Source organism: Nomascus leucogenys, chromosome 14 (genome assembly GCF_006542625.1).
Source record: "Nomascus leucogenys isolate Asia chromosome 14, Asia_NLE_v1, whole genome shotgun sequence".
Lineage (NCBI taxonomy): Eukaryota > Metazoa > Chordata > Mammalia > Primates > Hylobatidae > Nomascus > Nomascus leucogenys.
The window spans coordinates 92280881-92411330 of NC_044394.1; the positions used below are offsets into that span (position 1 = coordinate 92280881).

The 130450-nt window shown below is 50.5% G+C and overlaps 1 protein-coding gene, 1 non-coding gene and 3 pseudogenes across 3 annotated transcripts; 2 read left to right on the forward strand and 3 right to left on the reverse strand.

Annotated features, from left to right (window-relative positions):
* LOC100599807 overlaps positions 1-1861 on the reverse strand; it is a 5423-nt pseudogene extending 3562 nt beyond the window's left edge.
* Positions 1862-8306: 6445 nt separating this feature from the next.
* TRNAM-CAU lies at positions 8307-8378 on the reverse strand. Its single transcript has one exon. It is a non-coding gene; the product is annotated as a tRNA-Met (tRNA).
* Positions 8379-33314: 24936 nt separating this feature from the next.
* Positions 33315-118754, forward strand: FOXK2 (forkhead box K2). The gene is made up of 9 exons (XM_030827182.1): positions 33315-33906; positions 79134-79328; positions 84380-84527; positions 88056-88202; positions 97383-97576; positions 98918-99093; positions 100848-101144; positions 101868-102077; positions 115454-118754. Exons 1-9 carry the CDS (start codon positions 33485-33487, stop codon positions 115648-115650), a joined length of 1986 nt encoding a protein of 661 aa, XP_030683042.1. The 5' UTR covers positions 33315-33484; the 3' UTR covers positions 115651-118754.
* LOC115838271 lies at positions 91386-93819 on the reverse strand (annotated as a pseudogene). Its single transcript, XR_004033268.1, has 2 exons — positions 93288-93819; positions 91386-92968 (listed from the first exon to the last, which is right to left on the reverse strand). The product of XR_004033268.1 is annotated as an ADP-ribosylation factor-like protein 2-binding protein (transcript).
* LOC115838493 lies at positions 97147-97241 on the forward strand (annotated as a pseudogene).
* Positions 118755-130450: the final 11696 nt, after the last annotated feature.

Sequence of the window (130450 nt, forward strand, 5' to 3'; positions counted from 1 at the left end):
TCACAATGCTCTCCCTGGGGAGTGCAATCTCTCTCTCTCTCTTTACACTCAAGGGACCTGGCTGCTGAACGTCATATGGTGTAAGTCTTGGGAGGAAGAAACCCCTGCTCCAGCAATTACCAGCTGTGTAGGCTTTAAAGAGCTCATTCACCTCTTTAGTTCTTTTTTTTTTTTTTTTTTTTTTTGAGACAGGGTCTCGATCTGTCGCCCAGGCTGGAGTGCAGTGGCGCTGTCTCAGCTCACGGCAACCTCCACCTCCCAGGTCCAAGCAATTCTCGTGCCTCAGCCTCCCGAGTAGCTGGGACTATAGGCGTCTGCCAGTATGCCTGGCCAATTTTTGTATTTTTAGTAGAGACGGGGTTTCACCATGGTGGCCAGGCTGGTCTTGAACTCCTGACCTTAGGTGATCCACCTGCCTCGGCCTCCCAAAGTGCTGGGATTCCTGGCGTGAGCCACCACACCTGGCCTTCCTTGCTTTTTAAGGGGGCAGTCCTTTTGCAATTGTTCCCACCTCCCCGGCTTCCAGGTGCAGTCATGACGGCAGCTGCTGGCAATGTTAAGTAAGTGGTGACTGATATTAGACCAGGGGGGCCTCTGACGGGATCCTACTTCCAGCACTTACTAGTGTGAGCCCTTAGGAACATTACCTAAATGTGTTGTGCCTCAGTTTCCTCATCTGCAAATGTAATCCCTCAAACTCATAGAGTTGTTGACAAGATCTAAGGAGCTAATAGAGTGAAGTACTGAATTCAAGAGTCCAGCCAGGAGTGGGTGCTCAGTGATGCTGCTATAATTTAAGGCCAAGGACACCCCTGCACAAAAGAGGCCACCCTCAAACAGCAGACCTGTGGGGCCATGAGGCTGACTGCCCACCTGCACCCCAAATCTAGGCAGCTCTGACCCACAGCCCTGGGTGGGGGTATCACGTGCTCCTTTTTCTTCCTGTTGCCCGGCCTTTGGTTCGGGTTGCCAGATAAAATATAGGATGCCCAGTTAAATTTGAATTTCAGATACAGAACTACTTTGTTTTAGTATAAGAATATCCCAAATATTTCATGGGACATATTTACACTAAAATAAATTTTGCTGTGTATCCTGAGGTTGGTATTTAGCTGGGTGCCCTGTATTTTCATTTGTTCAATCTGGCAGCCTCGCCCTTGGTTCCCAGTGCCCAGGCCCAGCTGTGGCTGGTACCTTCAGGAGCTGGGTGAGCTTGTTGTCGTGATATTTGAGGTACTTTTTACCCTGTAAGCTCAGGGTGTTGATGTAGTTGCCCAGTGCCAGCAGTGAGCAGTTGATGTGGGCCCCCTCCTTCCTGCGCTGCCCACGATTCTGTGTCTGGGGGCGAGCAAAGGGCACAAGTGTGGCCTGATGAGGCAGGGGACTGTGTTTCTCCCCAGCCACCCCACCAATGACCTGGTGATCCTGGGTAATAAACCCCCAAGGACCTTGTGGCCATCCTCCCGCCAAGGCCATCGAGGGCATTGGAGAAGGTTAAGAGACCTGGAGGCCTCTGAACAAGAGTGATGGGCTAACAGCTTCTGAGGAGGGCTGAGATGGCTGGTTCTCCCCAGGGCAGGTGCCGTGGCACGGCCTGACACACAGTGCCATTGATGAGATGGGAGGGAGGCTGCTTTCCAGGCAGCTCAGCTGGGAGCCGGCAGGACCACAGGTGCTCCAGGGAGCAAGGAGGAAAGCATGTGCGCACATGCATGGTGGCGGAGGGCAGGTGCCTCTCCTTTTCTTGGGCCTGCAGGAGCATGTCAAAGCCGAGGAGGCCCTGCCTGTGCCACTATGCCTGGCTAATTTTCTATTTTTAGTAGAGACAAGGTTTCTCCATGTTGGTCAGGCTGGTCTCGAACTCCCGACCTCAGGTGATCTGCCAGCCTCGGCCTCCCAAAGTGCTAGGAGGCCTTTCCAAAGAAAGGAGAGGCCAGGCATGGTGGCTCGTACCCTATAATCCCAGCACACTGGGAGACCAAGCTGAGAGGATTGCTGGAGTCCAGGAGTTTGTACATGGGAGACTCTGTCTCTACAAAATTTTTTTTTTTTTTTTTTTTTTTTTTTTTTTTTTTGAGACAGAGTCTCACTTTGTCACCCAGGCTGGAGTGCAGTGGTGTGATCTCAGCTCACAGCAACCCCTGCCTCCTGGGTTCAAGCGATTCTCCTATCAGCCTCTGGAGTAGCTGGGATTACAGGCACGCGCTACCACGCCTGGCTAATTGTTGTATTTTTAGTTGAGACGGGGTTTCGTCATGTTGATCAGGCTGGTCAGGCTGGAACTTCTGACCTCAGGTGATCCGACCACCTCAGCCTCCCCAAAATGTTGGGATTACAGGCGTGAGCCACTGCACCTGGCAAAAAAAGTTTTTTTAAAAAAGGAGAAAGCAGTTTTAACCACAAACAGTGAAACAGAGCTGGCAGGCACCCGAAACTCCACGGAACCGTGCAGCTGCACCCTAGGGCTCCTCCCAGGAAAAAGATGTCAGCGTGGCCGGAGGTGTCCTGAAGCACTGGGATTGGGTTAACTCGAGCGATGGCCTTCCCAGCCCTCCATGCTGCAGAGCCTCTGCACGCTAGGCTGCCTTCATCTCACTGTGTGCTGTGCCTGTGCACCTGTCTTGCTGGATAACTGCATATATTGTGTTCAGTTGTGTATTTGTTTTGCTTTCAGTCTATATACAGTTGGGTTTCCAACCTCTGATTCTGGAATAAACAGTTGCAGCATGTCTGAGTAAATGGTTGAGTGAGCCGAGCCACCTGCTGCCCCAGCAGGGCCACATCTTATGGTGCGTTGCTGTCCTCACCATGGCCACACCAGGTGGCCTCGCCCTGTGCTTCCTGAGCTGCCACCTGGTGTGGAGTCAGGAGAGTCCTCTATCTCCCTCCAGGAAGATGCTCACCAGGCCTAGAACACCAGGAGTCGGCAGAGGGCCACCCTCCTCCAGCTACAGTGAAGAAATCACCTCCTGCAGTAACCGCTGCACAGGGCACCACGGCTGGCCTGCCATGAAGCCGCCCCTGCAGGTCGTGTGGGGAGCCCAGGCTGAGGCACTGGGCACCAACGTGAGATGCCAGGGGTCCCTGTGCCTGCTGGTGGGTTATAGCCATGGGGACTGTGTACATTTTCTAATTCACAGGAGAAAAGTGGGGAGATTTCCTTCATTATGACCGGAACGATACTAGCGGTCAGACCAAGGCGCCTAGATGTGCGAGGCAGCATACTGGTCGGGAGGGATGGTGTGCCCGGCCCATGCCCGCTGGTGAGCCAGGCTGGTCTGGGGGGATGGTGTGCCCGGCCTGTGCTTGCTGGTGAGCCAGGCTGGTCCTGGCATGAGGCAGCACACTGGTTGGGGGGATGGTGTGCCCGGCCCATGCCCGCTGGTGAGCCAGGCTGGTCTGGGGGGATGGTGTGCCTGGCCCATGCCCACTAGTGAGCCAGGCTGGTCCTGGTGTGAGGAGGAGGAGGAAATGAGATGAGCCCTGGGTGGCATCCCATGCTGGCACCACCATGTAGGAACACGGCCGTGTGTGCTCTGGTGCTGCCATGTACTGCAGGGGACCGGAACACGTCTGATCTGATAAACGTGTTGCCGTCCCAGTGAATAGATCTGCTCTTCGGTGTCTGTGGTCTGATGGGCAGCGCCCAGATTTCTCAATTCCATTGCCACCTGGCCTGAGAGCTTGTACTCGTCGCAGCCAGTGTAGACTGTCCGCACTGGTCCTTCCTTAGTGTTGCTGGAGTTGCAAACGGGCTCATCCACTGTGCCTGCCTGTTGGTTTGCCGCTTTCCTGGGATGTGGATCTAAGGTGAACCCTTGGGTGTGCGCCGGCTTTGAGGGTGTCCCATGGCCTCATCTTGGGCCCAGAGCTGAGCAACTGAGGCATCTGGACACATGGCCTGCCACAGTCATGTGACCTCCACGCCGAGTCTAGGCCAGAGATGTCAGAGGAGGGAACTGCGGCCCAGGCAGGGGCTGACTTGGCCAAGGCCACTTGGCCTCCAGATGGGGCCCGGTGTTTATGTTTCCACTTCAAACAGAGCATCTGTCTAAAGCAGATCAACCCTCGACTCGTGGTTAGGAGCCCTCAGTCCACCGCTGCAGGGGGCAAGCTGTCGGTTTTGGGTAGAGGCCGGCTCTGCGTTCTGAGGATGAGCCCTGTGTTCTGAAATCAAGGAGGGCAGGTGCCAGAGCTGAACACTTCAAAGTTGAAATGGGAATTGTCCAATAGGCAAAGATTTTTATTAAGTATTTAGCTGAGTAAGAAGAGGGAGTGCTCATGGCTGCTGGCTGGAGTGCAGTTTAGCAGTAACGCCCCAACCTGATAAAAGTCGTATAGCTTAGCTGTTAGCAACTTTCCCTGGAGCAGTCTACCTCACAGGTGCCCAGTGCGCAGGACCTGGCGGATGTCTGTTCTGTGTCTGCATTGGCGTAAACAAGCTACAACACCGAACTAAAAGCCCATCGGGGCAAGTGTCAGGGCATCCTGGGGGTTCTAGGAGTGGTTAAAGTATAAAATCGATGTTTATGTCCTGACATGGACTTTTTTTTTTTTTTTCCCAAGACAGGGTCTGGCCCTGTCACCCAGGTTGGAGTCCAGTGGCACCATCATGGCTTACTGCAGACTCAACCTCAGACTCAATCAGTCCTCCCACTTCAGCCTCCTGAGTAGCTAGGACTGCAGGCATGCGCCACTACTCTCAGCTAATTTTTTGTACTTTCTGTGGAAACAGGGTTTTGCCATGTTGCCCAGGCTGGTCTCGAGCTCCTGGGCTCAAGTGATCCTCTCCCCTCAGCCTCCCAAAGTGCTGGGATTACAGGGGTGAGCCACCGCACCAGCCTGGTTTGAAATTTGATTAGAATAAGAAGGAAAACCTGGCAAGGCAGAGTGACAGACACGGCGTCTGCATGGTGAGTGTGGACGAGTGGCAGTGGAATTGGGAGGCGGGACTGGAGCGGGAGCAGTGGCTGCCAACCATGGGCCTGACCCGGTGAGCCCGTCACCAGATTCCAGACACTCCCACCCGACTGTTTGGATGTATTGCAAATATAGTGACTCATAGTATTACTGTCCTTTGATTTATGTTTTTTTGTTTGTTTGTTTTCTTTTTTTATTAATTTTTTTTGCACACAAAACAAACATTTTCTAAAAATACATACAAACAAAAAGATGCGTATCAAACATATTAGGAAGGTTGCACATGGGAAGACGGGGAATAGAAATGGTGGGTGGGAATTAAAGAAAATAAATGAGAGAGGGACTTTGTATGGATCAATGATAATAACTCAATCCTCTGACGAAGAAGGAGAAGGAAGAGGAAGAAAAAGAAAGTGGGATAAAGGATCAGAAAGGGAGGAAAATAGAAAAAATTAGAGTATGACTCCAGGATAGACCTGTTTTGTTGTTGCTGGGTTGGTTGGTTGGTTTGTCTGTTGTATTTTTCATATGTTTTGCCATGTTGGCCAGGCTGGTCTCGAACTCCTAGCCCCAAGTGATCAACCCGCCTCGGCCTCCCAGAGTGCTGGGACTACAGGCGTGAGCCACCACGTCCAGCCCCCACATTGCTTCTGGCCTCCGTGGTAGACCTCCCAGACGGCGAGCCGGGCAGAGGCGCTCCCCACATCCCAGATGGGGCGGCCGGGCAGAGACACTCCTCATTTCCCAGACGGGGCGGCCGGGCAGAGGCGCTCCTCACTTCCCAGACGAGGCGGCCAGGCAGAGACGCCCCTCACTTCCCAGACGGGGCGGCCGGGCAGAGGCGCTCCTCACTTCCCAGACGATGGGCGGCCGGGCAGAGACGCTCCGCACCTCCCAGACGGGGCGGCGGCCGGGCAGAGGCTGCAATCCCAGCACCCTGGGAGGCCAAGGCAGGCGGCTGGGAGGCAGAGGCTGCAGCGAGCCAAGACCACGCCACCGCACTCCAGCCCGGGCAACACCGAGCACTGAGTGAGTGAGCCTCCGTCTGCAGTCCCAGCACCTGGGGAGGCCGAGGCGGGCAGACCATTCGAGGTCAGGAGCTGGAGACCAGCCTGGCTGACATGGCGAAACCGTGCCTCCAGCCAAAGGAGAAAAACCAGGGAGGGGTGGTAGCGCGCGCCGGCAATCACGGGCAGCCCGCAGGCCGGGGCAAGAGAATCATGGGAGCCGGAGGTGGGGAGTGTGCAGCGAGTCGACTAGATTCCAGCCTGGGCCACGGAGGGAAGAAGAAAGAAAGAAAGAGAGAGAGAGAGAGAGAAGAAAGGAAGAAAGGAAGGGGGGAGGAGGGGGAAGGGGGGAAGGAGGGAGGGAGCTGATTTATGTTAATCATAGCCTTGAACGCTTTCTTAAAGTGTAAAAGTTACAGTTAAAAAAACCTCCAACCTTACTTTTCATAACTCTGCCAGCTCTTTGTGGCGGGTTAGCCTTCTGCTCTGGGTGGCACAGCGGCGTCAGCGTCTGTTTTGCTAACTCTGGGCATCTCATCCTAACTGTGCCCAGCCACACAGAGGGCCTCAGAGAGGGGCAGAGAAGTGCAGGCTTGGCTGCATTTGCCACCCAATATCCTAGTTGGAATTGGGCAGACCTTGCATCAAGCCAGGACACAGGACCGCTGTCAGATGCCATGGTCTGAGCAGCAATGTGGCCCTCATCTGAGGTGTGTGCTGGGTGTGCCTCTGCACCAGCTAGCTGTCCTGGTAAGTTAAGTAGCACTTCACCTCCTCTCTTCACCTGCCGGTAAGCCTTTGTCTCGCGTGGATCTTGGCGGAATCCTTCTGTTCCTATGTCTTCGGCTTTAGCCACCATCAGGGTGTGTGTCCTGTGATTTCCCCACTCGTTTTTGCCCTGTTACGGAAAGACCATGTAGCAGCTGGCACTCCTTCCCCACTCCAGGCCCAGTGTCCTGGGCTATGGTACCTGAGGATTCTGTCCGTGAGCCAGTCTGGACACAGCCAGGCGGCAGCACTGGCACTCTGGGATGTCAGTGCCATCCTCATGGGCACTGTGTGTCCACGTGGGATGCCGGGGCCTGGTGCTGGGATGTACAGGGAGTGAGTACTGCGGCTGCATTTCTCTCCTGTTGGAGGGAGGTTCTCACCTCCAGCTTCTTTTTTTTTTTTTTTTTTTGAGACGGAGTCTCGCTCTGTCGCCCAGGCTGGAGTGCAGTGGCGCGATCTCGGCTCACTGCAAGCTCCGCCTCCCGGGTTCACGCCATTCTCCTGCCTCAGCCTCTCCGAGTAGCTGGGACTACAGGCGCCCGCCACCACGCCCGGCTAATTTTTTTTTTGTATTTTTAGTAGAGACGGGGTTTCACTGTGGTCTCGATCTCCTGACCTCGTGATCCGCCCGCCTCGGCCTCCCAAAGTGCTGGGATTACAAGCGTGAGCCACCGCGCCCGGCTTCTCCAGCTCCTGATGTCAGTGGAGCGAGAATGCCAGCTCACTACAGCTTCGACCCACCAGGCTCAAGAGATCCTCCCGCACTCCGAGTAGCTGGGACTACAGGCGCCCGCCACCACGGCTGGCTAATATTTCTGTGTATTTTCATAGAGACGGTTTCACCATGTTGCCCAGGCTGGTCTCCAACTCCTGACCTCAAGCAGTCCACCTGCCTTGGCCTCCCAAAGTGCTGGGGTTACAGGTGTGAGTCACTGCACCTGGCCTTGATCTTTTAGCCAAAAAGAGAGAGAAAGAGAGAAAACATTGAAAGGGAAAGAAAAGGCAGGAACCCCTGAGCCCACTCCCTCAGGAGAGGAAGGGAAGAGAGGATGGGGATCCAGCCAGACCCTTTTGGCAGGAAAACACTTGCTGGGTTCCTTACCTGGAGGGGTCTCTGGTGAGTCAGTTGATGGCAGGAGGCTCCCTGGCAGCCAGACAGAGAGAAGAATGCCAGCCTCTGCAGGCACCTTTGGCCGCAGGGAGGAGCAGACCTAAGTGTGGCCAGGGAGGTTTCAAAGCCTCAAAAATGCTGCAGACAAAGGATGCATGTCCTGTGCCAGACCCTGTTCTCTAAGCCACGAGCAGGTACTGATGAGGGGTCCCGGGCCAGGTGGACACACAGAGAAGAGGACTGAGGAGCACAAAACCCCTTCCCTGCTCCCAGGGAGGCATTTTGCCCAAGCCAGGGAATGCAGAGGGCAATGAGCCCACAACTGCCACCCTTTCTGGGACCAAGCTATGAGGCAAGGTAGGCTCACATCAAGATTTGAACTCAGATTGCTGCTGTTACCCATCATCCGTGCCTTGACACAAACAGGGACGTTACTGGGGCCTGGAGAGGAATTAGGAGCCACAGGCTGCCCAGTCAGGGAAGAAAAAGGTAGCCCCTAGCAGAGGATGGTTTCGATCCATCGACCTCTGGGTTATGGGCCCAGCACGCTTCCGCTGCGCCACTCTGCTGGCTATGAGGTGGGAGCCTGAGTCATACCATGACCACACGAGTCATCTCCCTGCAGGCGGCGACCTCTACTGGCCAAGAGGGGCCAACAGAGGACTGGCTGGGCAAGGCACATGCTCAATTATAAGCCTACTCCTCCTCTCTCAACTTCTTATAGATAAAACTCTCTGAATTCATATCCTTTTCTGCTGTTAAAATGTTGGCTGGAGGCCGGGCACGGTGGTTCACGCCTGTAATCCCAGCACTTCGGGAGGCCAAGGCAGGCAGATCACCTGAGGTCGGGAGTTCGAGACCAGCCTAACCAACATGGAGAAACCCTGTCTCTACTAAAAATACAAAATTAGCCGGGCATGGTGGTGCATGCCTGTAATCCCAGCTACTCGGGAGGCTGAGGCAGAATTGCTTGAACCCAGGAAGTGGAGGTTGCAGTGAGCCGAGATCACGCCACTGCACTCCAGCCTGGGCGACAAGTGAAACTCTGTCTCGAAAAAAGAAAAAAAAAAAAAAAAGGTTGGCTGGGCATGGTGGCTCACGCTGTAATCCCAGCACTCTGGGAGGCTGAGGCAGGAGGTTCACTTGAGCTCAGGAGTTTGAGACCAGCCTGGGCAACACAGGGAGACCCCCCCCTCCCCCGGGCCTCTACAAAAAATAAAAAAATAAAAAAAAAATAGCCAGGGTTTGGCAGCCAAGGCCTGTAGTCCCAGCTACTCAGTAGGCTGAGGTGGGAGGATCGCTTGAGCCCAGGAAGCAGAGAGCAAAGATCATGCCACTGCGCTCCAGCCTGGGCAACAGAGCCAGACTCCGGTCTCAAAAAAACAAAAAAAGACTGAAACTCCTGGGATCCAGCTGAAAGTACGAGCCAGAACACTCAAGGGAGACAGCTGCAGCTAGTCTAATGAACTGTCTGTGAGGAGCATCTCGACACAAGCCACGGTCAGCACCGAGGCCTGAGCCCTAAGTGCAGGGTGCATCCTTGCTAGGAGCCCGGACCCTATGAGAGCTGGAGCTAATGGGATGGGCCACCAAACAGGAGGCATGGCTCTCCTGAGAGGAGCCATCGACCCTTGGCCAGGCAGAGAAAGAGCTGGGGAATACCCAAGCCTCTCTCTCCTCCACTCTCCAATCTCCTTGCCAGTGCCTCACATTGGCTGCAGCCCCTTAGCTGTCTTGCCCTCTGCCTTCCAGGTAGCCTCAGGTAAGAAAGGCAGAAGCACTACAGGAAGCAGTTGTGGCCCTACATGTATGGCCACGTTGCCAAGAGCACTGGAGGGAGGGGAGGCTGAGGCAGAGCCTGCAGCCAGGGAGCTCCGTGATGTTGCTGGCACCTGGCAGGGCACAGGGTGCAGCCCTGGGCCCAGAACCTCCAGACTGGGGGCTGCTGATGGGGTGAGGCTCCCTGTGCTGCACCCACAGGCCTGTACTGCAAACCTTCACCTCCGTAGTCTAATGGGTGTTGTGCGAGTCTTACAAACCCAAGCACATGGGTACAGGCACAGAGGTGAAAAGGTGTCGACTGGGAGAAGACAGCGGGAATCTTCTGAGCAGCTCAGAACTGTCCCAGGGCTTGGCCAAGCCGCTAGGCTCAAAACCAAATTGGAGGGTTGGTGTCAAAGGCTTGCTGATGAGGTTATGTGGATGGATTTCTTGGAACAGGCCCAGAATTTGAAGAGATGGTCCCCACTCTTCTGGATGTACGAGGCAATCTAAACATGCCGGCCAGACTCTCCAGCCACCTTAGTGATGCTTGTTTTATGGCCCTGGACCAAAATGGTCATGAGAACACGGAAGGAGGGCACGCCCAGGCTTCTTTCTTCGTCAAGCCTGCCCGGGCAAGGGCTCCTGCTAAAATGTTTTAGCGACCAACCACACATCGCAATACTAGTGGGGTGGGGGAGCACGCACCTGCTGACAGGTGGCCTCACTCATCCTTCTCCTGTGGAAGGCACAGGAGCCAGGCTGGGAAAGACCCTGAGGCTGGACCTGGTCGGATCTGCGTCCCTGCAGGAACCCACTGTCGCTGCCCCTGCCCAACGCCCGCCCGCCCACGGTGGCAGCAACAGGTGATGGGCCCGTGCAGGTGGGAAACCGATTTTCCTCTCAGCTGCTCGCCCTCCGGAGGCAGCTGGCCCAAAAGAGGGGCATCGGGCGTCCTCCTCCACACAGCCTTAGAGGGGGAGGTCGGCACCAGCATCTTTCCCACGCTCCTGGCAGATGCGCCCACGACTTCTACCCGGGATGCCCGAGCGTCCGTCGGGCGGGCGCCAGCCGCGCGCGCCAGAAGCGTTTACTCGTGCCGATCCCCGGCGCGGAAGCCCGACTACGAAGCTGCGGCATCGCAGGCGCCGCCTCAGGCCCCCACCCGCTTCCCCCCGGGTTTGCGTACGGAGCTGGCGCCTCTGAAGGCGGAGGCGAGGGCCCCGCTCCTTGACCGCTCTTGCCCCTCCGCGGGAGCCGCCGGCCGTCACGTGGGAGGTCACGTGGGTGGCCTGTCAAGTGCCCGGAGACGCCTTCGCGCGCAGCCCCGGCCCTCACGGGGGCGCGCAGTCCGAGCATGCGCAGCAGGAGGCGCGAGCTGTCCATAGCGCGGCGGGGCGGGAGACCTCCCTCACACCCCGATCCCGCCGGCCTCCCTCACACCCCGATCCCGCCCCTCACACCCCGATCCCGCCGGCCTCCCTCACACCCCGATCCCGCCGGCCTCCCTCACACCCCGATCCCGCCGGCCTCCCTCACACCCGATCCCGCCGGCCTCCCTCACACCTCGATCCCGCCCCTCACACCCCGATCCCGCCGGCCTCCCTCACACCCCGATCCCGCCGGCCTCCCTCACACCCCGGCCCCGCCGGCCTCCCTCACACCTCGATCCCGCCCCTCACACCCCGATCCCGCCGGCCTCCCTCACACCCCGATCCCGCCGGCCTCCCTCACACCCCGATCCCGCCGGCCTCCCTCACACCCCGATCCCCGCCGGCCTCCCTCACACCCCGATCCCGCCCCTCACACCCCGGCCCCGCCGGCCTCCCTCACACCCCGATCCCCGCCGGCCTCCCTCACACCTCGATCCCGCCCCTCACACCCCGATCCCGCCGGCCTCCCTCACACCCCGATCCCCGCCGGCCTCCCTCACACCCCGATCCCCGCCGGCCTCCCTCACACCCCGATCCCGCCGGCCTCCCTCACACCCCGATCCCGCCCCTCAACCCCGATCCCGCCGGCCTCCCTCACACCCCGATCCCGCCCCTCACACCTCGATCCCGCCGGCCTCCCTCACACCCCCGGCCCCGCCGGCCTCCCTCACACCCCCGGCCCCGCCGGCCTCCCTCACACCCCGGCCCCCGCCGACCTCCCTCACACCCCGGCCCCCGCCGACCTCCCTCCCACCCCAGCCCCAGCCGCCCTCCCTTGGCGCTCGGGACGTGGGGCTGGGTCCGAGCACGCGAGAGCTGAGCAGCCCGCGCCTCTCCTTAGGAAACCCAGTGAGACACTGGGTATTCGAATGTGGTTGGCGGGGAACGGGCGGCGCCCACACTCCCCGCGCTCGGAGAACTCCCCAGTCCCGCCTGAAACGAACGCGGTGCCCTAAAGTGCGGGCTGCAGGCTCTGCCGCTTGACGCGGCAATGATTGAAGGTACTGCTCTTAGGAGAGAATAGAAAGGGCCTTCTTTCCTTTCCCCGGGTGGATGAAAATGTGCTTGTTATTATGGGGCATTTAGAAAAGCTTCTGTTCACTGTGTATTCTCTTTAGCAACGCTCTAGACACTTTGAGGGTTGCTGTCAGATCTGGCCCGACCTCTCCTGTATGAGGGGAAGGATTTCAGGCATTTCAAGTGCCCCGCGCAGGGACTGGCCCGGAATTCCACGCGTCTTCCCCGTGGCGTTTTTCCTTTGTTTTTGGTAGAGGATTGGGGGTGGGGGGGGGGTGTGTCTCACACTGTTGCTCACGCTGGTCTCGAACTCCTGAGCTCAGTGGATCCTCCGGCCTCGGCCTCCTACGCGCTGGGAGTGCAGGTGCGAGCAACCCCGCCCGGCCCAGAGCGGCTTAATACTAGCTTTCCATCGTTGTGATTTCAGGAGAAACGCAGGCTGACTTCCATGTTTACTATTCACTCTTCTTCACTAATGACACCACGTACATTCTGTTCGTGATTTCTGTGTGACTCAGGTCAACAAATGCTTCCTGTGATTTTTGAGGGTTCTCAAGATACTCACTGATGGGGCTGGGCGCGGTAGCCCACGCCTGTAATCCCAGCACTTTGGGAGGCCGAGGCGGGTGGATCACAAGGTCAAGAGATCGAGATCAGCCTGGCCAACGTGGTGAAACCCCGTCTCTACTAAAAATACAAAAATTAGCCGGGCGTGGTGGTGTGTGCCTGTAATCCCAGCTATCGGGAGGCTGAGGCAGGAGAATCGCTTGAACCCGGGAGGCAGAGCTTCAGTGAGCGGAGATGGCGCCATTGTACTCCAGCCTGGATGACACAGCGAGACTCTGTCTCCAAAAAAAAGTTGTTTCAAAATGTTTTGAGAAGCATCTGTTTTGTCTGATGTGTTTTAGTTGATTAGTAGAAGTTGTGGGATTGGAATCTTGAACAATAAATCTTTCACTAAAAAGTGTTGGGTGGAATTACTGCTTGTCATAACAGGTGTAATGAGACATCGTGGTACTGAAATCAACAAATTCGTGGGTGTGTCTGCGGCCAGCCCAGTGTGTGTCCTGCTGACTGGACCAGCTGTGGTTTTCCTGTCTGTGACCTTCAGCTTCCTTCTGCGTCTTTGCTTTCTGTTTGGTGTGTTCTCTCATAATGTCTGTATCGTCATTTTCATTCTCCATATTTTTTTAGTTATGATGATTCTTTTCCTTCATGGTTTTGACCATTAGTGTTTTTAATTTCTGTTATGATACAGTACTTTGTCTTGAGCTCCACAATTGTGAAATAAAATAATACACTGGCCGGATGTGGTGGCTCACACCTATAATCCCAGTACTTTGGGAGGCTGAGGTGGGCAGATCATGAGGTCAGAAGATCGAGACCATGCTGGCTAACACGATGAAACCCCATCTCTACTAAAAATACAAAAAATTCACCGGGCGCGGTGGCTCAAGCCTGTAATCCCAGCACTTTGAGAGGCCGAGGTGAGTGGATCACAAGGTCAGGAGATCGAGACCATCCTGGCTAACACGGTGAAACCCCGTCTCTACTGAAAATACAAAAAATTAGCTGGGTGTGGTGGAGGGCACCTGTAGTCCCAGCTACTCGGGAGGCTGAGGCAGGAGAATGGCATGAACCCGGGAGGCGGAGCTTGCAGTGAGCCGAGATCGCACCACTGCACTCCAGCCTGGGAGACAGAGCGAGACTCCGTCTCAAAAAAAAAAAAAATACAAAAATTTAGCCAGGCATGGTGGCACGCGCCTGTAGTCCCAGCTACTGGGGAGGCTGAAGCAGGAGAATCGCTTGAACCTAGGAAGTGGAGGTTGCAGTAAGCAGAGATCATGTCACTGCACTCCAGCCTGGGCGACAGACAGAGGCTCCATCAATAAATAAACAAAATAACAGTACACCACACATACTGACTTGCGAATGTGTGAAGGGGTTCTGTCCTGAGAACACACATCTCTTCAGCTACTTTTGCTGTGTTATTAGCAATTTGAGTGTTATTTCTTCTTGAACTTCCAGAATTTGTCAGGAAAATTGCATATGTTTCAGATGTGCAAAGCCTTGATGTGACTTCACACTCCAGGGATCACAGTTGATGCTGCCACAGGCGTGTGCCCTGCAAGCACAGGCATTCCAAGAAATGGTTCACTGTAGCAAAATTTCTGCTGCGGGGCAGGGATCAGCTCATAGAATCTGCCCTCCAGGAGGGATTTCCCATCCTGACCAGCATACAAGGGTAGGTTCTCTGCTCACACTATGGGAGTCAGATGTTCAGAGAACATTCCAGACTGTGTGCTGGAAAGTATTTCAAAGCTTGATCTCCCCGAGCCTTGTGTGCTCCTCTTGCCTGGGGCTAGGGGTCAGGAGCCCCGTGGGTCAACTTCTGGCCAGGTGAGCACCTGGCAGCTGGCCATAGCATAGCTGGGTCCAAGGGACTGCAGAGCCCAGCACACGCCCCATGCCTCCTCCACTGCTTCCTCGGGAGGCAGGGTGGACACTGCCCTACCTGGGGCCCTATGGCTGGGCCTCAGATCTTCCCAGCCAGCCTCTTTGGCCAGGTGAACTCAAACTCCTGGACTGCAGGGATCATCACCTCAGACTCGTGAGTAGCTGGGACTACAGGCATGAGCCACTGTGCCCAGCCAAAAAAAAAAAATTTTTTTTTTTTTGAGAGGGAGTCTCACTCTGTCGCCCAAGCTGGAGTGCAGTGGTGTGATCTCGGCTCACTGCAACTTCCACCTCCCAGCTTCAAGCGATTCTCCTGCCTCAGCCTTCCGAGTAGCTGGGATTACAGGTGCTCACCACCACGCCCGGCTAATTTTTGTATTTTTAGTAGAGACGAGGTTTCACCATGTTGGCCAGGCTGGTCTCGAACTCTTGACCTCAAATGATCCACCCTCCTTGGCCTCCCAAAGTGCTAGGATTACAGGCATCAGCCACTGCGCCCAGCCAAAAGATTTTTCTAAAATTATGGCTGTGGAGGTGTGGAGTCACTGGTAGCAGGAGCAAGAGGTGTAGACTTGATCACGCAGTGTCAGCAATAGCCGCTGGAGACCTGGGTCCCAGGTCCTGCCTCCCCACTCTCTACCTCCACCCCCAGTGGAGGCAAAGACCTTGACTCTCAGTCTCCAGCTTTCTTCCCTCTACCAAGTCCCCTAGCCCGGACACTCACACTCTCTGATTCTGTAGACAGCGGGGACTACAAAACCTGTGCTGTGATCATGGTCAGTCAACCCATGAAAAGATGCACAGGCCGGGCACGGTGGCTCTCGCCTGCAACGCCAGGACTTTGGGAGGCCAAGGCTGGCGGATCACTTCAGGCCAGGAGTTTGAGACCACACTGGGCAGCATGGCAAAACCGCATCTGTACAAAAAATACAAAAATTAGCGGAGCGTAGTGGTGCACACCTGTAGTCCCAGCTACTTGGGAGGCTGAGGTGGGAGCCTCAGGCTGGGTGACAGAGTAAGACCCTGTCTCAAAAAAAAAAAAAAAAAAAAAAAAGATGCCCAGCATAACACTGCAATGAGATGCCACCATGTACCCACTGGAGTGACTGTGATGAAAGAAAAGTGTGGTCATGGCCGGGCGTGGTGGCTCACCCCTGTAATCCCAGCACTTTGGGAGGCTGAGGCAGGCGGATCACCTGAGGTCAGGAGTTCGAGACCAGTCTGGCCAATATGGTGAAACCCTGTCTCTATTAAAAATACAACAATTAGCTGGGCTTGGTAGTGGGCGCCTATAATCCCAGCTACTCGGGAGGTTGAGGCAGGAGAATCGCTTGAACTCAGGAGGCAGAGGTTGCAGTGAGCCGAGATCGCACCACTGCACTCCAGCCTGGGCAACAAGAGTGAAACTCCATCTCAAAAAACAAAAAAAGAAGTGTGGTCATGCCAAGAGTTGGGAAGAGCAAGTGGGACCCTGCTACATGGCCGGTGGGGTACAGAATGGGGCAGTCATTTGGAAAGGTTTGGCAGTTTCTTAACGTTTGTCCAAGGAGCACTGGCAATTTTGGTGAGGAATGGTGTTAGGAATCAACATCTGGGCACTGGCTGTGCACGTTGCTACTGGAATGTCGTCATTTCTCGGCATCTCAGGGGACTGAGCCAGGAAACGTGTGTGCACTTGGCCCGTGTATGCAGGCGTGTCTAGAACTGTTTGGTTTCTTTCTTTTTCTTTTTTTTTTAGAGACAGGATCTGATTTTGTCACCCAGGCCAGGCTGCAGTGGTGTGATCTCAGCTCACTGCAGCCTCCAACTCCTGGGCTCAAGTGAGCTCCTCCCTCAGCCTCCCAAGAAGCTGAGACTACAGGCACGTGCCACCATGCTTGGCTAATTTAAAACACATTTTTTGGCCGGGCGCAGTGGCTCACGCTTGTAATCCCAGCACTTTGGGAGGCCAAGGCGGGGGTATCACGAGGTCAGGAGATTGAGACCACGGTGAAACCCCGTCTCTACTAAAAATACAAAACATTAGCCGGGCGTGGTGGTGGGCGCCTGTAGTCCCAGCTACTCGGAGAGGCTGAGGCAGGAGAATGGAGTGAACCCGGGAGGCGGAGCTTGCAGCGAGCCGAGATGGCGCCACTGCACTCCAGCCTGGGCGACAGAGCGAGACCCTGTCTCAAAAAAAAAAAAAAACACATTTTTTTTTTTTTTGGTAAAGACAGTGTCTGGCTGGGTGCGGTGGCTCACGCCTGTAATCCAAGCACTTTGGGAGGCCGAGGTGGGTGGATCACGAGGCCAGGAGATCGAGACCATCCTGGATAACACGGTGAAACTCCATCTCTACTAAAAATACAAAAAAAAAAAAAAATTAGCCGGGCGTGGTGGCGGGCGCCTGTAGTCCCAGCTACTTGGGAGGCTGAGGCAGGAGAATGGCGTGAACCCGGGAGGCGGAGCTTGCAGTGAGCCGAGATCGCGCCACTGCACTCCAGCCTGGGCGACACAGCAAGACTCCCTCTCAAAAAAAAAAAAGAAAAAAGAAAAAGACAGCGTGTTACTTTGTCAGCCAGGCTGGTCTCAAACTCCTGAGCTGAAGTGATCCTCCACCTCGGCCTCTCAAAGTGCTGGGATTACAAGCGTGAGCCACCGCGCCCAGCAGACAGATTTTCATCTTGATTCTCTGTGCTTCACAGAAGCTCCAAATAGATTTTTGCACGAGTCAGTGAATGGTAACTGCTTGGAATGTTAATTTTTTTGTGAAATTTCTCCAGCCTGATTCTGCATGTGACAAGTGCTGACCCTGCTACCAACCCCCGCTCAGGGCTCAGAGTCTGTTGGGGAGAACGTGTGTGTAAATAAATGACTCCCAGACTCTGAGCTGTAGAGGTGATGCTAGGCAGGGCAGCCACTCAGGAGAAGCAGTAACCCTCACTGTGCAGTACTAGGTGGTCGGGCGGCTGACGGAGGGGCTGTGGGAGCAGGTCTTGCACGCTGGTGGGCGGGGCCACGAGCTGGGGCGCACAGGTGGGCAGGGGGCCTGGGGAATGGGGCTGGCAGTGTGTGAGGAATTTGGGTGTAGGTCCCGGGTGGTGATGACCCAAGTCACGGCTGCTTCCCCTCTGGCCTCATGAAGGTGGGGTCTGTGCCCCTCTGCTCAAGTGGACCCTGGAATCTGGCCCAGTGCCCAGCATGAGAATGGAGGAGGGAAGTGTCCTGGACAAGCAAATGAGTACATGGCAGCCCTGAGCTTTGGAGCCTAGGAGGTGGGAGGAACAGGGATGCCACCACAAGCGCGAAGCATCCATGGGAGCACCCGGGGGTGCAGGTTCTGGGGAGCGGAGGCCCCGAGCTGAGGTGACACGGGCCTCTCCGTTTAAAAACAGCCTTTCGCTGTCAAGCTAGAGTCTGTCCGACTGTCTGTCCGCTGCATGTGGATCTGTTTTTCCGTGTGAGCTTTGGGGAACACCAGTTTCAGCACAGAGATTCAGAAGGGCAGCCCGGACCACCAGGCTGAAGCAGCTAGAGAACTCTGTACGTGGTCACCAGGGGACTCCTGGCTCTGTGAGGGAGGCCCTGAGCCTCGTGCCCCCGTGAAACTTCTGCTCCCCTCCCCGGCTGTCCTTGAGGCTCTTTGCACACTCAGATGCACGTGGCTCAGAACACAGAGGTTGCACGGTGGCTCCTGCTGGGCCTGCCTGCACTCCAGGACACATCCTGAGGAGGCTCTTCCAGACACAGTGCATTCACTTAGAAGGTCAATTTGTGTAACCTGAATATAACTGGAATTCATCTGTGTGCCTCCTAGGACACAGCTAAAGTTGGGACGCTGGGGTCAGCCTCCTTCTGGTCCCTTGGAGGGTATACATTACAAACAGGCCCTCCAGCTCCAGGAGCTCTTGAAGGTCTGCAGAGAAGTTCAGGTGCAGGAGGTCTCAGAACCATAGTTCCTTTCAGGTCCAGTTAATATCAATAAATTTAAACATTTTATTTTCCAGGCGAGATGGCTAATGCCTGTAATCCCAGCACTTTGGGAGGCTGAGGCAAGCGGATCACTTGAGCCCAGGAATTCAAGTCTAGCCTATGCAACCCAGTGAGAACCCATCTCTACAAATAATAAAAATAAACAACATTGTCTTAGTATATTCTTTTAAAAATACGTATTATGAGATTTATCGCTGAAGCTCTCATTTGTTTAAAGTGAAATTCAGGTCGGGCGCGGTGGCTCACGCTTGTAATCCCAGTACTTTGGGAGGCTGAGGCGGGCAGATCACGAGGTCAGGAGATCGAGACCACGGTGAAACCCCATCTCTACTAAAAAATAAAAAAAATTAGCCGGGTGTGGTGGCGGGTGCCTGTAGTCCCAGCTACTCGGAGCGGCTGAGGCAGGAGAATGGCGTGAACCCGGGAGGCGGAGCTTGCAGTGAGCCGAGATTGCGCCACTGCACTCCAGCCTGGGCGACAGAGTGAGACTCCCTCTCAAAAAAAAAATAAATAAATAAAAATAAAGTGAAATTCAACTAGAAATATATGTATTATTCCGCTGGGCATGGTTGGCTCACGCCTGTAATCTGAGCACTGGAGACTGGGTAGTTTATAAAGAAAATAGGTTGATGTAGCTCATGGTTCGGCAGGCTGCAAAGTTCAAGGGCATGGCCTTGGTTTCTGGTGAGGGCTTTTTGTTCTTTTTTTTTTTTTTTGAGATGAAGTCTCGCTCTGTCACCACCCAGGCTGGAGTGCAGTGGCGCAATCTCGACTCACTGCAACCTCTGCCTCCCGGGTTCAAGCAATTCTCTTGCCTCGGCCTCCCAAGTAGCTGGGATTACAGGTGCCTGCCACCATGCCCAGCTCATTTTTGTATTTTTAGTAGAGATGAGGTTTTGCCATGTTGGGTAGGCTGGTCTCAAACTCCTGACCTCAGGTGATCTGCCCGCCTCGGCCTCCCAAAGTGCTGGGATTACAGGCGTGAGCCACCGTGCCCAGCCTAGGGATCAAATTTTAACATGAATTTTGGTGGGGACAAACAAACCTTACCCAAAGCACAGCACTGACCTTTCTTGGGACACAGACCATCGATCAGCTGTGTCCTTTGTGCGCACACTACACCTAGTGGCCATGGCCACAGCCAGGAATATTTGGAATATTTGCCCCTTTCATTTATTTCTTTTTTTTTTTTTCTTTGGGAGAGAGAGACTCTCACTCTCAGGTTCAAGCGATTATCCCAAGTAGCTGGGATTACAGGTGCCCATCACCACATCGGCTAATTTTTTTTTTTTTTTTTTGAGACGGAGTCTCGCCCTGTCGTGCAGCCTGGAGTGCAGTGGCGCAATCTTGGCTCACTGCAAGCTCTGCCTCCCAGGTTCACGCCATTCTCCTGCCTCAGCCTCTCTGAGTAGCTGGGACTACAGGCGCCTGCCACCATGCCCGGCTAATTTTTTTTGTTTGTATTTTTAGTAGAGATGGGGTTTCACCGTGGTCTTGATCTCCTGACCTCGTGATCCGCCCGCCTTGGCCTCCCAAAGTGCTGGGATTACAAGCGTGAGCCACTGCGCCCGGCCAATTTTTGTATTTTTAGTACAGACTGGGTTTTATCATGTTGGCCAGGCTGGTCTCGAACTCCTGACCTCAAGTGATCTGCCTGCCTTGACCTCCCAAAGTGCTGAGATTACAGGCATGAACCACCACGCCCAGCCGATTTTTTACTTTATTTATTTATTATTATTTATTATTATTATTATTATTATTACTATTATTTTGAGACAGAGTCTCACTCTGTCGCCCAGGCTGGAGTGCAGCAGCTCACTGCAACCTCTGCCTCCTAGGTTCAAGCGATTCTCCTGCCTCAGCCTCTGGGGTAGCTGGGACTACAGGCGTGTGCCAACACAGCTGGCTAATTTTTTGTATTTTTAGTAGAGATGGGGTTTCACCGTATTAGCCAAGAGGGTCTCCATCTCCTGACCTCGTGATCTGCCTGCCTCAGCCTCCCAAAGTGTTGGGATTACAGGCGTGAGCTACTGTGCTTGGCCCTATTATTATTATTATAATTTATTATTATTTTTTTTTGAGATGGAGTCTCGCTCTGTCGCCCAGGCTGGAGTGCAGTGGCACGATCTCAGCTCACCACAACCTCCACCTCCCGGGTTCAAGCAATTCTCCTGCCTCAGCCTCCTGAGTAGCTGGGACTACAGGCACGTGCCACCCTGACCAGCTAATTTTTGTATTTTTAGTAGAGACAGGGTTTCACTATGTTGGTCAGGCTGGTTTCAAACTCCTGACCTTGTGATCCGCCCACCTTGGCCTCCCAAAGTGCTGGGATTACATATGTGAGCCACCGCGCCCGGCCTGTTTTATTTTATGGTTTGTTTTGTTTTCTAAGAGACCAGGTCTCACTCTGCTGCGCAGGCTGGAGTGCGGTGGCACTATCATAGCTCACTGCAGGCTTGAACTGGCCTCAGTGATCCTCCCACCTCATCCTCCCAAGTAGCTGGAACTACTGACTGGCTCCACTGCACCTGGCCTTCCTGTGGTTTTAATTTGCATTTCCCTGATGACTAATGACATTGAACATCTTCTCATGTGTTTATTGGCTGTTTATATATATTCTCTTGTGAGGTAGCTTTTCAAGTCTCTTGCCTATTTTGAAAATTAGATTGTCTTTTTATTATGGAGTTACAGGAGTTTTTAAAAATTCTGCTTAGATACTTTTATCAGATACATGTACTGTGAATATTTTCTCAATGTGTGGCTCATGTTTTCATATTTTTCATTGTTTTGATGAGCAAAATGTATTTTTTCTTTTCTTTTTTTTTTTTTTTTTGAGACAGAGTCTAGCTCTGTTGCCCAGGCTGGAGTGCAGTGGCACGATCTCGGCTCACTGCAAGCTCCACCTCCCGGGTTCATGCCATTCTCCTGCCTCAGCCTCCTGAGTAGCTGGGACTACAGGCACCCGCCACGACGCCCGGCTAATTTTTTGTATTTTTTTAGTAGAGACGGGGTTTCACCGTGTTAGCCAGGATGGTCCCAATCTCCTGACCTCGTAATCCACCCGCCTCGGCCTCCCAAAGTGCTGGGATTACAGGCATGAGCCACCGCGCCTGACCTTTTTTTTAATTTTTAAAAAACTTTTTACTTTTTTAGAGATGGAGTCTCGCCCTGTCACCCAGGCTGGTTTGCAATGGCACGATTTCAGCTCACTGCTGACTTCACCTCCCAGGTTCAAGTGATTCTCCTGCCTCAGCCTCCCAAGTAGCTGGAATTACAGGCACCCGCCATCATGCCCAGCTAATTTTTATATTTTTGTAGGGACGAGGTTTCACCATGTTTGCCAGGCTGGTCTTGAACTCTTGACCTCAGGTGATCCACCCACCTTGGCTTCCCCAAAGTGCTGGAATTACAGGCGTGAGCCACCATGCCCAACCAACAGTCTCCGATGTCTTATTTTTGGGAGCTTGATAATTTTAGCCTTTGCATATAGGTCCATCTGGATTTTATTTTTATGTACGGCATAAGGCAGGGATTAGCACTTTTGTTGTTATTATTATTGTTAAAACAAGCCCAATTTTCCCATAGAACTGTTTACAGTGTTTTGTTTTGTTTTGTTTGGCTAAGCATAGACACTGACCCTCCTGGGCTTGAAGCTTGAGAAAATTAACATTTGTTTTATCTGAGTTCCTTTCTTAGGAATCCAACCCTCAGGCCTTCCAGATGGTATCGGGGAGCTGAAACTTTCCAGAACACTAAATCTGACTGCCCCCAGCTGCCTGTTGACCACTTCCTCTTCCTTACCCCTCCCTACTTCCTAATTTCCCACCCATAGTTACCTTCCTTCCCTGCTATCTAAAACCCTAACTTCAGTGGGTTGGGGAAGTGGATTTGAGACTGGTCTCCTGTCACCTGCTGACATGACGACATCACTGGCAATAAAGCCTTCTTCCCTGGCAATACTCGTTGTCTCAGTGATTGGCTTTCCGTTTGGTGAGCAACTGGACTTGGCCGAACCCCTGGCATTGGGCCACACTGTTAATCAGATACCCTGTACTGTTTATTCAACAGACTTTGCTTTCCCTATTGAACAACCTTGGCACTATTGTCAAAAATCAATTGACTCTGTATGTGGGGGTCTGTTTCTGGATTTTTCATGCTGTTCCACTGATCTAGTTCTTTTTTTTTTTTTTTTTTTTTTTTTTTTGAGATGGAGTCTTGCTCTGTCACCCAGGCTGGAGTTCAGTGGTGCAATCTTGGCTCACCGCAACCTCCCCCTCCCAGGTTCAAGTGATTCTCCTGCTTCAGCCACCTGAGTAGCTGGGATTACAGGCATGCGCCAGCACGCCTGGCTAATTTTTGTATTTTTAGTAGAGACAGGGTTTCACCATGTTGGTCAGGCTGGTCTTGAACTCCTGACCTCGTGATCCACCTGCCTCAGCCTACCAAACCGCTGGGATTACAGGCATGAGCCCCTGTGCCTGGCCTCACTGAGCTAGTTCTTATACCAGTATTATTATACCATTCTTATACCAGTATTCCACAATTTTAATTACTATAGCTTTACATTAACTCTTAAAATTGTGTGCTATACTTTGGAGACTGAGGCAGGGGATCACAAGGTCAGAAGATCAAGACCATCCTGGCTAATACGGTGAAACTCCATCTTTACTAAAAATACAAAAAATTAGCCGGGTGTGGTGGCAGGCACCTGTAGTCCCAGCTTGGGAGGCTGAGGCAGGAGAACGGCGTGAACCTGGGAGGCGAAGCTGGCAGTGAGCTGAGATCACGCCACTGCACTCCAGCCTGGGCGACAGAGCGAGATTCTATCTCAAAAAACAAAGAAGCGAACAAAACAAAAAAATGAGTTGGTGACCGGGCATAGTGGCTCACACCTGTAATCCCAGCACTTTGGGAGGCCGAGGCGGGCGGATCACGAAGTCAGGAGATAGACCATCCTGGCTAACATGGTGAAACCTCGTGTCTACTAAAAATACAAAACAATTAGCCGGGCACTGTGGTGGGCACCTGTAGTCCCAGCTACTCGGGAGGCTGAGGCAGGAGAATCGCTTGAACCCGGGAGGCAGAGGTTGCAGTGAACTGATATCGTGCCACTGCACTCCAGCCTGGGTGACAGAGTGAGACTCTGTCTAAAATAATAAGAATAATGGACAGGGCGTGGTGGCTCACGCCTGTAATCCCAGCACTTTGGGAGGCCGAGGCGGCGGATCACGAGGTCCGGTGATTGAGGTCATTATGGCTAACTGGGTGAAACCCTGTCTTTACTAAAAATACAAAAAATTAGCTGGATGTGGTGGCGTGCACCTGTAATCCCAGCTACTCAAGACGCTGAGACAGGAGAATCGCTTGAACCCAGGTGGCAGAGGTTGCAGTGAGCCCAGGTCGTGCCACTGTGCTCCAGCCTGGGCAACAGAGTGAGACTCTGTCTCAAAAAGAAATTTTTTTTTTGCTTGAAGCATTCATTCAGTAATCTTTAAAATAATTATTTTTATTTTATTTTTTATTTTTTGAGACAGAATCTTGCTCTGTGACCAGGCTGGAGTGTAGTGGTGCGATCTTGGCTCATTGCAAACTTCACTTCCCACATTCCAGCGATCCTCCCACCTCGGCCTCCCGAGTAGCTGGGACCACAGGCGCTGCCACCATGCCCAGCAATTTTTTTTTTTTTTTTTTTAGTAGAGATGGCATTTCGCCATGTTGCCCAGGCTGGTCTCAAACTCCTAATCTCAAGCATTCCACCCACCTTGGCCTCCCAAAGTATTGAGATTACAGGCATGGGGCACCGTATGGCCAATTATTATTATTATTATTATTTTTGAGACGGAGTCTCACTCTGTCACCCAGGCTGGAGTGCAGTGGCACGAACTGGGTTCACTGCAGCCTCTGCCTCTGAGGTTCAAGTGATTCTCCTGCCTAAGCCTCCGGAGTAGCTGGGATTACAGGTACCCACCATGACACTCAGCTAATGTTTGTATTTTTAGTAGAGATGGAGTTTCACCACGTTGGACAGGCTGGTCTTGAACTCCTGACCTCAAATAATCCACCTGCCTTGGCCTCCCAAAGTGCTGGGATTACAGGTGTGAGCCACTGTGCCCAGCCTATTATTATTATTATTATTTGAGACTGTGTTGCTTTGTCACCCAGGCTAGAGTGCAGTGGTGTGATCACTGTTCACTGCAGTCTCCACCTCTGAGGCTCAAGTGATCCTCCTGCCTCAGCCTCCTGAGTAGCTGGGATTACAGGCATTACCTGTAGTTGTCCAGGTTCTTGGCGTTTGGAACAAAGAATTGGACAAAACGCACAGCAAAGCAAGGAAAGAATGAAGCAGACGTTGACTGAAAATGAAAGTACACTCCACAGGGTGGGGGCGCCCAAGCAGCAACTCAAGGGCCGTGGTTACAGAATTTTCTGGGGTCCAGTCCCCCTAGAAGTTCTGCATTGGCCACTTGGTGTACACTCCATGCAAATGAAGTAGCAGCCTGTTATCAGTGTGATCTGTTTCAGAAAGCAACCAATCAGAAGGACTTTCAATTTTCCATCTGCCACGCAGAAAGCGGGGAAGGGTTGCAAAGGGAGTAGCCGCTGGTTCTTTTGTCACTCAGGTGTGGGAAGTTGGGGTTTTCCTTTTGATTTAGTTCTAGGAGGTCAGTGTGAATCAGCCTTAGGTTCCCTGCCTCCATACCCTATTCTCCTGCCTCACAGGCACACGCCACCACACCTGGCTTTTTATTTGTTTAGAAATGGGACCTCACTATGTTGCCCATGCTGGTCTCAAAGTCCTGGGCTCAAGCAATCCTCCCGCCTCGGCCTACCAAAGTGCCAAGATTATAGACATGAGCCACTGTGCCTGGTCTAAGTAAATTATTTAAAATGTCTTTTGGCCGGGCACAGTGGCTCACACCTGTAATCCCAGCACTTTGGGAGGCCAAGGTGGGCAGATCACAAGGTCAAGAGATCCAGACCATCCTGGCCAACATGGTGAAACCCCGTCTCTACTAAAAATACAAAAATTACCTAGGCACGGTGGCGTGCGCCTGTAGTCCCAGCTACTCGGGAGGCTGAGGCAGGAGCATTGCTTGAACTCGGGAGGCAGAGGTTGCAGTGAGCTGAGATTGCACCACTGCACTCCAGCCTGGCAACAGAGCAAGACTCCATCTCAAAAACAACAACAACAACAACAAAACTCTTTTATACCCACATAGCCACTTTCCCAGGCATTCTTTATTTCTTGGTACAGAACTGGGATTCCACTGGAGATAATTTTCCTCTGGTCTGAAGCATTTCTGTTAGTTGGCTGGCCATGGTGGCTCATGCCTGTAATCTCAGCACTTTGGGAGGCTAAGGTGGGAGGGTCACTCTAGGCCAGCTTGGGCAACATAGTGAGACCTCATCCCTATAAGAAATAAAAAAATAGGCTGGGCGCGGTGGCTCACGCCTGTAATCCCAGCACTTTGGGAGGCCGAGGCGGGCGGATCACGAGGTCAGGGGATCGAGACCATCCTGGCTAACACGGTGAAAGCTCGTCTCAATTAAAAACACATACACACACAAAAATTAGCTGGGCGTGGTGGCAGGCGCCTATAGTCCCAGCTACTCGGGAGGCTGAGGCAGGAGAATGGCGTGAACCCAGGAGGCAGAGCTTGCTGTGAGCCAAATGAGCCACTACTTTCCAACCTGGGCAACACAGCGAGACTCTTGTCTCAAAAAAAATATAAAGGCCAGGTGCTGTGGCTCACATATGTAATCCCAGCACTTTGGGAGGCCGAGGCGGGCAGATCACGAGGTCAGGAGTTTGAGACCAGCCTGACCAACATGGTGAAACCCTGTCTCTACTAAAAACACAAAAATTAGCCAGGCGTGGTGGCAGGTGCCTGTAATCCCAGCTACTCAGGAGGCTGAGGCAAGAGAATCGCTTGAACCTGGGAGGCGGAGATTGCAGTGAGTCGAGATTGTGCCATTGCACTCCAGCCTGGGTGACAAGAGCAAGACTCCATCACAAAAAATAAATTAAAAAACAAAAAAAGGAATAAAATATTTAATAATTTCTGTTAGTATTTTTTTGAAGGCTGAGTCTTCTGGTGATAATTTTCAGCTTTTGTTGATCTGAAAATTTCTTTCATTACCATTCCTTAATTTTTTCTTTTTTCTTTTTAATAGAGACGAGATCTCACTATGTTGCCCAGGCTGGTCTCCAACTCCTGAGCTTAGGTGAGCCTCTCACCTCAGCCTCCCAAAGTGCTAGGATTACAGGAGTGAGCCACTGCACCTGGCCACCTTTCCTTAATTTTTATTTTTTTTGAGGCAGAGTTTTGCTCTTGTCACCCAGACTGGAATGCAGTGGCACAATCTCTGCTCACTGCAACCTCCACCTCCCAGGTTCAAGTGATTCTCCTGCCTCAGCCTCCCAAATAGCTGGGGTTACAGGTGTGTACCACCACGCCTGGCTAATTTTTGTAATTTTAGTAGAGATGGTGTTTCACCATGTTGGGCAAAGCTGGTCTTGAACTCCTGACCTCAGGTGATCCACCCACCTCGGCCTCCCAAAATGCTGGGATTAAAGGCCACTGCACCTAGTCAATTTTTTTTTTTTTTGAGATGGAGTCTTGCACTGTTGCCCAGGCTGGAGTTCAGTGGCGCAATCTCTGCTCACTGCAAGCTCCACCTCCTGGGTTCACACCATTCTCCTGCCTCAGCCTCCCGAGTAGCTGGGACTACAGGCGCCCGCCACCACGCCCAGCTAATTTTTTTTTGTATTTTTAGTAGAGATGGGGTTTCACCGTGTTAGCCAGGATGGCCTCAATCTCCTGATCTCATGATCCACTCGCCTCGGCCTCTCAAAATTCTGGGATTACAGGCGTGAGCCACCGTGCCCGGCCAATTTTTGAAGGACATTTTTGTTAGATATTCAATTCTGATCTCAATGACTTTGTTTTACTCTTAGCATTTTACGGATGTCATTTCTTTGTTTTCTGGCTTCCATGGATTTCAATGAGAAGTCAGCTGTCATTCTTATTGATGCCTCCATGAATGTATTGTACCTTTTATTTTTTCAGATGGAGTTTCGCTCTTTTTGACCAGACTGGAGAGCAATGGCGTGATCTCGGCTCACCGCAACCTCTACCTCCCAGGTTCAAGCGATTCTCCTGCCTCAGCCTCCTGAGTAGCTGGGATTAGAGGTACCCGCCACCAGGCCCGGCTAATTTTGTATTTTTAGTAGAGATGGGGTTTTTCCATGTTGGTCAGGCTGGTCTTGAACTCCTGACATCAGGTGATGCACCCGCCTTGGCCTCCCAAAGTGCTGGGATTACAGGCATGAGCCACCGCGCCTGGCTGAATGTAATGTACCTTTTAAAGTCTGCCTCTTTTTAGGACTTTTCTCATTATCATTGGTTTTCAGCAGTTGGACTATGATATGCTTTCATGTATTTTTCTTTGACTGTATCTTTTTGGGAGTTTGCTGAGCTGTTTGGATCTGTGGGTTGGTATATTTTCACCAATTTATAAACTTCTTACATATTATCTCTTTAAATATTTCCTCTGCTCGAGGCCGGGCGCGGTGGCTCACGCCTGTAATCCCAGCACTTTGGGAGGCCGAGGCGGGCGGATCACGAGGTCAGGAGATCGAGACCACCCTAGCTAACATGGTGAAACCCCGTCTCCACTAAAAATGCAAAAAATTAGCCAGGCGTGGTGGCGGGCGCCTGTAGTCCCAGCTACTTGGGAGGCTGAGGCAGGAGAATGGCGTGAACCCCGGGAGGCAGAGCCTGCAGTGAGCTGAGATCATGCCACTGCACTCCAACCTGGGCAACAGCGAGACTCTGTCTCAGAAAAAAAAAAAAAAAAAAAAATTTCCTCTGCTCTATTTTCTTTCTCCCTACCTCTTGGCAGTCAAATTTTACATTTATTCAACCATTTGATCTTGTTCCACAGGTCTCTAATATTCATTTCTGTTTTCTTTTTTTTCTCATTTTCCTTTTGTTTTTATCTTGGAATTTTGATTCAGATTATTTCAACTGATGTAAAATTTGAGTTGAAAAATCTTATCTTCACTTGTTTCCAGTTTGGTGTTTAGATTCTAAATTCAATAAATTCTCCATTTCATACATTTTAGCTTTTTCTTTATACTGGTGAACTTAACACTAGTAAAGTTTACACACCCCTAATCCTAAAGCCCTTACTCCTAAGGTGTTCCCTTTCTGGGGTCTCAACTGAGTGCCCGGGTTGGACCAAGATGCTTTACCTTTGCCACCATGTCTCCCAGTCCTGTGTCCTCTGCGATCGCTTTTCAGCTCCCTTGTAACACCAGAAATCAAAAGAGGTTCAAAAATCAGAGTTAGGTTGTTGTAATAAAACTTCCTCTCTTTCTATTTACTTCTATATATACGTTAATGAAATAACAGGGATAATATTTATATACACCCTGCCTCATTATAGCAATAGCACTTTTCATCAGTGGATACATGAGTGAATTGTCAGCGGGGAAAAGCCCCAGACATGTTATTAAAAGATATATCTCCAATGCAATTCAATTTTTTGGTCTTAATAAAAATTTACAGGCTGGGCACAGTGGCTCACCCCCGTAATCCCAGCGCTTGAGGAGGCTGAGGCGGACGGATCGCCTGAGCTCAGGACTTCGAGATCAGCATGGGCAATACTGCAAAACCCCGTCTCTGAAAAAATTCAAAAATTAGCCGGGTGTAGTGGTGCACACCTGTAATCCCACCACCGCGCCCGGTGTGTTTTTAGTAGAGACAGGGTTTCTCTGTGTTGGCCAGGCTGGTCTCGAACTCCCAACCTCAGGTGATCCGCCGGCCTCGGCCTCCCAAAGTGCTGGAATTATAGGCGTGAGCCACCGCACCTGGCCCTAATTTTTGTTTTTGTTTTTGTTTGAGACAGAGTCTTGCTCTGTCGCCCAGGCTGAAGTGCAGTGGTGAGATCTCAGCTCACTGCAAGCTTTGCCTCCCAGGTTCACGCCGTTCTCCTGCCTCAGCCTCCCAAGTAGCTGAGACTACAGGCGCCCGGCTAATTTTTTGTATTTTTAAAAGAGACGGGGTTTCACTGTGTTAGCCAGGATGGCCTCGATCTCCTGACCTCATGATCTGCCTGCCTTGGCCTCCCAAAGTGCTGGGATTACAGGTGTGAACCACTGCACCCGGCCAATTTTTTTATTTTTAGTGGAGATGGGGTTTCACCATATTGGCCGGGATGGTCTCCATCTATTGACCTTGTGATCTGCCCACTTGGGCCTCCCACAGTGCTGGGATTACAGGTGTGAGCCACCGTGCCTGGCCTGCTCATCTTTTTTTGTTGTTCTTTTTTTCTTTTCGTTTTTTTTTGACACAAAGTCTCACTCTGTCACCCAGGCTGGAGTGCGGTGGCACGATCTTGGCTCACCGCAACCGCCGCCTCCTAGGTTAAAGCAATTCTCCTGCCTCGGCCTCCTGAGTAGCTGGGATTAGAAGCATGCGCCACCACGCCCAGCTCATTTTTTGTATTTTTAGTAGAGACAGGGTTTCACCATGTTAGCCAGGCTGGTCTTGAATTCCTGACCTTTAGTGATCGGCCTGCCTCGGCCTCCCAAAGTGCTGAGATTACATGTGTGAGCCGCCACACCCGGCCTGTGTTTTTTTTGTTGTTGTTGTTAAATGATACACTTCCTATTTATCATTTCCATAGTTATCTCAATGTCCCCTAAAATCCCTCTAATATGGCCGGGCGCAGTGGCTCACACCTGTAATCCCGGCACTTTGGGAGGCCAAGGCAGGCGGATTACTGGAGGTCAGGAGTTCGAGACCAGCCTGGCCAATATGTTGAAAACCTGTCTCTACTAAAAATATAAAAATTAGCTGGGTGTGGTGGCACACACCTGTAATCCCAGCTACTTGGGAGGCTGAGGCAGGAGAATTGCTTGAACCCAGGAGGCGGAGGTTACAGTGAGCAGAGATTGGGCCACTGGACTCCAGCCTGGGCAACAGGGTGAGACTGTCTCAAAAAAAAGAAAAGAAAAGAAAAAAAATCCTTCTAATACATAAGCGAATATTTAATGAAATAATTTTTTTTTCTGTCTAGGAAATCCTGCCAGAACACTTTGCACCCGTAGGAATTTGTACTATAATTACAAACACATATATGGCAATTAAGACATGTAAATGTAGGCCAGGCATGCTGGCTCATGCCTATAATCCCAGCACTTTGGGAGGCCCAGGCGGGCGGATCATGAGGTCAATAGATCGAGACAATCCTGGCCAACATGGTGAAACCTCGTCTACTAAAAATACAAAATTAGCCAGGCGTGGTGGTGAGCGCCTGTAATCCCAGCTACTTGGGAGGCTGAGGCAGGAGAATCACTTGAATCTGGGAGGTGGGAATTGCAGTGTGCTGAGATTGTGCCATTGCACTCCAGCCTGGGCAACAAGGGCAAAACTCCACTCAAAAAAAAAAAAAAAAAAAAAAAGACATGTAAATGTTACATTCAGAGGGACACATTAATTTCCATTTCTTTTAGAAAAAGTTTTTACACATTGAACGAATAAAAATGCATGAACTGACCCTAACGTCTCCTGTCTGGGGCCCCCATTTGGTGGTTCCTGTTCAGGATTTCTACTTTATCCTGCTCCATTTAAGTCCAGTCTCAAGTCTTTCTACTCACACTAAACTCCTTTTGTACCTACATTATGATGATGATGATTATTTTTGAGACAGAGTATGGCTTTGTCACCCAGGCTGGAAGGCAGTGGTGCAATCTCGGCTTGCTTACTGCAACTTCCGCCTCTCACGGTTAAGCGATTCTCCTGCCTCAGCCTCTCAAGTAGCTGGGATTATAGGCACGCGCCCCCACACCCAGCTAATATTTGTATTTTTAGTAGATATGTGGATTCACCATGTTGGCCAGGCTGGTCTTGAACTTCTAACCTCAAGTGAGCCACCCACCTCGACCTCCCAAGGTGTTGGGATTACAGGCATGAGCCACCGTGCCAGGCCTCTGTACCTAAATTATATCATTTCTCTCTTCTAATTGTTCTTCGCTATTTAACAAGCAGCAAATAGAGGAACCCTGGGGTGTTTGCTATAACCTGTATATATAGGCTGTAATAGGATCTTCTCCTCACACACCCTGCAGGAACCACCATGTTCAAAGAAGTAAGACAATTCGGGGGCAGTCCCTCCCCAGCAGAGACTAAATTGGTACCATTTGTTGCTATTTCAGTTTTGCGAAGATGCGCGCTTGGAGCCTAAGCCATGGTTTCTAGGGCTGACGCTGACTTCCCATGGAATTCTTCCTGTTTAAGAGGTTGTAGACTTTTCACGATCCTGAACCTTGAACGTCTCCACAACGGTTAAGTACCCGTGAGATACATTTACAGGATTTTTTCTTTCTTTTCCCTTTTTTTTTTTTTTTTGAGACGGAGTCTTGCTCTGTCACCCAGGCTGGAGTTGCAGTGGCGTGATGTCTGCTCACCACAACCTCCGCCTCCCGGGTTCAAGCGATTCTTCTGCCTCAGCCTCCCAAGTAGCTGGGACTGCAGGCGCACCCCACCATGCCTGGCTAATTTTTGTATTTTTAGTAGAGACGGGCTTTTACTATATTGGTCAGGCTGGTCTTGAACTCCTGACCTTGTGATCCACCCGCCTCGGCTTCCCAAAGCGCTGGGATTACAGGTGTGAGCCACCGCGCCGGGCCACAGGATTTTTTCTTCTTAATGTTAGGAGTTTCATTGATTAGTAAACATCTGGACTATTGATCATCTTGACTTAGATGGGATCTCGTAATTTTTTAAACCGTGGCGAAATTCTGTTTTTTAAAAACTTAGTATCAGATTGGTTATTAACTATTCGTTCATGAGAGAGAGTTCATATATATATATAGAGCGAGAGAGCTCATATATTTATAGTTCATATATATACATATGAGACGTAGTTTCACTCTTGTTGCCCAGACTGAAGTGCAGTGGCGCGATCTCGGCTCACTGCAACCTCTACCTCCCAGGTTTAAGCAATTCTCCTGCCTCAGCCTCCTGAGGAGCTAGGACTACAGGTGTGCACCACCACGCCCGGCTAATTTTTTTGTTTTTGTATTTTTAGTAGAGCTGGGATTTCACCATGTTGGCTAGGCTGGCCTAGAACTCCTGACCTCAGGTGATCCGCTCGCCTCGGCCTCCCAAAGTGCTGGGATTACAGGCGTGAGCCACCGCGCCCGGCCTCGTGTATATTTTTAAACTGTGTGCTGACGACAGTTAAGTAAATGTGATTCAGAACTTCTGCGTATTTTGCAGGACAGTTTTGACACAATGACATGACCCGCTAGCCAGGAAAGATAACGACATCCAGTCCTGGAGCTGCTGGTTAAAAACGGACGTGTCACCGGGTCCCCTGGGTCTGAGGCCACGCGCCCCGCGGCCCCTCTGAGATGTTCCCGCACCTCGCGGGGAAAAGGCCGCTCGGCGGCCGGGCCTGGGCGCACGGGCCGCCGCCTATCCGCACCCCGGCGTCCACGCCGGGTTGGGGGCCGCCGCTTGCCTGGCGCCCGCTGTGACCTTGGGCCTGGTCCCGCCCGCCGCGTGTAAGGCACTGCCAGGCCGGGCTCAGACCCCCGAGCTCCCGCGCCCGCGCCGCCTCCCGCGCCAGCCCCGATCCCGCGCGGGCTCCCGGTCGTCCGCCCCGGGTTTTCCGCGGCGCCCGGAGTCGGGACTGCGTCGGGCGTCGCCGCCGGACGTGCCGGCAGCTTGGTACGACGTGTCTTGCCATTGGCCTGCCTCGGTAGCCCCACTGCCGTGCGCCGCCGCCATTGGCCGGCGTAGCCGTCCGTCAGCGGGGGGCGGGCCCGGCGTGCCGGCTCGGTGGCGCGGCCGCGCGTGCTCCCGCCCCTCGCCGCCGCTCGCTCGCTCGCCGGCCGGCGGCCTCGGCTCGGCCCCCTCCCTCAGCTCCGGTGCGCGGCGGCCGACGACCCGCGCGGCCTGGGCCTCGGCCCGCGCCACCGGCGCCCGCGCGGAGCGGCCCGGGGGCCCTCACGCAGGCCCATGGCGGCGGCCGCGGCGGCGCTCTCGGGCGCGGGCACGCCACCCGCGGGCGGCGGGGCCGGGGGCGGCGGGGCCGGGGGCGGCGGGTCCCCGCCGGGCGGCTGGGCCGTGGCGCGCCTGGAGGGCCGCGAGTTCGAGTATCTGATGAAGAAGCGCTCGGTGACCATCGGCCGCAACTCGTCGCAGGGCTCGGTGGACGTGAGCATGGGCCACTCGAGCTTCATCTCCCGGCGCCACCTCGAGATCTTCACGCCCCCGGGCGGCGGCGGCGGCCATGGCGGGGCCGCTCCGGAGCTGCCGCCCGCGCAGCCCAGGCCCGACGCCGGCGGCGACTTCTACCTGCGCTGCCTGGGCAAGAACGGCGTATTCGTGGACGGCGTGTTCCAGAGGCGCGGGGCGCCGCCGCTGCAGCTGCCGCGCGTGTGAGTGGCCTCGGGGCGGGGCGGGCGGGGTCTGCGGCCTGCAGCGCCTGGCAGGACGGGACGGGACGCGCGCCCAGGCCCGGGACCACCCACGAGCGGGGGCCCGACTCCGTCCCACGGCCGGGACCACCAGCGGGACCCAGGCCCCGGCTGGATCCCAACCCTCGACAGCCCCTGGCCCCGACCCCCGTCCTCCCGGTCCCCCTCCTGGCAGGTGCAGCTCCCCCGTCTTTCCCCCTTCCTGGAGCCGGGGCTGCGGGCGGTTGCGCGCGCGGGTCAAGGTTTCTGGGTTCTGTGCGTGCAGGGAGTTCACATGTGCTGTTCCTAACCTGCAGCGAGGTCGCGCTGAACAGAAATGTTAAAACGGTGTGCGGTGGGAGGAACTGCCCCGAACTAAAATCTGTGTCTCTTAACCGATGAAGGGTTGTCTGTTGTTTTTTTTTGTTGTTGTGTTGTTTACTGGTTTTCAGTAGTGAGCTATTTCAAGAGTGCAGTGTTTTAAGCAGGAAGGACTCCTTTTTCCCTGCCGTGTTTTCAGTAGCCCAAATTGGAAAACTCTTCAAGCATGATGGATTTTCAATCTGTGCTCTGAACCTTAAAATTTAGGGAAAACTAGATACTTTTCACATAACTTCTACAAAAAGACAGTTGATTAGGAATTATTATAAGGTCATGTAGAGTCTTAAGTCAGCCTCATAGGAAACTGTCTATCCTGCTACAAAACGATTTAGCTTGGTCCTGTGGTTTTATGAAGTTATCATTTACTCTGCTTGAAACACAAACTTGCTGTCTAGGAAATGCTAATTATTCCTCAGGGGCTCGCTTCTAGATCATTGCAAGTACAGCCTTTGTCCACACAAACTGGAATTTTTTGTTTTTTGTTTTTTGAGACGGAGTCTCACTCTGTCGCCCAGGCTGGAGTGCAGTGGCGCGATCTTGGCTCACTGCAATCTCTGCCCTCTGAGTTCAAGCGGTTCTCCTGCCTCAGCCTCCCGAGTAGCTGGGATTACAGGCGCCTGCCACCGCGCCCGGCTGATTTTTTGTATTTTTAGTAGAGACGGGGTTTCACCATCTTGGCCAGGCTGGTATTGAACTCCTGACCTCGTGATCCACCCGCCTCGGCCTCCCAAAGTGCTGGGATTACAAGCGTGAGCCACCGTACCCGGCCTACAAATTGGAATTTTTAACGCTTTCAGTTGTTGGAGATGTTGGTAAGAGCTGTTGCTTTTTTTCTTAACTTGCGTGTGCGCATGCGCTGTTCTGTTTCTTAGCATGGAAAGGTGCACCAGATATATTCCTTAAACTTTGGTAGTAGCATATTTTTTTTTCTTTTTTTTTTCTTTTTTTTTTTTTTTTTTTTTTTTGAGACGGAGTCTCGCTCTTTCACCCAGGCTGGAGTGCAGTGGCGCGATCTCGGCTCACTGCAAGCTCCACGCCCCGGGGTTCACGCCATTCTCCTGCCTCAGCCTCCCGCGTAGCTGGGACTACAGGCGCCCGCCACCTCGCCTGGCTAATTTTTTGTATTTTTAGTAGAGTCGGGGTTTCACCGTGTTAGCCAGGATGGTCTCGATCTCCTGACCTTGTGATCCGCCCGCCTCGGCCTCCCAAAGTGCTGGGATTACAGGCGTGAGCCACCGCGCCCGGCCGGTAGTAGCATTTTAAAGAATGTTATCTTCAGGCCGTGCGCGGTGGCTCAACGCCTGCAATCCCAGCACTTTGGGAAAAGGCCGAGACGGGCGGATCACGAGGTCAAGGGTCGAGATCGTTCTGGCTAACACGGTGAAACCCCGTCTCTACTTAAAATACAAAAAAAAATTAGCCGGGCGTGGTGGCGGGCGCCTGTAGTCCCAGCTACTCGGGAGGCTGTGAACCCTGGAGGTGGAGCTTGCAGCCAGCCGAGATCGCGCCACTGCTCTCCAGCCTGGGGGACAGAGGAAGACTCCGTCTCAAAAAAAAAAAAAAAAAGAAATTTTCAAATGAAAATGCTGTTTATGGGTGTTTATACTGTAGACGGTATGAAATCCATGGGAGGGTCCTGATGGCTACCCTTTAATCTGACTTTTTTTTACAAAATACTGTGTCACAACAAAGGAAGTTATGCGTCTCCTGTGGGGATCTTGAGTTTTTGTTTGTTTGTTTTTGCTTTTGAGAATCTTGTACACACTGAGCCCCCACCCAACCACTCTGGGCTCGAGGCTCCCCAGCCACTGTGGAAACAGTACTTGGATCCACATTTTAGTCCAATTATTAAAATACAGCAGACAAGGGCAGGATCATAGTCCTCCTCTTTCTCTCTTCCCCCACATTAATACATTATTTAGTATTTCAATGAAATGAGCCAAATTTTAAAGCTACACTACTTATGTACTCTTGCAAATTTTCTGATAATTTTTAATATAAATTCAAAACAAATTCATTTCAGAGTCTCTGTTGCCTGGAGTGTAGTGGTATGATGACAGCTCGCTGCAGCCTCAGACTCCTGGGCACAAGCGATCCTCCTGCTCCAGCGCTCAGGAGTTTGAAGTTGCTGTGAGCTATGATTGCACCACTGCATTCCAGGCTAGGATTACAGGGGTGAGCTATGATCTCACCACTCCTCCCACACACCTGGCCAAGATTTTGAGTTTTTTGGAATTTTTTTTTTTTTTTTCTGAGATGGAGTCTTGCTCTGTCCCGCAGGCTGGAGTGCCGTGGCACAATCTCGGCTCACTGCAAGCTATGCCTCCCGGGTTCACACCATTCTCCTGCCTCAGCCTCTGGAGTAGCTGGGACTACAGGCGCCCGCCACTACGCCCAGCTAATTTTTTTTGTATTTTTAGTAGAGACGGGGTTTCGCCATGCTAGCCAGGATGGTCTGGATCTCCTGACCTCATGATCCACCTGCCTCGGCCTCCCAAAGTACTGGGATTACAGGCATGAGCCACCGCGTCTGGCCCGATTTTGAGTTTTTAAAGAAAATTCTCCTCACCATTCAGGCAGAACCATTTGTATTGAACTGAATTTTGCACATGCTAACATGATAAACATGGAGATAAGTTGACCTTTCAGTGAGGGCCGGAATTCAGACCTTATTTTTTTGAGACCGAGTCTCGCTCTGTTGCCAGGCTGGAGTACAATGGCGCGCGCGATCTTGGCTTGCTGCGGCCTCCGCCTCCCTGGTTCAAGCAATTCTTGTGCCTCAGCCTCCTGAGTAGCTGGGATTACAGGCACACGCCACTACACCCAGTTAATTTTTGTGTTTTTAGTAGGACGGGGTTTTACCATGTTGGCCAGGATGGTCTTGATCTCCTGACCTCATGATCCACCCACCTTGGCCTCCCAAAGTGCTGGGATTACAGCTGTGAGCCACTGCGCCCGGCTGAATGCAGATCTTTTGAACAGTAGGAATGAGTCTTGCAGTAGAGATGAGTAAGAAGGGCAGTGAGATGGAGGCTGGGCCTCCCACTTGTGCTCAGGGAAGAGTCTTGTGGCCACGGAGGCGAACATGTATCCTGGACTTCTCATGGGCTTGGGAATCTCTACTGGTACTGAGTACACAAGGGGATGAGTGGCTTTTTTCACAGAAGGGAGTTTAGCATTTGTACAGTGTAAATTAAATTATTAACCTAGAGGATATTTCAGCACTTCTTTTTTTGTAAGGTATCATTTCCAAATTTTTGGTGTAGGGCAGTAACACAGATTAATGGAATAAATCATAAAGAATTGGTACCAGTGAAATGCAGATAAATTGTTTAAAATCTTTTTTTTTTTTTTAGACAGAGTTTTTTGCTCTTGTTGCCCAGGCTGGAGTGCAATGGTATGATCTCGGCTCACTGCAACCTCTGCCTCCGGGCTCAAGCGATTCTCCTGCTTCAGCCTCCTGAGTACCTGGGATTACAGGTGTGCACCACACCACCACACCCAGTTAATTTTGTATTTTTAGTAGACAGGGTTAATCCATGTTGGTCAGGCTGGTCTTGAACTCCTGACCTCAGGTGATCTGCTTGCCTCCACCTCCCAAAGTGCTGGGATTACAGGTGTGAGCCACCACACCTGGCCCTAAAATCTTTTTTTCTGAATTTAAGCTCAGTGTTCAGGTTGATGATACAAGTTATTTTTAAGTTTAAAAATCAAAGTAAATGTATAAGCTTAAAAGCACACATAACTTAGAGTAATTATGTAAAGGCCAAAGTATTATTACGAGTCTCACTCTGTTGCCCAGGCTGGAGTACAGTGGCGTGATCTTGGCTCACTGCAACCTTGGCCTCTTGGATTCAAGCCATTCTCCTGCCTCAGCCTCCCGAGTAGGTGGAATTACAGGAGCCCACCACCACGCCTGGCTTTGTGTTTTTTGTAGCAACAGGGTTTCACCATGTTGGCCAGGCTGGTCTCAAACTCCTGAGCTCAGGTGATCCGTCCCACCTCCGCCTCCCAAAGTGTTGGGATTACAGGCGTGAGCCACTGCGCCCGTCCTAAGGCTGAAATATTATTAATGCTTATTTCAGATTTGTCTACTAAATTCAACATCACTGTGGAGTTAGAAAATAATGTAACAACCGGTCGTTGGTCTCTTATTTGAACCACAATGATTTTATTCCAATTCCAACTTCCAAATGAATTTTTGAATTTATATTAAAAATTATCAGAAAATTTGCAAGAGTACATAGGTAGTGTAGGTTTAAAATTTGGCTCATTTCATTGAAATACTAAATAATGTATTAATGTGGGGGAAGAGAGAAAGATGAGGACTATGATCCTGTCCTTGTCTGCTGTATTTTAATAATTGGACTAAGATGTGGATCCAAGTACTGTTTCCACAGTGGCTGGGGAGCCTCGAGCCCAGTGTAGTTGGGTGGGGGCTCAGTGTGTACAAGATTCTCAGGGTGTGTGGTTTTCTGGAAAACAAATGGCTTCTTCAAGTCCTTGATTTTTGGATACGCAGGATGCAGGGCTGTGTGTAAAGAAAGGCAGCGTTCTCCTCTCTCAGAGCCTCTGACTGACTGGAGGCACAGGTGTTCCTGGGAGCCTGGAGGGTAGGCTCCACGGGGGTGTCTGGGCCCCACCTGGCAGGGCTCTTGGAGGTGAGCCAGTGGAGGTTGCCTCCCACGTGTGGCTGGCCCTGTAGCCTGGCTCTGGCGAACCTGCAATTCAGGCTGGAAGAGACTTTGGGGTAGATTTTGGAGCAGCTGGAGCGTGAGGTCTGCCTGGGTCTGGTGGGGAGTGTTTTTACTTTGCTAGTGATAGACTGAAATGCCCTATTTGAGGACAAGGTTTTTTTTTTTTAAATCGGTCTTGCTCTGTCGCCCAGGCTGGGGTGCAGTGGCGCAATCTTGGCTCACTGCAACTTCCGCCTCCCGGGTTCAAGTGATTATCCTGGCTCAGCCTCCCGAGTAGCTGGGATTACAGATGCTCGCCACCATGCCCAGCTGATTTTTGTATTTGTATTTTATTTATTTATCTATTTTTTGAGACGGAATCTCGCTTTGTTGCCCAGGCAGGAGTGCAGTGGCGCAATCTCGGCTCACTGCAGCGTCCGCCTCCTGGGTTCAAGCAATTCTTCTGTCTCAGCCTCCCAAGTAGCTGGGACTACAGGTACGTGCCACCATGCCCAGCTAATTTTTTTGTGTTTTTAGTAGAAACGGGGTTTCCCCATGTTGGCCAGGCTGGTCAGAACTCCTGACCTCGGGTCATCTGCCCGCCTCGGCCTCCCAAAGTTCTGGGATTACAGGCGTGAGCTACTGCGCCTGGTCGAGGACAAGGTTCTTATTTGTCCAAGGGCCTGGTCTGGAGCCTGTGATTAGTAAAGTGCTTTTTAGGAAGATCAATTGGACAGGACAGTTTGGGTTTGTTGTTGCTATTTTTGTTGCCATGGTAACAAACTAAGTATAATTTATGAATAAAAATAGGCAACTCTTTAACAGTTGTTTATGCTTTGAAAATGTCAAATGAATTTGACACATTCTGATCAGTAAGATCCCAGAATATCTAATAGTCAAATATAGATAGAACAGGTTGAATTTACTATTGCCTACAACTATTTAATGTGCTAAACTAAAACTCTGTTTTTTTAGAAAAGTGACCCCTGTGCTATGCCAAATGAACTCTATCAGTTCTACCTAGTGGTAATTCCACACTTTCTTTCTTATGTGTCATGAATCCCACACTTTCTTTCATATCTGGCATGAATTCCACACTTACTTTCTTATGTGGCATGAATTCCACACTTACTTTCTTATGTGGCATGAATTCCATACTTTCTTATGTGGCATGGATTTCCATACTTTCTTTCTTATGTAGCATGAATCCCACACTTTCTTTCTTTCTTTTTTTTTTTTTTTTTGAGATGGAGTCTTGCTCCTTCACCCAGGCTGGAGTGCAGTGGCACAATCTAAGCTCACTGCAAGCTCCGCCTCCCGGATTCACGCACATTCTCCTGCCTCAGCCTCCCGAGTAGCTGGGACCATAGGCGCCCTCCACTGCGCCCGGCTAATTTTTTTTTTTTTTGTATTTTTAGTAGAGACAGGGTTTCACCGTGGTCTCGATCTCTTGACCTCGTGATCCGCCCACCTCGGCCTCCCCAAAGTGCTGAGATGACAGGCGTGAGCCACCGCGCCCGGCCCACACTTTCTTATGTGGCAGATTGTGTTTGGTAATGTCACATTTGAAGACTTGCTCGTTAAATCAGAGACACTATCTTCCAAGGTGAAGACTGGAGAGAGGTGAGCCGACAGTCAGTGGCTTCTGGAGCTTTCCAGGTGGAGACTCCAATAAATGAATTGAGGGAACTCACAGTGATTCTGTCCTACTCAGAATGCGGATGGGCAGTACTGAGCTTCCTGGAGAATCCCAGTACCAGAAAGAATAAGTAAGAAGGAGGGGGTCCTGGGAAGGAGATGGCCAAGGGACATGGCTTGGCAATCAGGAAGTCTTGGGCAGCTTTTGAGAGAGCTGTTGTCTCCAGGATAAGGAAGGAGGCTGGACATAGGGCTGGAGAGTAAGGAGGGAGTGGAGGTAGAAGGAGTGCATGTAAAGTGGGGGCCTTGTAAGGAGAGCAGAGTTGAGATTAGGGTTAGGAAGAGCGGAAACCTCATCACTAAGGTGAAGTGGCTGAAGGAACCACCAAGAAGTGAGAGTTGAGGCCAGGCGCGGTGGCTCACACCTGTGATCCCAGCACTTTGGGAGGCCGAGGCGGCGGATCATGAGGTCAGGAGATTGAGACCATCCTGGTTAACATGGTGAAACCTCATCTCTACTAAAAATACAAAAAATTAGCTGGGCGTGGTGGCAGGCACCTGTAGTCCCAGCTACTCGGGAGGCTGAGGCAGGAGAATGGCGTGAACCCAGGAGGTGGAGCTTGCAGTGAGCTGAGATCGCGCCACTGCACTCCAGCCTGGGTGACAGAGCAAGACTCCGTCTCAAAAAAAAAAAAAGAAACGGAGTTGAGGCATGGTCAGCTCTTTGGCCGAGTAGACAGCAGATGATGTGTGAAGGAGGACAGCTCCCAGTGGAAAAGAAAACAAGATTGTCTTGTTTGAAGAGCTGAGCAGAGCGGGTCAGAACGGAGCTACTAGGAAAGTCTTGCGTGTTTCCGTATTGAAGGGCTGCAAGGATGGCTGAAATGCCTTGGTTTTGCGACCTGAAACTCCTGACAAGCTTGTAAGTGGAGCTGAGCCTGGGACACAGGAGTTGGCATGTGTTGGCATAAATAAAGGGAGGTTCATAGCAGAGGGCAAATGCCGCTTTGCACTTTGAAAAGTGTTCAGTGTACAAATCAGTTTCCTTTAATAACTACTGTGTATTTAAGCTCTGCCTCCTGGGTTCAAGCGATTCTCCTGCCTCAGCCTCCCGAGGAGCTGGGATTACAGGCGTGCACCACCATGCCGGCTAATTTTTGTATTTTTAGTAGAGATAGCTTTTTTTTTTTTTTTTTTTTTTTTGAGACGGAGTCTCGCTCTGTCGCCCAGGCTGGAGTGCAGTGGCGCGATCTCGGCTCACTGCAAGCTCCGCCTCCCGGGTTCACGCCATTCTCCTGCCTCAGCCTCTCCAAGTAGCTGGGACTACAGGCGCCCGCCACCACGCCCGGCTAATTTTTTGTATTTTTAGTAGAGACAGGGTTTCACCGTGGTCTCGATCTCCTGACCTCGTGATCCGCCCGCCTCGGCCTCCCAAAGTGCTGGGATTACAAGCGTGAGCCACCGCGCCCGGCCTGAGATAGCTTTTAAAGAAATTTTGGCTGGACCCGGTGGCTCTTGCCTGTAATCCCAGCACTTTGGGAAGCCGAGACAGGTGGATCACCTGAGGTCAGGAGTTCGAGATCAGCCTGGCCAATATGGTGAAACTCCGACTCTACTAAAAATACAAAAATTAACTGGGCGTGGTGGTGGGTGCCTGTAATCCCAGCAACTCAGGAGGCTGAGGCAGGATAATCACTTGAACCCACAGGGTGAAGGTTGTGGTGAGCCGAGATGGTGCCACTGTACTCCAGCCTGGGCGACATAGCAAGACTCTGTCTCGAAACCCAAAATATTCATTTGGCAAATTGAGATACATTGTTATCACTGATTTGTAGACACAGAACACAGTGCAGCTATTTTAGCATAATTGTTACTTTAAGTTAAAAACCCAGTAACCAACTTACTTCTGCCTCACCTAGTGTTTAGTACTTCTTCCAGTGGTAAAACTCTGTGTTCCTTTTATTTTATTATTTAGAGTCTCACTCTGTCACCCAGGCTGGAGTACAGTGGCGCCATCATAGCTCACTGCAGCCTTGAACTCCTGGACTCAAGCGATCCTCCCACCTCAGTCTCCTGTGTAGCTGAGAGTACAGGCCTGCATGGCCATTCAGGGCTAATTTATTTTTTTTGGACCTGGGGTCTTGCTGTGTTGCCCAGGCCGGTCGCAAATTCCTGTCCTCAAGCGGTCCCCCCACCTCAGTCTGCCAAAGTGCTGGGATTACAGGCGCGAGCCGTCCTACCTGGCCTATACCTGTTTTCAAGTGCTGATGATTTATTAATAGTGAAGTGATTGTAGTCAGGCGTGGATCCCATTTACTGGCAGGTCCCATTTAGACCTGCGGTTGCTGAAGTACAGCACAGCTCCAGGCATGATTGGTGGAAATATGCCAGGAGATGAGGCTGGTATAGTAACAGCAGATTTTTCCATTGTGAAAATGTAACTATTCTTGCTTTGTTGAAGAGAAAGGTTTTTTTGGAAAATGAAGAAAAGAGGGTTTCTAAATTAAGGAAGCTTTTAATGAAAGCAGTTGGCATTTGGGTAGTATTCTTATCTGTTTAACATTTTTGTGGTGCTCTTGTTTTCTTTTATGTTTGGTTTTTGGAGCAATTTATAATATCTGAAATAATGACAGTCATAGTAAATCAACCTCCACACTTTTTCATGAGGAATTTTTGAATTCGCTGCTAAAATGCAGTACAGGAGGGCATGTTTAAGGCACACATTACCATCTCTACAATGTGAAGCGGGCTTTGAGCGTGGAACAAGGTGTTACAGCTGCACCTAGGAAGTGGTGGCAGGGAGACCAGGAAGTACCTCGTGGCAGAGCCACAGCCCCTGCGGCGCTGCTTTCCTCGTGCCGGTCAGCTTAGATTACATGTTGGCCTTCAAACGTCTCTGCTGATTTGTCAGGAACAGAGAAGGTGCTCTGCTGAGAATTCCATAGATTTCTAGACAGTATTTGGTTTTTGCTGCAGTTTGTCATTTGAGATGGAATGCTTGTGTTCTTTGTCCTGTGAAGGGCATTGGAGTACGACACCAGGGTGAGTCTGCCTCCTTCCCCTCCCTGGGACGTATGACAGTGTCTGGAGACTCATTTGGTTGGCATAGACTGGGAGGACTGGTGCTACTGGTATCTAGTGGACAGAGGCCAGGGATGCTGCTAGAAAATCTTACAATGCACAGGACAGAGGAGGGGAGAGCCGCCTGTTGCATAGCAACCTAGCAGTTGATAATATAATAAAAGTTGATTATGCCGGGCGCGGTGGCTCACGCTTGTAATCCCAGCACTTTGGGAGGCCGAGGCGGGCGGATCACGAGGTCAGGAGATCGAGACCACGGTGAAACCCCGTCTCTACTAAAACTACAAAAAAATTAGCCGGGCGTGTTGGCGGGCTCCTGTAGTCCCACCTACTCAGAGAGGCTGAGGCAGGAGAATGGCGTGAACCCGGGAGGCGGAGCTTGCAGTGAGCCAAGATTGCACCACTGCACTCCAGCCTGGGCGACAGAGCGAGACTCCTTCTCAAAAAAAATAAAAATAAAAAAATAAAAGTTGATTATGACTCTTGGTCCTATTGGTGGTAAGTTTCGATAATTTTTTTTACAGATGATTCCTGCTTAAAACCTTTATGCTACCAAAGCATCTGTTCAAATTATACTTGAAAGCGCTTTTTTTTTTTTTTTTGAGACAGGGTCTTGCTCTGTTGCCCAGGCTGAAGTGCAGTGGTGCGATCTCGGCTCACTGCAGTGTCCACCTCCCGGGTTCAGGCGATTCTCCTGCCTCAGCCTCCTGAGTAGCTAGAATTACAGGCACGTGCCACCACGCCAGCTAATTTTTGTATTTTTAGTAGACAGGGTTTCACCATGTTGGCCAGAGATAAACATTTGACCGAACTCCTGACCTCAGGTGAGCCTTTGGCGCCCCACCTGAAAGTTCCTTTTCTAAAACAGAGCCTGAGGGTTGAGACTCATTGCAGAGTCACTAGATAACTCCTCCCTTTGCAGCTTTGAAAGGCCACTCTCGGAATGCAGTTCTGTCTTGCTATCCCTGGTTGTAAGAAGATCCAACTAGGTCCCTCAAGGCGGTAGTAGCCTAACATTGTTACGTTTGTAATGTGTTCTCTTAGTCGTATTTGTTGACTTAATTAGGCTAATACAGATATTCTGAGAACTAGGAATACCTTCGTTACATTGATACAGATCTTCTGAGAACGTTTATCTTTAGTGGGAAAAAAGACAATGAGCTGGCCGGGCGCGGTGGCTCAAGCCTGTAATCCCAGCACTTTGGGAGGCCGAGGCGGGCGGATCACGAGCTCAGGAGATTGAGACCATCTTGGCTAACACGGTGAAACCCCGCCTCTACTAAAAATACAAAAAAAAATTAGCCGGGCATGTTGGCGGGCGCCTGTAGTCCCAGCTACTCGGGAGGCTGAGGCAGGAGAATGGCGTGAACCCGGGAGGCGGAGCTTGCAGTGAGCCGAGAGCGCGCCACTGCACTCCAGCCTGGGCGACAGAGTGAGACTCCGTCTCAAAAAAAAAAAAAAAAAAAAAGACAATGAGCTGTAGCTGAGTTGTTCCAGTTTTTTGTGTTCCTGGTTCCACTGGAAAATGAACTGATGATGTGACGTCAGTGTTAGCACAGCCACGCTGGGAAAGACGGCTCTCAAGGTGCTGTTTTTAATGGTGTTTAGTCATTAATAATTGGCAGTAAGAAAATTCATCTTTTGACTTTTATTTGAACAGATGGAATATAGAAAACCTGAAATAGGCCGGGCACGTTGGGTCACGCCTGTCTTCACAGCACTTCGGGTGGCCGAGGCAGGCGAATCTCCTGAGGTTGGGAGTTTGAGACCAGCCTGACCAACATGGAGAAACCTCGTGTCTACTAAAAATACAAAATTAGCTGGGTGTAGTGGCGCGTGCCTGCAATCCCAGCTACTCGGGAGGCTAAGGCAGGAGAATCACTTGAACCCAGGAGGCAGAGGTTGCGGTGAGTTGAGATGGCGCTGTTGCACTCCAGCCTGGGCAACAGGAGCGAAACTCCATCTCAAAAAAAAGAGAAAACCCGAAATAAGGAAATTTAAAACTACTGTTATGTTTTCTTTTTTTGTTGTTTTTTTTTTGAGACAGAGTCTCGCTCTGTCACCCAGGCTGGAGTGCAGTAGCGCCATCTGAGCTCACTGCAACCTCCTCCTCCTGGGTTCAAGCAGTTCTTCTGCCTCAGTCTCCCAAGTAGCTGAGATTACAGGCGCCCACCACCAAGCCCTGCTAATTTTTGTATTTTTAGTAGAAACGGGGTTTCACCATGTGGGCCAGGCTGGTCTCAAACTCCTGACTGCAAGTGATTCCCCTGTCTTGGCCTCCCAAAGTGTTGGGATCACGGGCGTGAGCCACTGCACCTGGTCTACTGTTGTGTTTTCAAAGTGGCTTTTTTGGTCTTGTATTTTTCAGAATACAATAGCATTTTGAGTGTATAGAGAATGTTTTAAAAATTCTGTGTTTTTGCCATTTCTGAGCTGTTGGAGGATGTTAGGATAATGAACATCATTTTTATAGCCATTTGAGCTGGGTGGAAGATGTGGTTTAAATATAAACTCTCTGTTCTGGGTCCTCCTTGAGACCTGTTCCCACTTTGCCAAGATTCCCCCTGGACTTGTCCACACGTAATTAAACAACTCAAATCCTGTACACTTGAGTGAACTGCATGTAAGTGTTCTGTGGGCTGGGCTGGTTCATCTTTACGTCGTACACTTCCTGGAGTTGTAGCCTTTGACCCCTGGGTGACCTCCTCCAGGAATTCTGAGTATTTGATAGGACTCAAATGTTTATTGCTGAATTGGTTGGATGTAGGCTTCTGAGTTTGGATTGGGTGAATACTGTACCATAGGAAACCATGTGAAACAGTTATAAATGTAAGTCAGATTAAATTCACTTGTGATTCCACAGTTGCTCCCACTTTTTTTTGTTTTTGTTGATGGTAGACTCCCCAAAGTGACTTTTTTGGCCTTGTACAGTCATGCATCACTTAACGGTGGAAACCATTCTGAGAAATGCATTGTTAGGTGATTTCATTGTTGTGCGAACATCATAGAGCGTACTTGTACAAACCTAGATGACACAGCCTGCTACACACCCAGGCTGTGTGTATATCCTGTTGCTCCTACAGCCACATGCTGCACAAACTTAAGCAACATGTGACTGTGCTGAATGCTGTAACATGGTGTTTGTGTATCTAAACATTAAAGCATAGAAAAGGCACAGTAAAAATAAGGTACAAAAGATAAAGGTACAGCTCTCTAGGGCACTTAGTGTCAGCAGAGCTTGCAGGACTGGGTGAGTCAGTGAGTAAATGGTGAGTGAATGTGAAGGCCTAGGAGGTGACTGTACACCACTGTCAACTTCATAAACACTGGACATTTAGGCTATACTTTATTTGAGAAGGAATTTCGCTCTTGTCGCCCACGCTGCAGTGCAATGGCGTGATCTCGGCTCTCCGCAACCTCTGCCTCCCAGGTTCAAGCAGTTCTCCTGCCTCAGCTTCCCGAGTAGCTGGGATTACAGGCCCACGCCGCCACGCCCAGCTAATTATTTTATTTTAGTAGAGATGAGGTTTCACCATGTTGTCCAGGCTGGTGTCGAACTCCTGAGCTCAGGCAAACGACCGCCTTGGCCCCCCTAAGTGCTGGGATTATAGGCGTGAGCCACTGCGCCCGGCTTATTTATTTTTTTGAGATGGAGTTTCGCTCTTGTCGCCTAGTCTGCAGTGCAATGGCGCGATCTCGGCTCACTGCAACCTCCACCTTCTGGGTTCAGGTAATTCTCCTGCCTCAGCTTTCCGAGTAGCTGGGATTACCAGCAACTGAGACCACGCCCAACTAATTTTTGCATTTTTAGTAGATACGGGGTTTCACCATGTTGGCCAGGCTGGTCTTGAACTCCTGACCTCAGGTAATCCGTCCGCCTCGGCCTCCCAAAGTGCTGAAATTACAGGTGTGAGCCACTGCACCTGGCCTAAATGTATTTAAAGAGTTTTCTTGTCAGGTAAAAGAAAAAAATTTTAAATCATTTATTAGCCTTAACATACTATAACTATTTTTACTTTATAAACTAATACTTAGTTTAAAACACGCATTGTACAGACATACAAAATATTTTTTGTTGTGTTTTTCTGAGACTGTGTCTCACTGTGTGGCCCAAGCTGGAGTGCAGTGGTGTGATTGCGGCTCACTGCAACCTCTGCCTCCTGGGTTCAAGTGATTCTCCTGCCTCAGCCTCCTGAGTAGCCACGTTGCCTGGCTAATTTTTGTATTTTTAGTAGAGATGGGGTTTTGCCATGTTGACCAGGCTGGTCTCGAACTCCTGACCTCAGGTGATCCGCCTGCTTTGGCCTCCCAAAGGGCTGGGATTACAGGTGTGAGCCACCGTGCCTGACCACAAAAATATTTTTATATTCTTACTTGATAAGCTTTTTTCTGTTCGTAAAATTATTATTTTTTTCTTCTTAAACTTTTTTTTGTTTAAAAACTAAGACTGAAACATACACTAGCCTAGCCCAACATAGGGTCAGGACCAGCAGTATCACTGTCTTCTACCTCCACATCTTGTCCCACTCCAAAGTTCTTAGGGGCAGTAACGTGCCTGGAGCTGTCACCTCCGGTGATAATAATGCCTTCTTCTGGATACTTCCTGAAGGACCTATCTGGGGCTATTGTATAGTTAACTTTTTAAAAATAAGTAGAAGCAGTATACTCTAAATTAACAATAAAAAAGTATAGGGCTGCTGGGCATTGTGGCTCACGCCTGTAATCCCAGCACTTTGGGAGGCTGAGGTGGGTGGATCACCTGAGGTCAGGAGTTTGAGACCAGCCTGGCCAACATGGTGAAACCCTGTCTCTACTAAAAATGCAAAAAGTTAGCCAGGCATGGCAGCACACACCTGTAATCCCAGCTACTCGGGAGGCTGAGGCAGGAGAATTGCTTGAACCCGGGAGGCAGAGGTTGTAGTGAGCCGAGACCATGCCACTGTGCTCCAGCCTGGGTGACGGAGTGAGACTCTGTCTCAAAAAAAAAAAAAAGTATAGTGCAGTAAATACATAACCAGTAACATTTATTGTTATCAAGTATTACATATTGTACGTGATCGTATGTGCTGTACTTTCATACAGCTGTTCGCGTAGTAGGTTCGTTGACACCAGCATCACCCCAGACTCATGAGTAATTCATTGCACTATGACATCACGACGGTGAGGAATAGGAATTTTTCAGCTCCATCATAATCTTAACGGGACCCTCATATATGCGGCCCATCATTGACTTGAAACTACATGAATTTTGTTAGCCGGGCATGGTGGCGCGCAGCTGTAGGTTAGCTGGCGCGCAGCTGTAGGTTAGCCGGGCATGGTGGCGTGCAGCTGTAGGTTAGCCGGGCATGGTGGCGTGCAGCTGTAGGTTAGCTGGGCTTGGTGGTGTGCAGCTGTAGGTTAGCCGGGCCTGGCGCAGCTGTAGGTTAGCTGGGCGTGGTGGCGCGCAGCTGTAGTCCCAGCTACTCGGGAGACTGAGGTTGGAGGATCACTTGCGCCCAAGAGGTGGAGGCTACAGGGAGCCGAGATCACACCAGTGCACTCCAGCCCAGGCAACAGAAGGGGAGATCCTGTCTCAGGTGGATAGGTGGATAAGATAGCCGGGCATGGTGGCACACACTTGTAGTCCCAACTGAGTAAGACCCTGTCTCAAAAAAAAAAAAAAAAGAAAAAAGAAAAAGAAAAATAGCCAGATGTTGTGGCGAGGGCCTCTAGTCCTAGCTACATGGGAGGCTGAGGTGGGAGGATCGCTTGACCCTCGGAGGTTGAGGCTGCTGTGAACTGTGATTGCACTATTGCACTCGAGTCTGGGCAACAGAGCAAAACCTCGTCTCGAAAAAAAAAGAAAAGATGGCTGATATGTAGAGGGGTAACCTGTGGAAGCCTGGCTGCACATGGACAAAATTTCTTGTAATTGAATAAAAACGTTCTAATAACGTGTGTCAGGGCACGTGACTTGTCGCACTGCTTGATAATTGTTGCGGCTCTAATACAGGAACAAGTCAGACCAGGAAGTTGGTGGCTCGTTGTTCCTGCGTCTTTGCACCGGGTACTGCTCTCTGCTTCTCCTGCAGAGCATGTGCACACACCTGGCTCTTGGGTCTTCATGCCTCGGGCTAGAGGAGGGGCCAGGCTCCTTCTTGCTGAGAACTTTAGCAGAGCTCTGGAGGAGACCCTGCTGGGATTGCGCTACTGGAGCACACCCTTATCGCAAATGAGATGGTCTCTAGCTCTCATCCTTCTCACCACACACTTCAGCCCATCCAGATTTGACTTTAGTGACTGGGTGGCTCAGCATTCACTCCTGTTCCTGTCTTCTCTTACAGATGGAACTCGTTGAAACATGTCCCCAAAAGTAATATTTTATTTTCCATGGATCTTTATATTGTTCTCTCTTAAAAGTTGTTTTTCAGGCTATGCATTTTCTTGTTGACACAAATCTACCTGTTAATTATTGAGTGCTGAAAAACACACATTTTTTTGAGGCAGGTTCTTGCTCTGTTGCCCAGCTGGAGTGCAGTGGCACCATCTTGGCTCACTGCAACCTCCACCTCCCAGATTTAAGCGATTCTCCTGCTTCAGCCTTGGGAGTAGCTGGGATTACAGGCGCCTGCCACCACACCTGGCTGATTTTTTATTTTTTGTACAGTTGGGGTTTCCACATGTTGGTTAGGCTGGTCTCAAACTGCTGACCTCAGCTTATCCACCTGCCTCAGCCTCCTAAAGTGCTGGGATTACAGGCGTGAGCCACCATGCCCGGCCTTGGCCTTCATGATTTCTGATGAGAAGTCAGCTGTTAACAGTTATCCAGTCGCTTCTCTCTTGCTGCTGTCAAGATTCTCTATTTTTTGTCTTTTGGCTTTACAACACTTTGATTAAAATATGTTTCATTTTGCATCCTGTGAGTTTATCCTACTTGGAGTTTGTTGAGCTTCTTGGATTTGTAAAATTCTTGTCTTTCATTAAACTCGGAAAGGTTTTGGCCATTATTTTTTCAAACATTCTTTTTTTGTTTGTTTGTTTGTTTTGTTTGTTTGTTTGTTTGTTTGTTTTTTGAGACGGAGTCTCGCTCTGTCGCCCAGGCTGGAGTGCAGTGGCGCAATCTCGGCTCACTGCAAGCTCTGCCTCCCGGGTTCACGCCATTCTCCTGCCTCAGCCTCCCGAGTAGCTGGGACTACAGGCGCCCGCCACCAGGCCCGGCTAATTTTTTTTGTATTTTTAGTAGAGACGGGGTTTCACCGTGGTCTCGATCTCCTGAGCTTGTGATCCGCCCGCCTCGGCCTCCCAAAGTGCTGGGATTACAAGCGTGAGCCACCGCGCCCGGCCTCAGACATTCTTTCTGCCCATTTCAAACTCCCATACTGTGTGTGCTGGTTGGTGAGCTGACATTTCACAGGTCCTTTAGGCTCTGCTGGTCTTCTTTGTTCTTTCTCCTTTCTGAGGAGACTTGCTGGAGCAGAATCTCAATCTTCCCATCTTCAAGTTTCCTGATTCGTTCTTGTGCCTGCTCAGATGTGCTATTGAACTGCTAGCATGAGCTTTTCATGTTTGTCATTGTACCTTTAAAAGCTCCAGGATTTCTGTTTTATTCCTTTTTATACTTTCTGTCTCTGTCAATAGTCCTGTTTGGTTCACACACACGTTGTTTTCCTTATTTCTTTTAGTTGTGTGTTTTTGTTTTTTTTTGAGACGGAGTTTTACTTTTGTTGCCCAGGCTGGAGTGCAGTGGCGCGATCTGGGCTCACAGAAACCTCTGCTGGTTCAAGCGATTCTCCTGCCTCAGCCTCCCGAGTAGCTGGGATTACAGGCATGCGCCACCATGCCCAGGTAATTTTGTATTTTTAGTGGAGCCGGGGTTTCTCCATGTTGGTCAGGCCGGCTTCAAACTCCCAATCTCAGATGATCCTCCCGTCTCAGCCTCTCAAAGTGCTGGGATTATAGGTGTGAACCACCGTGCCTGGCATTTTTTTGTATTTTTAGTAGAGATGGGGTTTCACCGTGTTGGCCAGGCTGGTCTCAAACTCCTAACCTCAGGTCATCTGCCCATCTCGGCCTCCCCAAGTGCTGGGATTACAGGCGTGAGCTACGGTGCCTGGCCTGTGTTTTTATTTAAGTTTTTGAGCATATTTAAGGCATTTGTTTCAAAGTCTTTGTCTAGTAAATCCAGCGTCTGGCCCTCCCCAGAATAGTTTGTCAGTTTTTATTTCTTTGACTGAGTCATACTTTCCGGTTTCTTTGTGTGCCTTGTGATTTTTGTTGTTGCAAACTGGACCTGTGATGATTATAACGCAGTAGCTCTGGAAATCAGATTCTTCTCCTTTCCTTGGGTTTGGTGGGGTTTTTTGCTTGCCGAAGGATATAGGGACCCTTTTATTTAATGACTTTCCCAAGCTATTATTATTGCAGAAGATCTTCCTTCGTTATGTAGTCACTGAAGTCCTTGTTCCTCAGCTTGTGTTTAGTTGGTGTTGTGACAAAGATTTCCTTGAATGTCAGGAACTCTTCCAGTCTTTGCGAACTGGCTCTGTGCCTGGGCCCTCCTTGAACTCTTGATCGGCTTGCCCTTGGCCTAGGGACCAGCCCAGAGTGAAAGTAAGCTCGAGGCCTGAGGAGATCTTCGCAGAGTGGGCATTTTGCCCTGGGCATCTGTGTAGCTTTCTGAATTTTCCAGCACACACTGAGGCCTCTGAATGTCCTGATTTCCCAGAAACACACCCAGGTTTTCGCCTTAGGCAGTCTGTTGTATGTTGGGACTGTAATCTTTTGCCCCAGGCATCTGACAGTTAAATGGGTTTGAAATGTTTTTGAGCTTTTTTTGGCCTTGGATCTGACTTAGGCAAAACAGAAGGTCAGTCAAACTCCAGACAGGTTAGAACAGACACACAGAATAGATTTTGAATGAGGTTTTCAGCAGCTTCTGGTAGGCACTTAAGGTTAGAAAACATTGTTTAGGAAAAGAATAGAATATAAAGCTTAGCGGCTGGTTGTAGAAGGTTCTTGCTGCTGGATCCACTCAGCTACTGGGCAGTTGGTGGGGGCTAGCCTCCAGCTGACCAGTGAGTGGGACGCTGGGCTGGAGCTGCTGCTCTGATGTAAGGAAAGTTATTCCTGGGACATTCAGATGCTTGTTGACTGAATTGGTATATGATGTTTATAGTCTTTCTTAAATGATTAAAGTTTACTTTAAAATATTATTAAATTTAAAGATATTGTGAAATAATACTTCTTGTAGAACATTTAGACCGTAAAAGTGGATGTGAAAAATTATCCATTGCCAGGCAGGCACGGTGGCTCACGCCTGAAATCCCAGCACTTTGGGAGGCTGAGGCGGGTGGATCATGAGGTCAGGAGTCCGAGACCAGCCTGGCCAGCATGGTGACACCCCATCTCTACTAAAAATACACAAAATTAACCGGGCATGGTGGTGTGTGCCTGTAATCAGCTATTTGGGAGGCTTAGGCATGAGAATTGCCTGAACCTAGGAAGTGGAAGTTGCAGTGAGCTGAGGTCACGCCACTGCACTCCGGCCTGGGCGACAAGAGTGAGAGAGTGAGACTCCGTCTCAAAAAAAAAAAAAAAGGCCGGGCACACGGTGGCTCATGCGTGTTTGCCAACACTTTGGGAGGCCAAGGCAGGCAGGTCGCGAGGTCAAGAGGTTGAGACCATCCTGGCCAACATGGTGAAACCCCATCTTTACTGAAAATAAAAAAATTAGCCGGGCGTGGTGGCACACACCTGTAATCCTAGCTACTCTGGAGGCTGAGACAGGAGAACTGCCTGAACGTGGGAGGTGGAGGTTGTAGTGAGCTGAGATGGCACCACTGCACTCCAGCCTGGCGATGGAGACTCTGTCTCAAAAAAAAAAAAAAATTATCCGTGGCTGGGCGCGGTGGCTCTCGCCTGTAATCCCAGCACTTCTGGAGGCTGAGGCAGGCGGATTGCTTGAGGTCAGGAGTTTGAGACTAGCTTGGCTAACATGGTGAAACCCTGTCTCTACAAAAATACAAAAATTAGCTGGGCATGATGGTCGGTGCCTGTAATCCCAGCTACTTGGGAGGCTGAGACAGGAGAATCATTTGAACCCAGGAGGCAGAGGTTGCAGTGAGCCGAGATTGTGCCATTGCACTCCAGCCTGGGCAACTGAGCAAGACTCCATCTGAAAAAAGAAAAAAAAGACATAGGCCGGGTGGGAGGTGGGAGGATTGCTGGAGGCCAGGAGTTTGAGACCAGCCTGGCCAACATGGTGAGACCCCTGTCTCTACAAAAAATTTAAAAATTAGGTGTGGTCGTGCATTCCTCCAGTCCTAGCCACTTGGGGAGGCTAAGATGGGAGGATCACTTGAGCCCGGGAAGTTGAGGCTGTGGTGAGCCATGCTCGTGCTGTTGCGCTCCAACCTGGGTGACAGACCAAGATCCTGTCTCCAATTAAAACAACATTAAGTTCATTTTGTCAAAGGAAAAATTACCGTCCTCGCAGTTGCCCTCGTTGTTGCAGACGGAAGAATGCCCTTGTCCTCTGCTGGTGGACACAGTCCCCACAGGAGCCGCATGGCGTTTTTCTGTGTATCATGTATGGTGTAGAAGAGCAAAATGCTCTGCACCGTGTTTTATAGGGATTGAAAAAGAACCCCACCAAACTTAGGATGCATCTTTCCAGCCGGGCCCTTCCTCAAGCCCCTCACTGTCACCTCTGGCCCCAGGGCAGGCCTGGGGCTCACCCTTGGACAACACTGAGGCCCAGCCCAGGGAAGGGACTTGTACCCCACACCATACCCACAGCTCACAGCCACTCAGCCCAGTGTGGGTTGCCCCGGCCAGATCTCCCTCCAAAGCAGTTAGAAGAGTAATGATGAAGAGTCCTTCAGAATTTTGATTCTTCCTCTTCTGGTTTATCTTCTGCTGGAAAGAGAAAACACTTTTGGAATGTTTAAGACTGAGAGGTGATGGGATTTCTTTTTGAGGTAGAAAATGTGATATGAGAATGGGAGGGAGAAATAGAAAAGTATTGAAGCTTTTAAAACTGTAAGGTGGCCAGGTGTGGTGGCTCAGGCCTGCAGTCTCAGCACTTTGGGAAGCTGATGCAGGAGGATCAGTTGAGGACAGGAGTTCGAGACCAGCCTGGACAACATAGATGGACTCTGTCTCTACAAAAAAATGAAACAATTAGCTCTGTGTAGTGGCACATGCCTGTGATTCCAGCTACTTTGGAGGCTGAGGTGGGAGGATTGCTTGAACCCAGGAGGTGAAGGCTGTAGTGAGCCATGATCATGCCACTGCACTCACTGCACTCCAGTCTGGGTAACAGAGTGAGACCTTGTTTCCAAAAAAAAAACAAATATATATATATATATATATATATATATATATATATAAATATATATATATATAAATTAAAAAATATATGTAAATGGGCCGGGCGTGGTGGCTCACGCCTGTAATCTCAACACTTTGGGAGGCTGAGGTGACTGGATCACCTGAGGTCAGGAGTTCGAGACCAGGCTGGCCAACATGGTGAAACCCTGTCTCCGTTAAAAATACAAAAAATTAGCTGGGCATGGTGGCAGGCACCTGTAATCCCAGCTACTCAAGAGGCAGAGGCAGGAGAATCTCTTAAACCTGGGAGGTGGAGGTTGCAGTGAGCTGGGATCGTGCCACTGCACTACAGCCTGGGTGGCACAGCGAGACTCCATCTCAAAAAATATATGTATATTGATAATTGAAAGAGCTTGTTGGACGCGGTGGCTAACGCCTGTAATCTCAGCACTTTGGGAGGCTGAGGCAGGCGGATCACCTGAGGTCGGGAGTTCAAGACCAGCCTGGCCAATATGGTGAAAACCTGTCTACTAAAAATACAAAGATTAGCCGAGTGTGGTGGCGGATGCCTGTAATCCCGGCTACCTGGGAGGCTGAGGCAGGATAATTGCTTGAACCTGGGAGGCGGAGGTTGTGGTGAGCCGAGATCGTGCCATCGCAGTCCAGCCTGGGCAACAAGAGCGAAACTCTGTCTCAAAAAAAGAAAAAAGAAAAGAAAAAGAGTTACCTTTCAGAATGGGCTCAACTGCTTGAATGATTTGGAGAATTGGCAGTAAGGATTTTGGTGTTAATGACTTTAACTTCCCTATCTTATGTCCATTCTTCCTACACAATTGTTGTTTGTGGGTATGCGTCCTTCTGCACCTCATCTGTTTGAAGCCTTTCCAGTGATCCCATGTCTATACCCCCTTTCCCCAGTGTAGCCATCCCACTGGCCTGGATGCGTGGGGGTGGTTTGTCTACTCATGCCCGTCTTTTCTCCTGGAGTTGGCACACTCTAGTCCAGCACCCACCCTCGGGCGTAACCCTTTCCTTCCTCCCACACGCCTGCTCACCGGATGCTACTCTGCAGCTGCCTCTCCTGTAAGACCAGCCGTGAAGGTTCCTGCTCAGATCCTTTCCCTTTGTCTGTCTCTTAGTGCCATCTAGGGAGGGAGCAAATAGTTATCAAGTTAGCACTTTATTCTGTCTTGAATTCTCTAATTGTTTTATGCCCACTAGCAAGGTTGACAGCTGAGGTCCCATATCAGTAAGTGAGCATTTATTATTTTTTTTTTTCCCAGTGCATCACACCTGGGCTTGTTGAACAGAAAAGCCTTTTTATGTGTTAATACTGTGTTGGCTTGAAATGGAGTGGCACCTTCAGGGGCTGACAGTGGCATAGCTTGGAGTGTGGTCTTTCTCAGATAGAGGGGTCCACAGTGGGTGTGTGTGGTGTGTGGCTGCTTCTTCATTGTCCTTGGAGTAGGCCCTCCCAGCATTGGAGGGTGTTTGAGACCAAGCACATTCCTGTGTGGGCAGCTCCGTCTTCTCTGGTTCTGCTGATGGATTCACTTTTTAGCGTAGGTGTCAGTGGACCAACCTCAGGGGCGTGCAGGGACAGGGATAAAGGGTGTGTTATAAGCACAAGTAGGCCTGAAATAGACAGGTTTTTGGAGTTAGAATTTTAAAATAGTTGTAGATTTTAAATAACTAATGATTTACCGTTTTTTTTTTTTTTTTTTTTTGAGGCAGAGTCGTGCCGTATCGCCCAGGCTGGAGTGCAGTGGTGCGATCTTGGCTCACTGCAACCTCCGTCTCCTGGATTCAAGTGATTCTCGTGCCTCAGCTTCCCAAGTAGCTGGGATTACAGGCACCTGCCATCACGCCCGGCTAATTTTTGTATTTTTAGTAGAGACGGGGTTTAACTATGTTGGCCAAGGCTGGTCTCGAACTCCTGACCTCCTGCCTCAGCCTCCCAAAGTGCTGGGATTACAGGTGTGAGTCACCACGCCCGGCCAAATTTTTAAATGTATTAACTTGTATCTGTGTATTACAAATTGATACTTGTGTGACAATCAGATATGACACTCAAAGGAAAATGGATACATGTTTTTTTCATACTTAACACACTATGAACTGCACTGTACCTGTTTCAAGAGGTAGGAAGGGTGATTTTTTTTTAAATAGATGGAGTCTTTGTTGCCCAGGCTGGAGTGCAGTGGTGCGATCATGGCTCACTGCTGCCTCGAACTTCCTTCCTTCTGAGCTCGAGGGATCCTCTACCTCAGCCTCCTGAGTAGTAGGGACTAGAGGCACAAATCACTGCATCCAGCTAATTAAATTTTTTTTTTTTTTTTTGAGATGGAGTCTCAGTCGGTTGCCCAGGCTGGAGTGCAGTGACACAATCTCAGCTCACTGCAACCCCCACCTTCCCGGTTCAAGTGATTCTCTTGCCTCAGCCACCCTAGTAGCTGGGATTACAGGCGTGCACAACCACACCTGGCTATGTTTGTATTTTTTGGTAGAAACAGGGTTTCACCACGTTGGCCAGTCTGGTCTTGAATTCCTGGCCTCAAGTGATCCACTTGCCTCAGCCTCCCTCCACGAAATTTTTTTTTCTTATTTCTTTTTTTTTTGAGACAGTTTTGTTCTTGTTGCCCAGGCTGGAGTGCAATGGTGCGATGTCAGCTCACCGCAACCTCCGCCTCCTGGGTTGAGGCAATTCTCCTGCCTCAGCCTCCTGAGTAGCTGGGATTACAGGTGCGCACCACCAGGCCCAGCTAATTCTTTCTGTATTGTTAGTAGAGATGGGATTTCACCATGTTGGCCAGGCTGGTCTCAAACTCCTGAACTCAGGTGATCCACCCATCTCTGGCCTCCCAAAGTGCTGGGATTACAGGCATGAGCCACCATGCCTGTCCCCAGTTTTTTTTTTATTTTATTTTATACAGACAGGGTCTCACTGTCCTGCTCAGGTTGGTGTAGTACTCCTGGGCTCAAGCAATCTTCCTGCCTCAGCCTCCCAACCTTGAATTACTGGGATTACAGGTGTGAGCTGCCACACCGGGCAGAAGGGCAGTGTTGCTGTTGATACGGGAAACAGCAAAGGACCCTGCTGGCAGGAGAGGACAGGTGCGGAGTGCGGCCAGAGCAGTATTACCAAGGACTTGGTCAGCTTTAAAAGTGGTCTCTGGGCCGGGTGCGGTGGCTCATGCCCAGTACTTTGGGAGACTGAGGCAGGAGGATCAGTTGAGGACAGGAGTTCGAGACCAGTCTAAGGAACATAGTAGGACCCTGTCTGTACATAAAGTAAAAAAAATTAGCTGGGCGTGGTGGTGCACACCTGTAGTCCCAGGTACTCAGGAGGCGGATGTGGGAGAATTGCTTGAGCCCAGGAGGTTGAGGCTGCAGCGAGCGGTGATTGCAGAGTGAAACCCTGTATAAATGAGTAAACGAATGAATGGTCTCTGGTACTTAACAGGTTATTTACCTGGAAAGGAAAAGTAGAATAAGTTAAACTTCTTGAGTGCTGTTGCCAGAGTGGCCAGTGGGTCCCCAGCAGAGGACATTTCTCACGTGGGGGTTTCGTTTGATACTGTGATTTTTGTCTTATAACTGTTTTCTAAATCCACTTCACAACTATTTGTAAATGCTTAGTAAATAAAACTGGGCGTGCTATCAGAATAATATTTTGAGATACCTTTTTTATTTTGTTTTGTTGTTTTAGAGATAGGGTCTTGCTCTGGTACCCAGGCTGGAAGTGCCAGTGGTGCAGTCATAGCTCACTGCAGCCTGGAACTCCTGGGCTCATGTTATCCGGGGACGCTGTAGGTGAGAACTTCTGACATCTAAACAAAGGCTTCTTTTAAGGGGCAGACTGATCGCTCAGTGCTTTGTGAGCACCTGCTATGGGGGTGCCACACCCAGGAGCTAAGCAGAGGCCCACCACAGCTGCCCACTTGGAGCCCAGAGCTTTTGCCTCTTCTGGCAGCTTCTCTTTGCTTGTTTGACTAGTTCTGGCCTCTGCTCTGAGAATGGTCATGAGCAACTGGAGCAGTAGGAAGGCCATGATAGGGAAGAGTCTTTCTTTTATTTTTATTTTTTAGTGAGACAGGGTCTTACTAGAGTGCAGTGGCGTGATCATGGCTCACTGCAGCCTTGAACTCCTGGCCTCAAGTGATCCTCCTGCTGCAGCCTCGTAAGTAGCTGGGACTACACGCCACCATGCTTAGCTTTTTTTTTTTTTTTTTTTTTTTTTGAGACGGAGTCTTGCTCTGTTGCCCAGGCTGGAGTGCAGTGGCGCAATTGTGGCTCATTGCAAGCTCCACCTCCCGGGTTCACGCCATTCTCCTGCCTCAGCCTCCCGAGTAGCTGGGACTACAGGTGCCCGCCACCACGCCCAGCTAATTTTTTGTATTTTTAGTAGAGACGGGGTTTCATGGTGTTAGCCAGGATGGTCTCGATCTCCTGACCTCGTGATCCGCCCACCTCGGCCTCCCAAAGTGCTGGGATTACAGACCTGAGCCACTGCTCCTGGCCAAGCTTTTTTTTTTTTTTTTTTTTTTTTTTTTTTTTTTTTTACTAGAAATGAGGTCTCACTATGTTGCAGAAGCTGGTCTCAAACTCCTGGGCTCAGTCGATCCTTCGACTTCGGCTTTCCAAAGTGCTGGGATTATAGGCGTGAGCCACTGTGCCCAGCCAAGCTTGTACTTTGAAAATTCTTTGGCTTTTACATTTTATGCCATATGTATTTATCATCTATTAGTGACAACAACAAAAATACTAATTGATCATCTTCTCTAGACAGTAAATGGATTTATTCTTTTTTTTATGTAAGCCACCTAATTTTCCCCTTAAATTAGGATATTCGTGGAGAAAGTCCTAGGGAAATGGCACTGTGCTGGTACAGTACACACACACACACACACCACCCAAAACCATGGGCCTAGAGATGCTTTGGAATCAGAGCAGACTGGATTTTACAACAGCAGCACAGCGTGTGTACTGGGTATGATTTCCTACTCCCAGGACTGCGTCATCCAACATGTGAGCATTTCTGTTGCTGAACTCATGAATATTCTCACTAAGTGGGCTAATTGAAGAGTATAATTAGCTCTTTCTCAGTTTAGGTCAGAATTGGCTGCCAGATGATTTCAGGTCAGATTTTTTGGAGCTTTTTGCTTTTTGGAATTGTGGAAAAGGGATTGTGGACCTTTATGGGGCATAGAGCTACTCCAGGCAAGTCGCTGTGGGAGGGGTGTGCAGAGTGAAGTTCTAGCAGGTGGCCGTCCTCAGTGGTGGCTTCCGTCCAGCTCTGCATCTGTGGTGCTACTGTCTGTTCTCCTTTCCTCTTGGGAGCCAGTGCTGCCCACCCAGGTCCCGGGGGCGCACCCTCTCCATGGTGTGGTCTGCTGCTCTGCATTTACGGAGATGGAAAAAAAATAATTAAAAAAAAAAAAGAATTGTTGATCTGCCCTGTCTGTCCTACCTGAGCGTTTCTCAGATCTGTCACCTGGTCTTCCTTCTTCCCCATCGCTGTTGACCTACTGGTTTCTCACTTGGACTTCTGGAGTGGTTTCTTAGTTGGTCTCCATTGCTCTCCACTTGTAAAAGTATCATCGAGACACAGAAAAGTGTCTAAGTATAGCTCAGTAAGAACCACTGGCATGGTCTGTTCTAGTGAAGACGTGACGTCATCAGCATCCACCTCTCCCAGCCAGGGCCTCCCACTCCTCCTTGGCTTGGAATTCCTATCCTGAATTCTAAACCATAAATTAGTTTTATTTGCTTTTGAACTTCCTATACATGAAATTATACAGAGTCCTTTGTAGGAGACGGTGTTTGTTTTTTATTGAATACTGTGTTTCTGAGGTTAGTCTACATTTTTGCATGTAGCTATTGGCCATTTATTCTCATTACTGGAAAGTAGTAACGTGGGTATACGACGATTCAATATTCTGCTATAGGTGGACATTTAAAGTAATTTTATTTGGGGCTATTATGAATAATGCTGCTGTGAATATTCTTATAGTTTTGTTTTTTTTTTTATGTTGGAAGGCTTTTTTTTTTTTTTTTTGAGACAGAGTTTTGCTCTGTCTCCCAGGCTGGAGTGCAGTGGCACGATCTTGGCTCATTGCAACTTCTACCTCCCAGGTTCAAGTGATTCTCCTACCTCAGCCTCCTGAGTAGCTGGGATTATAGGTGTGCACCAGCACGCCTGGCTAATTTTTGTACTTTTAGTAGAGACGGGGTTTCACCATGTTGGCCAGACTGGTCTCGAACTCCGGACCTCAGGTGATCCACTTGCCTCGGCCTCCCAAAGCGCTGGGATTACAGGCGTGAGCCACTGCGCCTGGCCAATGTGTTCAGCTTTCTTACCAACATGTTGGAAAGCGCTTTGTGCAGTTTATAGCCATTTACGCTGTGTGAGATCCAGTTCAGGGTGCCTCACAGCTACCTCAACTTTTGACATTTTCTCTCTCTCTTTTTTTAATGTATTTTAGCAGGTATTGTGTTTTAATTTGCATTTCCCTAATGACTAATGATGTTGAAGATCCTTCCATGTGCTTACTTGCTACCAAGCATGATTTTTTTTTTTGTTTGTTTGAGATGGAGTCTCGCTTGGTCGCCCAGGCTGGAGTGCAGTGGTGCCATCTTGGCTCACAGCAACCTCCGCCTCCCAGGTTCAAGCGATTCTCCTGCCTCAGCCGCTTGAGGAGCTGGGATTACAGGTGCCTGCCACCACTCCTGCCTAATTTTTGTATTTTTAGTAGAGACGGGATTTCGCCATGTTGGCCAGGCTGGTCTCAAACTCCTGACCTCAGGTGATCCACCTGCCTCGGCCTCCCAGAGTGCTGGGATTAAAGGCATGAACCACTGCACCCGGCCAGCATGGTATATTAAAAATACTTTTCTGCACATTAGCAAATGTTCACCTCTCGGTGCAGCTCGCCTTGTAAGTGTGGTGGGGAAGCTAGGAGTCTGAGTGCATATGCAGGAGCTCTTTGCTGCAGGTCCAGAGTGGAGTGAGAGGTAATCTGTAGAGTGCCCCAAGAGTGAAGGGCTGCGTCCCAGTGTCAAACAGAGGTAACAGCTTGCTTTTCTTTTCTTTTTTTTTTTTAAAACAGTGACGGGGGTCTCACCATGTTGCCCAGGCTGGTCTTGAACTCCTGGGCTCAAGTGTTCCTCCCACCTCAGACTCCCAAATTCAGGGATAATAGGTGTAAGCCACTGAACCCAACCTAAAACTCACTTTTAAATAAAGAACTCAGGCCGGGCATGGTGGCTCACACCTGGAATCCCAGCACTTTGGGAGGCCAAGGCAGATGGATCACCTGAGGTCAGGGGATCGAGACCATCCCGCCCAACATGGTGAAACCCCGTCTCTACTGAAAATACAAAAATTAGCCGGGCGTGGTGGTGGGTGCCTGTAGTCCCAGCTACTCTGGAGGCTGAGGTGGGAGAATCACTTGAACCCGGGAGGCGGAGGTTACAGTGAGCCGAGATGGCGCCACTGCACTCCAACCTGGGCGACAAGAGCAAAAACTCCGTCAAAAAAAAAAAAAAGGAAGGAAGGAGAAAGAAAGAATACGCAGATCTCTCTTATATGGTATACTGTCTATTATTATTGATTTTAAAGCTACAACCTTAAGCATCGTACTCCCTGTGTTTAGAATATTCAGGGTGTAGTATTAGTCTCCAGTGTGGTTCCCCGGAAGTGATCGAGGTGATATTTTACACTCAGGGTGTCCAGTCTTTTGGCTTTCCTGGGCCACATTGGAAAAAGTATTGTCTACACTAACAAGAGCTGGTGAGCTGAAAAAATCACAAAAATCATAATGTTTTAAGAAAGTTTATGAATTTGTATTGGGCCACATTCAAAGCCATCCTGGGCTGCATGCAGCCCATGGGCCATGGGTTGGACAAGCTTGTTTTAAGAGTTTAGGAAGAAAAATAATACTTCTGGTTATTTTTTTCATGCTGCTTAGTTGCTATTTTTATGTTTTACAGTGTGCAATACTGTAATATAATCTATACATATATTAATATATTGTTGCCAGCTTATTTTTCCTTTAAACTTTTTTTTGAGGAATATTTCACATAAAACAAACTTATTTTAAGGGTACCTTTCAAAGAGTTTTGACAGCTGTATACATCCATGTAACCGAAATCCCAATCAAAATAATAGATCTAGGTATTACCCCTCACCCCAAACCTTCCTCTTGCCCCTTGGCGGTCAGCCTCATCCCCCCGGAAAGTCCCAGACAGTCACCTCTGTGCCTCCCCTCCCGTAGAAGTGTTTTCTTCCAGGGTTTCATAGACATGGAATCACGTAGAATATACTGGTGTTTGGCTCACTCTTATTCACATGGTATATTTGAGGTTCATCCATGTTACTTGTGTGGGCAATTTTCCTTTGCAATTGCTGGGTGGCAGCTTAGTGTATTCTCTTCTGTGGATGTACCCCCATTTGTGGATCCATTCACCTACGGCTGACTGTCTAGACAGTGTCCAGTCTGGGCTGCTGTGCATCACGCTGCTGTGAACGTCTGTGTAGGAGTCACATTTGTGTGAACTGATGCTCTCACTTCTCTTCGCAGATAACTACGAGTGGTGGGGCCAGGTGGTCAGTGTGCATTTATTTCACAGAAAAGCTGACCCGCTTTTCCAGAGCAGTTGTGCCAGTTTGTATTCTTGCTGGCAGTATGTGACAGCTCTAGTTGCTCCATATCCTTGCCAGCACTTGGTTTTGTCAGTCTTCTTATATTAGCCATTCTCTGGGTGTGTAGTGGTATGTCAGTATGTGTATTTTTTTTTAATAGTTTGGATCATTTACATCAAATGTGGTTTAATTTGCCTTTTACTGATGATCAGTGGTGTTGAGCATCTCTGCATGTGCATTTGGCCATTTCTATGTCATCTGTAGTGAACGACCATTTTTAATGGGTTGTTTACCTTCTTACTGAATATTAAGCTTTGTTTATATACCCTGAACAGAAGTCCTTTATGAGATAGGTGTATTGTGAATATTTTCCCATTCCATCCTTCACCTTGCTTCTTGATACTGTATTTCATATATTCAAATATTGATTTCTACTTAATTTTTCACTTAGAGGTGTACAGTCAAAACCGTTTGGAGGCTACTGCTCTGCTGAATTAGCAGAAGGAATTGCTGTGGACTGAATAGAGGAAGGAAGGGACCCAGGTGCTGTCCCACAGCCTCTCCTGTGACCTCACCCTGGGAGAGGCATGGACGTTTGGTGGAGAGCCCTTTTTGGTTTTACGTGAATGTCATTTGGGCAGGTGTGGGGTAGAATGATCTCAAGAGCATTCTCACCTCCGAGGAGTGGTTGCATCTCGATGCATCAGCACAGGAGGGCTGTGATGTTGTGTGCTCGGTGCACTTGCCGCTGCCACCACCCGCGAGACCTCCAGAGAGCCTGACCCCGCCATCCGCACCAAGATCCCCAGCTGCTGTCTGGTGATGCAGATGAGAGGACCAGTGTGGTAGTTTCTCACAGCAGCCTCTGGCAGGACCTGGAGTGGAAGTCTTCCTTAGTCTAAAACACATCCCGAGTGACTGAACATTAAAGGAGAATGTGTCTTTGACTTACAAGGCCACTCGAAGTCGACCTCCTTCCTCTTCCGGGTGTGGCCCTTGCCTGTAGCTCCGAGTGTGAGGATCTTAAGTGGGTGTGCGCTCGTGAGCCAGCCTTTACCCCAACAGCAAGTTGCCACACCGAACTGCAGACCTGGCAGCCCTTTCCAGCACCTTCCTTATCACAGTTACAGTGCAGCAAATGGGAGAGGGGGGCCAAAACCCCCAAAATTACTCTCCAAGCCAAAGAAAAACTCTGGAGTGCTCGACAGCCGCTTACAGAGCTGCTCATCACATGTGTTGTTGGAACACCCAACACCAGCCTCCTGGTTATGAATGTTTCTGGAATCGAGGCTCCCTGATATGTGCCTACAGAGGCGGAGCTGCCTGAGGACATGCACCATTTACTAATATTTATACCTTAGAGTATAGGGCCAGCTTCATAACGTGGGGTCCAGTGCAGAATGAAAATGTGGGACCCGTAGTTGAGAAAGCAGGAAAAGGCCGGGCTCAGTGGCTCATGCCTGTAATCCCAGCACTTTGGGAGATTGAGGTGGGTGCATCGCGTGAGCCCAGGAATTTGAGACCAGCTTCAGAAATACAGTGAGACCCCCATCTCTACAAAAATGAAACAGCCAGGTGTGGTGGTACATGCCTGTATCCCAGCTATTCAGGAGGCTGAGGCGGGAGGATCGCTTGAGCCTGGGTTTGCAGTGAGCCATGATTGTGCCACTGCCTTCCAGCCCGGGTGACAGAGCAAGACCTTGTCTCTAAACAAACAAACACACAAAAAAGGAAAACAAGAAAAGAGCTTCTTCATGTCTTCCATGGACTTCTGGCCTGCCATAGTGTTTTTAATTTGCCACTTGACTTCAGGCTTTCCCAGGAATACGTGTCTGAAGCAAGGCACCCGTGTTCACACCCCACCAGGGACATTGCACAGTTGTGGGGGAAGAAGGGGGTGCAGGAGCAAGATGGGCTGTGTCCCATTGAACTTCACTACAGAACACCAATTTAAAGATAAATGATTAGGAACTTCAAGATGTTGGCAGTAAGGCATTAAACTCCATGCCTGGCCCTTCTGAGGCGGGCTTTTTTTTTTTTTTTGAGACGGAGTCTCACTCTGTCGCCCAGGCTGGAGTGCAGTGGTGCGATCTCTGCTCACTACAAGCTCTGCCTCCTGGGTTCACGCCATTCTCCTGCCTCAGCCTCCTGAGTAGCTGGGACTACAGGCGCCCGCCACCGCGCCCGGCTAATTTTTGTTGTATTTTTTAATAGAGACAGGGTTTCACCATGTTAGCCAGGATGGTCTTAATTAGGTGTCAAAGCCCGTTTTAAGCTTCGGAGGCTTAGGTTAGAAGATTTGTGCTGAAAGTCCAGACACGGTGGCTCACGCTTGTAATCCCAGCACTTTGGGAGGCCGAGGCGGGTGGATCATGAGGTCAGGAGATTGAGACCATCCTGGCTAATACGATGAAACCCCGTCTCTACTAAAAATTCAAAAAACTAGCCGGGCGTGGTGGTCTTCAGCTTTGTCAAGCTATTTGTAATTTGTGTGCTTTAAGATGACACTTGCCACTCAGACCTCCTCCAAGGAGGGGCAGGGGAGCCCTTTCCTGGGCCTGGCACGGTGCTCCACCTCCTGCACACCCCTTTTTGGGGCGAGTCCTTGGACTGTGGGGAAGCACCCGCTGCACTCTGGGTGGTGGCAGCCTCGGGCCCTGGGCTCCCCCTTGCGGAGTCCTCAGGGTGTGAGGCACAGGGCGTTGACGCGTGTTGCTCTCAGCACAGTTGAAAAGGCCAGGTAGGGTGGGTGCATGCTTATGGGTCACTGGTGTATATAAGGACTCCTGATCATGAAAGATTGTATTATCAAGTTTCAGTACGAGGGGTCCTCCCTGTATTGTGGGCCCCTTTACCCACTGGCTGCAGGCTTAGCTGTGGACGTGCTTCTGTCTTTGTGTTTGTCCCCTGCCTTGGGACCAGCAGTTTTCCTAAATGGGGCCACTGCATCAGCCTGGGCCCCAGAGGAAGGAAACGTGGCACTGAGCAGCTACTAACAAAGATGAGCACGGTGAAGCCGAGCCAGACGTCGATTTCTAGCCCAGAGACCCAGGGGCCGCTGTGACAGCAGCAAGGTTCAGCCTGTGCTAATGGGGGGACACTGTGGGTCGGGATGGCCAGGGCCATGCTAGAGTAACATGGTTTGGAAAACATTGTTCTGGTGAGTATCACTACATACAGGAGCGGGATGAATATTTTCCAAGGGGAGGAGAAATCTGAACCGCGTAGTGCGGCATTACCAGACTCGAGTTTCTTGGGCCATAATTTGGAAGCCCACTGACAGGATGGTGTGTAGATGTAGTGGACATCACTTGTGCTGGGTGAGTGACAGAACACAGGTCAGAGAAGGTCACTTGGTGCGAGTGTGGCCGTGCCACTGCCCTGTCCTCCACAAAACTGAGCTGCACTTTTCTGGCTTAGCATGAGGCCAACTATAAGGAATACATGCCCTCGAGGAAGGTCAGGAATTGGTGAGGAATGGCAGTGAGGCAGCGTCTCGGTGGCCCTCGAGGAGGGTCGGGAATTGGTGAGGAATGGCAGTGAGGCAGCGTCTCGGTGGCCCTCGAGGAGGGTCGGGAATTGGTGAGGAATGGCAGCGAGGCAGCGTCTCGGTGGCCTTCGAGGGTCGGGAATTTGTGAGGAATGGCAGTGAGGCAGCGTTTCGTACGTTTTTTAACTGTCGGGTCCCACACTATGGTCCATGGAATCTGGCTGATGGGACTGACACAGAGACCACCCCAGGAGCAGAGACGCTGAAAGGACGGTGTCTGGAGCAGGCTTCTCAGGCTGTCTGTGGCGAAGGCCCAGTCCAACATGAACCGGTGCTTCTATCAAACACCATAAAATGATTCAAAAAATGAAGTGGCTTCCGAACACTCTCCATGTCCGCACTCCCCTGGCGACGGACCAAGGCACACGCTCCCAGCCTGGCCACAGGCCTAGACTAGCGTTGAGGTTTGCATTGGGCATTTTGAAGGCTTAAAAATGTTTTTCTTTTTCTTTTGAAATTACTTCAGAATTAAAGCAAAATTGCAAAAGAGAACTTCCATTTTCCCAGATTCCCACTCTATTACTGTTTCACCAAACCCACATGTTCAGTCTCTCTCCCTCTCCTGAGACATTCGAGGGGCAGTTGCAAAGGTGACGCTTTTCCTGCAGGCATCCTCTTCTGTGCCCGCCCCAGTGAGCACTCTACGGCAGCTGTGGCCTAACGGCGACCTTCTCCAGGCTCCACCCACCGGCGCTCCTGCCCTTCACTGATGGGCCCTGTGTTGCGCTGACCCCTCCCATCGCTCTAATCCCCTTCTGTATGTGGCCGTCCTCAGCCTTTGTCTTCTGTGACATTGATTTTTTTTTTTTTTTTTTTTCTTTTTGAGACCGAGTCTCGCTCTTTCGGCCAGGCTGGAGTGCAGTGGTGCTATCTCGGCTCACTGCAAGCTCCGCCTCCCGGGTTCACGCCATTCTCCTGCCTCAGCCTCTTGAGTAGCTGAGACTACAGGCGCCCACCGCCGCGCCCGGCTAATTTTTTGTATTTTTAGTAGAGACGGAGTTTCACTGTGTTAGCCAGGGTGGTCTCGATCTCCTGACCTCGTGATACACCCGCCTCGGCCTCCCAAAGTGCTGGAATTACAGGCATAAGCCGCCGTGCCCGGCCGACATTGATGTTTTTGAAGAGCACAGCATTAGTGATTTCGTCCAATGTCCAATTAGGATTTGTTGGATGTTTCCTCTTGGTTAGATCTAGGTTAGTTACCTTTGGCAGGAACTCTGGAGGTGAAGTTGTGTCCTCTCTGGGCACCATGGCCGTGTCACCCTGGTGTCATTTTGTGCTGGGGACAGTGATGCTGGCTGTGAGCACTTGGCTGAGGTGGTTGAAGAGCGGCATCCCGAACAGGGCTCTGGAGTGCAGAGTGACCTCTGCAGCCACTCTGGTCAAGCATCTCCGTGGCTCTGTAAGGCTCCAAACCTGACAGGTGCTCTGTAGGTCACCCCATTATGTAAAATCACAAATTGGAAAGAGTTTGTTAAATTTTCTTTCTTTTTTATTTTTGGAGACAGAGTCTCGCTCTGTTGCCGAGGCTGCAGTGCAGTGGCATGATCTCGGCTCACTGCAGCCTCTGCCTCCTGAGTTCAAGCGATTCTCCTGCCTCAGCCTCCCGAGTAGCTGGGATTAGAGTCACGCGCCACCACACCTGGATAATTTTTGTATTTTTAGTAGAGATGGGGTTTCACCGTGTTGGCCAGGCTGATCTTGAACTCCTGACCTCAGGTGATCTGCCCGCCATGGCCTCCCAAAGTGCTGGGATTACAGGCGTGAGCCACCGTGCCCAGCCAGACTTGTTTTTTAAATAGGCAGAAAGGAGCTCACCCATGGAGCATTTTTTCTGAGTCGTCTGAGGTATCTGTGTCATGGCAGAAAAGGACGTCAGGAGTCTGGGGGAAGCAGGGCCATCCTGGAGGCCACAGCCCAGGCAGGTGTCAAGGCCAGAGGCAGCTCTGCTGTGCTTGCCTCTCAGAGGGACTGCCTGGGACCAGACCTGCTGCTCTGAGCTGTGTTGGCCCTGGCCTTGTCTCCGCTGCATGTCAAGGACACACGGCCTGCTCGAATGGCAGGGGCTTTTGTTATGCGGGTTCCCAGCCATGCTGTCGCTCCACAGAAGCACAAACATGGCTTTCGGGGACTTTGGATGTTTCTGGAGGGGTCTGACTCTGGGTCTGTGTTCATTAGATCCACATTCAGGGGTGTGGCTGCGAAGAGGTCCCTAGACCTTGGGATGTGTGATGAGCCCTTAAGACATGAAACACCATTGGAATCAGCTAAGCTCCAGGGACACAGCGGTTGCGCCTGTGGTGGACATTGTCCCAGAGGGACGTTTGTCCCGTTGCTGTGACGCAGATGGTGGCTGACTGTGGGGCTGCTTTCAAGTACTTTTGTTTTATTTCCTGAGACAGAGTCTCGCTCTGTTGCCAGGCTGGAGGGCAGTGGCGTGATCTCAGCTTGCTGCAGTCTCCGCCTCCCGGGTTCATGCCATTCTCCTGCCTCAGTCTCCCGAGTAGCTGGGACTACAGGCGCCCACCACCACGCCGGGCTAATTTTTGTATTTTTAGTAGAGATGGGGTTTCGCCATGTTAGCCAGGATGGTCTCGAACTCCTGACCTCGTGATCCGCCCACCTCGGCCTCCCAAAGTGCTGGGATTACAGGCGTGAGCCACCAGACGTGGCCTCGAGTACTTTTTTGAAACTGGTTGTAGGGAATAGTTTGACAAATCGGCTAGTTGGTTGAACTTGCTTTGCATAAAGAGACATCACTAAATTTAATTCTCCTTAAAGTTGGAGACTTATTTAAATCTGATTCATTTCTGTGGGGCTGTATGATGTTGGTTAATATTGAAGTCTTGTAACAAAGTCTGGCTTTGTTCCTAAGGAACCCGTTTTTGGAGTCCTTAGAGCTTCTTCATGAGTCTGTTAATTCATAAACTCCAGACCATTGGCCTGCACGTTGCATTTGTAATAATTTCCATTCCCACAAGGAACTAGAACAGGAGAAAGAGAGCCAGGCTAGAAGGATGTTTGTGACACTGAATCCAGTTTAAGTTGTTGGTTTGTTCAAGTGAAGGAAATTGAATTTTTATCAGGGCCCTCCAAATAGGTTTGAAACTGTCAGCTGCTGCGTTGCTACTGGGTCGGTTCTGATTTGTGGTTTGAGGTGCACACCCCCTCCTAGGTGCTCTGTGTCCTCTTCTGGGGTTCACGTTTCTGGTCAGTTTTTACTTAGGGATTTGCCATTCTGCTTTCTGCCACCTGGTGTTCCTTTCATGTAGTGCATCTCTTAACCTGTCCCTTCCTTCCATTTTTGGTCAGACGTCTCAGGCTTGTAAACAGATTCCTAGTCTATACTGAGCTTCATTACAAATCTTGCAGAATCCAGTAAGGTTTTTTTTTCTTCTTCTTCTTTTCCAAGACAGTCTCGCTCTGTCGCCCAGTCTGGAGTGCAGTGGCTCGATCTGGGCTCACTGCAACCTCCGCCTGCTGGGTTCAAGCAGTTCTTCCTGCCTCAGCCTCCCGAGTAGCTGGGATTACAGGTGTGGGCCACCATGCCTGGCTAATCTTTGTAGTTTTAGTAGAGAGCGTTTCACCATATTGGCCAGGCTGGTTTTGAACTCCTGACCTCAGGTGATCTGCCCGCCTAGGCCTCCCAAAGTGCTGGGATTACAGGCGTGAGCCACCGCTCCCAGCCCCAAATAAAGTACTTTTAGGAACACACAGTGCCAGGAATTGGGATGGGCTGACTGTGAGAGACAGCCACCTCATCAGCCTAGTGTCTTCCAGACACTTAAACTCCATCATTGACCCCAAGTGCTTCTCTGGAGGAAAGTTGCAGGGCTAGGGAAGAGGCACCTCAGGCCTTGGGGAAGTCAGGGGCCCTTCCAGCCAAGACACCAGCTGCAGGTGGTCCTGCACTGAGCTCATTGCCCTGCAGCCATGTGGGGAAGACACAGGTCCCCGGAGGACCTAACCCCAGGCGTCTGGTTTCGCCCCCACCTCCGTTCTGTTGTAACATTTTGCGGCTCTTTCTAGTGTCATGAGGCAACTCATCCAAAATTATTCCACAGCTTTTAATTTCTAGTTTTGAAAAGGGGAACAAGGATTTCCAAGGTAACTGAACTCCATAGAGAACCCGAAAACAGTTTTAATGTATCTTGTTTCGAATGTAACCTACATTCAAATAAATTATAATTATAGTGTGCGTATCCATGCAGTCACAACCCAGGTAAAAGAAATAGGTCACTGTCACCGGGTGCGGTGGCTCACGCCTGTAATCCAGCACTTTGGGAGGCCGAGGCGGGCGGATCACGAGGTCAGGAGATCAAGACCATCCTGGCTAACATGGTGAAACCTCGTCTCTACTAAAAATACAAAAAAAAAAATTAGCTGGGTGTGGTGGCGGGCGCCTGTAGTCCCAGCTACTCGGGAGGCTGAGGCAGGAGAATGGCGTGAACCCAGGAGGCAGAGCTTGAAGTGAGCCGAGATTGTGCCACTGCACTCCAGCCTGGGCGAGAGCAAGACTCTGTCTCAAAAAAAAAAAAAAGGAGGTCATTGTCAGCACAAAAGCGTAGAAAATGGCACAGTGAACCCCCCACGCCTGTCACATGATCCACGTTTTGCTAATTTCTACATCCATCTGCATGGACGGCTTTTATTTTTTTTAAAAAACTGTTTATTGAAGTATACCGTCCATACAGAAAAGTGTGTATCATGGGTATGCAACTGATGAATTTTTACAGACAGGAACTCTCACTGATGCAGTCAGAATCCAGATGAAGAAAAAGCAAGTTGGCCGGGCGCGGTGGCTCACGCCTGTAATCCAGCACTTTGGGAGGCCTAGGTGGGCGGATCATGAGGTCAGGAGATCGAGACCATCCTGGCCAACATGGTGAAACCCTGTCTCTACTAAAAATACAAAAGTTAGCAGGGCGTGGTGGTGGGTGCCTGTAATGCCAGCTACTCAGGAGACTGAGGCAGGAGGATTGCTTGAACCGGGGAGTCGAAGGTTGCAGTGAACCAAGATTGCGCCATTGCACTCCAGCCTGGGCAACAGGTGAGACTCCGTCTAAAAAAAAAAAAAAACAAGTTGCCATTTAAAAGCTAAAAGATAGCTTTTAAATGTATTTCATGGCTTATCAACGTGGAGAGGCTCACACTTAGGTTAAAACACAGAGCACCTCCCTCACCTTGCTGGGGCCGGGACTGGGGCTGGGCTTGTTCTGTGGCGGCCAGGATGGAGGATGAACAGCACATCCCCATGCTTTTGGTCAGAGGCTGTGAGCAGATGGCCAGCAGCACCTTCCCGTCTCTCTCTTGTATTTATTTTTATTTTTATTTTTTTTGAGACAGAGTCTTTCTCTGTCACCCAGGCTAGAGTACAGTGGCAGGATCTTGGTTCACTGCAGCCTCCACCTCCCTGGTTCAAGTGATTCTTCAGCCTCAGCCTCCTGAATCATTGGGATTACAGGCACGTGTCACCACCCCTGGCTAATTTTTGTATTTTTAGTAGAGTCAGGGTCTCACCATGTTGGCCAGACTAGTCTTGAACTCCTGACCTCAGGTGATCCTCCCACCTCAGCCTCCCAAAGTGCTGGGATTACAGGCGTGAGCCACCGTGCCCGGCCTATTTTTATTTTTTATATATATTTTTTGAGATAGAGTCTCACACTGTCGCCCAGGCTGGAGTGCAGTGGCACAATCTCAGTTCACTGCAACCTCCACCTCCCAGGTTCAAGCGATTCTCGTGCCTCAGCCTCCCAAGTAGCTGGGATTACATGCGCACGCCACCATGCCCGGCTAATTTTTGTATTTTTGGTAGACATGGTATTTCACCATGTTGGCCAGGCTGGTCTTGAACTCCTGACCTCTGGTGATCCACCTGCCTTGGCCTCCAAAAGTGCTGAGGATTACAGGTGTGAGCCACCGTGCCCGGCCTCTGCCTTTTTTAAAAAAACTAGAAATGGGATCTTGCTCTGTTGCCCAGGCTAGAGTGCAGTGGTATGATCACAGCTCACTGCAGCCTCAAACTCCCAGGCTCAAGCAATCCTCCTGTTTCAGCCTCTGAGTCATTGGAAGTACAGGTGTGCACCACCATCCTGGGTAAGTTTTTAAACATGTTTTATAGATATGTGGGGGTCTTGCTATGTTACTGATGCTGGTCTTGAACTCCTGGGCTCAAGTGATCTTCCTGCTTCGGCCTCCCTGAATGCTGGGATGACAGGTGTGAGCTGCCGCGCCTGCCTCTTCCTCATTTTAAATGCCTTTGTTCCTGAGCATCCTCTGCAGTGGAGTCGCCACAGCGCTGACTGTCTGTTGTCTTTAACTGGAAACACTGGGGTTGGGTACAGTGGCCCATGCCTGTGCTCCCAGTACTGTGGGAGGCCAAGACAGGGGGAATCACTTGAGCCCAGGAGTTTGTGACCAGCCTGGGTGACATTGGGAGACCTTGTCTCTGCAAAAAATGAGAATAATAAAAATTAGCTGAACATGGTGGCGTGTGCCTGTAGTCCTGGCTACTCGAGGCCGAGACAGGAGGATCCCTTGAGCCTGGAAAGTTGAGGCTGCAGTGAGCTGTGGTTGTCGCTGCACTCCAACCTGGGCTACAGAGCGAGACCCTGCCTCAAAACGAAAAGGAAACAGAACCGATGCAAAGGAAGGATGGCTCAGTGTGGCAGTGCCCTGTCCGCGGAGAGCACTCAGCCAGGCCTGGACGAGGACGTTGTTCATGACTCTAGGGAGAAGTGCGAGCTCACAGATAATATGGGAGTGTGGTCCTGTTGTATGAAAAGCAAACGAAACACTAAGAGGACATTGGGTTCCCCATCGTTCTAGGGCTACTGCCCCCACAGGGGAGGAAGAACTCGCCTCTTTCCCTGTTGGAATGGTGCACACTGCTGGAGCCGTCTCCTGGGAGAACCGGCAGGGAGTCTGTTCTGCTGGTCAAGGCTGGGCCTTCTGCAGAAGTTCAGGGTGGACATGGAATAAATATAGCACAGTGGACACCAGATGCGTCTGTGGGAAGAAGTCACTGTTCACATTTTTACATCTTTTTTTTTTTTTTTTTTTTTTTTTTGAGATGCAGTCTCGCTCTGTCGCCCAGGCTGGAGTGCAGTGGCGCGATCTCGGCTCACTGCAAGCTCCGCCTCCCGGGTTCACGCCATTCTCCTGCCTCAGCCTCCCGAGTAGCTGGGACTACAGGCGCCCTTCACCACACCCGGCTAGTTTTTTGTATTGTTTTTAGTAGAGACGGGGTTTCACCGTGTTAGCCAGGATGGTCTCGATCTCCTGACCTCGTGATCCGCTCATCTTGGTCTCCCAGAGTGCCGGGATTACAGGTGTGAGCCACTGTGCCTGGTCCATGCTGGCTAATTTTTATGTTTTTAGTAGCAGTGGGGTTTCACCATGTTGGTCAGGCTGGTCTCGAACTCCTGACCTCAGGTGATCCTCCTGCCTCAGCCTCCTAAAGTGCTGGGATGACAGGCGTGAGCTACTGAGCCTGGCCTGGTAGTACAGTGTTTGATTTGGTGTCCTGAGTGTCTGTTATGTGGATATGGAGTGCAGTTTTCCACTGAGCTTCAGTCTGAGGTTGCGCGGTTGGTGCTCGCTGTTCTACCCATCTCCACTACTGGCTGGCGACCATGCAGACTGCACAGCTGCGCTCAGCTCAGAGCCAGTGTCATGTGCGGAGCCCAGCAGGGATGGCAGAGCCGCTTGGCATCCAAGCACCTTGCCCTGTTTGTGTCCACGTGGTTCTGTGAGAACCCCTGGGTTGTAAGCTGTTAGGCTGGTATGAGAGGGTGGGTGGTCCTGGGAACATGCCCCCACGTGGGACGGGCTGCTCATTAGCAGTGAGGAGGACTCAGGAGATGGTGGGTGGGAGTCTAGGGTGACTTTCGGATCCTGCTGGAACCTCGTGCCAGGCTGGTCTTCCTTGTTGTCCTCAGAGGTGATAGCTGTACACACACACCACCCCTCACCCACCCCCCCTTGTTTGCAGAATCTAGAATTAATGTCTGTGTAAAGGGAGCTGAGCTTGGTCGGATCTCAGACACATGGCAGGTGATCCGTTTTATTATTTATTATGTATTTATTTAGAGCAGTACTGAAAGCTTATTAAAAAGCTTTAGAGCAGGAAGGAAAAGAGGTAAAGTACACCTGGAAGAGGACCAAGCGGGTGACTTGAGAGATTAAGTGCCAGTTTTCTTTTAAAATGTAGTTATAAACAGGTGTTTGAATTTGGAAGGTCTAAAGCCAGCAGTGAATGCCACTCAGTGTGAAGTGTTGCAGATATTTGCTTTAGATAGACTTTTTTTTTTAAATGGAGTCTTGTTCTGTCGCCCTGGCTGGAGTGCAGTGCCGGGATTTCGGCTCGCTGCAGCCTCTGCCTCCCGGGTTCAAGAGATTCTCCTGCCTCAGCTTCCTGAGTATCTGGGATTACACGTGTGTGCCACCATGCCTGGCTTATTTTTTTGTATTTTTAGTAGAGACGGGGTTTCAGTGTGTTAGCTAGGATGGTCTCGATCTCCTGACCTCATGATCTGCCCGCCTCGGCCTCCCAAAGTCCTGGAATTACAGGCATGAACCACTGCGCCCGGCCCTTCTCGCTGTTATTTAAGGGAAGCGGTCTCACTATGTTGCCCAGGCTGGTCTCAAACTATCCTCCTGTTTTGGCTTCCCAAAGTGCTAGGATTACAGGAGTGAGCCACCGTGCCCGGCCCTTCTCCCTGTTATTTAAGGGACGCGGTCTCACTGTGTGGCACAGGCTGGCTTTGAGCTCCTGGGCTCAAGCGATTCCACCCCTGGCTTTGTGATGCAGCTGGAAGCATTTTGCTATCTTTTGTTTTACTGATTCTTTTTGTTTCCTTTGGTTTTTTTTTTTTTTTGAGACGGAGTCTCGCTCTGTCACCCAGGCTGGAGTGCAGTGGCGCCATCTCGGCTCACTGCAAGCTCTGCCTCCCGAGTTCACGCCATTCTCCTGCCTCAGCCTCTCCAAGTAGCTGGGACTACAGGCGCCCGCCACCACGCCCGGCTAATTTTTTTGTATTTTTAGTAGAGACAGGGTTTCACCGTGGTCTCGATCTCCTGACCTCGTGATCCGCCCGCCTCGGCCTCCCAAAGTGCTGGGATTACAAGCGTGAGCCACCGCGCCCAGCCTTCCTTTGGTTTTGATACCAGTGATTTGTTTCTCTCTTGGTCTTAGTTGATTCAGTTAATAATTTGCAAGGATGTAAAATAAAATAGAGCTTTATAGACCAAAAGATCATTGTCTTTATATCATTTATAGATGAGGTCAGGTACAGTGGTTCACGCCTGTAATTTCAGCACTTTGGGAGACTGAGGTGGGCGGAGCACTTGAGCCCAGGAGTTTGAGACCAGCCTGGGAAACAGAGCCTGGCATGGTGGCATGTGCCTCTAGTCCAAGCTACTCAGGAAGTTGATGCGGAGGATTGCTTGAGCCTGCGAGTTCGAGGCTGCAGTGGGTCAGTGATCGTGCCACTGCTCTCTAGCCTGGGTCATAGGGGTCTTTGTTGGCCAGGCTAGTCTCAAATTCCTGCACTCAAGCAATCCTCCCTCCCCAGCCTCCCAAAGTGCTAGGATTACAGATGTGAGTCACTCTGCCCAGCTTTCAAACGTTTTCTCCTGAAGGTGAACAAGAAAAGAAGGTGGCTTACTTTTTCAGTGTCTTAACGGGTTTTGGCAGAGAAGCTTTTTCAGTTTTCATGATGGACGTGTTTTGAAGGCCAGAGCTGATGGCACTGGGGAATGGACTCCTGTATTTCTGGCCTGAGCACCTGAGTGCTGCCTGTCACTGCTGAGGGGAGTCCTGGGAGAGGACCGTGGGCTGGGAGTCTTGTTTGAGAGCCTCAGTGTTGTTGCCTATGCGGGGCCAGAGTGTAGGGACACCCTGGAGCTGGAAGTGGGGATTTTGGAGCCATTTGGGTATGTGTAGAGTTCAAGGTCCGAGGCCTGGATGAGCCAGGAGTGAGGGTAGAGGGAGAAACTGGAGTCGAGGCCTGGAGCATTGAACATTGAACATCGGGCGGTGAAGAGAGGAGGCTCCAGTAAGGGACTGAAAAGGAGTGCTGCAAAGCGGGAACCAGAGAGTCTGATGTCCTGGACACCCAGGAGGTGGTCACTCTGTGAGGTTCTGCTGTGTCCACCAAGACCGTGGGGAGGACTGGCTGTCCTGCCTGTGCCTCACAGGGAAAGGAGAAGGGCGAGGGGAGGCAGCGGCAGCGTGGCAAAGAAGCGAGTGTTGAAACCCTCGGGTGCTGCCCTTCCCGACCCCAGCTAGAGGGTTTGGAAGTGTCTCCTCGGAGACGTCCCCGAAGTGGGAGGGCCATGGCGTAGCCTCCGACCTCCACAGGCTGGAGGTGCCCCGGTGCCCCTAGGGCAGGGTGGTGGGTGGAGCCTTCCTCTGTGGCAAGGGTACCCGCACTGGGTGCGCAGATGTGAGCTGGGCTGAGTCCCGCGCCGGGTGCACAGATGTGAGCTGGGCATAGTCCCGCGCTGGGTGCGCAGATGTGAGCTGGGCTGAGTGTGGCCGGCCACTTGTTTGCGTTGTTTGTAGACAGACAAATAGGCTGTCGTTGAACTGGGTTCGTGGTGGGGACTTAGAGACTCTCAGAGTCTATGGACTATTTTTAACTTTTATTCTTTGAAGGTATTTGGCTTGCATGTCCTTTGGTTATGTTTTACTTGAGTCATGTCAAGGAAGCTACATGAAGTGTGAACCAGAGTGTTCACTGCAAACCTTCTCCCCTGTAGCTTAATGTCCCTGGCTCTTTGTTTGCCAGAGCCAACAGTGAAAAAGGTGATAGGATTTTTTATTTAAAGAAAAGGAGGCTGGGCGCCACGGCTCACGCCTGTAATCCCAGCACTTTGGGAAGCCGAGGTGGGCGGATCACGTGAGGTCGGGAGTTCGAGACCAGCCTGACCAACATGGAGAAACCCCGTCTCTGCTAAAAATACGAAATTAGCCGGGCGTGGTAGTGCATGCCTGTAATCCCAGCTACTTGGGAGGCTGAGGCAGGAGAATCACTTGAACCTGGGAGGTGGAGGTTGCAGTGAGCAGAGATAGCGCCATTGCATTCCAGTCTGGGCGACAAGAACGAAACTCAGTGTCTAAAAAATAAAGAAAGGAATTATTTTTCTTAAGTAAGAAAACTACCACAAAGTTATTGCTTTGTGACCCAGATACATTTGTATGTTTATTTTGAAAGGAAAAATAGACACTGGGTGGTATTTGGGTTTTAAGTCTACTATAAGACCCAAAACATATTCAGGCACTTAGTTTAAAAGGAGTCATGTAGACTAAGTAGTATTTGAGTCTTTTTGCCTTTTTTTTTTTTTTGGTCGGGGGAGACAGTGTCTCTTGCTCAGACTGAAGTGCAGTGGCGCTATCATAGCTCACTGCAGCCTCGACCTTCTGGGCTCAAGCAATCCTCCTGCCTCAGCCTCCTGAGTATCTGGGACCACAGGCATGCACCACCACGCCTGGCTAATTTTTTGTAGTTTTTGTAGAGATGGGGTCTCGCTGTGTTGCCCAGGCTGGTCTTGACCTCCTGGACCCAAGTGATCTGCCTGCTTCAGCCTCCCAAAGTGCTGGGATTACAAGCATGAGCTACGATACCTGGCCTTGTCTGTGCTTTTAATTTTCCTGTGTGGCTGGTCTACGTAGCGTTTTCTTACTGGTGTTTTTAGTCACGAAGCACCTTAGTTGTGGTTTTGTTTGTTAGGCGACTTGTAATACGGTGAGCTGAGCTTGGAGGTGTTGCATCCATGTCCTCAGCTGCTCCAGTGTTGTGGGGGACACGTGGGGACCCTGCCCGGCCCCGGCCGGGACAGCAAAGGGTTGTGAGGGACACGTGGGGACCCTGCCCAGCCCTGGCTGGGACAGCAAAGGTGCTGACGGTGGGCTTTTCTTTTTCAGGTGCACGTTCAGGTTCCCGAGCACAAACATCAAGATAACGTTCACTGCCCTGTCCAGCGAGAAGAGAGAGAAGCAGGAGGCGTCTGAGTCTCCGGTGAAGGCCGTACAGCCACACATCTCGCCCCTGACCATCAACATTCCAGACACCATGGCCCACCTCATCAGCCCTCTGCCCTCCCCCACAGGAACCATCAGGTGCGGCCATGGGGATGGGGGACTGGAGCATCCTTAGTCCCAGTGGTGGCCCCAAGTAATGCCTTTCTCCTTCCCTGGTGCTGACTTATGTGGAGAGACAGATGTGAGGTGGTGTTTAAAATATCATTGAATTTCTGCTCTGAATTTCCTGCATTATGAAATGCAGTTCCCAAAGGTTCCTGGTTGTTATTTACTCATTCCTTTTTTTTTTTTTTTTTGAGAAGGAGTCTCTGTTGCCCAGGCTGGAGTGCAGTGGCGCTATCTCAGCTCACTGCATCCTCTGCCTCCCAGGTTCAAGCAATTCTCCTGCCTTAGCCTCCTGAGTAGCTGGGACTACAGGCGCCCGCCACCGCACCCAGCTAATTTTTGCATTTTTACTAGAGACAGGGTTTCACCATATTGGTCAGGCTGGTCTCGAACTCCTGACCTCAAGTGATCCGCCCACCTCAGCTTCTCCAAGTGTTGGGATTACAGGCTGAGCCACTGCGCCTGGCCTGTTTACTCATTCTTTAAAAGATGTTTTTAAAGTTTTGTTTTGTTTTTTTTTTTTTTTGAGATGGAGTTTTGTACTGTTGCCAAGGCTGGAGTGCAGTGGTGCGATCTTGGCTCACTGCAACCTTTGCCTTCCAGGTTCAAGTGATTCTCCTGCCTCAGCCTCCTGAGTAGCTGGGGCTACAGACATGTGCCACCATGCCCGGCTAATTTTTTGTATTTTTAGTAGAGACAGGATTTCACTGTGTTGGCCAGGCTGGTCTCAAACTCCTGACCTTGTGACCCACCTCCCAAAGTGCTGGGAACAGGCGTGAGCTGCCACAGCTGGCTGGTTTTGTTTGTTTGTTTTTTTGTCTTTTTGTTTTTAAGAGATGGATTGTGGCTGTGTTGCCCAGGATGAACTCAAACTCCTGGACTTAAGTGATCCTCCCGCCTTGACCTCCTGAGTAGCTAGGACAACAGACGTGCTCCACTGTGCCTGGCCTGGATTTTTTTTTTTTTTTTGAGACGGAGTCTCGCTCTGTCGCCCAGGCTGGAGTGCAGTGGCGCAATCTCAGCTCACTGCAAGCTCCGCCTCCCGGGTTCATGCCATTCTCCTGCCTCAGCCTCTCCGAGTAGCTGGGACTACAGGCACCCGCCACCACGCCCGGCTAATTTTTTGTATTTTTAGTAGAGACGGGATTTCATCGTGGTCTCGATCTCCTGACCTCGTGATCCGCCCGCCTCAGCCTCCCAAAGTGCTAGGGTTACAAGCGTGAGCCACCGCGCCCGGCCTTGGATTCTTTTTATTGGAGTATAAATGAAAGGGCAGACAGTGGTCTAAAGTCTGAGATAGATTTTAATTTGAATTTTGAATTTTTTAGAGAGCCCACAGCCTGAAGAACCATGAGCCAATTAAACATTTTTTCTTTTTTTTTTTTTTTTTTTTTAAAGAAGAGTAGAGAGCCCAGAAATAAACCCTCACATAATGTAGTCAATTTTTTTTTTATTTTTTTGAAACAGAGTTTCACCCTTTTTGCCCAGGCTGGAGTGCAATGCGCGGTCTTGGCTCACTGCAACCTCTGCCTCTCAGGTTCAAGCGATTCTCATGCCTCAGTCTCCTGGGTAGCTGGGATTACAGGCATGCACCACCACGCCCTGCTAATTTTGTATTTTTAGTAGAGACGGGGTTTCTCCATGTTGGTCAGGGTGGTCTTGAAATCCTGACCTCAGGTGATCCGCCTGCCTCGGCCTCCCAAAGTGCTGGGATTACAGGCATGAGCCACCACGCCTGGCCTCATCGAATGGTTTTTGACGAGGGTGCCCACACCATTCATTCAGACTTCCCAACAAGTGGTACTAGGTAAACGGTATATCCACATGGAAGATAATGAATTTGGGCCTTTATCTTATACCATGTGCAAAAATTAACTGAAAATGGATCAAAGACTTAAATTTAAGGCCTGAAACTGTAAAATTCTTAGAACATAGGCAAAACCTATGACATCGGATTTGGTATTGATTTCTTGCATTTGATACCGAAGACACAGGCAACAAAACAAAAAGACAAATTGAACTTCTTGAAAATTTAAAAAATTTCTGCACCAAAAGACAACATCAGTAGTAAAAAGGTTCTACAGAATGGGAGTAAGTATTTGCAAATCATACATCTGACAAGGGATTAATATCCGGATTATAGAGAGAACTCCTAAAACTCAACAACAAAGAAACAAAAGACCCAGTTCAAAAACGCGAAAGACATTCTTTCAAAGAAGATATAGAAATGGCCAATAAGAGCCGGGCGCGGTGGCTCACGCCTGTAATCCCAGCACTTTGGGAGGCCGAGGCGGGTGGATCACGAGGTCAGGGGTTCGAGACCAGCCTGACCAATATGCTGAAACCCCGTCTCTACTAAAAATACAAAAAAATTAGCTGGGCGTGGTGGCGGGTGCCTATAATCTCAGCTACTCAGGAGTCTGAGGCAGGAGAATTGCTTGAACCCGGGAGGTGGGAGGTGGGGGTTGCAGAGCCGAGATTGCGCCATTGCACTCTAGCCTGGGCGACAGAGCAAGACTCTGTCGCAAAAAAAAAAAAGAAATGGCCAATAAGGACATGAGAAGATATTCAGCATCAGTAGTTATTAGGGAAATGCCAATCAAAACACAGTCAGATCCCACCTCACACCTGTTGGATTGGCTGCTATTAAAAACAAAAAACCCAGAAAATAGTGTTAGTGAGGATGTGGAGAAATTGGAACTGTTGTGTGCTGTTGCAGGGAATGCCAAACCGTGCAGCTGCTGTGGAAACAGACTAGCAGTTCCTCAAAAAACTAAAAATAGAATTACCATGTGATCCAGCAACCTCACTTCTGGATATAGACCCAAACTGAAGGCAGGGTCTTGAATTATTTGTATGCCCGTTTTCATAGCAGCCTTATGCACAATTTCCAGAGAATAGAAGACACAATGGAATATTATTCAGCCTTAAAAAGGAAGGAAGTGCTGACATTTGCTGAAACATGAATTAACCCTGAGGACATTATGGTCAGTGAAATAAGCCAGTCATTGAGATTCCTAGAGTATCACATTCGCAGAGACAGAAGGCAGAATGGAGAGGCGGCCAGGGCTGGGGGCGGGGAGGGGGAGCCGGTGTTTCGTGTGGACAGAGCTTCAGTCTGGGAAATGAGAACATCCTGGAGTGAGGTGGTGTGATGGCTGCACCTCTGTGTGAATGCGCTTCATGCTGCTGAAGTGTGCAGTTTAAAATGATTAAAATGGTAAATTTTATGTTGTGTGTGTTTTACCACAAAAGAAAAAAAAATAGGCCCCCTGGAAAAGCATCTGTTGTGCATGTGTTTGTGAAACGGAGGCATGGCCGGTGGACTCTGGTGCTGTCCGTGAGCCGCCCCGGCTGGCATCAGGGCCTTCTCGTCGCTGCCCTCTCTCCATTGCTCCTTTGCTGAGAGGCTGCCCTCTCTCTTTCCCACTTTGGTTGAATTTGGCTGAACATAACTGAGTGGGCCGAATAGTAAATGTGCGAGTGGGTAGGCAAAAGTCAAGTCCTGCCACCCAGTGCTTATTAAGTACTACATAAAAAGGACACAGAATTCACTGGAGTAGAATGTGCCCGAGCTTACCTGAGTCACATACAGCTCACCGCCGAGCAGCAGCCTTGAAGACCCCACTTCCAAGTGTGACCGACAGCAGCGGTGGGCGCAGGGGAAGGGTCGCACCTGCAGCCCTGAGGTTGGGTCGGCTCCTGACTCTGCCTCTCCTCCCACCTGCTGCTTTCTCTTCATCCTGTGTTTCCTTGCTTGCCCTTCCCCACACCTGCACAGACCTTTGTCAGAGGGAACCCAGGTCCCCGGGGCCTCCAGGTGGAGCGAGCCTGAGCGACCTGACTTTCCAAACCTGCCATCCAGCCAGCAGGTCACTTACCTTCCTCAGGCCACACTGGTTACATCCTCCATTTGTTAGAAGTTGGCTCTTTAAACTCACAAATTGTAGATGCCACGAGTCTTTGTCGTTCCTGCTTTTCCTCCAGTGCTTGAAGATGGTTGCTGGCATTGAGTAAATACTTGTTGAATGGGTGAGTGAGTATACCAGTGGTGCATATTCATGGCGGAAAGTCTAAGAAGCCTTGCGGAGGATACGAGGCCACTGGTGTGTTGCCCTTTCCCTCCTCCTCCCCACTTCTCCATCTCCTTGGCCCTCCTTTTGAATTGCTTCTCAGAGGTCATGCCTTTAGGTTTCTTGGTTATTTTTTCTAGACCTTTTCTATGCATTTGCAATGTTTTTCCCCCAAAACACCTCTATAACTTACAAAATAATCTTATCTTGATATTTTTCCATTTCAATGGCTCGTTCTTTTTATTGAAGTGCAGAAAATGAGGCATCGAGAGAATCTGGAGCTCCTTGACTTACCAGAAATGCACGTGCCCTTTAATCGGCACAGAGATCAAGAATCAGAACACTCCCTGTGCCCAGTCCAACCCGGTGGGGAAAAGTGCCTGTTTGAAAACAGGGGCCTGATTCTGCGTCCCGGGTGCCCCAGCTGACCTGCTGCTGTGCCTTCAGCAGGTGTCCATGTCCACGGCTTCATCATCAGTGGAAACACTTGCTTCACTTCAGCTCCAGGGGCCTTGGCTGGCAGACCCCTCCCCTCCCCCACCGCCCCGACTTTCCCTGTCTTTTCTGTGCCCCCTGTCACAGCTCCTCAGTGAGGACCTTTGTGCCTGTCTTGTGTCACTTTGTGTCTGTAATAAGTTCTGGAACCATCCGGAGCCTCAGTTTCCTCACTGGTGAAATGAGTGGGCCACTGCCTCCCCTGAGAGCTGGTTTCACATTTCATGAGCTGACGTTTATAGAAGCAAATACCCTATTTCCGCATTGCTTCTTGGGACGATCTTAAATTTCACAGATAATTTGTAAGAATCTGTGTTTCCATAGGAAATGCTGATATTCTCTTCCTTTTTTAACATTTCTGTATTTGTTTTCCCTGTAATTGGAGCCAGTTGCTGAAGCACAGTAGGATGTGTGCTCTGTGATAGACTAATAGGAACAACCTTTTCTCTTCCACAGCGCTGCAAACTCCTGCCCCTCCAGCCCCCGGGGAGCGGGGTCTTCAGGGTACAAGGTGGGCCGAGTGATGCCATCTGACCTCAATTTAATGGCTGACAACTCACAGCCTGAAAATGAAAAGGAAGCTTCAGGTGGAGACAGCCCGAAGGTAAAGGCTTTGTAGCCTTGAAGCAGCCCCCGGGGGACAGTGTGTAGCCACAAGGCCCTCAGTGTCACCTGCCTGTCACTCACCTGCCTGTCCAGTGACAGCCCTGCCAGGGCTGGTGGGGATGTGGGCTTGATTCTGGGGTTGCTGCTGTGTTCTTGGTGTTGGGGTTTTGCAGGTGCACTCGTTTGGTCATTCAGCGCACATCGTAGGGTCTCCCTAATAGCAGCTGTAGGCCCAGGTGCTGAGGGCTGGGCAGACAGCGGAAGATGGAGGAGTGCTTTGGTCTTTGTGGAGCTCATGTGCGTTTGTGCCGGAGTTTAGCCCCTTGTCCCAAACTCTGAAGGTTATGCAAACGCACTCCCTGCCACTCATGTTTGTATAGGGCACGTTTGTCCCTTGTTTGGACAGCAGTTGTTGAGAGTCACACTATGACCTGGCACGTTTGTATTCTTTGACCCAGTAATTTTCCTTTTAGGACTTTGACCAAAGGAAATGGATGAAAGTTTGTATAAAACAATGGAATGCGGCTGTGTGCGGTGGCTCATGCCTGTAATCCCAGCACTTTGGGAGGCCGAGGCAGGGGGATCACTTGAGGTCAGGAGTTGGAGACCAGCCTGGTCAACATGGTTAAACCCCGCTTCTACCAAAAAAATACAAAAAGCCAGGCATGGTAGCACGCAGCTGTAATCTCAGCTGCTCCGGAGGCTGAGGCGGGAGAATCACTTGAACCCCGGGAGGCGGAGGTTGCAGTGAGCTGAGATCACGCCATTGAACTCCAGCCTGGGTGAGAGAGTGAGCTCCCGTTTAAAAAAATAAAAAATAAAAAGAACGCAACCTCAGTGTCCCTAGGGAATGGTGATTAGGATATTGTGGTTCCACTTAGGGAATAGCATGCAAAGTATTTGCTGATATGGAAATATTCCGGATGTAATGCTGAGTGGAAGAAAGAGAGTAAGAACCATGCGTGGTATTACTTGACATATTTAGGAAATGTGATCTATCCCAGCAGAACGCAGCACAGCCATGAGAATGAATAAGCCACAGCCGTGCATCCCCCACCTGCAGCCGACTACGGCGTCTTAACACAGGGTGCTAGGCAAGGAGGGTGCATCGTGTGTGGTGCCATTGCTGTCAGGCTTAAAATTGGACAGATCTAAGTTGTATTGTTTAAGGATGCAGCCAAGTGGTAAAACTTGGTAAATCCCAGCAAAATTGTGGTCACTCTAAGAAGTCAGTCAGTAGTAATGGTGGCCTCTTTGAGAAGTAGAGGTGGTGGGCTGAGAGGGCCCATACGAGCGTGTTGGGGATGCTGGTGGTGCCCTGTCTCTTGACCTAGTATACTGATGTTCACTTTGCAACAGTTTGTTCAGCTGACATAAATGTATCATGAGCTTTTCTGTCTGTTTTATATGTTTTTCAATTTAAAAAGGTTGTAGAAACATAGAAAAAAGATCACAGGGAAGTACACCAACAGCATAGGCACAGTGACGAAGGCTTTGTTAGCTGTTTAAAAGAAGAGACGTAGCGGGCAGCGTGGCATGTACTGTAGTCACAGCTGCTCGGGAGGCTGAGGCAAGAGAATCACTTGAGTTCAAAGCTGTGGTGAGCTACAATCAATCCTTGAATAGCCACTGTACTCTAGCCTGGGCAACATAGCAAGACCCTGTCTAAAAAAAAAGAATTAGGTGTGTGGAGGGTCTCCTTGTGATTACATTTTTCTGTTTAGAAAAAAAAGCGATAGGCTGGGCGCAGTGGCTCACGCCTGTAATCCCAGCACTTTGGGAGACCGAGGTGGGAGGATCACGAGGTCAGGAGGTCGAGGCCATCCTGGCTAACACAGTGAAACCCCGTCTCTACTAAAAATACAAAAAATTAGCCGAGCGTGGTGGCGGGCGCCTGTAGTCCCAGCTACTCGGGAGGCTGAGGCAGGAGAATGGCGTGAACCCGGGAGGCAGAGTTTGCAGTGAGCTGAGATCGTGCCACTGCACTCCAGCCTGGGCGACAGAGTGAGACTCTGTCTCAAAAAAAAGAAAAAGACAAATTTGACTTTGGGAGGCCAAGGTGGGCGTATCACTTGAGCTCAGGAGTTTGAGATCAGATTGGACAAAAAAGCAAGATCCTGTCTCTACAAAAATACCAAAAATTAGCCAGGCATAGTTGCATGTGCTTGGAGTCCCAGCTACTGGGGAGGCTGAGGTGGGAGGATCACTGAGCCCTGGGAGTTCAGGCTTCAGTGAGCCGTGATCACACCACTGCACTCTGGCCTGGGCGACAGAGTGAGACCCTGTCCCCAAGAAAGAAAGAAAGAAAAGACAAACGTCCCTCTGCTCACTCTGAGCTGTTAGTGCTAAACGCGACCTGTGCTGTGGAAGCCCATGTGGGCACATCTGTATGTCCTTGCCTCCTGTCAGCCTGCCTGTTTCCCATTCCATTTGTGTTTATCCTTGAACAGTCTATAATTGTTCATTGTAAAACCTCATGTATATAGTATCATCTTGAATGTATTTTTTCATCCAACATTATCTGCTGCTCTTCATCCATGTTGACAAGTGTGTTGCCCAGAAGTTCACAACCAGGGGTGATTCCCTTTCCCAGTGGGCTTGTGCCTATCAGTGTGGGTTTCAAGTTGTCACTGTGACAGGGAGCCACCAGTGGCCTTGAAAGAGCCAGGACCAAGGATGCCAGCCTGTCAGCGGGGCACTCAGCAGCCAGGATGTCTCCGACCCCAAGGTGAAGCCTCCATGGGACTCTTCGTGGGCCAGGGGGCTCCTCCTCGTGGGCGGCAGGGGCTCCTTCTGGACGGGTATTTGGTGAGTCCAGGGCCTCTGAGCAGCCCTGGCCACCCCTGGTGCTTATGCCTGGGGAGGGGTGCTGCTGGCTCTGAGCCCTCAGCCAGCCTTACCCACCCCTCGCCTGTACCCCTGGGTTAGCTGACAGGATCTGGTCGTGGTTGAGGTGCTTTGCCGTGGACTCACTGAGGTCAAGCAGCCTTTATTTCTTCATTTTTGACATTTGGATTTTTTCCTTATGTAATTTTTAATGTTCTTTATAGTTTTCCATTTGTGTCCTCCATGTTTTCAAATTATATTACTTTTATAGTAAGAAAAATGAGGTATCAGGCTGGGTGTAGTGGCTCAAACCTGTAATCCCATCACTTTGGGAGGCCGAGGCAGGCAGATCACCTGAGGTCAGGAGTTTGAGACCAGCCTGGCCAACATGGTGAAACTCCGTCTCTACTAAAACCACAAAAATTAGCCGGGCCTGGTGGCAAGTGCCTGTAATCCCAGCTATTTGGGAGGCTGAGGCAGGAGAATTGCTTGAACCCGGTAGGCAGAGGTTGCGGTGAAGCGAGATCGTGCCACTGCACTCCAGCCTGGGCGACATAGCAAGACTCTGTCTCAAAAAAAAGAAAAATGAGGTATCAGAGGAACACTTAAAAGCACTGAGAATCTTTAAATCTGGTAAATTTAATACAAAATGTGGTAACTTCAATATTCTTTTTTTGTTTGTTTTTTTTTTTAAATACAGGATGATTCAAAGCCACCTTACTCCTATGCACAACTAATAGTACAAGCAATTACAATGGCTCCTGACAAACAGCTCACCCTGAACGGAATTTATACACACATCACTAAAAATTATCCCTACTACAGGACTGCGGACAAGGGCTGGCAGGTAAGTGCCTTTCAGTTTGCTGTTAAATAGAGGCTAATGGACACCAAGAAGAAAGTGGAGTGGCTGCTGTATGTAACGCAGGCACAGGGTAGGAAGGTGGGGGGGTTGGAGCCTCCGGTGCTGAGAGGAAGAGGAGTTGGGGGCCGGTGCTGCCGTGCTCTGCCTCACCTTCTTCGTGTGGAGCAGAAGGAAGCATGGTTCTGGAAGAGCGCCCGGGCCTGCGTGCTTTACTGTTGTGGAGATTCATGTGTCTGCATAGGATTTGTGAAGTGTGGATTGTTTATTTCCCTTTGACCAATGCAGTTCATATTTGAAATGTAGGAGAAATTTAAAGCCCAGCCTGTCCGTCCCTTTGGCATTCTCCTGTCTTCCTCATCTAGTCCTGCTAATGGACAGAAGTTTTGAAGTTTGCAGAGACAGTTTTCAAACCATGTTTTACCAAGGAACACTTAGAAGACATCTTAACCAATTGGCCGGGGTAAAAAACAGACGAACGTGGTGTGCCCTGTCTCAGCTGGGGAGCCCACCTGCTCGTGGAACCCCGGGGCTACCTGCAAAAGACACTTTGAAATCTGCAAAATACTCCTTTTGGTCAGCTCACACACCAATAATTTTTTTGTTTGTTTTGAGTCAGAGTCTCACTCTTGTTATGCCAATAATTTTAACCCTTTAGGCTATGTAGGTTTTTTCTCTGTGTATCTGTGTTGTGTTGGCTGTTTACTGGATGTATAGGAGAATCTTGCTATTTGAAATAATTTGGCAGTGGGTAGGTTTGAAATATAGAATATTAAAAACATAGTGAGAGAAGAAATGTATGTATGCTTATAGTTTTTTAATTCATTAAGTAACCAGGAACATCTATAGAATTTCTTTGAGGCCTTCATTTAATGAGTAAATGATCCTGAAAAAAACATCTAAACTATATGGCTGAGTGGTAAGGGTGGTGCAGGGGCAACTGTTTTCTATTTATTGAAGGGAAAAAAACTTTTTTCTTTTAACCGCAGATGTATTAACATGTTATATTAAAAAATAGCCTACCGGCCGGGCACAGTAACTCATGCCTATAATTCTAGCACTTTGAGAGCTGAGGCAGGTGGATCACGTGACTCCGGGATTTCGAGAGCAGCCTGGGCAACATGGCGAGACCCTGTCTCTACAAAAAATAAAAAAAAATTAGCTGAGTGTGGTGGCTCACGCTTGTGGTCCCAGCTACTCCAGAGGCTGAGGTGGGAGGATCACCTGAGCCCAGGAAGCAGAGGTTACAGATAGCTGTGATCACACCATTGCACTCCAGCCTGGGCGACAGAGCAAGACCCTGTCTCAGAAAGAAAACGCCTACCAGCCACGTCTTCCATATTTCCTTTGTGGAGGGGCTTGGGGGTCTTTAATCATGAAAGGTACGGAATGAGACCCAGCCTCCCCTCTGGCCCACCTTGTGCCCTGCCACCCCCATACCTGTAGTATCTACACCCTGTCCTGCCTGCCTTCCTATTTATAGCAAGGGGGCATCTCTTAATTGACCATTAGGAAAATGCTGGATTTGGAGAGTAGTTCCATATTCAGTTACATGTCAGGGTCTCTTAACGTATTGCATGCTAAATTCTGGCCACATTTACTCTGTAAAACTGAGGCTATGCTTCAAACTATCTATATACACACACACACGCACACACACTCTTACACACACGCACACTCTTACACACTCACACGCGCACACACTCACACTCACACATGCACGCACACACTCTTACACACCACACGCACACACATACACACACGCACACTCTTACACACGCGCACACACTTACACGCACACACACTTACACACACTCTTACACACTCTTACACACACAACCAATCACTTCTACCCATGGTCCAGTGACCATGGCTTTATGGCTTTGTCAAGGAGAGAAACTCCACATGGGGTCCAGCTTGCTCTGTGGGAGTGTGTGAGGGTCCCTCAGAGTTTACAGCTTATTCTGATGGTTTGAGATACCAGTTACCTGGGGCTTTGTGAATGTTTTTCTAAGAAGCTTTATTAGACTTTAATGCTTTATTGGACTTTAATATGTTTCTCTTGAGTGTTATTTCTGTGTGTTTTTTCTAACATCCATTTATTTGAGAACTACCTATGAAGAGGACAAGGCTTTCTTGCTAAAGAGGGTGGATGGATAAAGGCCTGGCCTCAGTTTTGGGGGGACCCAAGTCACGACAGGCCTTTTGGGGAGCAGAACCCTTGGAGCAAGGCTCTCCTGGACCACAGTCGTGAAGTGGCGAGGACCCCACGGGACCCCTCATGCATGCACTGCTTTCTGTAGTCTGTTGCAGGTGCCTGTACAGCTCACGTCGGCAGGGAATGGCAATCACACATCAGGCACCCTTCTCTGCTGAACTGCTCTTAAACTTGTTTCTGTTGAAACGTTTTCTTTCCTGTCTAGATCAAGGTCTGTAGGTCTACAGCTGCATCTCTTTCCCCAGTAAGGTTGCTCCTGTGTCATTTCACTCCTCGTGGCTCCAGCTAATTAAGTGGGAGAGGGATTGGTTTCTCCAGATTCCCCCTAGTTCATGGACATGGACTCTTTTTTTTTTTTTTTTTTGAGACAGAGTTTTGCTCTTGTTGCCGAGGCTGGAGTGCAATGGCGCGATCTCGGCTCACTGCAACTTCCACCTCCCAGGTTCAAGCGATTCTCTTGCCTCAGCCTCATGAGTAGCTGGGACTACAGGCGTGAGCCGCCACACCCGGCTAATTTTGTATTTTTAGTAGAGACGGGGTTTCTCCATGTTGGTCAGGCTTGTGTTGAACTCCCGACCTCAGGTGATCTGCCTGCCTTGGTCTCCCAAAGTGCTGGGATTACAGGTGTGAGCCACCGCGCCTGGCCAATGTACTCTTAATTTCTTTCTGTCCTCAGCTGTACCCTTGGCTGTCGGAATACTGACCCTCACGGGCTCTTCCTCTGCCATGAGATTCTCTGAGCCACCCTTCCCAGTGCGTCAGACCTTATTCTGACTTCGTCCCTCCTGGCTCACAACAAAAGCCAGGTGTTTTGCATTGTCTACCTATGGTATAGCTTTTTGGTCAATCCACAGAGGACATCTGAGGGTGAAATGAGATGGTCTGAGGAATCCTATTTGAAAAGATGCCATATATCTTTCCTTTGTTTGCATTTACCTCCTATGATTTGATTTTTTCATGGTACAAAAGTATTTAATAAGTGACACTTTAGTACAGAAAAACACGGAGCTTGTAGCTTGTCCTTTAAAACCAGGATGGCCAAGTGAAAAGTCAGTACGGATTCTTATTTTTACTATTAAAAAAAAAATCAAAGGGACACTGGGCATTGAACTACTATGTTTTTCTTCTTTCTAGAGATGACATACGTGTTTTCTGATAAGTAATGTACCACACATTGCACTAAAGCAAAGCGGCAAACAGCCAGTAAAGCTGTGCCCTGCCTGCTGCTCCCGCCAGGCTGGACCAGTGGAACACCATCTCGGTAGGAGAGGAAGAAAATGCAGAGTCCCTAACCCAGAGAGCCTAACAAACTGGTTTATACAGAAAGGATCTTCAGCAAACACACAAACTCACTAACATGCTGTAAGAATGTTTTAGTCTATTTCTAGCACACAGCATACATTCATAGGTGCCCAGTCAAATAGGAACGAACGCCAATGTAGAAAGCATTTTTGCCTTCACAGCATTAACACCTAAAAAGCACACGGCATATAATACTTTGATCTTTAAGTGGATAATCATGGAAATCCCAAGATCATATCCACTAGATTAGCCTGAGTATTCATCTATAAAAATATATATTTTTAAAATAATGCTTAAAAGAGACTTCTAGTAGAAACAGTGGGACTACATCAGGACCAGAAGACAGTGACACAAGGACTGCAAATGTTAAGACTAGGAGTGGCTTTTCACGTGGAGCTTTTATGTAGAGGACGTCTCTTTCTGTTGATTCCTACAGCCGTGACAAGCTGTGATCACAGGAGATTCTGGAATCTCAAGCTGGGCTTGAGTAACACCCTAGATAGACACCAGGAACCCCATTGAGGCTGAAGTACCGAAACTGTGACCCCTGTGAGAAAGAGAGAGAGATGCACATGCACAAAGTTTCACATAGAGCCTGCTGGGACAGAGGGTGGCGGTGCGTTCGTCCACACGTCCACACCAGCATGTGTGGTCGGGGAAGGACCCCCCAGGTGGAGTGCTGGACATGGGCTCGCTCCAGAGGCGTCTGACTCAGAAGCTCCTGAGAGAAGTGTCTCCTTGAGGAGGGGAGGAGTACTACGGTTAATGAATACGAGAAGGTGTTTCAGGAGCAATAGGTCTGGGAGGGTTAGGTCATTTTGGTTTTGACCTGTCAATATTTAACATAAATGAAGAATTACAAAACAGAGTCAGTCTTTTTCCAAGATGTATTCTGTCATCAAGAGCTGAGCCTGTTGGGCTGGTGACATCCAGAATGTTCCAATTCATGGGCTGGAGGGAGGACCCAGTGCTGCAGATTATTCTGGGAAGCTGGCACAGAAGATGATTGACACAACGAAGTGACCACTAAGCCACTGCTTAGGTCTAGTCCTCGGCCTTCGTTTTCTGCTCTGTAGTCCGAGACTGTGAAGGTAGCAGCATGTCGAATATGTCACCAGCTGCTTCACTTTTATGGTGCTGTAATGTGGTGGTGAAAGCTGCCATGTTGAATCCAGGAATCTGCTCCAGCAGCTGCTCTTCAATATATTTTTCTACCAAAAAAATGTATTCAGGCTGGGCGCGGTGGTTCACGCCTGTAATCCCAGCACTTTGGGAGGCTGTGGCCGGCAGATCACCTGTGGTCGGGGGTTCGAGACCAGATGACCAACATGGAGAAACCACGTCTCTACTAAAAATACAATATTATTAGCTGGGCGTGGTGGTACGTGCCTGTAATCCCAGCTACTCAGGAGGCTGAAGCAGGAGAATTGCTTGAACCCACGTGGCGGAGATTGCGGTGAGCTGATATCACGTCATTGCACTCCAGCCTGGGCAACAAGAGCAAAACTCCATCTCAAAAAAAAAGAAAAAGAAAAAAAGAAATGTGTTCATTAAAAATAGGTGTGTAGGTGAGTTTATTCTCTTCCATGTCTTCAAACTCGAGGTAGTACTTGTCCATGAAATTTCTCTGTAATAACTGGAACTCGTTATCCATGCTAATGTCCTCTAAATATCCAACCACAACAGCAAATTCATCAGAGGTGGAGGAGAAAGACAGCACAAAGCTGTCTTCTTCTAAGGCGTCCATCATTGCAGCCCGGAATAGGCTCCTACCCTGCCTGCAGCCCAACCAGCATGCAGGGCGCGGCGGGCGGCCGGTTTAAGGCCTCGCAGCCAAGGCCGCGGCCTGCTCACTGCCCAGTCACGGCAGCACCTGCGTTCCAGGCCCAGCCCTGGGTTAGGGCCCCGCCGGGCGCTCTGTGCGTACTGCTGACACCGCGGGTCAAGGCCTCGGTGACTCCAAAATGATTTTTTATGGTTTTATAATTTTACTTAACCCAGAATTGAGATAATTGTTATGACTATGAAAAGTTTGAAAAGACGAGTCTCTCAGCCTCCAAAGGGACTAGAGCTGGTTCCTTTTATTTATTTTTATTTTATTTTATTTTTATTTTTTTGGGACAGAGTCTCACTCTGTCGCCCAGGCTGGAGTGCAGTGGCGCGATCTCAGCTCACTGCAACCTTTGCCTCCCGGATTCAAGTGATTCTCCATCCTCAGCCTCCTGAGTAGCTGGGACTACAGGTGCATGCCACCACGCCCGGCTAATTTTTGTGTTTTTACTAGAGATGGGAGTTTGCCATGTTGGCCAGGCTGGTCTCGAACTCCTGACCTCAAGTGATCCACCCGCCTTGGCCTCCCACAGTGCTGGGATTATAGGTATGAGCCACTGCACCCATCACTTGATCTCTTTTAAAGGGAGGACTGTGCTCTGGACTCATCCTCACCCTTGCACTTTTGGAAGCGTTCCTGGACATTAGACCCATCCTCTGAAAGGAACTTGGCCCGTTCCGTCTCTTCCGTTTGTGTACACACCCTTACTGTGCAGAATGCACACTGGAGGGCACCCAGGGCTGGGTGAGGTTAAACAGACAAACTGTCCTTGAGAAACGTGAGGTCTGCTTAGGAAGGCTGCAGGAAGGCACAGAGGAGAGCCCCGGAAGGGAGGGAGCTGGTGCCCAGGGAGGGCTGATTTTCAGCAGACGCTCAATTCGGAAAGCCTTTGGGGGAAAGATAATTTGCTCAGAATTGCAAATCCTTTTCTTCCTGTTTAGCGTTAAAGAGTAACAGCCCACATTTTCTCTGAAAGCTTTAAAATTTCTGAATCATTAGAGTCCAGTCAATGTGGTTTTAATACATGTAGCAACAGAATGAAGGAACATCCATCCTGGGTTTGATCAAATTACAACGGCCTTAAATTACCTTAGAAACATAGTTACTTTATTCTATTTGTGTCTACATTAAATGTCTCATTAATTCCTCATATTTTCTGGAGTCTAGTTGGCTGGCAAATCACAAGTAATCTTTCCTCATTTGCCCTTGGAGTTGTTGTCAGGGAGATGGATTGGAGAATAAAATAGGTTAGAATCTATTCTGATGCTGCGGACTGGGTTCTTTTACGTTTTCAGGACAGAAAATAGCAGCTCCCCAATTCCGCAGACTGACTTTGCGTCTCGTAAGTGATGGTAGTGGTGACGCAGGGGCAGGGCTTCTGGCCCGTGTCACGTTCTTCTGCTCACATGGCTGGAGTCTGGCCCCGAAGTCACCTTTTCTGCTTCCAGATTCCCACTGTGCTAACCTTCTTTCCTCCTAACAGCATGCAAATTAAATGACTCCACATCAGTCAGTACAGCCACAGCCTTCACTTCGGGGCTTGTTGACTGTTGTCTGCCCTTCAGCCTCGGACCCTGTGTGGGGCAGTTCTTTCTGGGTCCCCGCTTAGGAGGACTGGTCCTGGTAGAACAGCGAGAGGGGAAGTCGTCCTTCTCAGGCAGTGGCTGGGATTGCCGTTTGCACTGCTTGAGGGTTTTATATTCCCATCGTCTGGGTTTGCTTTTCTTCAGTCACAGTCTCAGAAGCTACCTTCTACTTCACACTTACAATTCTGAGAGCAGTTGGCAAAGCTTTGCCTTCTCTGTCTTTGTCGGGGCACCAATAACAGTCACGTTTGATTTTCTGGAGGAATTGATAGAAAGATTGGGCGTCAGCTAAAGCCAAATAAAACATTATAGCAGGTATCTGTGGTTATTAGAATATTTGAAATCTCATCTGATGCCCTTACCTGTAAACAGTTTCACAAATCCCACACACGGCCTAGCCCACCTCTCCATGTCGCCCATGAAGTAGCTCCCATCCACAGGGCCCAAAGGCGTTAGGATGGCACTTGAACAGCCCCCGAGATTGGTTGTAAAGTGTTATTTTATATGTTGGATTTCTCTGACAATTTGGAAATTCAGGCTGAGGCTTGCAATTCTAATAAGGTTAATTGGGGAATTTAGAAATGACTTTTTGGATAGCTCCAGATTTTGTTTGGAGCGATCACCATTTTAACACTTTAATAGCTTAATTTTAAATCTACAGATTAATGTAAATTCACGAAATGTTTCTGTGAACCCATGACTTTCGTCCGGCTTTGGCTGTGATGGTGCAGCCTGAATCAGGTCACAGCGGGGGCTTGCTTCAGGTTGTCTGTAAACCCTTAGCTGGGCTTTTTTTTTTGAGATGGAGTCTTGCTTCTATTGCCCAGGCTGGAGTGCAGTGGTGCGATCTGGGCTCACTGCAACCTCCTCCTCTCAAGTTCAAGCGATTCTGCAGCTTCAACATCCTGAGTAGCTGGGACTGCAGGTGTGGGCCACTGTGCCTGGATGATTTTTGTACAGTTTTTTTTTTTTTTTTTTTTTTTTGAGGTGGAGTCACACTGTGTCGCCCAGGCTGGAGTGCAGTGGCGTAGTCTCGGCTCACTGCAAGCTCCGCCTCCCGGGTTCACGCCATTCTCCTGTCTCAGCCTCCCCAGCAGCTGGGACTACAGGTGCCCGCCACTACACCCTGCTAATTTTTTGTATTTTTAGTAGAGACGGGGTTTCACCGTGTTAGCCAGGATGGCTCGATCTCCTGACCTCGTGATCTGCCCGCCTGGGCGTCCCAAAGTGCTGGGATTACAGGCGTGAGCCACTGCACCCGGCTGATTTTTGTATGTTCAGTAGAGACGGGGTTTCACCATGTTGGCCAGACTGGTCTCAAACTCCTGACCTCAACTGAGCCACCGTGCCCATCTGGCTTTTTGTAATAGAAGGAATGATGCACTGATGAGGAGCTGGGAGGGAAATTTTTCCTGTTTACCTGACGAAATTATTTCAAAGATCAAATAAAAAAACAGGCACTTTGCCAAGTCCTCTCTTCCTGGACGATGGTGTCCATCTGATTTTCAGCCTCCTGCTCATTTTTCTTTTTTGCTGGTTTACCGAATACTTTATACTGGATTAATTTACTTTTAATGGCATGACAGATTCTGTAAGCTAATTCTTTGCGAAAAAGTATTTTAACAGAATGGCTCACATCAGCTGTTTGTCTCTAAGCAGGGAGAGGTTGGCAGCTAAGTCATTGCCTCCACCTGGAATGCTCTGTGCTGACAGTTGCAGTCCTGGGTTTCCCACCTTGAAAGGAGATGGAGTCAGAAATGGCCTCTGTCCTCGCTGTGCGGATTGCTCATCCCTCCTGTTCCCAGCTCCCCACCCTGCCTCCCGGGGCCCGTTCTGCCACAGAGTGCACTGTCCTTTCCTCTTTGGAAGCTCATAGCAGCCTTGGGCTGAAGGGCTCAAACCCCAGGCTGCTACTTCCCTTGAGAATTGCTCACTAAAGGCGGGAGGGCTGCTCTTTCCACACAGCACAGCCTGTAAACGTCACTGTCTGTCATCGTTTGTAAGCATGATGACCGGGTTTCATGCTCCTCCATAGGATGGGCCTCCCTCGGACCTTGTTACGTTGTCGGCACATTACTTGTGTGACGCAAAAGAAAAGAAAATTCACTCTCGCAGTCTGCCAGGCCCAACATGCAGGTTTCTGCTTTGCAGGGCACTGAAACAAGGACACGTTTTTATTTCTCAGCAAATAAATATATGAATTCTACGTATTTTTTTATGTTTCATAGAATTCAATTCGCCACAATCTCTCTCTGAATCGTTATTTCATCAAAGTGCCGCGTTCCCAGGAAGAACCAGGCAAAGGCTCATTCTGGAGGATAGACCCAGCCTCTGAAAGCAAATTAATAGAACAGGCTTTTAGGAAACGACGGCCTAGGGGCGTGCCCTGCTTTAGAACCCCTCTGGGACCGCTCTCTTCTAGGTAAGGAAAAAGAAGAACAAAAGGCCTCACTTCATGCTCACTAAACTTACCTTCAGTATATTGGGAAAATTTCCTTTTGAAAATGAAGGAACTACCAAATGCCTTATGATTAAATGTTGGGATGGGGATTTGAGCAAAAGTGATGGGTGCTGCCCAGGTGTTTCTGGTTCTAGTGGTGGAAACATTCGAGACGATTTGCAAAGTTTAAACTGCACTCAACGCAGTGATTGTTGCTTCACAGGGCTCATCGCATGTTCATACCAGAGCCACGTTGACGTTTTTCCTTTCCTTTGGCACAGGAAAAGTTCATTAAAACTACTTTTCAGGCCGGGCGCAGTGGCTCACGCTTGTAATCCCAGCACTTTGGGAGGCCGAGGCGGGCGGATCACCTGAAGTCAGGAGGTCGAGATCAGCCTGGCCAATATGGTCAAACCCCGTCTCTACTAAAAATACAAAAAAATTAGCCAGGCGCGGTGGCGCGCGCCTGTAGTCCCAGCTACTCAGGAGCCTGAGGCAGGAGAATCGCTTGAACCCGGGAAGGCATCTAGCCTGGGCAAAACAGTGAAACTCCGTCTCAAAACAAAAACACACTACTTTTTAGCTGCTTAAGCTTGAGTTGACTTATACAGTGTTAATTTGCCTGAGTTTAAATGCTTATTTTTAGCTTCATGAATACTGTTTTTTTTTTTTTTTTTTTTTTTTTTTTTTGAGACGGAGTCTTGCTCTGTCGCCCAGGCTGGAGTGCAGTGGCGCAATCTCAGCTCACTGCAAGCTCCGCCTCCCGGGTTCACGCCATTCTCCTGCCTCAGCCTCTCCGAGTAGCTGGGACTACAGGCGCCCGCCACCACGCCCGGCTAATTTTTTGTAATTTTAGTAGAGACGGGGTTTCACCGTGGTCTCGATCTCCTGACCTCGTGATCCACCCGCCTCGGCCTCCCAAAGTGCTGGGATTACAAGCGTGAGCCACCGCGCCCGGCCATGAATACTGTTTTTAACCAAAAAAAAAAAAAAAAATTAAGCATAATGTAAGTCTTAAGTGCCCACGGACTTGCCTGCTGCTGGCTGCTACTATCTGTGCACAGGAGCTGCTTAGAGAGGGCAGCCAGCTCTGCCCCGCAGCCATGCCGCGTGTCTGGGTGAGGGGCCCGTGATGGCTCTGTCACACACAGGCTGAGCCTATCTTTCAGAGTTCACAGGCGTACAGAGAAATAGAACTTACACAACAGTACTTGGTTGTCAAGACAAATGACACCCCCTTTGCAAAGTGCACTTATTAAAACAGCAAGTGCTTTCTGAGTGCGTCACCTGTAAAAATGCAATGTCTTCTTCTTGGTGACACAGGAGTGCCCCAGCCTCTCCCAATCACGCTGGAGTGCTGTCTGCTCACTCTAGTGGCGCCCAGACCCCTGAGAGCCTGTCGAGGGAAGGTTCGCCGGCCCCCCTGGAGCCTGAGCCTGGCGCCGCACAGCCCAAACTCGCTGTCATCCAGGAAGCCCGGTTTGCCCAGAGCGCCCCAGGTGAGACAGCGGGAGAGGAAGCGAGGGCCAGAATCCAGGAAGCCCGGTTTGCCCAGAGCACCCCAGGTGAGACAGCGGGAGAGGAAGCGAGGGCCAGACAGCGTGAGCCAGACGCGGACGCCTGGGCTCCACAGAGAAGAAATAGCCGGACTGAAGGCCTGCCTGTCGCTCTGTACCTCATACTCGTACCTGAGTGTGATTTTATAGGCCTTGGAAAACTAATAGCACTGGGAGTGTTTTTTTAAAAATCAATGAACGTTCTTTAAACGGCACTGTGAGTAGATGCCTGAAATAACTTAGAATTAACCTGTTTCTTAGTTTGTCATTCAAAAATCCATGAAACACTCTCCACACCCTCCACCCCCGGCAAAAAAAAAAAAATATATGAAGTAGACAAACCAGACACTGGAAGCAAAAACATGTCCGTTTTTATTTTATTTTATTTTTTTTTTTTGAGACAGAGTCTCACCTTGTCGCCAGGCTGGAGTGCAGTGGCGCGATCTTGGCTCGTTGCAACCTCTGCCTCCCAGGTTCAAAGAATTCTCCTGCCTCAGCTTCCTGAGTAGCTGGGACTACAGGCACACACCACCACGCCCAGCTAATTTTTGTATTTTTAGTAGAGATGGGGTTTCACCATGTTGGCCAGGATGGTCTCGATCTCCTGACCTCGTGACCTTGTGATCCACCTGCCTTCGCCTCCCAAAGTGCTGAGCGTACAGGCGTGAGCCACCACGCCCAGCCTAACATGTCCATTTTAAGGAATAGGTAAAACAGTTTGCAGTTTACTTAGAAAGTCATAATGTGGAATAAAAATGTGTGCCCTGGGGAATTAAACAAACAAACATAGTGTGGAAATGTGTCCAAACTAAGTCTGTTACAGTTGACAGAAAGTGAATTAGATCAATTGGGATTCCTGGCCCTGCTGAGCCAGAGAACAGCCCTCCCCTGCCCACTGGCGGTGGCCCCTGACAGCCATGTCTCCCTCTCTGCTCTAAGCCCCCAAACCACAAAGGGCAGAGGCTGGGTGCCAGAGGCTCTATGACAGCCCCACTCTGTTTTTGAACTTTCTTCCTCCCTTCCCCTCGTTACAGGAGGAAGATGTTGATCCTAGGTGAGTGTGGCCCTCGTCTTTCTGGCCTACAGGGGCACTTTCTTCTTTTTTATTTTTATTTTTTTGTTCGTTTGTCTTGAGACAAGGTCTTGCTCTGTCACTCATGCTGGAGTACAGTGACGTGTTCTTGGCTCACTGCAGTCTCCACCTTCCAGGCTCAAGCAGTCCTCCCTCCTCAGTCTCCCAAATAGCCGGGGCTGCAGGCACACACTCACATGCCCAGTTAACATCTGTCATAGAGACAGGGTCTCCCTATGCCCAGGCTGAACTCAAACTCCTCCCACCTCAGCCTCCCAAAGTGCTGGGATTACAGGCGTGAGCTACTGCGCCCAGCCCAGTTTCCTCTTATATTGAGTATTGACATTTTCTTTTTCATAAAGAAAGAACTGTGGGAAGAGGTGTTAACAGATATCTAAATAGAGCCAAAATTGCATTTTTAGCAGTTAGAGATAGGAATTAAATACCCCTATTAAGATATTACACCTCCCTCATTATTAGTAACTTTACTATTTTGAGGTGAAATAAGGCCATATCCTGTATTTGAAATTAAAGTTTGTATGTTGCTTGTCAGTGCTGAATGTGAGAACCTTTGTTTGTAGAAGTCAGTATCTGTAAGTGTCAGTCCTGCTGTGTCTTTCACCAGGGTCACCTCTGTCCAGTCAGCCAGTCTTAATCACCGTCCAGCGGCAGCTACCACAGGCCATCAAGCCTGTCACCTACACTGTGGCCACCCCAGTGACCACCTCGACCTCCCAGCCACCCGTCGTGCAGACGGTTCACGTCGTCCACCAGATCCCAGCGGTGTCGGTCACCAGTGTGGCCGGACTGGCCCCAGCGAACACGTACACTGTCTCTGGACAAGCCGTGGTCACCCCGGCAGCCGTGCTGGCCCCTCCTAAGGCAGAGCCCCAGGAGAACGGAGACCACAGGGAAGTCAAAGGTAGGCAGGGGGGCAAAGGAGAGGGGAGATCACAGGGAAGTCAAAGGTGGGCAGTGGGGGAAAGGAGGAGAGGGGAGATCACAGGGAGGTCAAAGGTGGTCCGGCGGGGGGGAAAGGAGCTCGAGAGGGGAGATCACAGGGAGGTCAGAGGTGGGCCGGGGCGGGGAAGGAGGAGAGGGGAGACCACAGGGAGGTCAAAGGTGGGCCTGTGGGGAAAGGAGGAGAGGCTGCCCCATCGGCCTTAAACTCTTGGAAGTCCTTAAGATTTGCTCATCCTTGGCCGGGTGCAGTGGCTCACACCTGTAATCCCAGCACTTTGGGGGGCTGAGACAGTCAGATCACCTGAGGTCAGGAGTTCGAGACCAGCCTGACCAACATGGAGAAACCCCGTCTCTACTAAAAATACAAAATCAGCTGGGCATGGTGGCGGATGCCTGTAATCCCAGCTACTCAGGAGGCTGAGGCAGGAGAATCACATGAACCCGGAAGGTGGAGGTTGCAGTGAGTTGAGGTTGCGCCATTGGACTCCAGCTTGGGTAACAAGAGCGAAACTCTGTCTCAAAAAACAAAACAAGGTTTCCTCATCTTTTTCTCATTTGCTGTTTGTTTTAGAGACATTTTCTAGCAGGCGTGATAGCCATCTGGTTATTATGTTTTAAACTGGCAAGACTTTTATTTGCTTTCCAGTAATACGAATGTCGTTTCTTTTCCTTTTAATTTCAGTGAAAGTAGAGCCTATTCCCGCCATTGGCCATGCCACGCTCGGCACTGCCAGCCGGATCATTCAGACGGCACAGACCACCCCGGTCCAGACGGTGACCATAGTACAACAGGCACCTCTAGGTCAACACCAGCTACCAATAAAAACTGTAACACAAAACGGCACTCACGTGGCATCAGTGCCCACTGCGGTCCACGGCCAGGTGAACAACGGTAAGACGTGCCGGTCGGCTCCCCGTGGGTGTGGGTACGGGGAGCAGAGACCCTTCTCACTCGGGGTTTTGGTTCTGACTGTAACAATTTTAACTTTTGTCGGAGGAAATGTTTGTATTTCGAAGCTGCGGGAAATCTAGTAATGCTGTAGGAAGTGGTCGTGGAGTCGGTTGTCACGGGATTCCCGTTGGAGGAGCTACCTGAAAAGAGATGAGAGTTTCTAATACGTTGAGAGAGAAAAATACGCTCGCCTCTTGTAGATTCCTGGGTGTGGCCTGGAAGCAGCCTGAAATGGTGGTAGGCTGAGGCCCGCCAAGCTCCGCTGTGGAGCCGCCACCTGTCTTTTCACTTGGCCTTGCGCGCCGTGTGGCGGTGCTGTGCTGCCGAGGGTGGGAGAGAGGCTGCTTTTCTGTGCACTTTGCTCTCAAAGTCCGTCGGAGGCCGGTGCACAGAAAACTGCATGGATGTTCTGACACTGACAGGTGGAGACACCAGAACCTCCGCGCTGACACCAGGCTATCTGCCTTCGCCCTGCCCTGTGGAGCGTGGAAAGGGTGGGAGTCCCTGCCGGGGACTCGGCAGAGTCAACTCTGGCGCTGGGGCCTGGCTCAGGTGTGAGCTCCCGCTGCTCTGGGTTGGGTACACGCGGGCTGTTGGTGGCTGCGTAGCTGATCCTGGCGCTTGCAGGATCTCAAGCAGGCAGATCCGAAGCTACCAACTAAAACTGTCTGCTGTGTCCACGACACACTTTCTTTGAAAGAGGGTACAGGTCAGAAGGCTTTATCACGACATTTGAATCCTTACCGAACGTTACAAACAGGGACCTTGAAACCTGCAGGTACCTCCTGCTCTGACTCAGCACCATCGTGCCTCTCCCCAGATTTATGGAAGAACAAGGTCTGGAACCTTTTCTAGGGAAGACTAACTACCTGAGGGTTTTTTTGTTTTTAAGTAATAGCAACACATGCTGCCCGTAGATAGATCACAAAGTTTGCAGGCATCAGTTACCTGTTTGAATGCCTTCGTCCCCAAGCCCTGTGTCTCCTCCTCTTCTTCTCTCTGGGTAACTGTGGCTGTGGATGCTCTAAGGTGATAAACCTGGTGGCACTGCAGGTAGCTGGGAGGAGATGGAAGCCGGGAGGGCCGGCGGTTGGAGGGCAGGCGGTTGGACGGCAGGCGGTTGGCTTTCTGGTCTTAGTCATTCCGGGTGTGAAGCCTAGTGATTCCCAGACTCGATATGTGTCAGAATCACCCAGAAGGCTTGGCTGTTAGAGGCCAGAGTGCTGCGTTCCCCAGAGTTCCCGACTAGGCATGTCTGGTGTGGGGCCCAAGAATGCATTTCTGAAACATTCCAGGTCTGCCAAGAGCCACCGGTGCAGGTCAGAGGCCTTCTGGGTCCACCTCTCTTAGAAGCAGTTTGAAAAACCGTATCCCGGCCTGGTATAGTGGCTCACGCCTGTAATCCCAGCACTTTGGGAGGTCGAGGTGGGCGGATCACGAGGTCAGGAGTTCAAGACCAGCTTGGCCAACATGGTGAAACACCATCTCCACTAAAAAAAATACAAATTAGCTGGGCGTGGTGGCAGGTGCCTGTAGTTGTAGCTTCTCGGGAGGCTGAGGCAGGAGAATCGCTTGAACCCAAGGGTGGGGGTTCCAGTGAGCTGAGATCACGCCACTGCCCTCCAGCCCGGGCGACCATGCGAGACTCCGTCTCAACAAAAAAAGAAAAACTGTATCCTTTTTATGTATTTAAGTTATCTGGAATTTTTCATTATAAATTTAAGCAAGTGTTTTAATTTTTCACTATTGAAAATATTGATGTTTTAAAATAAAGCTTTTACGGGATTATTTTCTGTGTACTGCTGGACTCCAAATACAGACGTCATGAGATGTCCCTTCGCCCACGTGTGGACACACAGGCAGGAGCTGCCCAGATCCTCCCTCGTCTTTCCATCTCACGTTCCCCAACAGGTTTTGTACGAGTCGCATACTTTAGGCTTAAATGTCATTTATTAGTCGTATCTTTTCTCTGCAGCAATAAAATATAGATATAAATATTAAAGTTTAATTTGTCTATGAATAACAAAATTGATAAAAACCAAAAATATAACAAATTCTTATAAAACCAAAAATTAAAATGTTACTGAACATTCCTTTCTTAGTGTATTTAGCTTTAAAGGAAACCACCTGATTCGTTCTGTATTCACTGATGGTTGCACAGTCCTAGTGTCAGCACTGAGGGCGTTTCCACTCAGGAAGGAGAAGACAGCGTCAGCACTGAGGGCCTGTTTCCAGATGAACGTGAAAGTCTGTCAGTGATCTTGGCCGGGTGCGGTGGCTCACGCCTGTAATCCCAGCACTTTGAGAGACTGAGGCGGGCGGATCACTTGAGGTCAGGAGTTGGAGACCAGCCTGGCCAACATGGTGAAACCCCGTCTCTACTAAAATTGCAAAGATTAGCCGGGTGTGGTGGCGCCTTCCTGTAATCCCTGCTACTCTGGATGCTGAGGCAAGAGAATCGCTTGAACCTGGGAGATGAAGGTTGCAGTGAGCCGAGGTCACACCACTGCACTGCAGCCTGGGCAACAGAGTGAGACTCCATCTCAAAAAAAAAAGGTCTTGTCAGCACCAGTATTTTCTATTATTGCTTTCATGCTCCATCCCATAGTTTTCATCCCCAAAGCCAGTGCCCAGTTGAGCAGATGAGAGAGGCTGTTGAGAGAGAGAAGGTGGCAGATGGGCTTTAAGAAAGACTTCATGACCAAGAGGAGATTCTGGAAATGATTTTCCTTAAAACAGTGCCGGCTGCAGCCTGGATGCTGAACACCTAGGATGAGAACCACTGCACAGGTGCTCGTAACTTGGCCTCTTGTAGTCTTTTTTTTTTAAGAGGTAGTGTCTCACCGTGTTGCCCAGGCTGGTCTCAAGCCTCCGGGGCTCAAGCAGTCTGCCCACCTCAGCCTCCCAAAGTGCTGAGATTACAGGATGAGCCACCGCCTCTGGCCAGCACGTCTTTTCATGTACTTTACGGTTATTCGTATATCTTCTTTGAAGAAATTTTTTTTAAGTCCTTTGCCCATCATTTAATTGGGTTGTCTTTTTGTTGTGAAATTTGTAGTTCTTTATTAATATGTAGAGATTTCAGGCCTTTTCAGACATGTAGGTGTACCTCAGAGACATTGCAGGGTTGGTTCCAGACCACTGCAGAAAAATGAATATTGCAGTAGAGCTGCCAGTCACATGAAACTTTTGGGTTCCTACTATATTAAGCAATTATGTTTATACTATATTGTAGTGCAGTATATTACCCCAAGGTAAATTTAGTATTTTTACTGAAGAATTGTGTGGATGTGGCCGAGTTTTCTGACCTAAGCATGGGGTTAGAATGTCGTGTGCAGGGAGGGACTGCACAGGCTGCCTGACACTCCCCCGGGGCACTAGAGGGCTCAGCACCACGGGCAGAGAGGCCGAGGCTGGGCCGCCTGCCCTAAGGGGGTTCCATCCTCATCCTGGCCCCAAGGGCAGCCTGGGCCGGTTCTGCCTCTGCCACCAGCTGCTGTGGGACCCGGGGCTCAGGGCTTGGCCTCTGCGTGTGTCGTGAAGACAGTGCTGACAGATGGGAGGTGGGGCTGACAGGACGAGGGGTCAGGATGTTCCGGCTGTGCACTGTAGCCCTGGCCTTCCAGGACAGCAGGTGCCTTGGTGGGATGATAGGTGAGTTCTGTGGGCAGGCGCAGGGCATGAGCTGCCAGTGTCTTCCTGGAAGGTGACTCTGGGATTGTCGCTCCAGCTGGAGTGTGCCCTCATTCCTGCTTCCATAGGGGTCTCCATGGAGGCCTCATTCAAACACAGGCGAGCCCATCCCTGGCCTGTCAGGTTCACCAGGGCGGCCCCTGGTCCTGTTGTCACTGTCGTCCACACCCTGCCCACCTGCTAGTGCTCCTGTGTCCCCTGCTGTGCTCCAGGGGCCCCAAGCCCTGTGCAGAGCTGGGGTGCATCATGCTGCCGCCCCATGGAGAAGGCCTGGAGGAGATGGAAGCCGGGAGGCTTCCTCTTACAGGAAGGGAAGCCCCAGAAATGTGCCTGGCACCCAGAAACTGCTCCGAGCTTGTTCCAGAGTATGGGGAGGGCTTGAGGCCTCCCCTTTTTGAGTACATGGAAAGGAAAGCCTGGCATTTCCTGGAAACGCTCCAAAGTCTCCCTGGCAGGGAGATGTGGGAAGAGTCCAGGCGCCCAAGCTCATGCATATTCACTTCCTCCCATCACACGTGCTGTGTACCAGCACCCTCAGAGCTCGCTTTGGGAGACCCCTGCCTCAGGGCTGCGGGTGCCGCTGTCCACACCACAGGCCCTTCTGCTTCCTGTTTCCAAGGCTCACCTGTCTCTGGGCTGCAGGCGCTGTTTCTGGTTTACTGGCACAGCTGTGGTTGTGTTTTTGTCAGTGACTTCATCTTTGCTGCTGTTGTTTTGAGATATTGTCTTGCTCTGTCACCCAGGCAGGAGTGCAGTGCGGAGATCTCGACTCCCTGCAGCCCCGACCTGCTGGTCTCAAGCTGTCCTCCTGCCTCAGCCTCCCGAGTAGCTGGGACTACAGGTGTGCAACACCACATCCAGCTAATTTTGTGTATTTTTTGTAGAGACAGGATCTCACCATGTTGCCCAGGCTGGTTTCAAACTCCTGGACTCTGGTGATCCTCTAGCCTTGGCCTCCCAAAGTGCTGGGATTACAGGCGTGAGCCAGCATGCCCGGCCAGTGTTGTCATTTTGATTTGGGAGTTCAGGGCTGAGCTGTGTTTGGCCAAGGCCTCCTCGCCTGCTCAGTGTGGCCTGGGCTGAGCTGTGGTCCTGGAGCATCTCTTGGCTCGCACATTGACTCCTCCGGCCTCTCCACTGTGCTGGTCCTTCATGGGGCTCCTGTGTGTCCTCTTGTTTTCTTTCTGTCACCTTCTTAAGGGTTCACAGATCCCTGTCAGTGGAAGGTGTTGCCACAGCTCAAGCCTCACACAGTGGAGGAACCTCATGAGGCCCTTCACGGGGCCACTCCCTGCCTGACCAGCCCTGCCGGGAAGCCTGGGCCCTGCTGCTGCTTCACACTGCGACGTTCTCCTCAGGCCCTGCCTTTCGCTTCTTTCATTGACATTGTTCCCGCCTCGATCGTTTGCTCCCTCCTGCCTAACTCTGCTCTTCTTCATTGTGTAGCAGTTACGTGGTCCTCAAATACCATTTGTTGACTCCAGTGTTCCCTGCGGCATCTCCTCAAGCTGGCCAGGGTTCTCTGCATCTCAGCTGTGGCCCCTGGCCTGAGGGCGCACACTTCACAGTGAGAGTGAAATGCCCAGTTCGCGCTGGCAGAGGCAGACCCTGTGAAGGTCTCCCTGTGCCAGGCACAGGCTCTTATTCTGAAAGAGTACGCAGCAGTTTCTGGAAGGAAGGCAGAAATGAGGGAGGGAGGGAAAGAGGAAGGAAGGAAAGGAGAGCGATAGGCACAGAGGAAGGCAGATGAAGCCCCACGCCCCCTGGAGCCCAGCCCTGGTCACCGCGCATGCTGTGCGGGTGCCTGTGCCAGGATCAGCTGGCTGGACGGCTGTAGCCCCGTGCCTGCAGGCCACATACCTGGGAGAGTGTGGCCCTTCAGAGCCTTCTGGCTCCCGGCCCCACAGAGGAATTATGGTCCCGTGTCCCTCACAAGGACCCTTGCAGAGGGAGCAGTGCGTTGGCACAGAGCAGGACACGGGAGCCGGGCTGAGGCTGCGGGTCCCTTGTGGCTGCCAGGTGCTCACGCGTGCCTCGGTGGGGATCTGGCAGCCAGATTTGGGGTGAGGATTTGATGATGTGGGTATCCCTAGCTGGTCCCACAGTGACGATGGGTGTTGCGTTGTGAGCATGTAAAATGGCAGCGATGTCTGAGGGTCCCTGGATGTCTTTTACACCCAGCCTCAAAGCGGAGCCTTTTCAGGCAGAGCAGCAGCTGCCGCCACTGGATTGACAGCCCCAGAGCAGCGGGATCAGGCCATGCGGACGAGGAGGCGCAAGGCCTCAGGTCGGGGCCTGTGTTCTGCGGGAGCCACACCCGTCATCACTGTGGCGGTGGCAGTGGAGCAGCTGCCCTCGTGTCTGAGCTGCTCCGGTGTCTCTATCCACAGTATAGAGTCTTCTGATGCTTCCTGGAGGTCTCGGAGGGGCTTGCTGCCTGTAGTACCCACACAGCCCACAACTGGGGTGTTGTCAAGTGTTATGACATAGGCTGCCTGTGGGGTAAAAGTTGGCTGCTAAGAAATGCTGTAGACAGGCCGGGCACGGTGGCTCACGCCTGTAATCCCAGCACTTTGGGAGGCCAAGGCGGGTGGATCACAAGTTCAGGAGATTGAGACCATCCTGGCTAACACGGTGAAACCCTGTCTCCACCAAAAATACAAAAAATTAGCCAGGCGTGGTGGTGGGCACCTGTAGTCCCAGTTATTCGGGAGGCTGAGGCAGGAGAATGGCGTGAACCCGGGAGGCGGAGCTTGCAGTGAGTGAAGATCACACCACTGCACTCCAGCCTGGGCAACAGAGCGAGACTCTGCCTCAAAAAAAAAAAAAAAAAAAAAAAAAAGTACAAAAAAATTAGCTGGGTGTGCTGGCGGGCACCTGTAGTCCCAGCTACTTGGGAGGCTGACGCAGGAGAATGGTGTGAACCCAGGAGGCGGAGCTTGCAGTGAGCTGAGATCGTGTCACTGCACTCTCGCCTGGGCAACAGAGCGAGACTGTCTCAGGAAAAAAAAAAAAAAAAAAAAAGGAATACTCCAGACATTTCAGTTTGAAAATACTGGAATTTATGTGGGGAGGATTCGTGTGCATGGAAGGCCAAAAATGTGAACGCATCTCCACAATCTTTCCAAAAGCCACCCTCTGAATCAGTGAGGACCCTCAGGGTAGGGAATGTCCCCTTGTGAGGGTCTAGAGATGGGAGTAGGCAGCAGCTGAGCCCGCTGGCTGCTTTGCCACAAATCCTGAACGTCTCTGTAGATAGACTTGCAGAGGGACTTAGCTCTTCCCCTAAAGGAATAGAAACAGTTGGGCACTGTGGCTCACACCTGGAATCCCAGCACTTTGGGAGACCAGGGTGGGCAGATTGCTTGTGCCCAGGAGTTCAAGACCAGCCTGGGCAACATGGTGAATCTCTGTGTCTACACAAAAGTGACTGTGGTGGCGGCACCTGTAGTCCCAGCCACTGAGAGGCTGAGGCAGGGAGATTGCTTGAGCCCGGGAGGTTGAGGCTGCAGTGAACCGTGATCGCACCACTGCACTCCAGCCTGGGAGACAGGGTGAGACCCTCTCCAAACAATAAGTAAATGGAGGAATACAAACGCAAGCCAGCACACGTCGTCTTTGACAGCATTTTGTGGATATGCAAGTTCTAACCACGGGGGCAACGTGGGATGCAGCAGGGTTTGGTGTGCCGTGGGGCAGGGGTAATTTGCTTATTTCTCTAAGACTTTGTACAGGTCTATAAACAGATTCCCATTAGGGCGTCCTTTCCTTGTGACAGGTAATAGTGGAGGTGTCACAAGGTAAGTGGCCTGTCTTGCCTGGTTTTCAGGTTCTACGGCTTTTGTCTTTTTTGTTTTTTGAGAAAGGGTCTGTCACCCAGGCTGGAGTGCAGTGGTGTGATCACAGCTCATTGCAGCCTTGACTCGTGGGCTCAAGTGATTCTCCTGCCTCAGCCTCCTGAATAGCCAGGACTACAGACATGTACAGACATGTCCAGCTAATATTTTTTTTTTCTTTTGTAGAGATGGGGTCTCACCACGTTGCTCAGGCTGGTCTCAAACTCCTGGGCTCAAGTGATTCTCTCGCCTCTGCCTCCCAAAATGCTGGGACTACAGGTGTGAGCCACCGCGCCCGGCCTTCTCCTTGTGTTTGAGCTGGAGAGGAGAGAGTGGTATACATGTGGTCATGGTTTTTCTTTGTTGAAAGCTGTAACAGTGGGGTCGGTCCCTGTTATTAAGCCTGTGTCACTATTCCCTGGGCCCTAAAAGTGCACCTGGCTTCTGTGACTTGGGGTCCTTCCCCACTCCTCTCCCCAGCGCCCCTTGGCCTCAGAAGGCCCCCATGTGCCAGCTCAGACTGGAGTTGCCTCAGTTGGCACAGCAGGCCCCATCCAGACAGACCAGCAGGTGCTTCTGGAGACACGAGCAAAGCCTCTTCCGGCAGCCCAGAACCTGGGATGAGAAAGGACAGGTGGAAAGTTGTCCAGAGACACCTACAGCGTGGATGCTGTTCTGAGTCAGTGTAGGAGAAAGGCCACTCGAAACCAGAGGCACACTGTGCGTCTCTGCATCTCTGGCCCACCCCAGTGGCCCCGGCTGTCTACACATGTTTTGTAGACACATTAGAGTCGGTTGAGGCCACACCTGGGGCCACAGACTGCGACCGCGATTGCAGGGAGGCGCATCTGAGGTGATCACAGGGTTTGCCCGGCCCACACCAACTGCAGGTCAGTTCCTGCTTAGCCTTCAGTAGCCTGAGTCCGTCCGTCCTTCTTTTTCTTTCACGTTACTAGGGCAGCTGTTCACTGACGCCTTAATTCTGGGACACGTTCCTTGCCCAGATTCTTGGTGGCTGCTTGTTCCCTTCTCATCGTTCCTGCTGTGTTTTCCATGCTTGGTGTAGGGGGAGCCTCAGAGGTGGCGTCAGGACGTGCCTGCCCCACCAGTTGCCCTGGTGCCCTCGTAACACCCCGGGACCGTGCACACGTGGGGGCTGTCTCCAGACTCACTTTCCGTGGTCAGTCTGTGTGGCAGGGCCCCCTGCCCAGCTCCTGCAGCCTCGTCAAGTCTCCCACTCAGGAGGTGTCGCTCCTCCAACTTTGTTCTTTTTAAAAATCACTTCAGCCATTCTAGGTCCTTGGCATTTCCGCGTGAACTGTAGAATTCCTACACCAAGCCTGCTGGCGTCTTGATTGGGACGGTGTTGAATCCAGAGTGTGTGGCAGAGCTGCTGAGCCCCTCTTTCTTTGATCTCTGCCGATCTCCTTGATTTCATGTTTGTTTTATTCCACAGACCACCCCTCCCCATCTTCTCACCTACTTCAGGTTCCATTTCATGGCAGGAAATTCCTGTAGTCCTCCTGGGCTTGCTGAAGTGATGCATCCAAGTTAAAGGCCCCGGGTCGTCAGGCGTGGCGAGAGCCCCTTGTGCTCAGAGCTCTCACGGAACACAGAGCAAGCCTGTCTACGAGTTCAGCCGGTGAGGGGCAGGGGCTGGCGAAGATGGCTGCACTCTGCCTTTGCTCAGGGGCAGGGTCGCCTCTAGGCCCCATGTGCTAAGCCGTGACTCCCTGTGCCACGCCCGTGTCCACGCAGCTCACCTGGGCCCGAGGTGCTTGTACATCACACTCCTTGTCCAGGATGGTCCTTCCTGGCACCATGTGGTCCTCAGTGCAAACCAGAGTTTGCAGCGCTCACTGGATGGACCCGTCTGCCTTATTTAGCATTTTTAGATTAACAGAGTTCAGTGTCTTCCCAAGAGAGCATGTGTGGGCCTCATTAGGAGCATCTGCCCAACTCGTGTGCGTGTTCCTTCTCTGCCCTGGAGCAGAGGGGTCGCCTTCTCTTGTGGCCCACGCCGGGGCTGCAGGGCTGATGGCTGCTCCCTCCCCAGCTCTGGCGCCTCCAGGGCTCTGCTGCCTTTAGCCTTCGCTGCGTGCTCTCCACCTCCCTCAGCACCTCTGCTGAGACCTCTGTCTTCAGGGCCGGGCGTGTTAGCACAGCCTCTCTGCTGTTACAGGGGTCCATGTGGGGTCTCCGCGTGGTGGGGTACCTCGCGACAGGCTCTGTGAGGGCAGGGCTGGATGGATGAGAGTATTTAAGTGTCACCATTTCTTTTTTTTTTTTTTTTTTTTTTGAGACAGAGTTTTGCTTTTGTTGCCCAGGCTGGAATGCAGTGGCATGACCTTGACTCACTGCAACCTCTGCCTCCTGGGTTCAAGCAATTCTCCTGCCTCAGCCTCCTGAGTAGCTGAGATTACAGGTGCCCACCACCACACCTGGCTAATTTTGTATTTTTAGTAGAGACAGGCTTGCACCACGTTGGCCAGGCTGGTCTCAAACTCCTGACCTGAGGTGATCTGCCCACCTTGGCCTCCCAAAGTGCTGGGATTACAGGTATGAGCCACTGTGCCCGGCCTCCCAGTTTCTTTTCACTCCAGGCCTCTCACTGCTGTTCTCTAATTGACACAGAATAATTGTGCATGTGTACGGGGCGCACAGTGACGTTGGGAAGCATGTGACTCGTGATCGGCACATCCATCATCTCATTTACCATTTCTCGGTGTTGGGAACCTTCAGTATCCATCTGGCTGTTTGAAACCGTATTGTTGACTCTCATCATCTCGCACTAAACTTACTCCTCCTGTCTAGTTGTCGTTTCTAGTTTTATGTCTTTTTAAAAATTATTTTTTTATAGAGATGGGGTCTTGCTATGTTGTCCAGGCTGGTCTCAGCCTCCTGGCCTCAAGGGACCCGCCTGCCTCAGCTTCCTTGGGATTGCAGGCGTGGGCCACTGTGCCCAGCCTACGCCACTTGTGTTCTCTGGGTCATCCCGTCAACTTGAGTCCTGGTGAGGGTGAGGCTCTTCTGTTGGGTGACTCAGCCATGTTGTGCTGCCGTAACAGAACACCCAAGATGGTTCAGAACCGAAGCGGACTGGCTTGCAGTTCTGGAGGCTGGCAAGGGCCTCCTTCCTGTGTGCTCGTGTAGTGATGGGGCGACGGCATATTCACCCTTTTCTAATGAACTCACTCTTGGAATCATGAACCTGTCCCTTGGTGACAGCATTAAGCTATTAGTGAGGGCAAAGCCTTCATGGTCAGGTCACCTTAAGATGCCACCTCTTAATTAGGCTGCGTGGGCAAGTGAGTTTCAGCACGCATTTCAAGAGACAAATGCCCACACCATAGCAGTGACCTCGTCTCTTTCAGGGTATTGGTGCTTGTCAGACATTGGCTGTGACTTGCGTCTGGGTGCGTGTGTGCCTCTCTCTGTGGGGACCACCCTGCCGTCAGGCGCCAGGAAACCGACGTCAGGGAATGTGGGGGTCTCCCTGAGAGGGTACCGACCTAACACAGCTCCTCCAGGTCACGTGGGTGGGCTCAGCAGCCTCCCGTGCCTCCCCCAGGCCTGGAGTCTCCCCTGCCCTCTTGTTGGGCTCCAAGCCTCTTCCTCAGCCCAGCTTCCTGCTTTGTGGCAGCCGTGCTTTCTGGAAGCTGAGCAGCTTCTTTTTTTTTTTTGAGACGGAGTTTCTTTGTCACCCAGGCTGAGTGCAGTGGCACGATCTTGGTGCACTGCGACCTCCGCCTCCCGGGTTCAAGTGATTCTCCTGCCTCAGCCTCCCGAGTAGTTGGGACTATAGGCCCCCACCACCTCACCTGGCTAATGTTTTTGTATTTTCAGTAGAGATGGTGTTTCACCATGCTGGCCAGTTCGAGACTGGTCTTGAACTCGTAACCTCAGGTGATCCTCCCGCTTCAGCCTTCCAAAGTGCTGGGATTACAGGCATGAGCCACCACACCTGGCCTCTTGTTCATGTTTTATGTGTAAATTCGTCCTCTGCTATTTCTGTTGTTCAGAGGTGGAAAGGAGAAGGGAACACGATAAAGTCACACATCTACACTGTGGACAGGGGTTTGGTTTCCAGGGCACACACCTCTGTGGCCTCAGGGCCATGTCCTGAATTCCAAAACGGGGCTCTCACGGCCGACCTGATGTCACTGGGTCCCTGTTTGCTGCCTGAGTCTCTTCGGAGCTCAGTGTTGACTCCTGCTCTTCGTGGCTGCCCCGGCTATCTGGCCATGAGGAGCTGACCACGCATCTGGCCAAACTCTCATCCGCTCCACTTGGGAAGAGCTGAGGGTGGGGGTCAGTCCCTGACCAGCCAGTGTCCCTGCAGGGGACTGCGAGTAGGAGGCGGGTATTGCCCATGCCAGTGCCTATGGTCTGAGAGGGCTGGCCCTTGACGGACAGGTGGGCAAGTCCCCCTCCCACATCTCTAGGCACCAGGGCGGAGTGTACCACGTGTGCTGTGTTTGTGGTTGGGTTCAGGTACTGCCCTGTAGGCGTGTCTGCTCTGAGCCTCCGCGACAGCCTGAAGGGGTTGCCGCATAGCTGGGTTGGGGCTTCCCGGGGGTGTGTTCCTGCTTCCGCCCTGGGGTGCTGAGTTGGTCTGAGGTTAGAGAAGTACAGTGGCTGGTGTGTACGCAGCCTAGGGGCTTAGGGCCTGCTTCTCAGGGCATCACGGGGCCCACCAAGAAGTGCCCTCTGGGGAGGTGACAGCGTCTCCCAGAAATGCCGTCGCCCACAAGGAGGACTGGCCCGTGCTGGAAGCTGGAGGTGGTGGGGTCCCGTTGGCACCTGGTGGGTGAGGGTGCCCCAGAGAAACAGAGCCAAGGGGGCGGCGTGGACAGAGATTCTATGGAATCTGCCCTATCTGTTGGGCCTGCCAAGCTCCGCATCTGCAGGGTGGACCGAACCCCAGGGAAAGAGTCACTGCTGGATTCTCAAGAGTCCAGAGGCCATCTAGGGCGGAGTGCTCCCCTCAGAGGACCTCAGTCTTTTCTTAGTCCTTCACCTGATTGGATGAGGCCCACCCATTCGTGGCGATCAACTGATTTACTCAGAGCTGACTGATTTAAATGTTAATCTCATCTAAAGAAGTAACTATACAGAAACATCCAGAGTAATGGTTGACCAAAATCTGGGCACCGTGGCTCAGCCAGGCTGGCACGTAACATTACCCATCGCATGTTAGTTGGAAGCTTGGCCTTTGGAATTAACTCAGCCTGATCAGCCATTAGCAGCCAGCAGTCTCTGTTCTGCCCACACACCTCTGTGGACTGACCCAGGACACAGGTGAGCAGCATCCATGAGAAACTGCTGTGCTTCTCTCCTATGGGACAGGTGGAGCCCTGCTCCCTTCTGTGTGGAAATGGTCCAGGAGCATCTTGTGTGGGTGGGGGGTGAGGGCAGGGCCTCCACATGAGGGAGAGCAGCAAGCGGCAGCCACTCCTTCGTGCAGCCAGCAGGGCCATCTCCTGTCTGCCTCAACCATTACTGGACTCAGCCTTTCTCCCCCAGCAGTGACATCAAAATAGCCTATTTATAGGACATAACAAAGATGATGCCAGCTATTAATAAAAATGTCCGCTAATCAGGCAGTTAACTTGCTGCAGTTTTTGGGGGTCCTACGGGCTCAGCCCAGGCTCCTGTGCCCTTGGCCACTGTGGGCCAGTCCCTGGGGTCTTGTGGGAGTCTCAGCGGGCCTGGGAGTGGCAGGACCCTTAGAGGGCGAGGGTTCATGTGAGAGCATGGGGTTCTGACTCCCTCGTGTCATTTCAGCTGCGGCGAGTCCTTTGCACATGTTGGCAACACACGCATCCGCATCGGCCTCCCTGCCCACAAAGCGCCACAACGGTGACCAGCCGGAGCAGCCGGAGCTGAAGCGGATCAAGACAGAAGACGGCGAGAGCATTGTCATTGCCCTGAGTGTGGACACGCCACCGGCAGCCGTAAGGGAAAAGGGTGTCCAGAACTAGCGACTGGGAGAGCTTTTCTTTAACAATATCAACTTCGTGGTGCCAAAAGGAGACGCCTCCCGCCAGCACTCGCGGGTGCAGGGCCCTGTGGTTGGACTTCACCTCTCAGCACTGAAAACAGAAAACCCAGGTGGCCTTAACACTCCTTAAAGACAGAAGTCACACTTGAACAAAACCCACACACAACAAAACCTGATTTGGGAGAGAGTCTCCACTGAGCACCTGCTGGGCTGCTGCCTTAGGGCTCAGCTTTTACCTGCAAGTGACACTGTCCTCCCTCCGCCCGCGAGGACCAGGCATCGCTGTGTGAGGACGGCACAGCCAGCGCCTGCTGTGAGTGGGTCTCCCAGGACTAGGCCTCAGGACGCTGGGGGAGCCGTCCCCGCCGCCCTCACAGCACCCACCAGGCAGCGGAGACATGTGGAATTAGAGTATTTTGAGGTGTCCTTTCTTTACAAAATAATGGGGTCTTGGGCATTTCACATCACTCCATTTCTACTCAGACTTTCGGAATCACACAGGCCCTTTCCGTGGATTTCATCTGGGGAAAAGAAACAACGTAGTTTGTTTTTGTTTTCAGCCTATGGAATGATTTCCTTTTGTCTGTCTTGTTAAAGTTCAGATGAAGCTACTCTGGCATCTGCACATTTCTGTGTTACAGCAGCTGCCTGATGAATTTTATCCACCTCCATTTCAGCGTGTGGCTCGCGTGGACAGGTGGACGGACACTGTGGCCACGTGGAACCTTGAGAACCCAGGGACGAGCTGGTGCCAGGAAGGAACTGCCGGGACTCACCGAGCTGCACTTAACTGTTCTCTTTCTGGCTATTTTTTGTTGTTTGTTTCTTTGTGTTGACTTTGTCCCTGGCAAAATTTTCCACTCTGAGTAAAACAAGTCTCCTAAGTATTGTGTATGTTTAAAACGACAGAACCATTTCTACTTCATTTGGAAAAAAAGATTCAGTCTTTTATCACAGGCCCTTTTGAAACTCAGATCCCAGGTCTCTCCGTGGTATGTTTGTATTTGGGGTGTCCCTCCGGCTCTGGGCACCCTCTGACCCGCTGTCTACTCCCCACCTTCGGTGAGCAGCCGCCGTGGTGGAGCAGGGTCCCAGCCACGTCCTGCAGGGGGCGTCTGGGGCATTTCCTGTTTTGTGATTGATTGATTGATTGATAGGAAATGTCCCTGATCTTTCAGAACCGAACCCAATCCTGAGGCTGACGGACTCCTCTACGGAAAATGAGGACAGGACGGGGGTGAGGGAATGAGTGGGAGGTCCCCGCATCTCCTCGCCCGGCTCCTCAGAAGAAAACCGCTCGCCCTTCCCGAGTGTGCCGGCTGAGGGCCGCGGACGGTGCACATGGAGACGGCATCAGCCTGATGCTGAGCTTTTTAATGTCATCATCATAACATTATTTATTTAAATGTAGTTATTTTGGTATTTAATTTTTTTTAGAGAGGAAAAAACCTGTATTTTCCTGGTGGGATGAAATGGCTCAGAATGGTATATTTAGGCAATTTTAAAACATTTATTATTTACATAAAGACCAAATATGATGAATCTGTTCCATGAATTGTGTCGGCCCTCAGCATGGGGCCATGGCAGCGTCACTGCGGTGACGCACACTGAAAGGTATGAAATTACTGCACACTAGCTGGATTATAACTCAGCCATTTAAGAAATAAAAGCAAAACCATCATGTGACTGAGACCGTGTGTGTGACCGCAGCAAATCGCAGCGTGTGGATGGATCAGAGCCCCTCGGTGCAGCTGTCTGCATCTTCCAAGCACTTTACAGATACCTTGGAATGTATATTTTTGTCTTCTTACTCAGAAGGTTTGCAGTGTGTAAAATAATTAGGATTCTGCTGTGTCCTGTGTGTGGGGTCAGGTCCCTCCACAGAGGGCTCCAGCTCTGTTGCTCACAGCTGATGGGGTTCTCTGATAGGAGACGAGCTCTCGAGCTGAGTCAAGGAACAGCGAGGTCACTGGTGGGGAGCTTGGCTTGGACACCAAGCAAATGCATCGTGTGTCCCCTTGGAGACGTTTTTATGCAGCTGTGTATGTTACTGTCCAGAAGGAGTCGGGGGTAGACTTTCCCGTGTAAGCTCAGTCCATAAACTGGTTACTTCTGATCCTGGAACGTGGACTTGACATGATGATAGGTCCGGATCTGTTTCTTTGGGATCACAGGTAAGGAAAATGCCCATTCAAATGGTAAAGGAGGGAGGAGGGTTTTTTTTGTTTGTTTTTGCTGTAGGCACCATTCTGCATCTTGAACCCAGACTGAAGTGTGCCTCTCACGGATGGGAGGTGCACACGCTCCTGTCTCCTCACTCTGCCACGTTCACTTGGCTTTTTCATTGGTACCTAGGAATTGAAGAATATGGAAGCGAGAGCAGTAACAAAACCATAGATGAGCAGACTACCACGCCTCGGGTTTTCTTGCCAGTCTTTAAGGCACTGTTTCTAAATTTTGAACTCAGCTCTGAACTTGAGCACAGCAAGGGTTGCTGAGCTGCTGTCGCCGCAGCCCTGGCCCCTGGTGCTGGAGCTGCAGCACCTTTGGGAGAGGTCCTGTGTCATCCTCAGCTGCGTTGCTGTGAACTCCCTGCTCTCCACTGTGTTCCTCAGTGTCTGATTTTCAGGAAGTCTCTGCTGTGACCTTTGCCCAACTTCTGAGCTCCTCAGGGACTAGAAACAATTTCAGTAGCTTTGCCCTGAACCAAACAAGAAAACAAAAGGGAACTCCCGTATGACCCACGTCACGTGGTGCACTCGGAGTGTGTGCGGCATGATCCTCGGGTTGCTCCTCCTCTCACTTTAGTAGAGTACGCGGTGGACAGCTGATCTTCAGTCGTCTACCCACTTCCGTCATTGTCCTCCGATAGAATAAGAGTAGTTGGTAGTCATGGCCAGAAGGTGGTGGGAGCAGTGTGAGGACTTGGGGTTTCTGTGCTGTGTGACACAAGGAGATAAGTGACAATCTTGAAGTCCTAACTTCCACTATTCTAGAAAGTACAGTGGTGATTTGTGTGCAAAGATTTGAAATTTTAAAGTACCAAGTTCCTGAAATTCAATAAAATATTTTTATTAATTTTAATGGAATGCAGAGTATCATTTTCATTTTGATAGACTTTTTAACTGCATGCTCTTCTGAGCACACTGGAGGCCTAGTGCATTGGCAAGAACTTACCAGGGAGCTGCACCGAGGACCAGCACTGTAGGCCCTACCAGCGGGACAGCGGGTTGAGTGTGCAGGCAGAAAAGGCGCCGTGTCACAGGCAGTGGTAACAGGGTCTTAATTTATCTATGATGTCAGAGTTTTAAAGTTACTTGGAGATTGTGGCTGTCACTATTTCTTCTGCAGACTTTCTCTCCAACCTGAGGAAGAAGATCACTGCAAAGCACCTTGAGGTACATTTTCTCAGGAAATGAAAAAGCAGCTCTTGGCCAGCGTGGTGGCTCACGCCTGTAATCCCAGCACTTTGGGAGGCCGAAACGGGCAGATCATGAGATCAGGAGATCGAGATCATCCTGGTTAACACGGTGAAACTCTATCTCTACTAAAAATACAAAAAAAATTAGCCGGGCTTGGTGGCGGGTGCCTGTAGTCCCAGCTACTCGGGAGGCTGAGGCAGGAGAATGGCGTGAACCTGGGAGGTGGAGCTTGTAGTGAGCCAAGATTGTGCCACTGCACTCCAGCCTGGGCGACAGAGCAAGACTCCATCTCAGAAAAAAAGAAAAAGCAGCTCTTCTGAAGAGGTACTTGGGTATTCAAGTTCCCACACAGCAACACTTTGATCTTTCAGCCCCTGAAATCTGGTGTGGATTGCTAATGTCTGGAATTGTGACGACATTATCAGTACTCACCCCAGGGTAGCAGAGGGAAGAAATCGTGCTGAAAATGACACAGAGGCCCTTGGGAGCTAAATGATGTTCACGGACAGAGTTCATAATGGAGTGTTTTTGTTCCTTACACTGATCCCCTAATTTAAAAGTTCATATTGGCATAAAAGAACTGTTTATCACACCCTGCGAGACTGCCTCTTCCAGCAAAGTGAAGCAGTCATTTGTAATTTGTTTCTGCCAGGTCTGCGTCTGCAGTGCACCCGGGCTTCACTGATGGGTGCTGGGAAATTGTCACTGTTTGTTGCCCCCTTAATGAGCTATGTCCACAGCAACACGAAATTAGAATTCAAAGTGGGTCTCAAGTGACCTCTGATGACTAAACTGACTACAGAGGTCCCAGTGGGCTCCTCCGCCCTGTGTCTCCTAGGGGTTACAACTAACCGTGGGCCTAAAAGAGCAACTGTCTCAGTCCTATGGAAAGTCATTCGTATATAATACAGGACAGCAGGCAGACTAGAGCCAGAACAAGGACCGGTGGGATGGGTTTTTCCTGGGTTTTCCCCTCCCGTTGCTTAGCCTAGTCCATTGCTGGGCCTAGTCGGGCACGGTCTATCCGAACTGCACATTAAGCATGAACATTAAAATCTCCAAGAGAAGCCCCTTCCCTCTCATCCTGGGCAGAGACGGTCGTGGGAAACTCCTGCAAGCAGCAGCCCTGCAGATACTGGTGACTCCCACAGAACCCTTCACACTGACGACTCCCACAACCCTTCACACTGGCGACTCCCACAGAGCCCTTCACACTGGCGACTCCCACAGAACCCTTCACTCTGGCGACTCCCACAGAACCCTTCACTCTGGCGACTCTCACAGAGCCCTTCACTCTGGCGACTCCCCCAACCCTTCACTCTGGCGACTCCCACAGAGCCCTTCACTCTGGCGACTCCCACAGAGCCCTTCACACTGACGACTCCCACAACCCTTCACACTGGCGACTCCCACAACCCTTCACACTGACGACTCCCACAGAGCCCTTCACACTGGCGACTCCCACAGAACCCTTCACACTGGCGACTCCCACAGAACCCTTCACACTGGCGACTCCCACAGAACCCTTCACACTGGCGACTCCCACAGAACCCTTCACACTGACGACTCCCACAACCCTTCACACTGACGACTCCCACAGAGCCCTTCACACTGGCGACTCCCACAACCCTTCACTCTGGCGACTCCCACAGAACCCTTCACACTGACGACTCCCACAGAGCCCTTCACACTGACGACTCCCACAGAGCCCTTCACACTGGCGACTCCCACAACCCTTCACTCTGGCGACTCCCACAGAGCCCTTCACACTGACGACTCCCACAGAACCCTTCACACTGACGACTCCCACAGAGCCCTTCACACTGGCGACTCCCACAACCCTGCACACTGACGACTCCCACAGAGCCCTTCACGCTGGCGACTCCCACAACCCTTCACACTGACGACTCCCACAGACCCTTCACACTGGCGACTCCCACAGAGCCCTTCACACTGACGACTCCCACAACCCTTCACTCTGGCGACTCCCACAGAACCCTTCACGCTGACGACTCCCACAGAACCCTTCACGCTGGCGACTCCCACAGAACCCTTCACTCTGGCGACTCCCACAGAACCCTTCACTCTGGCGACTCTCACAGAGCCCTTCACTCTGGCGACTCCCACAACCCTTCACTCTGGCGACTCCCACAGAGCCCTTCACTCTGGCGACTCCCACAGAGCCCTTCACACTGACGACTCCCACAACCCTTCACACTGGCGACTCCCACAACCCTTCACACTGACGACTCCCACAGAGCCCTTCACACAGGCGACTCCCACAGAACCCTTCACACTGGCGACTCCCACAGAACCCTTCACACTGGCGACTCCCACAGAACCCTTCACACTGGCGACTCCCACAGAACCCTTCACACTGACGACTCCCACAGAGCCCTTCACACTGACGACTCCCACAACCCTTCACACTGACGACTCCCACAGAGCCCTTCACACTGGCGACTCCCACAACCCTTCACTCTGGCGACACCCACAGAACCCTTCACACTGACGACTCCCACAGAGCCCTTCACACTGACGACTCCCACAGAGCCCTTCACACTGGCGACTCCCACAGAACCCTTCACACTGACGACTCCCACAGAGCCCTTCACACTGGCGACTCCCACAACCCTTCACACTGACGACTCCCACAGAGCCCTTCACGCTGGCGACTCCCACAACCCTTCACTCTGGCGACTCCCACAGAGCCCTTCACACTGACGACTCCCACAGAGCCCTTCACACTGACGACTCCCACAGCCCTTCACACTGGCGACTCCCACAACCCTTCACACTGATGACTCCCACAACCCTTCACGCTGGCGACTCCCACAGAGCCCTTCACACTGACGACTCCCACAGAGCCCTTCACACTGGCGACTCCCACAACCCTTCACACTGACGACTCCCACAACCCTTCACTCTGGCGACTCCCACAGAACCCTTCACGCTGGCGACTCCCACAGAACCCTTCACGCTGGCGACTCCCACAGAACCCTTCACTCTGGCGACTCCCACAGAGCCCTTCACACTGACGACTCCCACAGAGCCCTTCACACTGACGACTCCCACAGAGCCCTTCACACTGACGACTCCCACAGAGCCCTTCACACTGGTGACTCCCACAGAATCCTTCACACTGACGACTCCCACAGAACCCTTCACTCTGGCGACTCCCACAGAGCCCTTCACACTGACGACTCCCACAACCCTTCACACTGACGACTCCCACAGAGCCCTTCACACTGACGACTCCCACAGAACCCTTCACACTGACGACTCCCACAGAGCCCTTCACACTGGCGACTCCCACAACCCTTCACACTGGCGACTCCCACAACCCTTCACACTGACGACTCCCACAGAACCCTTCACGCTGGCGACTCCCACAGAGCCCTTCACACTGACGACTCCCACAGAAGCCTTCACTCTGGCGACTCCCACAGAGCCCTTCACGCTGGCGACTCCCACAACCCTTCACGCTGGCGACTCCCACAGAACCCTTCACTCTGGCGACTCCCACAGAACCCTTCACTCTGGCGACTCTCACAGAGCCCTTCACTCTGGCGACTCCCACAACCCTTCACTCTGGCGACTCCCACAGAGCCCTTCACTCTGGCGACTCCCACAGAGCCCTTCACACTGACGACTCCCACAGAGCCCTTCACGCTGACGACTCCCACAGAGCCCTTCACTCTGGCGACTCCCACAGAGCCCTTCACTCTGGCGACTCCCACAGAGCCCTTCACACTGACGACTCCCACAGAACCCTTCACTCTGGCGACTCCCACAGAGCCCTTCACGCTGACGAGAGGAATTGGAAAAGAGGCCCCTGTATTCCAACGAGTGTGAGGTAAATCCCTGCTCCACTTTGGCCCCAAGCTGGACCTAGTCATAGGAATGGGAACAGCACAGAGAGGCTAAAACCTGGGCTTTTACATCAAAGGACACAGCAGAGGAGTTAGAGACCCCCTAAAGTTCCACATGAATGGCACTGACCTGGGGAAAACAGCAAAGGCTGTGTGAGCTCAACTCCTTTGTAGACTGGCCCCTGGGTGAACAGCACAACACAGACTTGGAAAACTAGCCTGACACCAGAGTCACAGCTCCAGGAGGCGGGTTGGCACATGCAGTCAGAACATAACTGGGTTACTTGCCTGCTGAGACGAGACTCAGCATCCTGCAGAGGGTTTTCATGGACTTGGAGTCTCAAGGTATGCCGAATGTCTAGAATACAAAATTACTAAACGTAAAAAGAGCCAGAAAAATCTCAGCCCTAAAGTGAAAAGACCGAATGCCAACTCTCACATGACCCAAATATTGGAAATATCAGGTAAAGAACAGTTATTACAACCATGCTCTGTGAAATAAGGGCAAATGCTCTTGAATCAAAGAAATGAAAAAATTCAGTGAATGAACAGAAAAACATTTGGAAACAAAAATGAACTGGGACTTGTAGGACGAGATTGAAGGGTCTACTGTGTATGTCACTAGATTCCTAGAAAACAGAAACAACGTATACAATTTTTTTTAAAGAAATATTTTAGTCCGCGTGGGCACGGTGGCTCATGACTGTAATCCCAGCACTTTGGGAGGCCGAGGCAGGTGGATCACGAGGTCAGGAGATCAAGACCAGCCCGGCCAACATGGTGAAACCCCATCTCTACTAAAAATACAAAAATTAGCTGGGCATGGTAGCAGGCGCCTGTAATCCCAGCTACTCGGGAGACTGAGGCAGGAGAATCGCTTGAGCCCAGGAGGCAGACGTTGCAGTGAGCCCAGATTGCGCCACTGCACTCCAGCCTGGGCAACAGTGAGACTGTCTCATTAAAAAAAAAAAAAAAAATACATATATATATATATATATATATATTTATTTATTTATTTTTCGAGATGGAGTCTCGCTCTGTCACCCAGGCTGGAGGGCAGTGGCGCGATCTCGGCTCACTGCAAGCTCTGCCTCCCGGGTTCATGCCATTCTTCTGCCTCAGCCTCCCGAGTAGCTGGGACTACAGGCGCCCGCCACCTTGCCCAGCTAATTTTTTGTATTTTTAGTAGAGACGTGGTTTCATCATCTTAGCCAGGATGGTCTTGATCTCCTGACCTCATGATCCGCCTGTCTCGGCCTCCCAAAGTGCTGCGATTACAGGCGTGAGCCACCGTGCCCGGTGTGTGTCTGTGTGTGTGTGTGTGTGTGTGTGTGGTGTGTGTGTGTGTGAATATATATATATATATATATTTTTTTTTTTTTTAAATAAATACTTTAAAGATTCACGAAGGTCAGTGAATTCCAATAAGATCATCTCAAGGAAAACCATGTTGAGGCAATCAACTAAAGAAAACACATTTTTTTAACCTGGAAAGCAGCCAAAGAAAACTGACTTATCCAGGTTGAGTATTCCTAGTCTGAAAATTCAGTAATCTAAAATCCAAAACTTTCTGAGTGTTGACACGAAGCTCAAAGGGAAATTCACTGGAGCATTTTGGACTTAAAATTTTGGAATTAGGGATGCAGGGCGGGGCACAGTGTCTCATCCCAACACTTTGGGGGGCTGAAGTGGGAGGATCACTTGAGCCCAGGAGCTGTAGACCAGCCTAGGCAACTTGGCAAAATCCTGTCTCTACTAAAAATAAACCAAGTGTGGTGGTGTGCACCTGTAGTCCCAGCTACTCAGGAGGCCCAGGCGGGAGGATCACCTGAACCCAGGAAGCTGAAACTGGACTTAGCCGTGGCTGCACCACAACACTCCAGCTTGAGCAATGGGAGTGAGACCTTGTCTCAGAAAACAGACAAACGAGGATGCTGAAATGGAAAGTACATTGCAAATATTCAAAAATAAAAACTAAAAAAATTGCATTCTGAGGCCGGGCACAGTGGCTCACGCCTGTAATCCCAGCACTTTGGGAGGCCGAGGTGGACGAATCACGAGGTCAGTAGATCGAGACCATCCTGGCTAGCACAGTGAAACCCCGTCTCTACTAAAAATACAAAAAATTAGCTGGGCGAGGTGGTGGGCGCCTGTAGTCCCAGCTACTCGGGAGGCTGAGGCAGGAGAATGGCATGAACCCAGGAGGCAGAGCTTGCAGTGAGCCAAGATCGCGCCACTGCACTCCAGCCTGGGCGAAAGAGAGAGACTCCATCTCAAAAAGAACAACAACAAAGTAAATGTAAAGGAAGCGGCAACAAAATTGAAAAAAGAAATCAAAATTAAAGGGAAAAAATAAAATATTTTTTTGTTTGTAGAGACAGATCTTGCCATGTTGCCCAGGATGGTCTCGAACTCCTGGACTCAAGCTATTGGCCTCCCAAAGTACTGGGATTATAAGCATGAGCCACCATGTTTGGCCAGTTGTAATTAAAAAAAAAAAAAAAAAAAAAGAAAACAGGCTGTGTGTGGTGACTCACGCCTGAAATCCCAGCACTTTGGGAGGCCAAGGTGGGTGGATCACCTGAGGTCAGGAGTTGAAGACTAGCCTGGCCAAGATGGTGAAACCCCATCTCTACCAAAAATACAAAAACTAGCCAGGTGTGGTGGCACGCATCTGTGATCCCAGCTACTCAGGAGGCTGAGGCAGGAGAATCGCTTGAAGCCAGGAGGCAGAGGTTGCAGTGAGATGAGACCTCGCCATTGCACTCCAGCCTGGGTAACTAGAGCGAAACTCTGTCTCAAAACAGAACAAAACGAAACACACAAAGGAACATGAACGATGAGCCATTCATGAGGTTGGGGCAGGGGACATAGTGACAGAAACCATCCTTGAAGAAGCCTGGAAATTGGACTTACTAGACACTTTGTCTTAAATATGCTCAAGGAGCTGAAGGGAACCAGGACAAAGAAGTAAAATAAGAACAAAGCCAGGTGTGGTGGCTCACGCCTATAGTCTCAGCACGTTGGGAGGCTAAAGTGGGGAGACAGCTTGAGCCCAAGAGCTCTAGACCAGGCTGGGCAACACAGTGGGACTCAGTCTCTTAAAAAAAAAAAAAAAAAAAAAAAAATTAGCTAGGCATGGTGGCACGTGTCTGAGGTCCCAGCTACGCCGAAGGTTCAGGTGGGAAGATTGCTTGAACCTGGGAAGTGAAGGCCTCAGTACAGCGTGATCACACCACTGCAGTTTAGCCTGAACAACAGAGCAAGACACTGCCCCTCCCCCCACCCCAAAAAGAAAGAAATATGAATAGTGTGTGAAAAATTTGGAAATAGCAGAAAATAGAAATTATAAAAAGAAACTAAAAAGAAACTCTAGGACTGAAAAGTAAAATAGCTAAAATAAGAAATTCACTAGAGGAATTTGGATTTCAGCAGCTATCAGAAAGCAGCCGTGAACTTGAAGGTAGGGTCAGTGAAATTACCCAGTCTAAGCAGCAGAGAAGAAAAATGCAGGGAAAGTGAATAAGGGGCCTATGGGATACCATCAAGCATAACACAGGCATTATGAAATTCCACAAGTAGAGAAAGAGAAGAAGAAACACTTCAGGAAATAATCAATGAAAACTTCCCTGATCTGATAAAGACATGAATCTGCACATCCAATAAGCTCAACAAAATCTGAGCAGGAAAAATGCAAAGAGACCCAGAGCTAACCGTATATGTACTCAACAGTAAAAGACTGAAAGCTTTTCCTTTCAGATCAGGAACAAGAATACCTGCCTTCACTACTGCTGGTCAGCATTGTAATGGAAGTCTTAGCCAGAGCCACTGAGCAAGAAAGGCAGGCATCTAAATTGGAAGGGGTGAGTGAAATCTCTACTTGCAGATGGAATGATTATGTATAGAAACTTCCACAGAATACACACTCAACCTACTAGAGCCTGACACATAAATTCAGCAGTGTAGTAGTGTACGAGACCAAGACAAAAATAAGTTGTATTTATATGCACCAGCAACAATCAAAAAGGAAATTAAGGCCAGGCGTGGTGACTCATGCCTATAATCCCAACGGTTTGGGAGGGCAAGGCAGGAGGATCGCTTCCGCCCAGGAGTTTTTTTGTGTGTGTGTTGTTGTTTTTTTTTTTGAGACGGAGTTTCGCTCTTGTTGCCCAGGCTGGAGTGCAGTGGTGCAATCTCGGCTCACTGCAACCTCTGCCCTCTGGGTTCAAGCGATTCTCCTGCCTCAGCCTCCCAAGTAGCTGGGATTACAGTCATGCACCCCCACGCCCGGCTCATTTTGTATTTCTTTTAGTAGAGGTGGGGTTTCTCCATGTCGGTCAGGCTAGTCCCGAACTTCTGACCTCAGGTCATCTGCCCACCTCGGCCTCCCGAAGTGTTGGGATTACAGGCGTGAGCCACCACACCCAGCCCCACCCAGGAGTTTGAGATGAAGCTGGGTAACATAGGGTGACCCCCACCTCTAAAACAAAATTATAAAATTAGGAATTAGCCAGGTAGGCCGAGTGCAGTAGCCCACACCTGTAATCCCAGCACTTCGGGAGGCCGAGACAGGTGGATCACCTGAGGTCAGGAGTTTGAGACCAGCCTGGCCAACATGGTGAAACCCCATCTCTACTAAAAATGCAAAAAATTAGCCAGGCGTGGTGGTGCACACTTGTAATCCCAGCTACTGGAGAGAGGCAGGAGAATTTCTTGAACCCGGGAGGCGGAGGTTGCAGTGAGCTGAGGTTGAGCCACTGCACTCCAGCCTGGGAGACAAAGCAAGACTCCGTCTCAAAAACAAACAAACAAAAAAACGAAGAAATTAGCCAGGCATGGTGGTGCATGCCTACGGTCCTAGCTATTTGGGAAACTGAAGTAGAAGGATCACTAGAGCCCAGGGGGTCGAGGCTACAGTGAGCCTCGATTGCACCCCGGCACTCCAGCCTGGGTGACAGAGCCAAAAAAAAAGAAAAAAGAAAAAGAGAAAGAAGCATGGCTGGGCATGGTGGCTCACACCCACAATCCCAATACTTTGGGAGGCTGAGGTGGGAGGATCACTTGAATCTGGGAGACAGAGGTTGCAGTGAGCTGAGATCGCATCACCGCACTCCAACCTGGAGTGAGACCCTGTCTCAAAAAAAAAAAAAAAAAAAAAGGATAGGCAGCTGTCAGTATATGCTGATAATGGTAAAAATAATGTGAGACGTCCCTTGTGCAAATACTGAAATTGAGGTAGAAAAATGCTGATTTTCTGGAGTTACACTCTGCTATAAAGGTCAGGAAGACACCCTTTTCCACAGTATCTGGCCAGATCCTTGCCTGTTTTTTTCCACATACCCATGACAGACTAGGAGATGATTAGCCCTCAGCTCGCGTGCCCCAGAAGCATCGTCAGACTCACCATCTGAAACATCTTACGCAGATGACAGGATTCTGGCTGGCAGCATGGACAACTCACGATGAGGCCGCAGGTGTCTGTGGGAGGCTCAGAGCAAACGTCGGGGATTCACGGCCTCTACAGATGGTGGCATTTCTCTTGAACAGAGCTATAAAAGAAATGACATTTCACTAGGTGCCACCTCAGTCTCAAGTCTACATTTGCTTTTGTTAAAACCCATTGTATGTCTACATTTTGGTGGATGTTGTGTAAGACAAATCATTTTAAAATTAATGCCAAAACCACAAAATCACTAACCTGATCCGAAATTCCAGAATGCAGCAAGAATATTACAAGCAAAATTAGAAATAAGAATCCTCTACACATATACATCCAAAAAAATCCCCAAGTATTAGTAGAATTCATTTTTTTTTTCTGAGATAGAGTCTCTGTCACCCAGGCAGGAGTGCAGTGCTGCGATCTCAGCTCACTGCAGCCTCCACCTGCCTTGTTCAAGTGATTCTCCTGCCTCACCCTCCTGAGTAGCTGGGACTACAGGCACATGCCACCACGCCTGGTTAATTTTTGTATTATTTAGTAGATACAGGGTTTCACCATGTTGGCCAGGCTGGTCTCAAGCTCCTGACCTCAGGTGATCCACCCACCTCAGCCTCCCAAAGTGCTGGGATTACAGGCGTGAGCCACCGCACCTGGCGAATTCAGCAGTATTTAAGGCTAACACACTGTGACCAAGTGGGCTTTCCCGCAGGACAGCAAGGTTGGCTGAACATTCAAAAATCAACGTGATGCTCCACGTTAACAGAGTAAAAGATAGGTGTGATCATCACAACAGATGCAGAAAAGTCACTTAACAAAATTAAACAGCCATTCCTAGCGGCAGGCAGGGTCACCCCCAAGTGCCTTGTTTGCTTCTCGAGTCCCAGCTCCACCCATCCCTGCCCCTGGGGAGACTCAATGCAGTGGGTTCAGTCTCAGCACCTGCCTAAAACAAAAAGCCCATATTCCTCAGACGTACAGAATCCGTATCAACAACGTACCATCTGCAGTGTTCCCTGTAGAACCCATAGTTACCAGACAGTGAGACAAGTGTGTCCCCACTCAGAATAAAGGAAAATCAGGAGGCACCCTCCAAGAAGACCCAGATGCTGGCATCAGCAGACGAAGATTTTAAAGCGCACAGAGTGCGTACAAATGGGCAGACACAAGTCATCAGCCACGGATTAGACCAACTTTAGAACTGACAAATGTATCTGAAATAAAAAAGGCGACCAGGCATGGTGGCTGTAATCCCAGAACTTTGGGAGGCCAAGGTGGGAAGATCGCTTGAGCCCAGGAGGTGGAGGAGAAACCCCCTCTCTACCAAAACAATTTTTTAAATAAAAATAGATGTTACATTAAGGTGTGGGGTTGTCCAAGAGTGATCTTCTCTGGAGGTGGAAACACGGGGCAATTTTGCTTACAAATTTATATTTTTCTATTATGTTATTTTACAAGGAACTTTTTTTTTCATTGTATTCTCTGATCTATCTGGAAGAGAAAAATTTTGGTACAAGTTTCAACAATGTCATCAACCAAATGCCTCTGACACAACAGAAGAGAGGTGAGGACTAAGTCACATGAAAGATCTCTGGCATTCAGCTTGGTTTGGTTGCAGAAAGAAAACACAAATATAAAACTCTTTGATCACAGAAGGCTGCAGATGGCCAGTGCCCCCCACTACAGTGGTGGGAGAGGGAGGGGGCCAGGGGTTCACACAGGCATCACCGCCAAACACAGGGTGGGTATGGGTCAGGGCTGCATTCCACAGGGCACAAGCTGCCTGTCCCCACAAGACATCCCAGGGCCATGGGGGAGGGAGGGCAGACCAAAAACGCAGCCGGAGTCATCCATGCCCACGCACCTGTAAGATGAGACAGGAAAGCTGCTGAGTAGGCACCGTCTGAGGCAGTCGCTCTAGAGTCCCTTCACACCCACGTCCAGGGCGCAGGAGGTTCATGGGGGAGGCAGCAGCCCGGCCTCGTTTCCCATACACCGCGCTTCCCATCAGTTCCACTTGAAAAGCAGCCTGCTGCGCTCCCGACAGTC

What these genes read in the sequence shown, in the direction of transcription:
- FOXK2 (XM_030827182.1), top strand. Translation starts at nt 33,485, where the DNA reads ATGGCGGCGGCCGCGGCGGCGCTCTCGGGCGCGGGCACGCCACCCGCG. An exon ending in CCGCTGCAGCTGCCGCGCGT is followed by an intron (nt 33,907 to 79,133) that starts GTGAGTGGCCTC and finishes TTTCTTTTTCAG; the next exon opens with GTGCACGTTCAGGTTCCCGA. An exon ending in GTTTGCCCAGAGCGCCCCAG is followed by an intron (nt 99,094 to 100,847) that starts GTGAGACAGCGG and finishes GTCTTTCACCAG; the next exon opens with GGTCACCTCTGTCCAGTCAG.